At 38.2% G+C, this 122,729-nt stretch overlaps 2 protein-coding genes across 5 annotated transcripts; one reads left to right on the top strand and one right to left on the bottom strand.

The window, feature by feature from the left end:
* Positions 1-2,153: 2,153 nt before the first annotated feature.
* On the bottom strand, positions 2,154-38,167 carry SPATA7 (spermatogenesis associated 7). 4 transcript variants are annotated; one of them, XM_058829156.1, is made up of 12 exons: positions 37,944-38,167; positions 27,595-27,675; positions 26,830-26,922; positions 25,915-25,959; positions 17,114-17,247; positions 10,417-10,889; positions 9,336-9,402; positions 8,823-8,893; positions 7,947-8,000; positions 6,586-6,663; positions 5,149-5,206; positions 2,154-4,803 (listed from the first exon to the last, which is right to left on the bottom strand). In XM_058829156.1, exons 1-12 carry the CDS (start codon positions 37,981-37,983, stop codon positions 4,309-4,311), a joined length of 1,689 nt encoding a protein of 562 aa, XP_058685139.1. In that variant the 5' UTR covers positions 37,984-38,167; the 3' UTR covers positions 2,154-4,308. The 4 variants fall into 4 exon arrangements, with proteins under 4 accessions (XP_058685139.1, XP_058685138.1, XP_058685141.1 ...); XM_058829155.1 differs by having other exon boundaries at positions 25,915-25,962; positions 37,944-38,166; XM_058829158.1 differs by lacking the exon at positions 26,830-26,922 and having other exon boundaries at positions 25,915-25,962; positions 37,944-38,166.
* An 18,287-nt stretch (positions 38,168-56,454) lies between these two features.
* KCNK10 (potassium two pore domain channel subfamily K member 10) lies at positions 56,455-109,783 on the top strand. Its single transcript, XM_058852389.1, is given in 7 exon segments — positions 56,455-56,506; positions 79,837-80,165; positions 89,133-89,250; positions 91,916-92,076; positions 103,884-104,070; positions 107,172-107,314; positions 109,160-109,783. Coding segments are annotated over 7 exon segments (1,614 nt in total).
* The last annotated feature ends 12,946 nt before the right edge of the window (positions 109,784-122,729 follow it).

The following is a 122,729-nucleotide window of genomic DNA, read 5'->3' as shown; positions in this document are numbered from 1 at the left end:
AACTGCCTGACACCCTGGAGTCCTCCTAGGCTTTCTTTGAGGTGGCTGAAATGGAGATGAGCTATGGGTGCTCTACAGTTCAGTTGATTGGTCACTGCCAATGGTAACTGCTGATTCTTCTTTTCCTTTCCCAGTGATGCTTTATCCCCATGCCATGCTCAACTTCTGCTGGCCCACAACCTGCTACAGGTTTTAAAACTGGATCCCTTGACTGGCTGTGACCTGGGCTGGGGCAATGGCTGGGGCACACTAATCTACTGCTCACCTGTTTGCGTATCACTTGCTTTACTACTGGAATACAAACTAAAGGTGGTTGTTTCTGGATGAAGCAGATTCACTAAAGGAAGCAGGACTGCTTGTATTTGAAGAGTGAGAAATGATTTTTGTTAAAATCACTGGTTGCTCTTCTGTTCCTTGTAATCTGTGTATACACCAGGTGTCAGTTTTGAGAACAGCAGGTGAAGTGCCAGAGAAAAAAGGTTGATGGTTTTGGAGACATCACACAGCTGCAGTGCTCTGCACTTGTATATCTTGGGTCCTGGGTGGTCAAAAGTTGAAGTGAGATATTGGGCTTTCCCATGGCTTTCTGAAGTAGACTTGAGTTCAAATTTTGTGGTTTTTTCCCCTTTGCATAAATGTTTAGGTCTCGAATACAAGTGCTGTGATACAAAGGTGGAAAAATTGAGGGAGCTCTAAAATACATTTGAAGGCCAATGTTAACAAGTGGCACCTAAATCTCTACTCTGCACCTGTGCTCTACACAATAATAGGTCTCACCATTTTAAAAAATATGGAATCAGTAACAGTTTCCCTTTTGCCAGTCCTTTCTTACTGTATTCACTTTAACATTCCTTTTGCATTGCTATTTGTACTTATCCTACTCTGTGGCCTGGGGCTGCTGCCTCTCCCAGGTACTCAGACACAGGAACAGCAGTCACACACCAAAGGGTGTTACTGGAATGTCTCACTGGTTAAAAACTGTGCTGTCACCACAATGGAACTGCCTGCCTTAGGGGCTACAAATGAAACTCCAGGGCTTAATTTTTATTTATGCTGATGTTAGTTCTCTTACTCATAAATGTTGCACAAAACATTGCTGAGGAAAAAAGTAGTCCGTTTTTCCCCCACTGTCTGATGGAGCCATTTGTAGTTGAATCATGAAATCTGTCAGCTGGGCTGCATCATTATTACAACCACCCTTTCACAGCTATAAATGAAGTGTACAGAAATGAAGAGAAATAAGATTGTGAAGTCATTCTGCAGCTACGCCTAAGTGAAAACTCTGTAGGAGCTTTAGACACTGGGTGGATCAAGCATAAAAGGATGGCTTGAAGGTTGTTGTCTTCTGGTCAGCACTAAGCAAAGCCCCACTTCACTTTTTTATAAATAAACAGAATCCTACCTTTGAAAAAAAGTGCAGTAATGACAAAACTGTAGCTTTAAATGTAAGAGGCTGTTTTTTTAAGAGCTAAGTAACACTAGCAGCCTTTTGTCCATTTGAAAAAACCATTGATGTTATGATGTATATTGCCCACATGAATCTGGGCAGAAGAAAGTCTTTTCATTGCAGACCCCCACTGCCAAGCACCCCTAAGTTTGTTACACCTGAAGGACTTGGATTTGTAATGGTGTGTGACTGCCTTATTCCGCTACTGCTTGTGCCAAAACTCGAGTATAACACAAAGTAAAATGTGATGAGAGAAAAATAATTCAAACCCAACCAACCAAAACCCTCAGAAAAAATCCCTAAACTCCAGTGTTGATTAATGTTACCAGTGATGTGGGTCGGGCTTGCATATTAAGGTCTTTAAACAACTTAGGTTTTAAACACCACCTTAAAGTAAATGTGAATAAAAGAGTGAAAGTCTTAATTCCAAGGTAGCCAAATTTGCTCTTGGATCCGCAGATAAACTGATTTTATGTAAGTAACGTTTATCTAGAATGTTTTTTTCCCCACAATCTGACAGGGAGTGCCTGTACAATGAGAGAAAACAGTTCAGGACTGGACTGACAACTCCAGTTGCTGGATACTGGGGTGTGTGATTCTCTGGTTCTTTACCAGACATTTCACTGTGCATCCAATAAATGTTCACACTTACGGTTTAGGCAGACCGGTGCTTTCTTTGTCTGTTTTAATCAATTTATTTCCTCTTTTAAGTTGTATCTACCCAGAAAAAAATGCCATTGATGTTGAGACAGTTTATCAACAAGAAAATATGGTCAAGGAACTGTTTTTATTTATTTTTGTGTTGCATTACAGGAAATGGGTATGTCATTACTCGTGCCTTTCTGTGAGGTTCACTGCTGTGGTGTTTTCTTACAATATTTTTTCATTTACAGAACATGAGGGTGAAATTCTTATTCATCTTTAATCAGACTCATGTTGACAAGAAGCCAAAGTTTCCTGAATGACATCTTTTACGATGTACAAGTCACAAGTGTGGAGACATGTAGGGAAGAAGAACCAACTAAATTCCCATTATTGACCAAGAATGGAGAACTTGGAATGGAGGGCCCCAAGAGTGGGTGAAGTTCTGTCAGAGGAGCAAAGAAGCTTTATACCTGGATACATCTAACCACACTTTAGTTTTTGAACCAGTCCCTGTGTATCAGAATTCTTCGTAAAGTAGAAACAACAGTTTCCTAGGGCATCCCTTCTGTTCAGCTCTCTGGGGCAAGGAATAGAGAGGGAGTTTCCTTCAAGTTGGGAGAAGGTCTCTGACCACTTGGGATTGAGAACAAACCCTCCCTGCACTGTACTGACAGCCCAGTGGCCACTGCTTTTCAACAAGACAGGCTCTGATGGGAATGAAGAAGTCCTCACATTATCTCACATGCTTTCCAGTGAGGCAGAGCACTCATGCTGCAGGCCAGATTTACAAGGCAGCCCAGCTGAGTGTGGCAGATGAAAGGCTGGTGCCCATCTGCTCAGCCACACGTACATGGCCGAAAGACTCTGGTCTCCTGGCATTGTCAACAAGAGCAATTTATTATTGTGGACAAGGCACCCAGGAAAGCACCTTGTTGCTTTCTTTGGGAATCATGTTCTGCACTGCAATGCTGTGATTGTGCCACACATGTTTTTCTCTGACTGGCCTCCTCTAGCTGTTTTTTGACATTTCTTTTTTGTCTGAAAGTTCAGTGAAGCAGAGGTCTGTCTACAGGAGCTACTCAAAGCTGCAATGTGTCCTCTGGCTGACGAAGTCACAGACTTGGGTCGATGCTCACGAGGCACAGGGGAGGCAGGTGCTGGCAGTTATGTAAGAACCAGTACAACTTGGGCTTCTTGGAGGAGGAAGGTTAAAACTGATCCTAGGAGAGTTTAGAGGACAAGCTCTATCCAGGTTCCTAAGACTTCTCCTAGTTCCTCACCTACACAAGACAATGTAACTTGCCAGCATTTCCTCAGAACCTGTTAAGCTCAGCAATGGGAATGTCAGGCAATAGCTGTATATTCTGATTAAACAGTGACATTTGGGTTGATTTCGTGCAATGTATATGCTAACTTCAATTTAAACTTTAACCAGAAAATACAGCACCTCTTTTTCATTTGCTGTACAAGGTACCTGACGCGTCTTCTAGATAGTCCTAGTCATCATAACAGTAAGCAATTCAGTCCTTTTCCAAAACTAAAGCTTGATGCAGAATGGTATGCCATGGCTGTCATTCATACAAGAAATTGAACTTAGCAGTCTCATTTAGTTAAGAACTGTAAATAAAAAACTACAGTCATTAATCTACACAGATATGTTAAAAGTTGGATTTTCTTGTGAAATAATTTGATTTTTCATTTGTGGGCTTCTGTGAGTGGTAACATAGTACACTACATGGTGGAACTGTTTGTCCATTCCGGAAGAGGACATTTTTTGATATTAAATTTATGTTAAATTTATGTTAAATTATGTTAAATTGTTGAATTCTTGTAAACTACAAAATCTCAGATCTTTATAGCAGGACCATATCAATCACACTACACTATCAATTAATTTATTTAAAATAAGAAATATTTCATAACTTATTGTTACAGCTCTAAAAATATAAATCTAACTTTAATATTCTCAAGTTTGTTTTGAGTAATACAATTATAGCCAAATATACAAAATTCTACTGATAAGCAACCCTTTATCCTTTAAGGTCTAATTTACACAGAGATTAATGCCCAATTAATAGTATCCTGCTAGAGAGATCTTAGTAGTATTTAAACAGAAATAACTGAAAGTAAGCCGAACAATTTACTCCTGGTTGACAAATGTCAATTCACCACAGAAGGAGCTCAACCCCTGTTCAACAGGTATGTTTTGGTTACTGTTATGAATACTTATGTGAAATGTGAAGGGTCCCTGCAAAATTTTCCTTAAGTTCATCAATTTCCTTATTGACTTCTGAATCACTGTCACAAGCCATCAAGTTTAAAGCTCCCTTACAGGTGTGTGAAGTGCCTGGGTGTTCTTCAAATTCCACACCACAGGAATCAGACTCTGTCCCAGCATCCATAGTTTCTGTGGTATCTTGTGAAAACTCCTCCCTGATCTGTGTCTCCCTTGACCTTTCGCTCCATGACATTGATTCACATTTGTTTGGTTCCTTTAACGACATCTCCGTGGTCTCACTGAATTCTTCACTTTTTGTAGCTTTCCTCACCCTGTGACCTTTACTGGTAAACTCAAGCTGTTCTTGCACATCAAACTCCTGCACATGCAGGGGGTCCAAGGCTTCCTGGCCTGCATGCATCAACTCTGTCTCGCTGTCCTGGCCGCAGCCGAGGTCTGATTTCAGCACTTCCAACATCTGGCGCATTTTGTCCTAAGGGGTGAAGGGAGAAAAGGGTGACACATTTCTCCAGCCCAGGGCACCTGAGCACTGCTCAGACTCAGGGCTTAACTCTGACAGAAGGAAAGGAAGGCTGCTTGTAATCAAGTGACTAAATTAAACAGTCACCAAACTGAATTGACTGTTGTCCATTTTTTGTCACTGCACCTGTGACTCCTGATCTGCTATGATCCATGAGTGAGCAAATCTCATCTATGGAGAGAGAGAGGCTCCCCACTGAGCATTCTGGTTACCCTCAAACACACCAGTGCATTTGCCATGCTCTTTGGAAATGTCACCTAAATAATATGCAGAGACTATTATAAGGGCAGCACATACCTCATTGAGGCGGTTCTTATTTGCTTCTATATAGCACTCAAACAGTTCATCCAGGACCCTAGAAATAAAAAATCAAATTACTTCACAGGAGGAAAAATAACTTTTACCAGATGTACATAACCTAATGACTATAGGTTTTTATTTTTCTTTCTTAGCTGAATGGAACCTCTAAGACTGTTTTAATTCCACTCTCACGAACAGGGCTACCTGTAGTCAGCAACCCCCTGGACACACGCTCAGCAGGCAGACCTGGTTCTGGGCAGCACATGACAATCGTGGGGGTGACTTGTAGCACAACTATGTGTGTGTTTGATTTGTTGGGCCTATGTGCTGGGGGGAATCAACAATGCAGTGGTGATTCTACTGGCATGCTGAAGTATCCAAAATCTCTTGAATGCACCATAGTGGCTGCTGTATACAAGAATAAATAAAGAGAAGGAATAAAATCCAGCCTCAGTAAAAAAATCCAGAGAAAAGTCCTCAGTCCTGAGAGCTCTCTTCCATTTCTTAGGCCAAATGAGAAAAAAAATTCTGTTAAGAAAGTGTTCTCTGACAACTTAAGTAAAGAGTCACTGGAACATAATTACAGAACATCAAGTGAATTTAACCTACCTTACATGAGAAATTATTTAAAAAAAAAAGTGCAAGAAGAGTTCGAATGAAAGAAAACTACTGTAAAAGAGCCAGAGGGAGACTGCTGTCAAAATTTCTTGAACATTGATTTCTTTACTTGGTGTATTTAGTATTCTCATTGACAGTCTTGACATTAGAAGAAAAAAAGTAAGAATGCACAGAATAGGAAAAAACAGCTGGGAACATTATCAGTCCAGAGCAAGATTGGAATACTATGAAATTAGACTGCCTTGAATGCAGAATTTCAAAAATAGGTTAAGATTTTGTATATATATTCTGTATATGTATAGAAATACTGCAATTTTTATTGCATAAATTGAGAGTTCTTTATTAGAAAGAACCAATACATATTGAAAAAAAAAATCTGATTTAGCAGCTGGTGAACTTTTATCTGAAAGAGAGTGTAACCCTTACAACTCATGCTGAAGACTGAATTCATACTGGAACAGGAAGAAGGACAGAAGGGGGATAAAGGACCTGTTGTGTAAAAGATTAGTAACTCAATCTATTTAGAAAAACAGATGTTGCACACTAAAATGAGTTCTTAATATTATTCCACCTAGGGTTCCAGGTCAGTTTTTAACAGAAGCTTTTATCTCATGGTACCTAGCAGCAGATCAAAGTCAATGACCTACGGGTATTTCCTAGCTCCCCTTTCTTACATAACGCAAAAAAATATAGGAAACAAAACAAAAGCAAGGCTAACTGTGTTTGTGCATATAAAGAAATTATTACTAATCACTACTTCCCTTACTTATGGCTTTCTGATATAGTATTATAAAATTGAAAACAACTGTAACCTACCTGTTAGAAAATACGCCAAGTCTAAGAATTTCATTTGTTACATCTTCAATGAAAGTTAAATATAAAAGCTCCTCTTCTCTGCAGGGAGAATAGAAACCCCAATGTTAAATGCTTTATCACAGAAACATGTATGACATATTTTAGTCAGTTTAATCACCTTCACAGGAAAGGCCATTAAGATTTCATAGTTCTTGTATCAGCAGGTTTTTTTAATAAAAGGTAGGGCTATCACGACAAACTAAGCCTTTTGTTCAATCTGGATAATAATAAAAAAACTGCAAAATCTGAGACTGTTAGAAAGACAGTCATGGTGCTTTGTCTTTATGCTAACTTTCTGCTGTGGTATAAATTAGCACAGAGATCCCAAGTGAGGGAATCAGTGAATCCTGGCAAGTGTTCAAAACCCAAGAAAGGGGAGCTAATTGGGAAGAAAGTGTACAATTGCAGTTTGATGCTCTGGGTAAAAGCTTCCAAAGGAGCTTCTAGAGAATATGACTGCAGCTGAAAATTGCTGGTCCTAAATGGAAGCTGAGAATGATTAAACTGCTTATTTGTCAGAATCCACTCATTTTAACATATCTCCTTGATATACAAAATCTTGTTAGTGTGAGAGGTGACTTTCACCTCTTATCTCTATTTTAATTCCTCTAAAAGAGCTGTTGATGCCAATTATCTTAAATCAGACACTCCAAAAATCTGGAGTTCTGCTTTAAAGACAACAGGAAAGAAAACCCCCAAAAGAAAATATTTCAGAGCTGTTTCTTTTTCATATCATCTTTCTAAGTCTCCCAAAGCATCCAATCAAACTCTGTTGAGTCATTCTTCAGTATTAATAAACAGAAAATAAAAAATGGAATATATCTTGCATGATTTTAATTACATAAAATTTGTTATCATGCCTAAATATTCTAATTTTGGTTCCCTCTATAGTCAAGAAAGTTACCTAGAGCTGGTATTTGAGACCTCTATTATAAGCCTAAAGTTAGGCAAACACAAGCCTGTCCTGAAGCACAAAGAATTAAATGACTTTTACAAGGCCACTTGGTGAAGCATTAGTAGTGTTTCTGAATATAAGTCAAAACTCTTCTAATTTTCGTCTAATTTCGGTGCAGAAATGTGGTAAGACTGCCTTTCAATTTGGTGTTTCATTTGCCAATATTTGCTTCAAAAATTACAGACCTAAAAACAAATGGAAACAAACTATAGGCACTATACAATCTTCTGAAGTTATAATGAATTTTCTTTGTTTTTAGATTCACTTAAATTTTTTTAAGTATTGTATGTTTCAAGTTCATCAGTTTTGAGGAAAGCTTTCTAGTTTGATGTTATAATGAGCAGAAAAATGGTTTAAGCATACTTACTCAGTATCAACAATCCTCTTTGGTGAAGACTTATGAGGACAGCATCCTGTCTCCCTAATCAGAAAATCAGAGGTCAAGAAAAAGAACAACATTCTAACTACCTTGCATACCACATTTCTTCTGGAGTCATGGAGTGCCATTATACGATTTCCTTTTGCATAAACACCCACCATAACACCCCTAAACTCTGCTCCAGTAGCAAAATCCCCTGCTGGCACTGAAACTAAAAGACTGTGGTTCAAGAGTATTTCACCACCTCACGTGATTCAGTGCTCAGAAGACCTCAGTACTCCTTCAGATGCTGTTCAATTTCAGTTATCCATAAGCATGCTTTTTGAACTCACAGTACTTTTTTTTTCCCTCAGACAAAAATGCCGTTATATGAAAAGGCCAGAGAGCAAATCAGCGAGTCATACATGACACTTAGGTCAGCAATCAGGAGAATCAGCTTGGAGCCCTTGGGTTCTGGCCTGATTTCCAACACTGCTCTTATGTTGTAGCAATCCCAGTATTAAGTGTCCAGCAAAAGATGTGGGAAATGCTCTGCAATGCAGTGCTTAGTCATAGTACTGTATAGTCTGTGAGCTCAGATGTACAGAACTAACACTTGTATTAATGTGTCTCAATTCTGACTCAATTCTTATGAAAATACTCATATATTTCAGAGCTTTCTTCCTTAACTGGCTTCCCAGTGGAACTTATCACAAGAAAATAATGAATTTTGAAGTTGAGAAAGGCCATTGATATTAAAAACCCAACAAAAGTCCTGTGAGAAGAAGACTTATAAAGAGAAATGCCAGTGAAGACTTATGGCCTAAGGACCAGCTGTAGAGAAAGGAACATTTCAAATATTCTCTCCTTCTGTAAATCAGGCACCTTAGGATGGAGGCTTGACAACAACCTATTCCTCTCCCATGCTCATCCAAAGTATGTCTTTTATCTTCAGCCTACAACACAGAAATAAAAATCTTTATTTAATCAGTGCAAATACACAGTCAATTTTACCATTAAAATGAATCTAATAACTCTCTGTGATTAAGCAGGCCTAGAAATTCCATGTCTTTTCTGAGAAACTCTGAGTAAACAGACAAAATGGATACCTCCTTCTGCAGGAAAGTCAATTATCTGTGATCTTAGCAGACATCTTATATTGCACTTATAGAAACAATTAAAAAAAATAAAAAATTTGAGATCTCTTCATGTGCCTCAGTGTTTTTTCTTATAGTTTATACTCAATGTTTTGAAATTCTCTTTCCTCTGTGGAACTAATTCATATCATGGCAATGGAGAGAAGAACACCTGGATCAGCTGTTCACTGCTGTGGCAGTGATGAAGTGAATTACCCCACACTGGTGGTGGCAGATGACTGATAGATAGATGCATTATTACCTTTGATGTGATCTTCCGCTGTTTACTCGTAACTTTTCTCACACACGTTTTATCTGCAGCTGGAAAGCTACAAAATTTAGAGAGGTATTAGATTCCCAAGTAGACTGCTTTCAAAATATGCAGAATGAGAATCCCCGTGCCACTGTGGAAATGTCTCATCAGCCTGAACAGAATGTAGTACTGAACAGTTCAGAAAATTTCTGTCAGATACACAGGTGATTTGAATTAATTATTTAGCTGCATATTAGTAGGGGATAATAAAATATTCAACATGATTGTTCAGACTTAAGAATGGAGATTATCCTAAAATTAAAAGTACATCAGGAAAATAGATGACCCAGAGCCAGAAAATCAACAGTTGCAGTACAGAGCCAAAGCTATCCTAACTCCAGCCTCAGGAAATCCCCAATTTATTCTATGACAAAACTGGAGTTGGACAGGCATGGAGGACACAAAAGGGAAAATATTTCTCTTTACAAGGCAGTATCAGTAGAAACAAAACTAAATCAGAACTGTTCAATTTGCTAAGAAGTTCAATGCAAGAGAAGGACATTAATTTTGTTCAAAATATTTTATATGAGGTATATCTGAAGATATTTAAATTCAAGTGATAAAAAAACAATGAAGAATTGCATTCAAGAGTTAAAAAAGGATATTTGCATGATGTATTAATTAACAGACTGGAAAGTATGAGACTACAGGAGCAATAGTGTGGAACTACTTGCATGCTTATATTGGTTAATTCTTCACAAGGCAGAACATATATAGCAGAGAGTATAGGGAGAGAGAGGGAATGATTATCACCAGCACATGTGATATTCTACTTTGAATTTAGTGGCACTTCATATCCACTTTGTATAGATTAAATCAGTTGTTCCACAAAGAAGACAGCAAAATGCACCAGTGAAAAAAGTAAAATCACATTCTGTTCTAGCTTTTGCTAAGGCAGATCTAGAATAACATCAGAATAATTATTCTGGTTTTATACAAATGTAGTGAGAGCAAAACATCTTGTTTTTATGAAGACATTATGACAACATCTAAATTCCAGAGTTTCAAAATAAAGTTTCAATCTCTGTACCTGATCATATCAGTCTGTGTTTGAGCTTCCACACACAGCTTGTGGTGATTTTTCTTCTTCCTTTGAGCAGGAGTGTAAAACCTGTACTCTGACAGGAAAGGTTTAGCATCTGATATTAAGGTGCGTGGAGTAAAAGGTTTTCGGCTCCTAGTAAAGTATTCAGAGTGTGTCTCTAGGATATCCCCGCTCCTCGCTCTGTGGTGGTGTCCTCGACACTTGTGGGAACAGCCGATGTTCACAAAACTCTCTGTGGAGCGACTGCGTGACAGCACAGTGTGTTTAACTGGCGGCCTTGACACACAGATACTTGAGTTTGAGTAAGGTGCCCTGGTTGTATTCCGACAACATTTCCTGGTGATTTTCATGGGACTGCAGTGAACCAAGCAGTGCTCGGCACAAGGAGATGTTGCTTTTGATAGGCACTGTGCCTGCCCAGAACAGGGGAAGAGATTGTCTTCCACTTCCAAGAAAGTCTAGAAAAAAATAAAACAACAGCATTCCAAGTTACCTGCTTTGCTTATGATGGTACTCCCAGCTACTACTGTTACCAACTTGGAGGTATTTTCTATGTAAAAACTTTCTATTTTTGTAAAATCAAACTGGTTTCACACCAGTCTCAGTGCTAAGAGATTTTAAAACCTAACCACTGGAAATAAGAGAGTAATAAGCAAACAGTTTGCTTCAGTAACAAAACACTGGTGCTGTTACAGAATATTGATGCTACATCAAACCAAGAGTTTAATCAATAAATTTTTAGAAGTCAAACTAAGGTAGACATTATCCATTATTATCCCACACTTAAAAATTCAAGATTACTCCTGAATTGTATTATGACACTGTGGCAAAGACAAGTAAGACAGAAACACAAATAAATTTAAGTGACATTTTAATGTGGAGTTTTTGGTTCTCTTGGTTGTTTGTTTGTTTTGTTAAATTAGAAAGAACAATTGAGTAAAAATTTTATTTCAGTCATAGAGAGAGTTTTGAAAAATTTGCAGTATCAAAGTATAAATACCTGGACAGGGTATGCATACTTGTAAATTTGCTTTATGATGCATCTGAAACACCTTACAAAAACAGCTGTTGAATGTTATTTTCCTACCTAGGATGTAGCCACCCACTGAATATTCTGTCAATTAGTGAAATTATGTATGATATTTTACAATCTCCATGGGCAGGCATACTGCAGAACTGGAAGATTAAACCGGAAGCCTATCAGCAAACAAAATTTTGTATAAACCAATTTATTGCATCCATGCATGTAACTATTTATGAAATTCAAGTTCTGTTACACACAACTGTATAATGCAGAAGAGATGACTTCCACTGTGTGTACTCAAACTATCTAGCACCACAGCTCCCACAGACAGTGCTTACAGTGCAACAGTGAGGGAGACAAGCTGAGGATAGTGTTATTCTGGAAAATCTCACTGCTGTACCATGCAATCAGCAGGGCAAAATAACAGCTGAATTATAACAACTGAGAAAACCTTATCCAAAACCAACAGCTAACTTTCTAAAATTACTATCATACTTTCCTAACACTAGAGCACTTCATATAGGTCCACATCATCAGTAACAAAGTGCTGCAAGATTTTAAGAGAATGTATACAAGTAGAGGTGTTTCCAAAGAAGCAAATTCAGTTTCTTAGGCCATTTGAGGTTTTTAACAAACTTAAAATTTAGTTCAGATAGGCTAACACAGAAATTAACTTGTCCATATACCTCCACCACCTGAACAAAGAATAGGAAGATAAGGAGACACCAGTACAAAGGAAGAAAAGGAAGATGATTTCTGTATGTGTTTTATTCACCTCTATTATACTTCTATCAAACAAGTAGAAACTATTAAGCAGAAGCATTACATTAACTGAAGTTACATGTGCCCTAAGAGAAGCCTGAGAAAGAGTGGATGCAGTATGCTATGACTTACACATATGCTGTGACCTGCATTTATTTATGACATACAACCATAATGGCAGTTGAGAAGATTCACAGATTCACCAAGCAGCCTATCCTGAGCTCACAATTAAGCTATCTGGAAACTACTTTGAAAGAGTAACACTGAAACACAGATCCAGCGTATTTCCAATGGGGCTTCATTGCCTGAGCACAAATATAAACCTTGAGAAAATCCTCAAGAACACGTTTTGAAAAGAATCAGCTGATTATTAATCAAGATGTGAATTGAAGGCTGGATGTGTGATTTTCCTCACCAGGCAGTGACAACAGACTGAATGCCAACAAAAGTCACAAAAACATCTCTAAAAGGAACTACCTGTCGGGATTCTGTAAGATAATCAATATTTGTCCTGAGACTTCTGAAGTCTTCTACTGGGTGGGCATAGAGACAAAAAAACCCCAATGACCAAAACTGGAAATCTTTATACATTTATTGAAAATTCATTACATTCTAACCTACAAGTATATAGTACACGATAGTAATATATTACTAGTAAACCAGTAAGATACAGTGTAGTATATTAACCTATATAATTGGTAGTATGGCTTGTAAAACACACAGATTTTCTATTCTACCATTCAACCCTAAAAAAAGTGTTCTTAAAAATTCTAAGCAATAGACTCTTACTGTACAAATTCTCCATTTTCTCATAACACTGCTACTGTTATTGGTTAGTATCTACACTATTTTATTCTTTTTCCTTTCAAAAAATACTTTAAAGTTCAATTATGATGAATATACATTTTGTAGCATGCAGTAAATGCTATTTAGAGGAATATAAAAAATGCAGGTATTTTTTCATGAGAATCAAGTCACAGATCACACTGCTGTCATACCATATATTTCCTTCACAACAATTTTCTCTCGCATCAGTAAGACCTATCTAAACTATTCCAGTACCCCAAAATATCCAGTGTTGTTGGTGCCTAATGCAAAGAGGTGGTTTTTTTTCAGTTAGCTGAGGCAAAATAAGCTCTTCTTGATGGTGTCTCATGTGAGTCAATTGTATTTTACTACTACAGCATAATTAAATGCTGAACTGATAACATGCCGTTAAAATGCCAAACAAATGCCTGTGTTAGCAAGCAGAATAATGAGGCTTACCACTGTGATTGTTTGCATATAAAGTAGCTGTAGTGGTAGCTCAGCACTATCGAAAACAGATAAGACTGGAAAGTTTCAGCATCCACCTATATAGATAAAAGCTAATTCCACATCCTTCAGTGTATATTATAAACAGCTTAATTCTTATAAATGCTTTACTCTCAGTGACTAAATCAGTTCATTGAGCTGCAATATAAATTGGATCGTAGAAGTGTTTGTGAGCATATGAGGACTGGTTCCCTGCATAATGCAAAATAATTATTAAGAAAAGATATGAAGTTATATTAACCAATTTATCTATACCTCATGAAAATGACATGTTCTGTTCCTCAGAAGCAGTTGAGGAAAACAAGACAAAGGCACAAGGTTGACATGGCAATATCCTAAATTTAAGCAGTCCTTATATATAGGGCAGTTATCTTCTCCTTCTCAAATATTTCCTCCGTGGAACAGACCAAGTAGCTCGCTAGTGACTAGGGAGAATTGCAACCCAAAGCTGCATCCGTGTCAGCTGTGAGATGTACTCATTCAAATGCTGAGAAAAGAATGTCTTTCAAAGCCCTTATCCTGAGGCAAAACTTTACTACTCAAACAGGGAGATGTGCACTCCAAGTAGACAAAGAAATAATATCATGAACAAGGAACTATGTCACTTTAAAGGATTCTAAGGAGTGTCAGAGAATGCTGTTTGTCTGCAGTTTGTCTCTTGAACTTTCAGAAAATTATCCTGTGTTGCAAGTAAACTGTAAGCAAGTATGCTCACTTTCTGTTTTAATGTGTTGTCTATAAAAACATCAGATGTTTAAGTAGGAAACAAACAAACAAAAAACGATGAAAACATGCCTACAAATAGCATACTTACTGAAATATATTTAGTTCTATTCTTCAAATAAAATTAAAAAAAATTCCATTATAGTATCTGAGCTTCAGCTATTAGAACTATCAAGAACTATAACTAATGTAATTTGGAGTAAAACAATCTTGACTTACATCTTGCTTATATCTATTCTGTTGATTCAACCAAGTATAATCTGTTTTGAAAGATATAAATCTACTTGATACATTTCAGCAACTCCTTTAAGAAGTTTCATAAAGTATGCTCTTATGCTTCAATTTTTTTGGTCACAAATTGGGGTAATCTGAACAGTACTTTGCAGCAAGCATGTAGAGAGATGACCTCTGAATTGAATTGAAATGAATTTCCATGGACTCTGTGGAAGACAAAATTCAGTAAAAAGAGATCAAAGCATACTGCTGTCATCTGATGGGCAAAATTAGCAACACAGAGAAAGAATCCAGACTTCTCTATAAGTTACCTTCTCTTTCTACAAGTTTAGTTTCCCAGCTCAAAAGCCACTAAAGTATCAGCTGCCTCATAAAAAACAAACTTTGAAAAGAAAGGTTGCTAAATACTTCTTCACATAAAAGGTCCAAGGCAGCTCTCACTGGGGTTGCTGAAACTACAGTAAGATTAATTTAATCTCAAAATTAACTTGTTCTGGTATGAAAAGGTCTTCCAATAAAATAGTTCATCTACCACCATAAAATGAGATCAAAAAGATGCTTTATGAACTGCACTGTCAAGATACAGAAGCTGCAAATTTGCAATAAATGAGTGTATGATTCTTTTAACTTGAGAAAGCCATTTAAATATTGCTCTAAGTCAGCTGAGCACCTGCTCTCTGCTGTCTGGACAGAGCAAAGGTCTCCTATAAGAAGTGACAATATGCCTTTAGAGAAAATTCATACAAATATATGAACAAATTGGACCTTTTATGAATATATTCAGTTTCTAGCCTGGTATCACTATTTTTCAAAACTATGTTCCTGGTACACTCTTCCATTTTGTCTGTGTGTGTGTGGGTATCAATTCTATAATGTGGTAGGTTCCTCCTTCTATCTGTGATGTTATTAATAAGGGTTATTACTGAGTGTGCATTAATTCAAACAACCAGCACAAGAGGTGATTGGCACTATGAAGCCCGAAAGGAAACCTGAACATTCCTAATGAAAACAGCTTTCTTTGATGCTCAGAAGGTTCTTCTGCCTTGTTTAGTCACTGACATCTCCCATTATGACAGAACTAATTTAAGCACAATACATGTTCAGACTTCTGGTATCATAAGAGCATAATAAATATTTAAATATAAAGCATTTGAGTAGGCATTTCACACAGCCACACGTGTGTTGCACTCAAAATTAACAAGAGAGTAGAAGCAGTTAATGGTGTTTCCCAATCTGTATTTCATATGCACAAGCAGATGGCCACAACTTTCATTCTTCAGAAAAAAGAAATCTCAAAAAACAGGCTGAAAGGGATCTTGAAATGTCAGGCAATAGCATACATCAAACCATTAAAAGAGAAAATTTAACCTCCTATGAAGCAGCCCTCCTTCAACTGACTTTTGGCATGGATTAATTAGTTTTAAAAAATTCATTAGCAGACAGAACTGCTTAACAGGATTACTTGAACATAAGATATGAAATACCAAGTGCTGTTCAAATCAGAAACCTTACTTATGGCCAGCTCAATTCAGGTGGAATTTTAGAAAATCTTATTTTGAAAAGCAAAGGAAAAAAGCCACACTTTGTTACAGTGCATCCTTTTATTTTAAAGCTGGGAGTTCATGCAGTGATTAAAGACTCATGTTACTTGGTTTTGCAATGAAACAATTTAAACAACTTTGCCTGCCCCAAATTTGCAAAAAAATAACATGGAAGGACAAAAATGGTAGTAGTCAGAAATAAAATTTAGATTTTAAATATCACATTTCCTCCCTTTTCTTCTTCATGCCTGTGCTTCCAACCATAACTGAGAGCCATGTATTGAATTTCAAAGCACTATTTCTCTACACTGCAATAAGGTCACTCAGGCTGCCTGCTACAAAAATCAGTCACACAGAAACTGACGGTGTTTGCTGTACTACTTGGAAATGTCCTCTAGCTTTACAGATATTTAAACAATGTATGAAGCTTATGCTGTTAGAATCACAGAGTTAAATCATTATTCTGTTTTAAGCTGCAATTGCTCATTTACAGCGATGAACAAGAATGTAATTTATTGGACTATTTACGCATTTATTAGTTAGAAATACACACCACATATCTTGATGAAATGCTAGCCAAACTAAGTGAACCTATGCATATAAGCAGAATATATACATACAGAACGGTGTGTTTTGGTCTAAGCACTACTTCTGCTTTCAAGAAATGCAACTGAATGATTCAGTATACTGGTAGATAAAAAATGTATTACGAACTAGGACTTTTCATTAAGAAAAAAAATGTGAGATTCCTGATTCTTCTGCTTAGATGGGTAGAGGTAACAGAGTTCTACTTTAGGAAATGGTACAAAGCTCTGGAGTGACAGAGGACTGGAATTTCAGCTGAGGTGAAAGCAAGAGAATTTAAGGGTAATTAGAGCTTGTATTTGCAAGCACTCCTCATTCAAATACCTAATATCTCTGTCAGAAGATCAAGACATGCATTCAGTGCTGGGCACAGGCCAGGAAGACCCCTATCTACTTTCTGCTACTTCAAAGATGCCCTCACTGCTGCACAGCAGTGATCAGCTGTTACTTTGGGGTCCAGTATATGATAGTATCTACTAAACAGAATTAAAATACATACCTTTTTAAAAGAGGATGGCAGTGGCCTTCCATTGTCTTTTGAACAGGATTGAGAGGCAGCTTCACACATACACACTTTCTGTTCACACTTGCCCATCCTCTTTCTCAGTTTCTCTCTTCTTTGTTGGTCAGCAACTTAGGGAAGAGACAAAGTTGGTCAGATCCAAACTGAAATATACTTTGCTTCCCAAAGTGATTTGCAAACATTATAGTAGTTTCCAACTGCTCAGCAAAATCAGATTATTGAGATAAATTTCACTACCAACACACAGCAGTTATAAAATTTGTGTCTATTCTTGGAAGAAAAATTATTAATAGAATACGCTGGTAGCGGAAGTTATGTCTTAACTTTCCTGAAATTTTCTTACCTCACAACAAACACCAGCATACAGGACTTCCAAGATCAGTATTGCTAACAGAGCATTTTGCTCAAAAAGTTACAAACTCTCTATCAGTTTTTTTACAGCTAGAACTCCTTTGACTGTACTTTCATCCAGTATTTCAGAATAAACCCTGTGTTTATTGTTAGAAAATCTGACATGTAAAAAAATCCTTTCCTACAATATGGAGTTTCCTAAATAGAGAAATCCAGGGCAGAACAATCAAGTTTTTGTCAAGAACACAAAAAGAGGGCTACTTTCAGATCAGGAGTGGAGGATTTTTATCAGTTTACACTGGTCTGCAGTCCAAGACTTCATCTGCAGTGTGAGAAGTTGAGTAAGATATCTATGTCTTCAGATAAAGAAGCCCAAAAGATGGGTAAATTTTCTGTGTATGAGTTTGCCATCATTCACCCAAATCTTACATAAAACAGACCAAAGTTGCTGCATATTGTGAGCAGCCATGTTTCACAGATGAAACACAAAATCATTTAGGTTGGAAAAAACCTCCAAGAGCAAGTCCAACTTTGATCAATCACCACCTCACCAACTAAATCACAGCATGAAGTGCCATATTGAGTTGTTTCTTAAACACTTCCAGAGGTGGTGACTCCACCACCTTTCTGGCCAGGCCTTTCCTATGCTTGATAACCTTTTCCATGAAGAAATTCTTTGTGATGTCCAACCTAAATCTCCCCTGGCACAGCTTAAGAGACTTTGTCCTCTTGTCCTGTCGCTGGTGGCCTGTAAAAGAGGATGACCATCACCTGGCTACACCCTCCTTTCAGGCAGTTGTAGAGAGTGATAAAGTTTCCCCTGAGCCTCCTTTTATCCAGGCTAAACAACCCCAGCTCCCCCAGACACTCCTCAGAGAACTTGAGCTCCAGACCCCTCACCAGCCTTGTTGCCCTTGTCTGGATACACTCCAGCACCTCGATATCTTCCTTGAAGTGAGGGCCCAGACAGAACAGGACACAATACTCAAAGTTCACAAAGTTGAAAAATCCAAATGAGGCTGATGAAATAGTTAGTAATTTCATTTCCAAATAGCGAAAAAATAAGCAAACACACTTTTGAAGTCTGTATACCAAATGAAAATATTCTCATTCACTTAAAACATATCCAAGTGTATGAATCATTTATTTGATAGAGATACACAAAGGCCTTTGAGAATTTCTTCTCTGGTTTCATAATATATTTATATCATACTCTGGGAGACCCCAATCAGCACATGCATTACTATATTTAATGCATGGAAATGTAAAAAACTTCAGGGATTGCTGTGGTACATTCTTCTAGCCAGCTGAGACCTATAGCAACCTGAGGACATTTAATCAACCTTTAAAATGCATTCATCTGTGTACATGTACCCTACATACAAGTTAATCTCCAGGAAATACTTAAGTAAGTGTATTCATTGCATTAAACATTTTAGTCCCCTTTTAAGATAGAATTTAATCTTTCAGATGTGAAATCTTTGCTCTCATTGCTGAGGAAAATACCTCTTTATCTTTTAATTCTTACAATTTTTATGTAAAATACAGAGTCATTTCTTTTATGGCTGCTGATTTATCCATCATATGCTATTAGAGCACTTCCAATATGGGACTGCTTAAATTACTGAAAAAATATTAGCTGAAGTTAACAAATGCTACATTATACAACTCTGAATTAAAAATATACATTGTAACACAATGATAAAATATACTGTACCATTAAATAATTAAAACTGAATGTTTTTCTTTCTATACTGAGTTATTGCATCTGTTCTAAATTACTGTTATTTCTAATTGTGTTTGTTACAGAGAGTTACTGAGAAGTACTCAAAAATGAGCTACAGGTTAGACATTTTTTATGTTTGAGACAAATAATTACTTATTCTGGGCCAATACAGCATGTCTGTGTGTGCACATGCATGGAAGCTATAAAAACACACATCTTGCCTACTACTCAGGTAAAATGGTGACGGCTGATTGAACAAATATGTAGAGAAACAATGTGTGAATGACAGCCCTACAGAGCAAAAATGCAAATCATACAGAAAATGGGTAAGGGTGAGTAGGTGTCTAAAACAGCAAATTCCTCATACTCAGGTGCTTAGGTGAAAAGTGGGTTTGTCTAAGACAACACAAGCTTTAACACCTGACTGCATGTTCTACCCGTGCACCATGGCTTAACTGGAGTGTTGGGGCAAAGCGCAAAGCAGTGTGAATATCACTGCAAAACAGAATTCCCATGTTGCCCTTATTCTGCTCTTTATAGGAGAAACTCTGAAATTTGACATACATGAATGCCTTTACTACTGGCATTCAAAGCTGTTAAAAAAACCTCCTCCAGGACTTTGTGCTATGACTTTTCACCCAAAGCATGGCTCATGCCCAAGAATAAAGAACAAAAGAACAGTAAGTATTCTAGCTAAGGCTATCTTGAGATATCAGAGCAACCCACTGGGACTACGATCACCTGCATGGGAAATGTGGAGTCTTTGCCTCACACCTATCATAGAGTGAGCTTAGCTCAGCTAATCCATTAAGTGTGCTCCAAAAGCCATAGTCACTCATGTACTGAAAGACAGCACAGAAATGCAGAACAGAATGTCAAACTCCAGAAATATACACATCTTATTGCCAAATTAGGAATTTTCAGGCTAGATCTGTGGAAGAAGCTAGGAATTTTGAAACCAGCAAAGTAAAAGATAGAGAAATCCTTCTTAAAAAGAGTTAATGTAAATGTAAACAGCTGGAGGTAAGTTAGGATAACTCTAGGCAGTCAGCAAGTAACACAGACAAATGTGGAAACAGGCATGTTGCCCAACCTCTCCTTAGTTCACATGTCTTTTACCCATGCAAGGAATGGAGAATCCAGTTTTATGCTTTGACTTCAGCCAGATAGAAAACTTGCCTGCAACTTTGGGGCACTAATTACAATATTACAACTGAGAGGAGCTGAAGATACTTCAGGCTGTCATACATAACCACTTGTGTTGCCGTGTAAATGTATTAAACACAGAAAGAAAGAGACCAGCATTCAAGAGACATTCAATTTCAGAAGGGAGACTTAGCTTTTAATTGAATACATTGTTCACTCTTCTGCTTCAAATCCATTACAGATACAAAGCTTCTTTAGCTTTCAGTGAGGTTCATAAACTAAATTTTGAAGAAGTGCCCTTGGCAAACTGCCATAGACTAGTGAGAAGTAAACATAAACTTCATTTGTTAACAGATACTTGAAACAGTTTCACTGCAAGTAGCTTTTATTTGAACATTGGCTCCAGGAATACATCACATATGTAGAGTTGAATATGGGGAAAGTCCATAATAGTAAGTATCTTGTGACAAATAAATTAAAAAAAAAAAAAAATAAAAAAAATAAAACCACTGGATTACTTTTCATCTTTTAAAAAGGGGAAAACAAAATGTTTAGGAATAAAATAATAGTCTGGAGATCCAAATAATGAGTCCCTTTAAAATTTTTATTATACCTTTAGAGATTAACTGTATCTCATTAACTACTATGCTCAAAACCCCACAGATTCATAGTACAGAAAATGTACTAGAATATAAACAATTTAGTGATTCTGTAGATCAGATAAATTCAGCCTGTGAACCTCGATTCCATAACTTATTGAATCAACTCCATGAATCCATCTCCTTAATTTTGTTGTCAGTGAAAGGAAGCACAATGTCGTTTTAATTGGGAACGGCAGGAAGAACGACACGGACTCTCAAGGGAGTCAGAACAGGAGAGAATCTCTAGTTTATTGTTTCAGTCATGTTATATAGACTAGTTCGTCGAAAGTACAGAAAGGAAACTCTTATTGGTTAGTAAAGTACTACATTACCATCATTGGTCAGTGGGGTTCACCACCCCCTGACTTTCTCCTGCAAGGAAAACACGGGAACAGACAAACAGCACCTGCAGGCTGTTTTGTGTCTTTGAGGATTGTTTTGAATCCTCCCATGAATTTCCCAGGCTAGCTTCTCAGGCAGGGCTGGCAGGCCATGGGGCCTGCAGCTTGCTCTAAAGCTAGCCTCCACAGCACAAGACTATGACTTTCAGATGTTAAACTGTAGCACTCCTCATAAAGAGAAACCTATAAAACACTGATCAATCTGTCACTTTTGCCTAGGCAAATACTCTTTGCGGAGTACGCCACACTTCAAAGCAGTGATCACATCACCTTATTTCCCTTCTAGAATACTCCCTCTATAGGCTTACTTATTTTTTCTGTAAGTCTAGACTGCAGCAGCATTTCAGGACAGAGTTATAAAACAGATGTCATAAATCTGGAAGAAACAAACTAATCATATATATCACAGTCCTGGTCAGCTCTGCACTTAGGACAGTATGATCTGGAATGCCAGTGCCAATTCCAATTGCTAAATTTATCATGTCACATCACAAAACAGTCAGCAGTCAAACTTCAAGTTATTTCATTTTTGATGTAAATAATCAATGGCAGACAATAAAATATAAAGTTAGATTTAAATTTAGTTCAGCTTGCAGAACAATGTATCTTAAAGGAATTATCCAACACTCAGTTTCTCTACTGTGTTTTTATATAAGCTATTTTTGCAATAACATGGTTTGAGTTACTATTTCCCTTTCAAATTTTTAAGATAAATCATAAAAAACATCATCTTGGCTGAGCTTGAAATGCCTAGTGGCCATAACTAAACTGTCCAGCATATCAGTCGGCGGTATTACTTCTGTAAGTACGCTCTTCCTTCTCAAAGAATTTTTACTATCGATTTCCTACCTCTACATGAATTTCCAGTACACCATGATTTAAGCACCTGGGTGAGACCTCATCAAATGCAAACTGAATTTTGCCATTAGCCATGAAGTTCAGGTTTCTTACAAGTCTAAATCTAAACTCTTTAACACTAGAAATTTTAATTTTCATAACTCTAAGAGATGATTTTTCAACCTGTCTTCACATCCGGTATCAGTGGCACTGTTTCATCAAATAAGGGAGGAATCACCATAAAAAAGGGTGACAAAGTATTTACTAAGGGCTAGATAGTAAAGCCTTGCTTGTATCAAAGTAACGACTATATGAGGGCATGTACCTCAGAAATCTGATACTACTTTGCAGAGCTACTAATGGCAAATTTGGTCATTGCTAAAATGCCTAACAGTGAGGTATGAATCCTTCAAAGGCATTTCAGAAGAGGCTAGAAGCAGTGGGTTATCCCAAATCCATCCAGCCCTGATGCTCCTATGGGGTCCTCATCCAGCAGACGTCTCTTATATACTTCAGTCAGCCATATGAAGAATACAGCAGCCTGCCAGCAGTGACTGCACAGAACCTGTGGAATGCTGCACTAGCCCTGAAGGAAACATCTAAGCCTGCCCAGGTAAAACCCCATTTGTGCACCCTAGAGAGATGACCATTGGGCTCCTAGGCGGCCTTTGACTGTGATTTTTTTTTTTTAAGGTACCACTGGGGCAGCCCTCAGGGACAATTTAGACACACTGTACTGAGATAATGCTGAAAATAAGTGGAATTCATAATTTTATTCTTGTTCTCTGGTATGCTATTGCTAGTTTGTAATCCTGAGTAATGGTGGACAATTGTACAAAAACAAGTAGACAGATGGTAAAGCTGGGTAAATTAGATTAAAAATAAGAGACACATTTTCAGTAATAATGATGAATAACTACTGAAACATCCACAAAAGGAAACAATGTTTTCTCTATTTCTTGACCTTTACAAGTCAAGACTACAGGCTTTTCTTGTGTTTTATTTAACACATCCAATATGGCTGTTAAGTTCCACATTAGCACAACTGGATTGAACTTTTGGTCTGCTTAACTCATGATGTCAGACTAGATGATTTAAAGTCTTTTCAAACTACAAGTTGTGAAAAATGTATTTTTGATGTGGATATCTAAAATTAATTATCTCTCATAAAAAAACCCAAGACTTTTAATTATAGAAGAAACTTCACAGTAAATCACTTCTGAGAAAAAAGAAGTAAAACCATCACATTTAAAAGTAAAGATTCATGAAGATTTTTTTACCTATAAGTTTTCCTGCTCACCAAATTTCGGACTTGATAAATATATTAGAACACCTTTCCAAAGACATAACACAGGCATAAGAATTACCTGAGTGTCTGAATTTAAAGAGCTTATATTAGTTGCTTATAACTTTAATTTTCAGAAATGCATACTTAAGGACAAGATTTAACAGAAAAAAAAGGCTAGGATGATTCTGAGAAATCTTCCTTTAAAATGGCAGCAACAACAAAACATGTAAGACAGTTTTTCATAGATCTCTGCTTTTTCATTATGTAAAGTGCAGACCAATATATGTTCACAGGAAAAATTAAGATTTTAAAAAAGAATTATGTAACAATATGTAGTTCTTGATATTTTTGCTTGAACTTAACCCATTTAAAGGGTAGAAAACCAACATTACTATCAGTCTGAATTGCTGCCTCTCCCCATCTCTTACGGCCCTCCAAGAATTCAAGTTCCACCAGCCTAAAATAGATCTATGGTGGGTAACTTCTCAGAATATTTGTTTTCCTTCTTCTCTCCCTGCCCCAGTATCAAAGAGACCTAAATTCCTGAGCACACTAATCACTGGGTTCAAGCTGTACTATCAATATGCCTTGTGGAAAAACCTCTAAACATATGGGTTGAAAAGTTAGTACTGTTAGAAATCAGGCATGTGTAGCAGCAGCTGTCTTACTTGGCATAGCCTTTGTCAAGTTTTCTGGCACAAGTTTCACAACCACAGACTTCTAATGGCCAGTGGTATCAATCAACATGCTTGGACTAATTCTGAACATAGAAGTTTCACATTTCAAGAAGTTTCACATTTTAACAACTATTTTAAGTCAGTAAGCCTGATCTAATACACAGGAACATGCTCACTGTTAGCCCAGGGGCATGGCACCTTGCCTGCTTTGCTGCCAGCTAAGATACCAGGAAAGAACAGTGGAAACTAAATCCACTTTAAGGACAGAACACATTCAGTTGGCCAGAGAGAAAGCCAACTACAGTATCATGTTTAATTCTTAAACACTAATGACTGATTCATGGCAACAACCCCAAAGGGAAATACTCACCTGCTATTCTAGCAGTACAGGAAGCACATTTTCAGGAGACTTTTTTAACACTATCTGCAGGAATTCTGTTTTGTAACTCTATGCTATTAATAAATCTTATAATTTAAAACTCAATTTACCCCCCTGCCCAAATCTCAAAATAAGAGGGGAAACAGAAACTTTATTTGGAAAGCAACAACTAGTAAGACAAAGAACACGAAGAGAAAAAAGTAATAATATGCTTCAGGTGAAGCAATGACAGGCAGAGAAATACTGTGAGAATAAAGGTTCAAACCCCTCATCTTCAGTGACACTATAAAGATACTCTGATATTCAATTACACTGAAGTTAAAATTGCGCCTGGGTAAGTCATGTGTCTCATCTTGAGCAAGAAAGAAGAAATTGTTTTGAAAGTATTCTAAAACCCCTTTTCCATTACTTTTCTTCCTCAGCACATTTTCAACATTATTAATGTCTGAGCTATTGGCTGTCATCTCCACATAATCTGTTTCACAAAACAAGAGAGAAAGAAAAATGATTCTCCAGTGGTTTACCACAGACTCTACAAACAGTACCTTGCACTGAGCTTAACACCTGAACGTGTCACACTTGGTTGCATGGTTATCACAGTACAGAAATCTGTACTTCTCGATGAACAATGCATAGAACTGCAGGAAAAAACTGCAACCACTCTAATTTTAGGTACAAAATGAAATTGAAATAATTTTTAAATTTCATTCTAAAAAACTAGAATTTATAAGGATAGTGCAGAAACTGAACAAGATATGCCTGGGTAATCTTAACTTTAAATACCTTGAAGTCAGTGAGACAAATAATGATGAATTTGAAAGCAGGTGTTTCTCATGAAATTACCTCTACGATAACTGCAAAACTTTCAGCCTAAACAACAGTTTCTCATCTGTTTGTAAAGGAACCTCAGTCAGATAAAACAACATATAAAGGAAAGAGGGTTAGGAAAAAAAATATCAGTTACATGTACACATTGAGCAGTGAGAGAAATCCTCAAAGGCTTTTTTTATTAAGAAAGGTCCAGGATTTTTGTACCAGATACTTAAGATTATCGTATCACTTGCAGTTGAGACCCTTTTGCCATTGACGAGTGAATTGTCATGCTAAGCACAACTAATCACCAACAGCCCAGATCAATCTATCCAACATTCCACTCAATGCAGACTGAATGCATCTACTCCTAGCTGAAGAAGGATGTGAAAGCTGAATAAACAAGCAGACTCATGAACACTCAATTAAGGGTTATATGCTATTGTTACTCTTGTGCTGGCACTTTTGCTGAGTTAGTTTTACAGAACCATTTTCAGAATCAACATATAACAAATACTTACGTTTGATGCTGGTTGACCTACTTTTGGGTGCTGAAGTGTCTACAGCTGCTGAAAATAAGAAAAATACCAAATGTGAGTGATTCAGTATTTACTTAGTATATGTGAAAGCTAGAAAAATGTAGTAATAAACCAACACAGAACGAAGACTAATTTAATTATTGTCTATTTTAAAACATGCTAGTTACTATGTACTTAAAGTATTAGGTTGATACTATTGTGGTCACAGGATTTGAGAGATAAAGCTGTCTGGGTAAAACACATATTTAATGGAAGAACCATCACTTAAATGATGACATTTTCCTCTGATGGCATTTACCTGAATACCTGAGGATACTGAGTGTTACATGAGAGATAACATTGTGAGTACTGTGAGTATGGACTCTGTTAGTAACATGATTTTCTCATTTGCAAACACACAGGGCAATTTTCGCAGTCCTTAGAACCTGCTATTATTATTCATTGCAAGATGAAAAAAAGATTATGAAGTTTTTGAATTAAAAAAAAATAGAAACATAGTGATCTGAGTTTATCTAGAAATGTTCTGCCTTCATTCCTAAAATAATTTCTGTATATTTGCTGTTATGCCTATCACTATGACTTTCTCTTCAGCATATTATTTCATAATTCATTATTTCATCAAAAGCAGAAAGAAGCCAACACAGCACAAAGTGTTCTAAAATTAAGACAGGATCTTTGGTAACACTTAAAGAAAATGTTTTCATACAAAATTTCCCATCTCAATAATACAAAAGTATTACTAAGTAGCAGCCACATCTCTTTGCTGACAGGTGTAAGAAACAGGAAGAATAGTAAACTTCCTACAATCCAGTTCATTTCTTCTTGGTACGAGCCTATTCTGAGAGACTGAGCTAAATATAGGGGGGAGACAGTTCATTCATACATGCACATTTTTACCTTTGGCTGAAAGAATTCTGTTATAATGAAACACCATGTGATCTCTGATCAGATATTGACTACCTAGATTTCGAGAGGAGTCAACGCACAAAGCTGTAAGATTAAAATACATTTGAACATTAGAAAGGCAATCAAAAAATACTGAAATTTTAAACAGTTATTCACTGCAATTCAAAGTCACAAACTTCAAAACACTGTTTAACTTCTTTGCTCAAAGGCAGTATTTTTTATTACCAGTTACTATCACATGAAATCATCCTGTCTCCTTTTTCTTTCCCCAATGAGCCATTAATTCAATAAATAGCTGCAAAAGTGGCTGAAACTGTACTATGAAAATGTTAACATGGAAACTTCCTGTTTCTTTACTCTGTTCTTTTGGAAAAAAAAAAAGCATTTGAGGTGTCAGTACAGCACAGAAACATATACTAGCCATGTAAAATACTGACTCTAAAGGAACATGTTTAACCTCAGGGTTTTTTTGATACAGTAGACAAATAGATGTATGTATGTATATCACAGCTAATAAAGATGGGACATCTTTATATATCTGTTCATCTTGCTACCAATTTGTAGCCAGCAGTACAGTCAAGGCAAAACTTACTCCTTGAAAGTATTTTCAGTAATGCATACTAAATGTAAGTACAATTAAACTTCTCCAAATAAGCTCAATGCAAAAGTTTTAATAAAAACATTTTAAGCTTAAAATCAATGAATTCACATAAAAGGAACCAGGTCGACCTTCTGATGAAAGTACATGTCACTTACCATTACTCTTAGTACTTAGGTGTCCTTTACATGGACTTGCTGGACCACACCTGGGCATGCCAATGCCTGAGTTTACAATCGCTTTAACAAAACATCAAACAAAAACCAAAAGTTAGAGAAAAATCCCCACACATATTTTCACAGACAAGATAAAGTCTTCCTCCAAAGTATGCACATATAGTTCTAATGGATCTTTTCCAAAATCTCATTCAATCATTTTATAATCACTGAACTAGAAATTCAGTAGTAGTTTAACTAAATCTAAATGCCAAGATACAATGATAGTGCTCTCAGTGGTTCAAGGTGCTAAGCAGCAGAACAGACCATCAGAACACTTCAGTCTGAACTTTACACTGATCATTAAACTGTACAGATATATGGCCACGATTATGTTTCTATGCTAACCTCCAATTTGTTTCAAAGTCCCGTTCATGGCACTTCGATAGACTGGGAACTCTATAGTCAAGTGGAGATGCCAACAAAACTTAAACAACCAGTTGTTCTGAAGAATGAAAAATATGTAGACTAAAAGATCTGCATCTCCTCGTTGAAAACCACTAGCTGTCATGCAACCTAAGATTTAAAAATTGGCACAGGAACTAATTAAGAATCCACAGCACCTTTAGAACAAATCTGAACTGGAGATATGCTAGGACTACAAATACTAGTGTATACAGAGCACTGCTTTAGGTCATCCATGGTATATAAAATGTAAACCAAAACAAACAAGATTTTTTTAAACAGGGTAAATATACCAACCACACTTACTTAACATTAATTCTGAAACTGTACAGACGAGTTCTACAGATTTATTACTATTAACTATCAAGGTCCACATGGTCTTCCCATTCCCATCATACTTCTCAGCTGTCAGTTCAAGAGTCTGCAACCACCATGCAGGTGAAGTGGGTAACTCCACTGCTCTACTGCTCCTGTTGACCTCTGGCTTTCCCCCCCTTTCATCACATGAAGTAGCACACTGGACCAATCCAGTATGAGTGAGAATCTCTTCCCAGTGACCTTAGCTGGGGTGATAAAGGCTGACACCACTACAAACTGATCGGGGGATGCAGGAAGCCCTGATGACAGCCATGCCATACATGGTAAAAGCTCTTAATCCTGCCTCTCATAGCTTACCTCCTGCATGCCCAGCACCTGGCTGTCTGGGGCTTCTTTGTCAGTTCCCACTGTTATATAATGACTGTTAAAGTATTATTGCAATTACATATATAACTACTGTAGTATACGGCTGTTTTTAAGTCCAACAGTGCGGAGGAAGTCCAGGAGGTCGGACAGACCCCCAGACCCAGCCACAACCCAATAGCATGTTGTGCAAGATGGTTAATATGATGTCTTAAATATTAATTAGTAGAGATTGCAGCAAAAAAAAATCACTCATTTAACAATGTTTTAGCATTATTTCTCTACAGGCCTTATAAAAAAGCCATACTGTACTTAATTTTGAATGACTAGGACTAGTATAGTAGTATCTTATGAAAAAAAAAAGAAAATGAAAATAATTTTACCCTGTTGTGAAATGACACTAAATCTGGATCAATAGATTCAAACGCCTTTCTTACAAAGCATAAAAATACCAGGGCAATCTTGAATTATTTTCATACTATGAAAAGCCAGCCTTTATGCTGTACAGGCTTCTGTGGATTTACATGACAGTATTAGCTGTGGTGTTTGCAATAATTGTGCTTCCACTCCTTTTGCTGCAAATTGCCAGACCAACAGTTGAAAAGGGATGAAGAAAAAAAAGAGAAAATGCTACTGCAGATTTTTTCAACACTATCCTGTAATTATTTTAACTTTATACTGTTATTTTCAAAGCCAAAGGACAACATTCCTGCTCATCTGTATCAATTTCAAATTGCTCATTCGCTCGTGGTACAATTCTTCCTTATCTCTGTGATTTAAACACACATTGGGACAAATGAGAAATTATTTTTCAAATATTAAAATTCCAAAGATACAGCAAGAATTTGTTAGATTCAGAATGTTTCTACAATGACTGCAAACCTTTGCCAATAAAGCCTTTCTTTCCTGCTAAAATATTGTATTTCTCTACCTTACACTACTACAAGTGGTATTCACAGTCTAGCTGGATCCACCCTGAAACCCATGACTTAGAGCATTTGCAATATGCAGGTGTTGGAAGAATGCAAGTCTTTGGGAGAATGTTAGATTATAAATTTCATTTGATAGAATCTTCTCTAATGATAAAAACCTGCATGTATATATATAAGAAATCTGGATTACAGCAGACAACTGAGAATCAGAAATGTTTCATTCACAATTGTTCAAATAACCTAAATATTATTCCACTGTTTTCTGTGCTTCAGAGCTAGGCTATAATTCCAGAGGGAAGCACATGTGGTATTGTTAGGTAAATGCTTACAATACCTCCTCTAACTCAGCCTTAAGTGACAGAATCCCAGAAGGGCAAGTATAATCACTTAAAAAAAAAAAAGACATTGTTCTCTTCAAGTTAGCTAAACGACTTTGTCCTGTGTTAAACACCATCAGTGACCCTCAGAAACCTGTTGCCTTTACTGTCTTCAGCTGGAGACACGACTATTCAGCACTGCAGGAAGACTAGACTTTACAATGTTCACTTGCTTTGCATCACCACAAGATGGCACAGTGGAAATTCTACTGGAAAAATTACCATCAGCTGTTTTTGCCCTTTACAATGAATTTGTATCCAGCTTGCAGGAAAGGAGAAGGGAGGGAGAAGTAAGTCGGCATCAGTATTTCATTGGCAAGAAAAGCTGCCAAAAAGCATCAGTTGAGAGAAATAAAAAATATTCCTGTGCCCTCTGTTTTGACTATGGACATATATAGACAGCACAGAAATTACTTATAATGAAGAAGCAGGTTGCTAATGTCAGAGAAGAAACTGGAGAATTTGATATGTGCAGGCTACTTCTACCTTACTGAAGGTAGGAAGTGCTAATGGCCAAAAGTTTCACAACTATAATTTCAGGTTGTCTTTTGACTTGAATGGGTATTTATAGGATTCAGGCTATGTTTTCACAGTTATTTGCACAACAGCAGAAACAAACTGAAGGCTTAGATATGTGAAGAGAATTTTTAAGGAGAAGGTGGGATTTTCAGTAATTTACAGTTAATCAAATATAAACCAAACAATGGGAGGATGACTACAAAAATATCTTTGAAATATGACACATGTAACTATCTGATCTAAATGTAAATTTCCTTATAGATCTAAGTGGACTGTCCATACTGAATATAAAATCAGGATTTTCACACCGAGTGGTCTCCTAAAGTACAGAGAGCAAGCAAATTAAATACATCTAAAAATTTATTTGATCTTTTGATTCCTCCTATGATACTAAGCAACAATGAAGAAAAAAACCCAACTTTCTCTAAATTTTTTTCCAGCTGCTATTGAATGTAAGTAATAACTACATTATTCCAAAGAGAATTGAAAGATATTTTGTTTAAACTGTATTTTTATTTTTATTTCTTTATTATCTTAATTTCTGCTTTTACAGTATTAAAAATTGTAGTTTATTTTTAATTATTATTTTTTTTTTAATTGTAGTAAAAATTGGTGGTTTATTTTGTTTCCTGGTTGTTAGTGGATATGCAGAATTTATGGAAATGATTTTTCCACAAAGCCATTCCAGATTTGGAACGTGAATATGTACTGGAAAGAAGCCCAGTCTTTCATTACCACAGTCTCCCAGAAAAGATTTTAAACACAAGTATTAGACTTACTATTTTTACAACAAGCATGTTACTTCAGTCATAGCAAATAAAAATTAAATAAATAAATCAATCTATCATGCTACCCTTACCCATCAAGACTTGCTACTAAAAAGATAATCCATAAAAATACAGGTGGGATATTGGATGTAGGCATCTAAATCTAGTACTACAAGACATGAAACCTTATCTGTATAGAGACCTGCGAACACCGTAATTTCCAAAGGGCAGCTCCCACACCTTAGCCTGGGTTCAAACAACCCTCAGCCCCAGGTGCATTTAGACCTCAGGTCCCCACAACTGTTCCAGAAGAATATACTTATCACCGTCAATATTCACCCTTCTGTGCAGCGGTTTGGCTTCTTGGTGGCTCCAGGACTCTCATACTCCTAACTCTCTAGTGGCCTCCTCGCAGCTGGCAATGCAGAAAGCACCTCTAACAGACTAGAATTGCATCATTTGCATGAGATTTGGGCATTTTAATCCCTCTGAGCCTGATAAGGACCCAAGCTGACAAATGCTTTGCAAACACTCTAGCCACTACAGTGATTTTTAAAGGTTTGGTATTGCTTCTTTCGCTGCCAATTCTTTTTCTTGCTTTTTTTCTTTCCTAATATCTCAGTGCTCTAAACGAGAAATGGTTAGAGATGCCTTTGTACAACTGGATAATTCAGGCAACAACGTGCAGAAGACTTGTGCTGTGAATTTCATACAAGTCCATGATGTCTATCACTACCACCCTTATTCTACGAACCAGTTTTATCATCTTTTCAGTGGGCTTCCTGCTATGAATTAACTCTTCAAACTCTATACAAGTAACAGTACAGCACTAATGCTGTACACATGCTGAGGAAAGCATAAAACTGGTTTAAACAATCTCTCTGAAATCCCAAGTGAGTTTGAGCAATGATGCTCCTTTAAGCATCTTATCTAATATGTCTGACAAGGTCATACTTAAAGGAATTAATTAAGACCTGAAATACACGCTCCTCCCCTTTTGGTACTAGGAGAATTTTCAAACCAGAGTATCCATTAATTTTATGCTACAAAAATTGTTGTATACATGAATACAGCACAGAAATACACAGAGCAAAGACTGACAGCTCAGAGTACATTAAAAGATTAACCTAGTTACAAAAATCCACTTTGGATTTAAACTTTATGTAAATAAGAAACTAATTTTTTCTATTTTTAACTTTTCCCTTCACATTAGCATGATATACTTAAAAAACCCATATTCTATTAGTAGTACAACTAATGAGGCCAGCTCTCCTACTCATGCAACTCACATCCTTGTTCCATCTCCCCTAAACTCCTCACAATGTCCCAAATTTGCTGCCTGTTCCTTACCTGTGGTCATTCCTCCCCTCAAACATCCCCTACTTGCTCAGCTGTGGCTGACGAGGTGCTATAGGAACTCATCTAGTTTAAGCTTCTCTGGTTGCTTATCCTTGGCTGCCTAGTTCTTACCCTCTACTTATGTATCTGGGAATGAACACAGAACAGAATGAGTTTCTCTAAAAAATGAGTATTTATTTGTTGGGTCTTCTGCTACCCAGCCACTGGGTAATATTAATTCTCCTAGCTCCTCCTCACAGATGGGTGAAGTTGGCAAATAGATGTAGAACTGGATACATGAAAAGGTCAGCAGAGAGCTGACCCACCCACACACTCCTTCTTTAGGCAAAGAACGCAGCTGTAAACATGGAAAGACCCCACTACTTTTCTGCAGCATCTATGCAATCATGAGAGACCTTCAATCAGGGCTTTAGATTTAGCCACTTACTGAATGCAGATAGTACTCCATTTTATCTGAAAGTTACAGTGAGGCAAAACCAGCACATCATTATCATGCCTGTATTTTCTTTCCTGTTCATGCATGTGAAATAGAAGCCTCTTGGACCCCCTTTCTGGCTTCACTGATAACAAAACTCTTATCAATCCTGGGAGTATACAGTTTCACATGTGAAGCCATGTTTAAATGAATCGCATTTAAGATTTGTTAATAAATAGCAGAATTCAGCAGAAGAAAGAATAGTCATTATTTATCTAAATTCCCTGAAATATCTAAATTTCCTGAAGAAAAACTCTATGAATAGAGACCCAGGAAATCACACCACTCTAATTCTGAAATGAAGTCACAAATGTTCCATCTGAATTTTGCAAGGGATCACTTGTGTCAGAAGCAAAATATGGTGAAAACGATACACCCCCTACCAAACTCTATACACAACCTCCTAAGCCATTAATTAGATGGGTGCTATTTATACACTTACTATGCTGGATTACACAAAAGCTCTTCTTTACACATACTCTCAATGCCTAAGCATTAGGTCTCTCAGACCTTTAGAATTAATAATCTTACAGTATTCTGTAGAAATGAAAACACTGCAACCAAAATGAAAAAAAAAATAGTTTCACAAGTCAAACCCTCCTCTGAAAAAATTAAGGAATCTAATGAAATAGTACAGTAGCCTTGAGTCACATCTGATTAAATAACTCTTGAAAAATATTTGTTAAAATTTTTCTAGCTACAGGCTTCAGCAAGGGAAGTTTTGGGTGCAAGCTATTGCTCTATTCACACTCCAAAAGCAGAAACAAACAGCTAGCTGTGTGTGTCAGCAGCACATTTTGTGATATGAACTGCAGGCAAAAGCAAATTAATTTATGTCAGTTTGCTGCAACTACCTGAAAGAAGGCTGTGATGAGGTGGGTATCAGACTCTTCTCCCAGGTAACAAGTGACAGGATGAGAGGAAATAGCTTCAAGTTTTGCCAGGGGAAGTTTAGACTACATATTTAGAATTTTTTTTTTCACAGAAAGAGGTGCAAAACACTGAAACTGACTGCCTGAGGAAGTTGTAGAGTCACCACTGCTGAAGGTTTCAAAAAATGTGTGGGTATGGCTCTGGAGGGCATGCTTTAATGGTGAACATGGTGATGCTAGGTTGATGGATGGACTTGGTGAACTTGTAGGTGTTTTCCAACCTTAACAATTCTGTGATCACTGGCTTGGGCAGCACCTCTAGAATCAGCAGTGGCACCAGCAGCTTTTGATTTTCTAGGAGGGTGTGTGAGGGGTGGTATTCCAGAAGAGACTGTATGCTGCTACTCAGTGATATGTGAACAAGAGTCAATATTCATATCACAGTTTAGAAACTTCTGTCTTAAAAGGCTACTAATCTGAGTTCCCTGGATAGCTGTGCCAGCACAAGACAATCATGGTAATCCAGGAGCAGCCAGGGGCTGTAACAACTCCCCAGTGGGAATGGTGCTGTTAATCAAGGGTGGTAGAACACTGGCTCATGAGCACACCCTACACAACCAATGTGTGTGCTGGCTTCTACTGCTACATGAAACTCTACATTATGTCATCCCATGAAGTTTGAAGTTGTTTCAATATCTACTGTCAAAGAGGCCAATAGAGAAAACATATATTTAATACCTAAATGTATAGACACAGCATATACAGATTCTTCTACATATGAGGAAAATAATATATTTTGCTAGTATAATCTGCACATACAAGGATGCTCCTTCCCTCATCCACAAGCGCCTATTTCTACCTGAAAATACATTACCAAAACTCTAATGCACAGCCAGCCTCACCCAGAATGGAGAGCAGAGAAACCCTGACCCACTGTGCTTCAGAGAAAGCTGCAGGATATCATCAGGAGCAAAGAATCTACTAGTGCTAATGGTTTGAACACTGTTCACTTTAACAGGTATTTCACCTGAAGTATGAAAGAAATCCTCAATAAAATGGGGCCAATTAGGCATTCAAGTAATTATAAAAATTTAAGTAATTTGCTGAATGAAGTAAGGATTTTAAGCAGATTAAATGCCTAAACTCACTTAATAGATTATTTGACTAATGGTTAAAGTAAATATAGATTTTAAGAAATTTACTGAGTAATGATTTTAATTTGGTAAAAAGTTAAGAACAGTGATTAACATTTCTCAATTTTAGTTAAAATTATTATGACTCAAATAAAACTTCTAAATGTCCTTCCTTCTTTGAAGACATAACTATATTATTTTTGATCTTTCTTGTTGGTCAAAGAAAACTCCAGCTTCTAAAAACTGGTGCTACCAAACGAATAATTTACTAAGTTTAATAAGCTGTTTGTTCAAGTGTCAAATGAAGGAATAATAAAAAGAAAAAAGTTCACAAGTCTCTGTGTTAACACCCTTTCTGGTCTAGTAAGATTAATGCAAGGACTTCTTCCTACAGTACAGGAAAAATCTAATAAGATGGTGTTGTCTATAAACATGTGAAGCATTTAAATTCTGTCTTAAAATCCTGGAAGCCTGCGCAAATTGCCTTAACTGAACAGCAGCCTCCATGCAGCAGTGAGTTCCACACTACTATAAGACAGAAGTGGCACAAATGTGTGTCATTGATTAACAGTAAGTGCACGATGCTGTTAGGTATTGCTCTTCAGGTATGTGCTCCCACTGGCAGTGCAGAAGACTGGACTTAAACAACAAAGCTGGTTTAAAAGTACAGTATTCAGATTATTTGAGGTCATACTATAAATCTGTGAGTATATTAACTGACTGCTGAAATTACTACAGCAAATGACTTCAAGATTTATTCTGGAATTAGGGAAAAACATAGAGGATTAATTTTTTTACATTTATAGGAGGTTAAAAAAATCTCAACCTTATTTGAACTTTGACAAGACCTACATACAAATCCTATATACTCCCATATATTAAAAAAATAAAATTTTTTTTCAGTATTCTCACTAGACAAAACAAGGCCTTATAGTGTAAAAGTGTAAAATTTTGGTTCTTTCTTTAAAGTGATGAGGTTAAGTCTGAACAAGAGACTTTGCATGGCATACAACCAGGACATGGAACAGTGTATCCCACCTTTTCTGTATTAATGTTTCAGATACAACTCTTTTGAGAAACCATAAATATGATGTGTTCTCCCCCCTTCATGAACTGCAAGCAACCCAGTGGCTGTTCTGCCAAGTTTGCTCAGGCACACAGATTTCCAGCTCAGCTCAGTGCATTAGTCTCTCTGCCGGTGCTAATCCTTGCTCTCTGTAAGGATCCTTCCTGTGTGCCTGAGAACCCTCACACTGGACTGTTCAGTCACACATTTCTGCCTCCATTGTAACCTCCTATGCAGACAAGCAATGGCTTCCCAATTTAACAGACACACAGTAATTCTTCCCTACTTTTGAACTTTGTTAAACAGAAGTCATTCAAGCAAAGCTTGTTGCAACCTGAATGAAATTTAGATCCTGTATCTTATTTATTCCCTTTTTATGGTCAACAGACAATCAGCAAGTTTTCTAACTGTCTATAAAAGTATTATGACAAACTTAAGCATAGTCAGAAAAAGGATGTATTTGTCTTAGAACTGCCTTCACACTACATAAGAGAGCATAAAAATCAGGTGCACAAGATACTAGTTTTTGCTGTGAATTTCATATTCCCATATAGTATTAGAATTTATGTTCAAACTATACTTTGATATCAGACATCTTCTGAAGTGGCATCTGTCACTGTCTCCAAAGATTGGAACTGACACTGAGTTGCAACACAACAGCCTAACATTATCTCAAATGGCTCTGATTTTATGCAGTGATGCATGATCTTGACATTACAGTGCAGCACTGAATAATTTCTACCATTGTTTTACATTATGCATGTAATCCAGTTCTTATCTAAAAATATTTTAGGTAGTTTCCAAGAGCCAGAGCTGGCTCACTCAAGCATTTTTGCATGTTTGTGCCTTTTTTTATCATGATGGCATGGATGACAAGGGCCCCTAGGATTATTCATAGGAACAGGGCACCAGAGCACCCACGGATGGTTAAATGCGGGTAAGGAATTACTTTATAAGACCTTTAAGACTTTTGAGTCCTTTATTTTTCAACTACACTTGCATCAGAGTCCCGCCAAACCAAAACACTGGGATCTACAGCCAAACGCCGTGGGACGTTATACACACAGGGCACAATATATTATAACAACCCATAAATAACAACTTTGGAGAAGACGAAAGTTGACTAAGAAAAGAAGTGGGCACAGAAATCGGGCCTCGCAAACGCGGCCGATGCCGGCAGCCTGAAGCGCAGCCCACAGCAGCACTCGCTGCCGGTACTAAGGAGGAGCCGTGCGATGACGGCTGTAGGGCCCACAATTCCAGGCTCCGACTCTCGGAGGATTACAGCCCGTCACGGGCTGTACGTGTCCCCCCTTCCAGAGCCGCGGCATTCGGCTTTTTTCCCCCGCCGTGCTACCGCCCCAGCCGCTCCTCACGCGGGACGGACGGGCCGGCCCAGCTCGGGGCGGGCTCGTGGACAGGAGCGAGGCGCGACCCCGAGCCCCGCTGCAGGAGCCACGGCGGCTCGGGTGGCCCCCCCGCCCCGCGGGCTCCGTGCGGGCTCCGTGCCCGCCCGCACACGCCAGCGGGGAAGGCGGAGGCGCCGCCTGCTCCCAGCCCCAGGCGAGACGGGCCGCGCCCCGCACCCCCACGGCCTGCAGGGACGGGGGAGGCCTGAAGGCAACGCGTCCCCCGGGCTGCAGCCCCCGCCCTGCCGCGGCCCGCGCTCCCCGCTCCTCCCGCAGCCGCCACCGAGCCCCCCGCACCTTGGCACCGCCTGCAGCCGCCCTCCTTCCTCAGTCCCATGCTCCCGGCGGGGCGCGAAGGGGCGGCGCTGACCGGGGCTGGGCTCGGCGGCTGCGGCGGTTCGTCCCGCGCCCGCCGGGCCCCGCCTCGGCGTTGCCATGGCGGCGGGAGCGCGACGGGAGCGCGGGGCCCTCACCGGCCCTGCCTCGCCCGGCGGAGGGGAGGGGCCGCCGGGCCTCGGGCCCCAAACCCCCTGCAGCGGGGCGGTGCAGCCCAGGGAACGCTTTGTCGCCGTCGGTGAACGGGCCCTCATTACCTAGGCCTTTTTCTTGTGACCTGACAGGAAGTTGAAGAATAATGAATGGCCGGGAGAAATTTTGCGGCAAATTCCTGATATTTCAGGGAACGAGTGGAAAAAAGAAAGCCTAGAGAGTTCCCATTACGCTGAATAAATTAATTTCAATGCCTTTGTAAACGAACAGCACCTTAAAAATGAACCACAAAATAACCTTTGGGAAAGGAGCCTTTAATCCCATCACTGATTAATGGGTGCATGCCGATGTGCTGGATTTGAACTTTCTGAAGAAGTAACAGGGTGGTATTTACAGTTTGTTTGACAGGTTGCTGTTTTACCTAATGTGAAGTCTCTGAGGGCTTTTATACTTTTTGTGTACAGATTTTTCACACTGACCGGCCGGGGGTACTGCAATCCCCTCCACAGCCAGGGACATGTCCCAGATGGAGGGACATTCCCCTTCACTATCTAGAAATTAGTATTAATTACAGGCTAAATACAGTGTTTTGTGTGATTTGCTACACTTCCTTACATACTAGAAAAATGAATTTGAATGTAGTTCAAAATCAAAGCAAAATTAAGGGGAAGTTACTTGAAAACATCTTTTCTTCCTTATTTCTGCCTCAATCAATGCTCCCACTTGGTCACACAAATATACATGCTGGATTAAACCACTAGTTTATCTACCCCTGTACTTTATGTAGACTCTACCAAATACTTCAAATGCTTTTCAGTCGTAATCTGAATGTATGTGTGACATCCCTTTTAAATTTAGACATACCAATTAACTGTATGAAGTACTCCTTCCATGTGGCCTCAATTTCTGTGCTTCATGTTGTAGTGATCATTTTAGCAGTCTCTTTCCTGTAAAATCATCCTTAAATGTACTTGGTGTCAAATTTGTCTGGGAGAGGTCATGGGAGGAAATATATGCCTTGGAAACTCATCAGTCCTCCATCTTCTAGTGGTCCTCTGTCATTCTGACTGCTTTTTATATAAAACCATCAGTTGTCGTGGCATTTCAGCTTCTGTCAACCATAAGGTCACAAATACCTTCTTGTCAAATCAAAATAATTTGATAGCATTTTGTCATTTTCCTTTATTTCTCTTAGATTTGAGGTCAATGAATGTCTTAGAAAATATCTGCCAGGAAAAATCTACAAAACTGAAAAAACACAATCCATGAGTTTGTGTGTGGGTTTTGTTTGTTTGTTTTTGTTTGGTTTTTTTAATGTTTTTGTTTTATTTTATTTGTTTTTGTTGTATTTTTCTCTGAAGCAGATTGAGGGTGAAATTAGAGATTTGTGGGAAGGGCTTCAGGAAATTAGTTACCATTGTTCTTGTGTTTCAGGGTCTCTGGTTTATACTTTGATACAGTTCAGATCATTAAATCTGTGGATTTTAAAGGTAGAGATAGTCTTTGAACAGTTTTCATTTCAGATACCTGAAGATACTGGAGAGAATGAAAATAAGAATACAGGATTCTATACAGTTGGCTATAATACTCTCTACTACAGAGATCATGTCACAGAAAACACTTGTCTCCGTTTGCTTTCTTTTTTAAAAAAATGCTGCTCTTAGTTACTTTTCTATATTTTTAAAAGACTTTTTTTCTGTTTGTCTCTTTTTCTGAATTCTGAATATCAGGTTCCCAAAAACTCAGTTTGTAGTACTCAACATATGGTGTTAGGCTGTTCTGTACAAACCCATATGATGGATTTCTCACAGTCTCTTCCTTATTGTCCCTATGTTTTTTTCCATCATGTTGATAATTAAAACCACATAAATGTAAGTAAGCATTTTTAGAAATATTCCCCCGGTTTCTAGGCAACGCTGAGGGAATGTAGTGATTTCCATTTGTTCCCTCTCAGTCAGCAGTCATAGCATCATAGAGATGTCCTGTGTCTGAAATTTTGGCAACACAGACCAAAGCTTTATATATTTCTAGTTCTATTTCATTTATGGGCCTTAGGCCTTTGGTAGCTTTTGGCCCCCTTTGGTCTGTGACAGAATATATATTTTGAGTGTAATTAGAAAGTAATGCAGTTTCATAATGGTGTGCACATTAAGTCCTATAACATGCATAAAAAAAAAAAAAGAAAAAAAAAAGAGCCTTAACAAAAATTGAATCAGTTCTGGATTTTGATCCACTCAAAGAAGTACAGAAATAAGTTCCACAGATCACTGCAGGGATCTTACCATTGCAGAAGCAAAAACATGTCAAAACCTGTAAGATAGGTCCTTTCCCAATCTGAAAAGAAGAAACAGCAATCACTGTTGCTGTCTGTCCATTTCAGCAGGCATTTTCCCCTTAGAATGCATTACAGTAGAACATGGTTTCAAAATGTGCTTTCACTGGGAGGGAAGGAAAGCAGCAGGAATATGAGAGTCACATTTGCAAGTGTAGGTGGGCATCTGTCCCCACCCTGGCATGGACTTAGGGAACAATTGAGTTCTTGTCTATTACCTCTGCCCTCTGTATCATCCAATGTAGACACCTAACTGTTGTGAAAATATACAGTTCATAGTATTCAGTAACAAACCAACACAGAGAGAAATATGCCCAAAAGTCCCAAAATACCCCATAAGATGTCAGCTTTCTTTTGCGTGCTTAGCCCAGACAAGTTTCAAATCCTCTGAAAAAGATAGTATGTCTTGCAGGACCTCGGTTACCTGCTCACTTGGGACAGAGATCTGTTCATAACGTCAGAAATTTGCTTTTGTAGATTTGGCTTTCTTGGAGAAATAGTTTGTGTGTACCCTGGAAAATTAAAATCTGCAGTTCTTTGGAGAGTCTTCTCTTTTAAGCCACCCATTTTCATTCATGCTTGCTTTTCCTTACAGCAGTCAAGTGAGTATACAGATGCAGGGAGGAGATAGCCCAACAACCAGATCTGCACACTATTCACAGAGTATTGTAGAAAAGTCTTAAATTCATCACAATAGTTACTTGATCATGGAAATAAATCTCATGAGTTTTCTTGAGTATTTATTTGGCATAAGTGCCCTATCTCAGTGCAGATTGCCGCCTGCCTGTGGTCTGTGTGTCAGTGTTCCAAATCCCTCGTTGCAGCTCTCAGAGGGCTTTCATTGAGTTGCAGCAATTCCCACCTGGCACGTTCAGACCATCAACCTTGCAGTCTGTTCCCCTACAACTGTGTGGAACTAAAAACATTTACCTGAAAGGTCTGAGGACATAGTACCTTCTAAATGCATTTAAAGACTGGCCAAGAAGTTTTCTTTTGCTACCTAGTTAGGAAATTCTTATGTTGAAACAACTGAAATGGGTTTCAGATAGTGGGTGTGAGGGGAAAAAAAAAAGCTTTAATAGCTACTGAAATACAGTGTTTGCTTGTTTTGGTTAATTTTGGATTTTTTTAAAGGATTACTTTTCCAGGAGGGATGGTAGGGTTTTTTTCTGCCTTGTGTTTGCTGCATGTTCTTTGGTCATATGGTTCTTCAAGTTATTTAAAATCATGTGCAGTCTTCAAATATCATTGCAGCTTTCTAAATGATGGAGAGTTATGTGTTTTGGCAGGGCTGCAGACTCCTTTGCTTTCTTCATGGCAATGCATTTAGTCGTTCTGTTATTGTCTGTGTGGCAGCAGTAGTCACAGATTGTTGTAAAGCTAGGGCTCCAGTGGGAAAGATGATACAAAAAAACTCCAGAGGAGGTGATTCATATCTTAAAAACTGTGGTTTTTAATACCTTGTAATTTAGAATGCAATAAGGGAGCTAACCTAAAAGGGGGAATATGAACAGGAAGATGAGGGCAACTATAGGAATATATAATGATATAAAGTTTATATATATTTAGTATTAAAATTCCATAAAATTTATCACCTTAGAATAAAAAGTTTCCCCTGCAGCATATGTAGAATAACTGCTACAAAAACCGCTTCAGGAAGCTGCTGTGCAGATGCGCACTGTTGCGGCTTACTCTATACAACTATTTTTTCTCTTTAGATCTATAAAGAGTTTTATAATGCATCTATACTGTGATAAAAGACTATTTTTATGTGTGTCAAGGAAGAAAGCTGTATAAATTGTATGAGATGTTATTCTCAGACTTAATGTAATACTTCGTAGCTGGATTGACTCAAGATCTGCTTATATTTCTCCTTATGTCATTTTCTGTTAATGTACTGTTCCCATGCAAGTTTGCAGGCAGAAGGCTTGTAGGTGAAAAGCTATCCTTTAGTAGGGCTGACTGCTGAGGGCTGTTCTTTTCTCATTACTTTAGTTGAGCTATTAGGTATTAAAGAATGTAGACTGGAATAACTAATGAAATATATTGGAATTTTAAAGGGAAAAAAGCCCATGTAAATGTCATAACTTAGTTGTCTAGACATAAGAAATTCTTCATTTTCTAACTGATTTACCTACTGTGAAACATAGAAATGCTTACTCATACTGATTAATGAGAAACAGATGAAAATCAAAAGGATAATTTTTTTTTTAATATTTCAATGAAGATCAGAAACTTATGACACAGATGAGACATATATAAATGATACAACTCCAGTAAATTCAGTGAAGCTATTCCTGCTTAGGCTGGATGGATCATCTATGTCTACCTAGCCCATGTCAGGCAGACAGAAGAATGTCACTGAGGCATTTTGTGTGGCCCATCCACTTCCTATGCAGCTACTCATGCTCAGCTACTAAGCATGCTCAGCCTTACCTGACAATGAATTAATCCATACACATGCTTGAATAAATGCTAAAGAGAGTTATTCCAGCTTTGTCAAGGTCAAGAAGAGAAATTCTCAAGGGTGTCTTTAGAATTGCCTACAAAAGGAGACACAGATATACTATGATTTTCCAAACCAGTTTGTTATATTTTCAATATCTGCATGAATGTGAAAAATGGTTTTACTAGAAACGGGCTTAAATTCCCACTTAGGAGAGTGTGGGGGTATTATTTATCCTTAAAAATGTACTGTAATATTTATACATTAACTTCATAAAAGCCTGTGTGTTTATACAAACTGGAAGATGAAGGAAACAGACAGAGACAATAGCTGGCATGCAAAATTTCATAAGTAATAGCAATTTTAGTCACATTAACCACTTTTAAGTATGTGTGAAAGAAAGCAATAGCCAAGAAAATGGCCAGAATCAAAATGGAGTTCCAAGGAAAACATCTACTACACACTAAACTTCCATGTTTTTACTGACATCATAAAATTTCAGGAATATCCAATGTTCTGATTTAGACAGAACTTGAAATTTACTGGTTTAAAATATGACATACAGCCTTTTCCCCCCTCTGTCCATTACATTTAAATGTATCAGAAAAGAAAGGAGCTTCAGTTTGATGGATGTTTCACAGGCTCAAGGGCCAGGATGCTCAGCTTCTATTTATAGCTTTGTCAGTGACACGTGTGATCTTGTGTACAGCAATTGGGGTGTCTCAGTAGGCTGCAGTCTGAATCACCTTAATTCATAGTTGGTAGTAAAAATGGAGGCATTTAGAGTTAGTGCATTCTTCTGCATTTTTGAGACAAGTGTTTTTACACTGTGCTTATGATGAATAGGAACAGAAATTACATCTATCCTTTGAATAATAAATATCAGAACTGCAGATTACATTATATGGATGAGACCTAAATGTAGAATAATATTTATCCCTAAGATAATGTCACAGAAGCCAGTAGGGCCTGTGAATTTTAATATTAAACATGAATATCTGTAATGGAATCTAGCAATTCCACACAAGGCTAGAAGCTGAATTTGCTCTGAGTAAGCAAATCAGTTATACAATGTAGAAAGAAAGAAAAATATGATTAGGATGAAAAGTCTTATGTGTTATAGTGGTTTATTTAATAAAAGACAGTATCATCATATAAATCTCTTTCATAAGCTGTTTAATCTCTGTCATAAAAGTTGCATGTATTTCTTCTTGCAGTCCTCTTTAAAAGTTTGCTCAAAAAATCAGTTCCATAGAGGAATACAAAGCCTTTACATTCATGATCAGTTTACATGCAATTAATGTTGTATATTAGTCTCAGGTGGAATTAGTCTCATGCTCTTCTGTTCACTTTTTGGAAGTTAGCATTCCCATTCCCCCTAGTTGATATTTGCCTTCATATGTTCTAGTAAGATCTGTGCTAGAAAATTCAGCATGGTTGATATGAATTTTATTTTCTAAGAATTTCCATGCTCATTCAATATTCCTATGTCTCATTCTTCCTATGTCATTTGCTTTTCATAGGGACAATTCTTATTTCTTTTCCAAGGCATGCCTCTGCAGTTGGTGCTGCTAATACCAATTGTTTTCTAATCTGTACCACACAAACCTGCAGTATTAGCAAATACTCTTCAAATTATAATATATACTGGCAATACCTTTCAGTTTCTGTCATTCTCACATTCCATACATTTGCACAACTAGCTGTTTTACAGAAAGTACTATGATGGTATCAAAAGTTTTCAATATTGGTTTTCCAGGATCGTCACTAATAGCTTCAATCCTTGTAGTTTACCTATCTAGAAAAGATATTTCGTCTCCCTTTTAGCTAAGTGCATCTAAAACCCCCTCAGGTTCTATTTGATTAATAAACCTATTGGATTTTATTGCATTTACTGATTACTTCTGCAAGTCCTTTGTTTTTGATTTCTTTAGAATATATCCTTGAAGAGTGCTGAGGTCAAACCAACAGGCCTCTCCCTACCTGGGTAAGTTTTCTCCTTTCTAAACTATACTGTGTTCAGTTTCCCAGCTATTTAGTGTCCCCTTGAACTTGGTTGCTTCATTTGGGCGAGCCATGTTTCTCTCCCATCTTTTCTTTTATCAGTTTGCTCAGAACTAAGGAAGGATTTCTGGAGAATCTTCAATGTGTTATGAAACTTCATAAATTTGCTATGCCTGATAGATAAGGACCTTCATCTGTATAACTTTTCTTTAAAAAATTCTTTTTCTCTTTCTCTGATTCTGCTGCACTTCTTCTGTAATTTTCTTTCTCTTCCTGGATTTCTCAGTCTCCTTTGGGCTGAATTCTTTTGGTATCTTCCCTCGTGGGGAGCCCTCCTTATCTCAGTTCTTTAGGTTTGAAGAAAACTCCTGAGCTCATTAGAATCTTGTTTCTTGTGTTTATTAGAAGAATAATTCTGCACAAGCTTAATTCTTTGCATTCTGGTACATTTCTTTCTTCTGATGGTACAACAAGGCCTTGTGGCTCACTTTGTGTTTGAAAGTACAAAATGGGCCCGAACTACTTCGTTCTTTTATCTTTATACTTATTCATACCCAATTAACAATAGACACGTATATTATTTTTCTTAATGACCCAATGACCCATGACCTGTGTGCTGCACTGCAGCATTTTCTAACCAATCACTTACTATTACCCAAAAACATCTAGAAGAAGAACATGAAGAAGACAGAAGGACAAGAGACAACACCCTAAATCCTCCATCTTGTCTCCTGTTCTCTGAACTAACTTTTTCACCCAGTGACTTAAGAAAACTCTCTAATCTACACACTTACACTTTTAGCTTTTTCTATCTAACTTTAACAGTTGTTTTCATGTATCACTATGAAAACATGCTCATGAATTTCATATTATATGAAATTCAGTGTTTTTCTGGATCTTAGAACTAAATATCAGAAACAAGGGCACACACTCTATATCTCAGACTCCAACAATCTGTGAAGGCCTAAAACACCTGACAACCATAAGGCAACACACTCTTCAGTATGTACCCGATGAATTATACACCAATACCATGGATTAGAAAATATTAGGAAGTTCTTTCCACCTCAGTAAAAGTTATGGGGAAAGAATCTCTGTTCACTTTACTGGAGGTGTAGTAATTTCATTCTTTACAATGTGTCCTAATCACATCTCATATGTAAAGGGGTTTAAGAGATAGCAATTTAAGACAAAAGTTGCTTGAGGGATTAAAACTTAATGCAAGTTTTAAGTAGCCCTAGTTGTTCATGGTCTTAGTGAAACTGGCAATTTTTGGAGGTGGAATAAAGTGTCTGAGAAGGAAGAAAACATATAAAACAAAGCACTCATGATCAAAATAAAATGGAAGTGGATGCAAGACTCCCTGTAAGACTTTAGAGCCTATAAAAAGATTTAATTTACAATTAAACTAAAGCTAAAATAAAGTAAGATTGCTTTTTTTTGGGGAGGGGTCGGGAGTGGGCAGTACTGGTAATTTTCATTGGAAGATTTCACTGGCCATTTCTGTTGAATTCCAGAAGATTTTGAGGAATACATTACTGGTAACTAACTCACATTTGCTGTGTTATGATGGCTGCAGTGTTACTGATTTGAAAACTCATTTGTCATATAATAAAATGTATAGCTATATTGGTTTACAGTTCCCATGGCAGCCTCTCCAGCTCTAAAGATGGTATCAGCTGGCAGACTGTTATGTATCCAATGGTTGCAAAAGCTGGATTCCCTCCTACCACTATGTGTTTGTTTTAATGACATCATCCTTAAAACCAAAACTGAAATATTACTCATTTTGGAAAAATTCATGAGAAAGAGCAACAATCTTAGAGAATATTCATGCACAAAGTCCTAGTCCCCGTACCTCAGAATCTGTTGGTTTGTGTTCATTGCATAAACAATTGCATAAATTGCACTTGTTTAAGTATCCATCCCAAGTCAGTGAAGCAAAATGAGGTTCCATGTGCCATGAATATGCTACAACTCTGAAGAAGAAAATAATATGTTTAAAAGATAAATACTAAATATCACCTCATTTGTTTTAGAGCTTGTCACAACTTAAGTGATTACTGTTTTCAGTGTTTCCGAAAAATTTCTACAAGAAATGGGCAAACAATAGGTTCCCATCATTCTGTAGTTTACCTTGAGTGAATGCCTTTACCCAGTTATGAGGGAAGCAAAGAGCATTATGATATTTAAATCACTGAGAATAATGCAAAAAAAGTTTGCAGATAAAGTTGAAATAGGTCTTTAATGAACACACCTGTGTTTAATTCAGTTTTGACCACTGCTTCTCAAGACAGTGGGATGAAGATCAAAAAGACAAAGACCATTATGAGAGTCAGAAAAAGGATGTTGAGGCATGAGGTTAAATTGATAGGTATACATTTCTGTTCTTACATAAACTGAAAAATTAAAGACCCTTTGTGATTTATTCTTTTTAGACTGTTAAAAATTAAGAATGAGATATTTATTATAATTAAAAGTTGATGCTATACTGCCAGAAAGTGATATGTAATTGCCAGCATGTATAATTTATAGAGGTTTGTGGTAATTGAGTGAGAGGGTGGTTTTATACAAAGATTTAGTATTGAATTAAATGCTGGAATAATAGGTATAACATTATCAAGCAAAATAGTAGTTACAAATATGTGTCTGTCTTGATTCTTATACAATTTCTTTAGCAACAGTGATTTTTCAGCATACCAGTCTAGGTCCTTAGGTCATAAAATTACCCTTTTTTTCTTCTGATTAAGTGGTTGGGTTTTGTAAAAACAAATTTTCACTTTTCACTGTATTGAGAATTCTCATGAAATTAGATGAGGTGCTAGACCATTCCATATAGTAATTAAATAATCTTTTGATGGCTATAATAATATTTATTCTAAAGGGTTTTCATGATTCACTTTAACTAATGGACTGTTTTCAGATACTGAGCTGGATGATGCTAAAGAAAATAAAATTAGTTGTATTATTTTTCTCCTTGAAATATCATGTACAGGCACTGGCAATGGCAAATTATTGATCTATCTAGCAAGAACCTGTAATAGCAAACTTCCATGGCTCTTTATGTATTTAGCAGCATCTAATATTAGTTGAGTCCAATTTATACAAACAGTTTTATAACCACAGCTGCTATGAGTTCCAACTCAGCATTAAAAAAATCTTGTGCCATAAGTGTACACCTGTGCACTACTTCTGAACTCCTTGGCGGAGGAGTCCACCATTACAACTTTGTGCAGATAGAGAATCATGATGGTGGCAAAGCCTTCATGCTATCACCTTTCTTTACTCAAAATGCTGGCCAATAGAGATGTGCTAAATTTTTTCCTTCTTTACTTCCATTAGCATGGTTACAGTACAGATACATTAGGTGATAAGTGCTTAAGAGATCTGCATGATATTTAGATGCCTACCTGTCATTGACTCAGAGCTGCTTGCCTAAATACCTTTGGGAACTTGTGAATTTTTTTATTTGAGATAACGCTAAAAGAAGGAAAAAGAAAATATCCAGAGTGCTTTCAGACTGCTTATCTGAGTTGTACATGCCTTTTGTAAGACAAGCAATTTTGATCCAACTGTTCAATAACGTTAAGTCTCTAGGATCTAGATATGGCCTACATCACATTATTTTATATAGTGAAAAGGAAGATTAGAATTACTAAATGGGATCTATATAGACAAATACAATGTAAAGATGTCAAAATACATAGTGGTTTATATTGGTCCTTTTAAACAGATCTCAAGGCTTTTCTATGCATTACGTACCAAAGTAACTGCAGCTGGTTTAGAACTGTAGGGGTGCATTCCTGAATTACTCCATAATGGGCTTAAAGGAAATGTTAATTCCAAACGTAAACGCATAAAGGAGGCTACCTGAAGACAACCTGCAAATGTTAGCTTAGGAAATTAATATACATTACATTTTTCCATTCTTCAGCATGAAAATATGTTATCTTCAAAGACATATTATAGTTCCCAAATCACATAAACTCTTTTTTGCCTTTATATTACCAGAATTCAAATGGTCCAGAACCTTATTATAATTACATACTGTGACATATTTCTTTTGATAGGTAGCTGAATGAAATGCATGTCACCTCTTGGTCTGTAGGCTGTAGAAGATCTGCTAACTGGGAGAAGTCACTGCCAATGGGTTGATTCACAGTGAGGTTCTCACTTTGCTGAGAATATGCCATGTGTGAATAACACTGCATTCTCTTGCCATGTTGCATCTAAACTGTTGCAATTCCACTACATCTCCCACAAAATACTATGAAGCAGTTAATGAAGTGGAGAATGGTAATTGTTCTATAAGGTGATATTATGCATTATCTAATGAATCTAATCTTTTAAGTGTTCTCTTTTTGCCAAATCCACTAGATTCCCCTCATGGGTTTATATTGGTGGGTTTTTGTTTTGGTGGTTTTGGGGCCTTTTTGTGACTCTAGATGCATATGCATGCACAATTTGTGTAGAAACTCAAATTGGGATGCACCTACTGTTAGGCTACACATCTTCGGAATTGCAGAAATAGCTTTTTCCTTGTGAGTATATTAAGACAGTCATGAGCTGTTTTCATGATTGTTATACTGCCTGACACACTGTTCCTACTATTAATATTGATGATTTTTAACTTACACTCAGAACACAGCCCTCATTCTTCCTACAATGGAATAATAATTTATTGATTTGATTTTGCTTGAAATATCATCCTGTTTCAAAGGAATTTCCCCCTGAGAGCTCCTGCACTGAAGGTGGCAATGGTGTGCAGATAAAGGGACACAGGCAATTCCCAGTGTTAACCTTCCAAATAATGGCTAAACTAGTGATTGCAGAAATTCTACGTTTGGCTGAAAAAAATGCATGTCCTGGACTACAAGGTTCAGGAAAAATGTGGGACAGTGCTGGGAGTGAAACTCAATAGAAAGCTTTATTTCATTCCTTATTCCACAGCTCCAACCTCAATTCCATTGCTTTCACATTTTGGGAACTGCTTCTTACTACTGAAGCCGTGTGAGAAATACGTTACTGAATTTAGAAAGTAGTAAAGCTCTTCTGAGTACTGTAAAAGTGATGATGATTAATGCAAGAGTTGTAGTCAGCCCTTCAAATGCTCAGTATAGCTTCTTTCTTCCTTTGCTGTTCAGAGTAGAAAAGAAATAGGGACGACTGAAAGCGCTAGGAGAACTGGTCACAGTGAATGGTTGTGCAGACTGTTCCTCCCTACTTTAACTGTTCTATAGCTGCATTAATCCCCACATTTAATAGGCTGCTGATACTATATTCTGCATTGCAAAACGCTGAAATGAACAGCTGCTGTTAGTAGAATAATTGATTCTAAGAAATGTGGAAGTTTTCAGTCAAAATGGGTGGTAAGACAATGCTTCTGACACCAGCATTAATATCTTTGGTGTGTATGGCCCCTGATCCTGCCCCACTGGCTGATGAGGCCGCTGTCATGTCTGTGGGAGGTAAGGTCAGAGTGCAGGATAAGCATTCTTCCATGTAGCTGCATTAGTTCTACTGGTCCTGCAGAGTAACAAGGAAATATGCAGGCTAGGCAGCAACACAGAAAATAATCTGAACTCTTGCCTGAGATCTCTATGTCTTCTAAGTGCAAAGCTTTGTAGGTTAATTTTTTATATCTGGAGGCTTTAAACAAGGGAGCATTAGTGCAACAAGCATATACATAAAACTGTAGGGAGTTTGGCCCTATTTTCCTTTCCTTTCTACTCAAGCAGTGCAATTTTGTACCTTGCATGTGTGGTTCAATAGATTTCTTCCACTCATTTATCCCTTCCACTCATTTATCCCTCATCCTGTATTCAAACTAGGGAGTCTGTTTCACCTATTTATCCTTACCCTTCTCATGTCAAAGCTGCCTATTCTTCAATCTTTTGTTTATATTTCAAGTGTTGGGGTTTTCCTGTTCCCTTCTGACCTCATCACTGACATCGTTGTCCTATGCTCCTGATACTGATAGCCCTTCATCTGCTGCCTCTCATATTCCCTTTCTGGATATTTTGTGTGCTACTCTTCTTCCGTGCCTGCTGCTGCGTTCTTTCACAAAGTGAAAGAGCCGCTGCACTGGCACCGCATTGCCTTGGCGGGCGGCACTGTCACACGGGGCATGGACGCTCGTGCCCGGCGGGGCTCGCAGCCCTCTCCCCTCCCCAGGCAGCCCCGAGCTGTCGCAGCCCCGCTGCCGCGGGACCCGCGGGACAGACGGCCGGGGTGACAGAGGGTGTCCCTGTCCAGGGTCCTGAAAGCTGGCTGGGCTGGCAGCTGCCGCCGCCCTTCCTTTCCTGGCTCTGCTGCTGGTGGTAATGGCAAAGAAACGGAGGTATCTTCGAAAGCTGACTTCCAAATTTCCTGTTTAATATGGAATAAAGTTATCAACTGGCTAAGATAGAGTTTCATGTATCTATCAAGTAAGAAATCTTAGAAAAATGACATGAGGGAAGAGAATAGTACTGCTTAAAATGAACTTGGTGTCTTGTTTTTATTAATCAAGCTTGCTGTTTTTGTCAGATATCAGCCTTTGATCTTATGAGCATTCTTCAGGGACATCATGGAAAAACTGAGAGCCAGATTGTAATTCTCTCATGAGTATGATGCAGGAGTAATTGAACTGAAGTCAAATTAAACTAATGTGAAACAGATGTAAGTGGGTTCAGACAGGCTCAGCATTCTGCAGCTTTAGTTAATATTTTCTTACATGACAAAAAAAAAATACAATCTACTAATACACTAATAATGTGCATGTGCTTTTGCTAATAGAACAAAAAAAAGTGAGGGAACTACACTATAGTCCCTGCTGGCCATACAAAGGGACTCATATAAAAGGTATCTGAAAGCTGGAGTCTGGCTAATGAGGAATGGATACCGGAGAAGAGCCAAGAATGGTGAAGATGATTACAGATTGTGAGCCAGGTACCCCCTTTCCTCTTTTGGCACTTAGATGACTGATGTGTTAGGATGTGAGAGGCAGGATCAGAGTGTATCCTGTTTAGTGTCACTGGCCGAAGGAACTGCAGATAGGCTGTGGTTCATCCCAGCATAGTTTTCTGCTGATGTGTACTTGCCTCAGGCAGATTCACTGTTTTCACCGAAACAATTTCTGCCAATCAGTAAATTTTCTGTTCGATGGATTAATCCATGAAATAAGGAAAACATGGCACCACAGGCTATAACTTAAAAAAGTGATAAGAAACTCCACACAATAGAAGACAACAAAAATAACAGGTTGTCTTTCCTTGTGCAGTCCTGATTCTTAGTTAACTCTCTGATTCTTAATGACACTAAGACTTCTGAAAACTATTTGAACAAGAAGTTTTCAGGTTATCCTAAAGAGAAGGCTTTAAATGTTCTCCTTAACAGAAAGCTTCCTGGAGAATAAAGAAGTTATAAAAGAATTCTGCACTGGATCATGTCCAAATTAATACTACTGCAGAATGAATCAATAGAATATAAAGAACAGGATGCAATTCACTTGAGTTGCTGTCTTGATCTCAGAGTAAATAACAACACTCGTGTGGCAATAAACTGACTGAAGAATAATCTTCACAATTAGAAATACCAGATTTCAAACAACTACATAGTTAACCATAAACTGAATTGTTATATACACAAATGAGTACATTGTTAAATGATGACACAAAGACTGTCTAGACTTCCACCTAGCACTGTCTCATTTCTTCAGAGCATCTAAGAAAGGGAACATACAAGTTACAGATGATATCTACTATCTGCTATCAAGGATGAAATAATTTTTCCATTCCTGCTCACTAGAGGTAAGTAGGCATTTATGAACCTTTTTTTCTATGGCTTTCTTTGAATTACATCAAATTCACTTCTAAATCACTCATGCTATATTATTAATGAATAGTAAAAGGACACTTAGCATTTTATTCTTTTTTTCAATGAAATGACTTGCAATAGAAAGCTTTTTTTCTGTTGCATTGTGATTGTCACAGGCCCTGTCCTGTAAGGCACCGATTTTTCAGCTCTGAGGACATTAAGTCTGAACAATATACCCTGAATGAGAAGTAAGAATTTAGGAAGACCAGTCAAATACTGAAAATTCTTATTCTTGGTGATCTTTCATTTAAACTTTAAACATTACTGAATCCACTTAGCTTATGAAATTTGACAGAGTAACAGCTTGAAACACTATAGCTTCAAGGCACCAGTTCTCCCTGTCATAAGAATATGACATCACTGAGGGGTGAAAGGCCTTTTATTTGCATAAGATAATAGTTACGTTTCTATGCAGCAGCTGTGCTGTCAGTGAAAGATGCCAAATCTATCTCTGGAGTAACCTCATTGATTTTAAATGAGTTACTTTGGGAATAAATTGGCCCACTCAATAAAATTGCAGATTTGAGACATTGAAATAATTAAGCAAGTTTTTCATGATCATTACATGGTTAAAAAAAATTGCAAAACAATTACATGATGTCATGTATTTATTTACCTGATAGACCACAACTGATTTGCCACAAGGTTTTTCAGTCATATAGGTAGAGCAAGTATCTAGAGATTACAGACATTTCTTGGGAATATGGGAACATTAAAGGGATACAAGAAACATGAATATGGTATTGTGTCATTATTATCTATTTAGTGTTGCAGTAAGTCAAACAAATATGAGATGTCTCCATCATGCCATTTTCATGACAATTCCTCTTCTTTAGACAGTATCAACCAGGATGTATTTCTGGAAATTAACCTACAGAATTCACCTCCAGACTATAGACTTCTTGCATGTCTTAGCAGGAATTTAATGCATCAGTGGACTGTTTCAGTTTTATTATCTTAGGTGAGTTCTCAGTGGACAGGTGTCTGTGGCAGAATACACTATCAGTTAACTGCTGATAGTTTTGGCAGAGGGACAGGGTAGTGCTTGGGTTAGGGTGACACAATTGAGTAATATTTGTATGTTAGGTTTTCCCTGGTAATGTAGAAGGAAGATGCCAGTAAGCTGGAAACTTTTGCATGCTAAGGGAAAGTTATTTACATACATATATATATTATGCATGTGTGTATATAAATGCATGAATTGTTTTTTATTGATGCATATTTGATAAATGATCTTGTTAAGGGTTCAGAACACATCTGAAGCCTTTCAGGTTACTGTAACCATAATTCAAGTGATTACACCACACAGTTAGCAAAGGCTACCCTCACTTTTGTTCCCACTCAGTTTGCAGAAGTAATGTCAACAGAAATCCCGAAACGTGTTCAGAATGTATCATGGTTTGCTTGCAAAGGAAATACCTTGTGCTCTTGATGTCATCACTGCAATCATCTCAAATTGAAGTCTGACTGAGCAGGCTCATTATCATTCTCACCATGTCCTCCCTTAGAGCAGCCTCTCCCTCCTCCTCCTGTACAGCACAAAACAAGAGCCACAGGGGTGCTCAGATTAGGGGAAGGAGAGACTCCTAGCACCTCCCCTGAGAAAACTTGCTGCATTGCTTCCATCCAGTTTCTTCAAACTGCATGCTGCTTTACAGGACCTTGCACGCCACTAAATGAAAGTGTGGATTCCCCAGTACTGATTTCCTCTTCCTGTTTAGGGCTGAACAAAGACTGGGAAAAAGGACAGATTTAGTTTCACAATGTGGATGTGAAAAGAGTGTGCCAACCTTTACAGTAAGAGTTTCCAGAGGAGAGTCACATATTTTGGGCTGCTTTGGGTTTAGTTTTTTGTTGTTTTTTTTCTTCACAAGGGTAGATGTCTCTTGTTTGTTCTTAGGAGGTTAACTAACATTTGAGCAATAGATAGAAAAGAAAAACAGAAAAAGGGCAGTTGAGAAAAAAAGTACAGGGGAAAACACAAGGCACAAATTATTATAGGCACCAGGTTTAGATCCCAACCACATTTCCTGAAAATTCAGAAGTCTATGGACCTCTGGATTGATTCTGATATGGATATCTGACCATGACATATGAGAATTTGTGGATATCTCCACTAAACCATCCCCTGTGGATGATCCCCTTCACACAAAGAGTTGATTTCCACTGTGGAAGAGAATAGGCAGGACAGGGTTAATCTCACACAGTTTTCCTTCAGGCCCCCAGAGGGGCTGGGGTTTTGTTTTCCTGGCTAAGGGAGGGGAGCTGGGGCATGTATTGTAACTGGAACTGGAGACCGTTCTGGTGTTACTAGCCTGTTTTGGGTTTGAGGGAAAGCCTGGAGAACGAGGAAGAGAAGGGAGAATGCAGATCTGGAAAGAAGCAAGTGCCTGCCAATTGCACAAGTGTCCTCCCTTTCCCCGAAGGCCCCTGACAGCTTAAGGGAGCTCTGAGGTGCCTCCAGTCTCCTGCCCCCTCCCTGCAGCTTGGCCACATCTTACAGCCCCGCGGTGCCAGGCATTGCCTTGACGCGAAGTGTTTGTCCCTGCCCAGGGTGCGGATCGGGGACAGAAGGGGGAGCAGGGGTCCCCTGGCTTTGGGGATACCCGGTCCTGCTCCCCAGAGCCTGCGGGGGCTCGGACGATCCCCTGCCCTTCCCCTCCCCCTGCGCTGCAGAGCCTCTGGATGCTGCCGTACTCCTGCCATGTGCTGCCGCCGCCGCTACTGCTGCTCGTAGCTTAGTCGAGCGTGTCTCCGGCTGCAAACTCCGCCAAACAAGCCTGCATTCCCCTCCCGGGAAGGATACCTCGTGAGTACCAGCCGGAGCCTGTCCCCTCCCTAGGCACCCCGCCACTGCCTCTTACAAAGGGACTCGCAGGCTCTCCCCACCCCCTTTTTATGCCAGTGCAGAGAGGGGCTCCGTGAATTCCCTCCAAAGCTATAGGGTGGCTCCCTCCTCCTCCTTCTCTTCTTCCTGCTCCGGCTCTCCTGGGCGAGCCAGGCTGCTGCTGCATTGAGCCGGGGTGGTCCCCAGCCTCGCCCCTGCCGCGCCCCAGCCATGCTGCTGCGGCTCACGCCCCACGGCTGACTTTTGCTACCCCTCTAGTGCCCGGGGCTGAACTGAGGTGCGCTCATTTTTGGGGGATGGCTTAGGCTAGGGAGCTTATGCACGTGTGGGAGGTGTCTCTGGGGGTGTGGGGGGCTGGACGACTCCCCGATCCTTTCAAGCCTGCGTTCTCTCCAGCCCGGGTTCCCCTCGGGTGGGCGCAGCAGAGGGTCCGCGCTGCAGCGGGGACCCGCCACCCTGACATCTGCAGGTGGACGGGGCGAAACAGCTGCGGGAGCCTCCCCAGGAGCCAGCAGCACCCTGGACCCGCTGCCTACCTCAGTCTGCTCCGTTCCTGCTCCTCCAGATTCTCTCCGGTCCTCGGTCCATCCCTTATACCCCTCTCTGTGCTGGGGTGCCTGCAAACCCCTCCACTCCACTCCACTCCCCTGCCCGCCCTTCCCCACCTTCTTCGATTTATTTGTGTATTTCTTTCCTTGGCAACCACCAGTTTCCCTCTGTCAAACAGCGCAGGCTCCCTATAATTTGAAATTAATTTGTTTGACTGCAGCATCGAGACAGGAAGGTTGGGAATTTATTTAATTCTTTTTACTCCCTTTGCAAAAAGGAAGCAATGAAATTTCCAATTGAGACTCCAAGAAAACAGGTGAACTGGGATCCTCAAGGTTGGTGATTCTCTATTACTATCATTACTACCATAATAACAATATTATTATTCCTTGTGTCTATTGACTCGTGGGAGACTCTGTGACTCCAGATGGGAGGAGGCGTTGGAGGTTTGCTTCCCATGGCATATAGCTCAGTCTTTCTTGCTCAATCCTATAGCAGTGCATTAGAAAACGCTACTCAGAGATGGGGTTGGGTGGCTGCATGGCTAAAGCCTCTTCTAGGTGTAAGTTTTTCAGTTTTATATTTGATATCTCTCTTGCCTCCCCCTCTCCCTTTTTCTTGAGTATTTTCAAGGCAAACTTGGCTGGCATGGCAGTGATCTCTGGCTCACAGCATTGTTTGTTTTAGCAGTGGCTCCTTTGTTGTTTCTAGTGATCATTGTCTCTGCTAAATGGGTGGTACAGGAGTGGACACAGATGCAAGTGCTTGTTCAGGGCTCCTCGATGGCACATGTTTGTTGGCAGGAGTAGAATGCTGCAACAATACAGCCTTTAGTGTGGACAGACCTTTAGTTTGGATGGTATAAAATGACACGTTAAATAAGGCAGCCCAAAGGGACCTTTACACTCTTTACTGTGTCCTATTAACAACTAATCAGCCCAAGTGGATAGTTTGATTAACTACATAGGTATATTTGGACTCAATCTTAGGGAATGTGCTTGTGTGATGGTGGAATGAGAAGATACACACCAGTGCAGTGGTTTTCAATAAGATGATCCAAATAGTATTTAAAAATAAAACATAGTAAAATACTCTCCTTGCCTGACATAGGGAGGAGATTCATCTGCATCCTACAGAAGTGACTGAAAAACCTCTATTGGTAATTTGTACACTGGTGTGTCATATTTCTGTGCATTGGTACAGGGGAAGAACAACTTGAAGCCATTTCTCAGGTTTGCAGCAGAATTGCTGGCAGCCAGTAGCTGTACAGCAGTGCTTGCAAGAGTTATGAAGAGATAACATGGGCTTTGATTATTCCTCTTAATTTGGATTGGTTTTAGTGGTCAATTTGTCTGTCATCCTCCATGTCTTCACATTTACAAAATGAAACTTTGGAAACAGTTTCTCATGTTATAGAAAGAATACAGTAGAACTGCTGTACACACAATTCAGGTTTAGTTTAAGCCTTAGTACGTCTTTAATTAGGTGAAGGCAGAAATCAACACATCAACCTCCTCTGCCCTCATCTTCCTAATGAACACATGGATAGTAGTGCTAACAGAGATATGATTATTTAAATAACAGTATATTCCTTATCCTAGGGTCTAAATTCTTTGTGGTGAAAACTTGCTCTATCCAAGTGCTTTTCTAAATGTGTGTTTGCTGTAGCTTACTTTAAATCCATTTCATGAATTGCAAAATGTATTTTAATGCAAAATATCTCTTTCCTTCTTTCCTCTGACAAGGCACACGGGAGGATGTATGGATGTCATTCTGTGTGCAGCTCCTTTGCTTAGCAATCATCTTTAAAGCATATGGATTCAACAGGTGGTTGGCCACAATTTACTGATATAACAAAACCACAGAGTACTCTAGCAGTTAAAAGATCCCAAGCCCAGCAGGTTTCCTCTCTATCAAACTGAATGCCTGCTAAAAGCTTCAGAATCCTACCAGTAATTTCCCCTCAGTGTATTGACTTTGTTAGGCAGACAGAAAGGATACTGATGTATTGCCAAGGAGGAAGCAAAAAAGAGTTATTTTCTAATTCTCCAAGAGACTCAGAAAACAGATAAAATTTGGTGGAATGGAAAAAAGGCAATTTGGCAAGGAAAAGCTGTCTAAGTCCCAATCCTTTTATCAAGAGAGGAACAGTGCAGTGACACTGTACTCACATAGTCCCACTGAAGAATTATGAGTGTAGAAGACAAGGTAGATCAGAGTTGTATTTTTTTGAAACAAAAATATATTTAAGTATATATAAATGTTATCAATTATCTACATGAAATAACTAAAGGTCTAAAATGAATTTTACAATCACATATGTGGTCTGTTCTCTGTACATACAAGAATGAGGTCATGTTTTGCATGCTATGTGGTATCTCTGGAGTTAAGCATTGAAGTAGCTTTTCTCAGATGCAAAGATCAACATGTAGAAAGTTGAAGGGAAGGGATGCAGACTCCTAAGTATTAGAGCACACAGCTCATGTCCAGTTAGTATTCACACTCTAGTACCAGACTCATTTCAGAGTGTATTTTATGATTATGCACTACTCTGGTTGTCAGCCAGAGAACATGAAGTTTCCATAGCTTTGTCTAGTAGGAATTGTGATAACTTGTGCTAACAGTACTTGGAATAGATCAACTGATGCTCCTGGCAAGCAAGCTAGCAGCCCAAGGACATAAGTGAGAGCTATGGCATCTCAAAGACTGTTTAGACCTGATTATTCCAGACAATATTTTCTAGAAATTATACACATTTCTAAAGGCTGGGAACCTTTTTGTGTAGATATGGCTGGCTTGGTATTGATGATATTGCTGGTTTGAACCCAGGTCAAAATGATAGCCATTGAAGTGAATTAATGCTCAACTCCGTAATGCTAACTAAACTCTAAATATTTACGTAGGCAGATAGATTAGGGGATGCTGGTAACTTTCATCTGGCATAGAACTGGAATTCTCAGTTAGCATCAGCAAAGATCAATATAGAAAGACTTTGTGGAGAGAAGATGTTTAAAATAATAGAATTGACATGAAGAATGGTCTGTCAAGTAATGGGAGACTGGTTTCTTAGCCATTAAACTGGTACAATCAGGGCTTGGAGATGAAACTGTGATATTATCATGTATTATCTTCATGTGTCTTGGGCATAAAGTATATCTCTGTGTTACATGTAAATGCTGAGTGTCTTCAAATATTTAATGAATCTGGAAGTGTATAGGGTACAGATTTCTATGGTGAAGTCCTCATACTACATCAGGCAGTCAAACTATGTGAACTCCTCAACAAACAGATCAAACTCAATCACAAAAGTCATTGGGACTTGGCCTTAACAATCCAATGTGAAATATGCCCTAGCATTTGATATATATTAATTAAAACCCCTGCAATTTATATTCAATGAATGAATAGGGTAAGAAATTACTAAAAAAACCCCAAGCAGGTACTTCAAGAATGTTTTTAGGGAGTACTGTACATGTTGAGTAGTAGTAAAGGCTATCACAATACTTGGCCTTACATTTTATTAAAACAAGCTTGCTATTTTGTGTTACTGGTGAAATCAGTATGTATGTACTCAATCAGAAAACATTTGATCTGCCAATCTCTTATTGTCACTTCTCACATTTGGTGCAATTTAAGTAAAGCAGTAAAAACTGAAATTAGTGAAAGACCAGATTTTCAGTTTCATACTTCTTACAACCTCTCATCTATACTTTCCAGAATATAAGATTGTATTTTTAGCAGCATATGAAGACTTTAATTCTCATAATTGTTCATATCTCTCCCTCCTTGCAGTCCTCCTGCTGTTTGTTATACCCACCTGTTTTCTGTGCTTGAATTGGCTCATAATGTCTTTGCACATATATTTTTATATAGTACCTAAAACAGAGTTTTAGGTTCTGGATGTTACAGCAATATCAATTTTTTCCTAAAAATTATCTGCTTAAAATAGATTTATTTTTTTTGTAGGAAAAAATAAGAAAGATAGATGAGACAATTTCACATATACTTAGAAATTATCCCCAAGTGTGACTGTCTTTTATAGTGAGGGTGAGATGCCTTTTTCAAGGGAAGGATGTCTTTGTGATGCTCTTAGCAGGGAGTAAATGGAATTCAGTCTTGTTTGTACCTGTGTGCCTGCAGTTTCTGCTGTTACTGCAGTGATATGGATTGTCAGAGTCTTTCAGATATCCAGCTCAATGTTTACGTCAACACTAAAGTTTTGGAACTCTGAAGTTTTCATTCAAGTTCCTGCATTCTTTCACAAATGCACTGTTTGCAGTTTGGAACTCTAAAATCACGTATTTATTGCCATCTTTACAATTAGCATGGGAGTTAATGGTCTATGGGAAATTCAATCTGTGGTTGAAAGTCTGGAGTTTCCCTTCACATGTTGCTACTGACTTACTGTTTAACCTTCGGGAAGCCACTTACCCTGTCATGTCTTCCCTTTTTCTAGACTGGAAAACAGGAATATTAATACTTCCCTAATGCACAAGGGTGTTGTGAAATATAATTAACTTGTTTAGAGCAATCTAAAATCTGCTATTGAAAGAAGAGCTTATGCATTGCAATTAAATGCTAAAACAATTAGGAGGGAGCAAAACAGCCTGTCATCATTCACAGATCACATCAATTAAGAAACAAGGTTGTCTCTGCACTTTACAACTAGAGGAAACTAGTATCACTTAAGCTTCTTTACAGACAATTGAGTTTCCCATTAGAAGTATCTAAACACCTTAGATATTGCCCAACTGCTTCAGAGAGGCTCAAATATTCCATCGAGCCTTTGTCACCAGCCTTGGGATTTCTCACTTCACCTGAGACACCTCAAGCAGCACTGGATACCATGTGTGTGGGACAATGAACTGAGTCTCAAATGCCTTCATGCAAATATCAGGACTGGACCATCCCTTGATGACTGTTTGAAAAATCTTCAACATCAGTTCTCAGTACAAATTAAATTGACACTGTCGGTGAAGTGTTACTAACTGCTGCAGTACCTGCTTTTTCTATTCTTTTGTTTGAAGAGACCAATGCAGAAGGTAAACTTGATTAGAAAGGCATAGATGAGTAGAATAAAGGTGTTCATTTCTGTCCTCTGTTTTCAAGAAGATATGTAAAAAGGAGTAGAATGCAGCTGTGAGTTAGACAATATCTTTCTGCACTGTCAAGTTCGTTGTTACTAGCTCAGTAGATGAAGACTGTTCTGGGAAGCTGTAATGTGTGAAAAAGCAGGCCTGATCCCTGCCAATGGTCCATGGTCAGAGGCTACTGACCCTGTGCTAATTCTGTCAAAAAGTCATATTGGCTACTTACACACCCATCTGATAGACTGGGACTCTGCTGTGCCTGGTAAGTATGGATTGTAGAACACTGCAGGGAGTTTAAATGACATATCTGAAGGAGGATATAAATTGGAAAAACAAGAGGACACTTCTGGAAGTGCATGGTGTAGGCACAATAGTGCCAAATACAGTAAGGTGTAAAATTTGAAGAGTTTGTAAAACAAATAGAAGAGAATGAAAAAATCAGAACTTTACTAAAGGTGATGTGGAGCCTGCAGAGAAGACAGATGAGTACTGTGGATGCCAGTGTGGTAAGAGATAGATACAATTGATTTAGGAGAGAAAGAAAGACTGCAGATGGCTATTAGTTTTGTTATTGTTGTCTTTAAGATGCCCTGGTAATGGTAAAATGAAGGATTCAGAAAAGTAGTAGAATTAGTAGTAGGAAAGTGGCAGAGCAAAAGACCTGACAGTGGCTTTCTTAGACTAGTGAAGGAAGACTGCACTCTAGTCAAGGTAAGAAATATGGAAGGTGGACTATCATTAAGATGTCATCTGTAGTGCGAGGAAAAGGGAATGAAAAAAATCAAAGGCAATAGGAAGCTGTAATTCTAAGATAGGAAGAGCAATAGAATTGTCATCAGTGTGAGAGGTTAGGACAGGATTATGATTTCAGTGAATAATACCAATGCTCTTTTTTTGTCGTGTGTGTACAAGAGTAATCTGTTAATGGCTTTTGGACAGAAAAGTCCCTTGGGAAACTCTTGAGAAAACTGATGCTACCTGAAATGATGGAGTTTGCTCTTGGGATGAAGATATATGATACCAGTTGTAATTGGGAAGGTTTTGGTTCAGCTTTTGGCATTTATGTGGATTTATGTAGCTAGTGTGTGGACTATATCAGCTTCAGACAGAAGAGTGCATATAGATGGCGATACAGGTTAATTCTTACCCCCTTTATTTAATCCAGAGCTAGGACTCACTTCAGTGTGAGCAAAATTAAATTCTTCATTTTAAAAGAACTGTGCTGTTGCCTCAGGCTTTACTGACCTAAGAGTAAGGGAGTGCCTGGAATTACTGGCAAAACAGAGGCCTTAGATTTTGTGCTCTAAATAAGGTGAACACCTGGAATGAAATGGGAAGGAGAAAATGAGGAGGTTGGTATAAGAAAGGGATAAGCAACACACTAGTATTCAAGGTAGGGTATTAAAAAGCTCAGTGTGATGCAAGCGCCCAACCTTTTTTTTATAATAACCTCAGTGTAATAACAAAGGCTGAAGCAGACAATATGAATGCTGAACAGTTGTCTGTTTTTATATAGAAGTTTTATGTGACATTTAGCAAAAGGCTAAAGAATACCTTTTAAAGTACCTTTTTCATAGGAATATATCTGGTCTTTGTTTTCTGTAGGAGTTAGAAACATCCTGGGATCTGGCCTTTGTCAAACAGAGCTTCTTATATCTCAGTTCCTGAGACATTGGTTATACTGATACACAGACAAAAACCCCTCTAACTACTTAGAGAGAGTATGTTTATTACAACACCGGGCACACCAAGGAGGAATCTCCCACAGGCATGTGCAAAATCCACGGGACTCTTGTCCTCTTTTATCTAAAAAACTTAGATATTCATATAATTATTCATTGCATCTATACATATGCATTACCTAACCCCACCTATCCCTGCTTATTAAAATGAGTTTAAAGTCCTTTCACGTCTGTGCAGTTTCTTTCTCCAAATAAGTCGGTGAGTTTTGAAATGGGTCAGTGGTCTCCTAAGATGAAGTCAGTCTTCCTCATGGCAAGCTTTTCACCTTTGTCTTATTGGAAGGCTTTCTTGTCCCTTGGCCACAACTCAAACTCTCCAACCTAGTTCTGGCTGGTTTTGGGGCTCAGGTGTAGTTATGGTTTCTTCATCTTTACAGTACCTTATCCTCCCCATCCTGACACAACAAAGCAAAGCAAAAGATACATAGTCTTAGCTCCAACTAGTTCTATCTGCTAATAATTAACTCTTCTACATTGCTTCTATAGTCCTTGCTAAATTCTAGCAGTTCCATCCCCTAGCTAAGGCCATAACTCCTTGATACTTTTAGACCCTTGATTCAATACTTCTGTTATTTGTCTATAATGTAATGGGAAACATGCTCTAAGATGAACCTGCTGACTTTCATAAATGATGTGCCATGCAATTCTTATTGCTTACCTGAATAAGATAAAACAACAAGTGAGAACAGCATATATCCTATACCCTTGTACTTCAGGGTGGTAGTACCAATCCTTTTTAGTCCATAGACCACTCTTATTCTCAAAACATACTTTCTGGGCTGCTTTTCTCACACTCAAATATCAATGCAGAATATTTAAACAAAAATATACATTTGTTTACTTTTGTTATTTCAAAATTGAACTATGAATCTCTTATCACATCACAGAATTTAGGGACTGTTTTCCTGGTTTGGGAATACTGAAACCAAGAATTCAGATTTCATCTTTTTCTTTAATTGCTAACATAATCCTTATGCTATTACAAATCTTACTGTTGGCAAAATGTCTCAAGTACATGTGTTACTATGTATTATCCAGTTGTCCTAAAATATGAGCATAGGAGAACATTGGTGCAATTTTGAGGTTAGGGTAGAAATTTCAATGTGAGTATATCATGGCGTTGGAAGTTGAAATAAAAGCTAGTAGGGTGATAGAATCTGTTATCAAAACCTGTATGAGGGAATAAAAAGGTGGAAAAGAATGCACAAGCCTGGCTTAATTTTATTTTTCTGCTTTTAAAATGGAAAGGGAACATCCTGCTGGAAGCTGGAATTGTGACAAGAGGTGTGAGATACCATATATGAAAGGACTCGAAACATGTTGCACTTAGGATCTGGAGTCCTGAATAGGAGTAGTAATCAGTTGCAAAATCTGGATGTGGTTCAATTCTTTTTTGAAATCCAGACATACTTAGGTTTTGCATTTTGTGAGAGTTTGCTATTTGAAATTTTAGAAGCCTTTCGAAAAGAAATAAAAACCTAACAAAGAGAGACATAATAAATTGCTTCAGGAAACATGGATTATGAAAGAGTAGATCCAAAGTGTGACTGGGTAAGATCTACTGACAGAAGTGCAAAAAATGCAGAATGAACAGAGTGTACCTGTGATAAGGCTGAAAATGCTGTGAAAAGAAAATAAAGAGACATAATGAAAAAGGACATAAAGATGAGTTTGGCTGCCTTTAACTAGAATTCACTGTTATCAAGCACATTATGTTATTTCTGACTTTTAGAAGTAAGCATGTATTATAGTTCATATTTTAAAAATCCCTGAAATATCTTTCTATTCTCTATTGGTGCCTCAGGCATGTATCAAGGTCTTCCTCTGTGAATAAAACTAAATCACATTATAAATAATCTCATGGACATATTACAAAATATTTTTATCTCATGAATTAAGTATCTGTCATAGATGATGATCTGTTTATTTGACTAGTCGTTCATTGGAGAAACACACTTAATGTTTCTTCCATTTGTTCCTCTATTTTTTCCCCCAAATGGATGCATTTAACAGATCTTTAAATTGCTTTAGTTCTTTTTCTGGTAGTCTGTGTATTATGCATGACTGTGATATTTTTTCACTGAAGATAATAGACTGTTTTATTAGAAATGGATGACAAAAAACAACACCCTAAAAAATCTTAGAAAGCAGTACAAATTATTATGGTATCACTGTCCTACAGGATCATCACAGCTCTTTAAGCACCAGGCTTTGATTACCTAGGTTTATTAGAGCCGTATGTTCATATCTCAGCAGGACTGACTCATCTTCTCTAGGAAGAAAAAACCAACATGCCACTGACTTTACTGGATGCAGATTTTGGATTTTGGCACCTTAAACTTGTGCCACTGAGTTTTTGAGGATTCAGTGATATGTTTTTGAAGGGTGTTTGGATTATTTCTTACTTGATACTGTAATATAATAATATTAGCATGATTTGAAAACAGAAAATACATACTGACAGCTTGTCCAGGGCTTTTAACCTCTCAAATTTCAGCTTTTCATCTTAGAGAAACAAAAGTCAGTCACCAGCTACTGTGTGTAAAATGACATCATTGATGAAAGAGTTATGAAAGAAATGGTACTGCAGAAGCTCCCAGCTGAAATGCAGGAAGCAACAGGAACGTCTCAAAGATGTTATTCTAGGTTAACCCGGGTCTATCACTGATTACTTAAATGTTAACATTGCTAAGTTTGGATTGCACAATAAAGCATTGGGCAGAGAGTAGCAGTAATTGTGAGAACTACAGAAACAACCCCATTCACCTCTTCATGGTCCTACAGCCTAATTTGTCTTCATAGGAAATAGAGTTTTTTTATAGGGTTACAATGATATACTGACATGTGACTTTGTGACCTGAATTTCTCATTGCTACCAGACATTTTTTGTTGATTCAGTTTTCTAAAAATAGGCATCTGCTGACATTTAAGGGGATTTAAGATAGCTGAGATAATTGTATAGGCTCAGTATATGTGATAATAGACCTAAGGGAGACTTCTGCCCTTCTGAGGCACAGCTTAAGGCCAGTTGGGTTATCCCATAACCTCTCACTTAGTAGTAGGATGTGCAACTGAATTACACCATTTGAGTGTGACTTAATTGGAAAATAAAACAGCCAAATATAAGTAGGTAGCTGAAATTCTAAGTTTCTAAGGACCTGCTATGGTTAAGGGAGCTATAGTCAAATATGGTTATTTGAGCCAGGAGAATTTTCAGCAAACGTCTGGTTTAGGGTCAGCATAATCTCTCTAGGCTTCACTGATTGGTTTGACCGCATCAGTATTGACAGATTAATGGGATGTATTCCAAGTTACAGCCAAGCAGAGAAATGAGACACGGGTGTTTCTGCTGACTTACACACTGGAAGTGTAAAAAAAAAATATGTATATTATAAATTTAGAATAAGAGAATATAAAAATGCCTATGTTAAATAAATGCATTTCAAACAACAACTTTTTCTTACTAGTGAAAAACCTTTCCTGCACATATTAACTTTGTCCTACCTTTCTTATATGTATTCTTCATCCTGTTCCAGAATAGGTTTTTAAAATACTGGGAAACTTTCATTCACTTTAACTAAGGGTATTAATGTGTATAAGAACTCAAGACAACCATATAGACTGGATCCTCAGGTTATGCAAATAGTATAGCTTCAGTGAACTAAAAAACAGCCCAAGCAATATACTTCTTATAAGATTTCTGACCATTACCACATGGAAAAATCCACTTTTATTGCTGTTGCACAGAAAATTTGAGAAAGTATCACTTAATTGAAATGTTAAATAACTAATGAGATTTGCTTGAAGTATTTTCTATAGACCCTAATCAGTACCTAATCAGTAGTCAGATAGAGGGAGACACCACTGGCCTGATGTCCAGCCAGCGGTGCTGCTAAAGTCCCCTTCTCATGACTGAAATGATCAAAAAATTCCTTCACTCCACCGTAAGGCTGTACCTCTGGCAGACAGCCATCATCAATCATATTTCAAATGTAGACTAGATAGCTTCCTTCTAGGAAGGCCAGCATGCATCTTTGCTTTGTTATCTCTTCCACTTGATTGTTTTGCCACTAGATTTCTTTAAATAAGGATTCTTCTTCCCCTTGTACACAGGCCTTCTTATGCTAAATTCCAAGACTTAGGTTTCCTTGACTATCTGATCTGGCCATGAGACCATTGGCTGAATTTCTTTTCTGAATCTGTGAGATAGGGTATTTGGAAGATCCCAGCATAAAGCCTGACTCTACATCATCCTGTGAGTGCTTTGAAGGGGAGCACACTGAAAACCTGTGGTGGGAGATTCAGACTCTTCCTAAATGTTGGTGGAATCCTGGGACACTTCCTATTGAGGAAAACTAAACAACTTGTTTCATACAAAGCACATAATGATGTAATGAGTATTTTTGGTTTAGTCTGTAAAAAGAAGATTATAGCTAAATAGCAGCATCACTGTTCAACCTGTCTGTTGTTCACTGAAGGGTGAAATCTGCAGAGAACCAGAGAGCAGGTGTTTATTCCTTGGTGCTTGTATCATACTGACAAAAAATCAGTTTTTCTATGTGTTACCTAACGAGGAAATACAATGGTATGGTCAGTTCTTCTGGCAGGAACTCTTTTCCATCTCTACACCTCAAGATCTTGAGCCAAAAGCATTTGCTTCTGATTTGGCGGAGCAGAGACCTGCATGAACTCTCAATTTTAGCAGGAGCAAGAATTACCAATCTATTGCTAGGGAAACAGGTTTTAGCATGATTTATTGGTTTTAGTCTTATTTCAGGAAGAGAAAGGTGAGAATTTTTCATGGGTTTCTCTGTATTCAGTTTCTCTATAAATAGCCTCATAAAGCTGATGATAGCTCTGCTGCCAATGAGTGTGTTGGAACAAACACAGTCACCAATCTTGAAGCAGGAGGATTCCATATTTGGGACTCACCCCTGTCAATCACTTTTAATCTCCCCTCAGTTCTTCCTGCTCCTCACTGTAGTGCTCTTCTGCTCAATTTTCCATTCTCCTGAAGTTCATTGATGAGCCCTGTCACGCATAAACATGGGCTCAGGTATCGGGGTCTCTGGGAAGGATAGTGCTGAGAAAAAGAACTGAACAGGGAGTTAGGGGTGTGCTACCTCTCATGCTGCCAGCATGGTTGGAAAGAAGTGAGGGACAAGAGCAGATGGATGGATTTGGAGGAGGGCAGGGAGAGAGAGAAGGCAAAGCAAGGGAAACAAAATCCAAACTGCCCTCCAGCAGTGAGTGTACAATCTCACTCCAGCAGAAGACAAACCTCTATCAAGTATTCGTCTGGACTTGGCAGCTCTGTAAGTAGTGCTACAAATGGTGTCAGCAGCAGTGCATCTTCATGCAAATGCCAGTGTTAGCTAGGACCCTCCCTGAGGACTGCTGTCCTGAAGCCAAACTAGAAAAAAACCCTGATGCTTTCAGCTATTCCTGGAGTTCATGTCCTGCCTTAGCACATCCATTCTTTTGACCAGTGAGCTGTCACGTATGCATTAGAATAGTGCAGTGCCTGGGAGAGGGAGGAGGGAGGGGAAAGTATGCCAGCATCCCATGACCATGACTTTTGAAGAGATTTTTTTAATGTCAGTGGATAAGTCCTGGCAGATACCTGCTCAAGCCAGCCTTGGGCTTCCTGTTGTTTCCCTGACATTTGCATGGCCTCGGTAGCAGGAGCTCTAAGGCTGTGTTTGCAAGAGAATAACTCTTGGACAGTCCATTTTAAGTTCATAAGTACGCTCAGACTGCAGTTCTGACAGAGGAGAGGCTGGCCCAGAATCTGCAAGTTCTTGTAAATAAACATCTAGAGTGGCTTATACGTGGTTATCATATTTTTTTCTTTATAACCAACAAAAGAAAGGAATCTGATTTATGGATGTCTATTAATTTTTTAACAGATAGAATGACATTCTGTAATACATAGTGGAAAAGAGCAAAAGAAGCTGAAAATTTGCTAATACATTGATGAAAAATTGTACTTCCTTGATGCACATGACAAAAACTTTGTTTAATCAACTTTTGAAATTACTCTTGAATTAAATTAATTTGCTAAGTTCTCTATGGCAGTGTTTACATGAGACAAAGTATGAACACATACAGTGTTGTTTCTTTTCAGTGTCACAGGGGTTTATCTATTATTTGTGAATGCTATGAGATTTGGCACAACTGATAGAAAAGAAATGTTGAAGTGTGATTGACTATCTTACGTTGAAGGGGAGGAAAAGGATTTCAAGAGCATTTTCCTGCTAGGAGTTGAGACTAGATTGTCAGGATGAATGATTTTTAGATTTTTTTTTAATATACCTTTAACATTTCATAAGTTCCTATTTTACAGATTCTGGATGTTGAATACAACATTAGGCTTTTTTTTCTGCTACCTTTCATTGGTAGCTTTTCTTCATGGATTCACAGGGATATGCAGGACATGGATAACTTTGACAATTTCTGGCAGGTGATTTTATGCTCTGTTCTTAGATACTTCCAATAAATGACATTTCAATATATTGAAGGCTGTTCCCATGCTTAGCTCTCCTTGTAGATAGACTTTTTCCTAATATATATTCCCCTACTTCTTGGTACAGATTAATCAGTTATTTTCTGTGCTATTCTTAAGAGATCTAGGAAAGAATTCATCACTCTTTTTAGTTACTCAGTGTCTTATTTTCACATGTGAGATTACACTTAACATTTTACATATAATCTAAACAGCGTTTTCATTTATATTAAGCAAATACTTTGGAAGCTGCAATTGAAATTGATGTGGGATGTTGAAAAGATGACTGGGTTGACTATTAATAAGGACACAAACAAAAACTAATTTAGGAACAAACTTATTGGCATAGTGAGATTTTCTGGGGTGTATGTGGTTAAAGGCACTTAGATTTTAGCCCTTCAGACTTCTTATTTCCTAGGCCACCATTGTGAGTTTTCCCTTTCCCTGCTTTGAAAGCTCCTGTGAGATGCTTGAACTGCCATTCTTCTGTGCTTTAAAACATTCACAATTAGAAATGGAACTGTCTTTCAGAAATAGAATAGGCATGAAAATGGTATTCAGACCCTCCTCTCTCACTATGCTTTCTTGACTAAAATTAAATTTGCTGATACATACATTATTCTATCTCTGTAGAGACAGTAGGTTCAGAATTGCTAAATTATAGAATAGCAGAGAGTTTTACAACAGCCTCACAATGCAGAGGGACATGGCATAGCTCAGGGGAATGATAATTACATAGACTTTTTAATCTTTTGCATACTCGTTAAATTGATTACACCTAGATTAATAAGTAATCCAACCTGTCAAGCTTACCCAGCACCCAATTTCAAGCCATGTAGCATCTAAAAGAACATTGAGGCTTTCTTATACTATTTTAGAATTGTCAGGGACATCATGTTGTATTGATACTTCATTGGTTACGTATGCATGCACTTCCTGCCAGCATGAAATATTTAATCAATTTGGCATTTAGCTTTATGTTAAAATGTATCCTGCTGGCATCCATTTCTCTTAAATGTGTGTAGAAAGTGAGTGAAATAAAATACTTATGTTTGAGAAGGGAAAATTAGAATGAAAGGTGATAAAAAGTGAAAAAAATCAAATCCACACAACAAGACAAATGTTTTTGTTCCAAATTGACCCAGCTCAAGTAGAGAGTAACAAAAATGCGTTATTGTTGGAAGGATGTTTGCTGCTTCTGTAGCTAACTGCTGTTGGTCATTGTAGTTTAAATCCTGATCTATACATTGATATTAGCTCTCGGGCTGATGACTTTTTCACCAAGTCAATATGCAAGTAACTGGTGAGTTTCAGAGGAAAAGTGTTGCTGAACAATGCAGTCTGAATTGTGTCCTCATCTTTATTGCACCTGTGCAAACTCTCTGTGGTGGGTTGACCTTGGCTGGCTACCAAATTCCCACCCAGCCACATTCACTCCTCCTCCTCAACAGGAGAGGGGGAGAAAATAAGACTGGAAAAATCTGTGGGTTGAGATAAAGCCAGGGGGACCAGTTAGAGATTGCCATCACAGGCAAATGAGACTTGACTTGGGGAAAATTTATTTGGTTTATAGCTAATTAAAATAGATTTGGGTAGTAAGAAATAAAGATGAAGGTTAAAATACCTTCCCATCCTTTACTTTTTCCTAGAAATTTTATTGCTTCATTCCTGACTCTTCTTTCTCCCCACCTCACATGGTGCAGGGGGGATAGGGAGTGGGGATTTTTGGTGGGTCTAGCTCCTCTAGACGGCACCTTTCTCCTTAAATCATTTCCTTGCTCCTGCATGAGTCCATACCATGGGCTGCCATCCTTCAGGATAAACCAGCAGCATGGTCTCTCCACAGGTAGCAGCACTTCAGGAAATATCAACCTGCCCTGGATTGGGATCCTCCACAGTGTGAATATCTGCTCTGGAGTGATACTCTCCATGAGCTCCAGTGAAATACTAAATCCATCATGATCTCTTCCAAAACTCACAGGCTGCAGGGGACTATCTCCTACAGCTCCTGGAGTGCTTCTTTCTCCTTCACTGACCTTGGTGTTTTTAGGATTCTTTCTCACACTTTTTTTCCTCATTCTTCAAAGTCTGCACAATATTTTCCTTTTCTAAAGTATGCTTTCACAGAAGTGCTACCAACTTCCCTGGTGGGCTTAGCTCCAGTGGAAGGTAAAATTCATTGTAATTACTGCCTAACCAAGTTCTTGTCTGACACTAAAGAAGCTCTTTGGGAAGAGACAAGAGGCTTAGCTTCTCCTTAGTGCTGATGATTTCTACCACTATGTGAAGACTCTCATCTTTGGAAAGCCCTTTCTAAAGAGACACCTTAACTCAAACCACACTCATTTCTTTATTTCTACCATGTTCCAATTTAGGCTGTTTAAGATTTTTTATTTTTGCCTAAACTATAGTTTTCTAATGAAAAAGAATGAAAAACATTACAAAACAGTGCCTTTTTGTTTTCTCATAACAACTGTGTTCCAGATTAATAAAATAGCTGGGGTGTTCCAAGAGCTATTAATTACTGTTTCAATTATAACTGATGCAGCAGAATTATGTAGATTTTTTTGGAAGCTTACTGAGAATCATTATTTTGAGCACTAGATGGGAATATATGACAAATGGTGCAGAAATTGCAAAACCCTTTTGGTATGACATACTTTCCAAAACTGCTGCCAGGGATGGCAAAACAGTGGTCAGATATAATTCCCTCTGATACATATTGCTGGCATTTCTCTCCCCACTAACAGAGACAACTCAGTATTATCAACTTTTACTCTATTTCACTAACATTACCCTGTAATAGGAAGCAAACAGTGCCTTTATTCCTTATGCAGATTTTTAACCTAACATACTGCTCCATTCTCACCACTCAGAGAAAAGGGAAGTTGGGAGGGCTTTTCTTCTAACAGCACATCCAATCTATTTTGTTTAATGTGTATTGCCCTTTCTGCCTTTACCTGTCTCTCATACTCCATGGAATGCCTTGCTGCTGATGACTACATTTGCAGTGGACAGCTGAGATGTTGCTGAAGTCAGCAGCACTAATGCTGCATTAGAGAATCCTCTTCAGGGAAAACAGTGTTAGATTTAACCCAGGGGGTGCTGCTGCAGTGAAAAGCTCTATGCTCAGAGGCACTCTGTTTTCCTAACAAACAGTATGTCAAGCTTTGCTTTCAGGAATAGTAAATGCAATAGTAATGCTTCTCACTTCAGTGGCAGTTCTCAGCAAAATGCTGTAGAAGCAGTAGGGTGAAATTCCCCTCGTGTGGCAAGCTTGAGATGACTTTCACTGCTCAATTTCTGTGCCTTGGGGATAGGCAGAAGGACCAGGGCCAAACTGGTGGAAAACATGTCAGCACTGATAACAGCTTTCTTGATCTATGACTGTATGAATCCTGTGGTCCCCAGACAGCAATTCTTATTATTCTTATTCTTCAATCCAGAACAACTGCCACAGGGATGCTAGTGTTCTGCCCCATATGTAATCATAACCTGCAGGCAGGATTTTTCTCCCATTTCTTGATCACAGCTGTATTGTCACCTGTTAATTAGCCCACATCATGCAAAGATGCTGCACATACACAAAGGCAAACATGGCCATTGTCTACTGGGATTTTTGTTCTAAAAGCCAGACTTTCTAAACCGGTGTCAGATGTTTTGAATGCCCAGTTATAAAAATTCAACATTGCTTGTGCTGGTTAAATGGATGCTCTCTACAAAACCTGATAAAAACCACAACAGAAAGAGATGAATGGGGGGTGAGGGGGAGTAGAACAACAAATGAATCAGGTAGTGGAAATTATTTGCTATATCTTCAAAACACAAAATTTTGATGGTGTAATGATTTTTGGTAACACATGGACAGAAACATCAGTGTTTCACTACTTTAACCTGCTTCCTGTGAGACCATGCATTTTTTGTTAGGCACACATTTTCTGTTTGTGACATGTTCTTGAGACGTTCATATAGGTGACAGCTTAATACACTGATTGTCTCCACTATTTCTCTAATATACCTCATACTTGCTCTGACTTCCCGGCACAGCCCTGCTAGCCTAACTCCAACAGCCCTTATCTGAAAGAACCTGCAAAGTCTGTGGGAAAGATTTGAGACTGGAAGCAAATGCTAGATGCCCATATCCCCCAGGAACTTCTGTTTGGAGATGAGCAAGAGCCTTGGAATGAAAGATTAATATTTTATCTACTGGTGGGCTGCTCATTTCCCTGCCTTTCTACATTGTTCAGTCAGGAAACCTTTTAATGTTAAATTCAGTATGTGGCTATTTCAAAGAAGGACTGGGGGAGGAAAAAACCTGTCCAGTTAAATAGAAATAAATGACTTTAAAACAATTATGGCCAGTGATGTCTCTTCATCCCCCAGTCCTTTATGATCCATTCTAAAGAAGGTGAATCCACCTACTCTTAGTGGTCAGTTCAGGGAAGCTGTAGTGGACTTTGTTAACACCTCACAGATATTTCTGAGCTTTGGTGCATGAGAGCTCTGTCCTGCAACTTCATACACTTGACAAAAAAATTGTATTTCTATATTAGTTCATGAAGGAATGCTGGCTTATTAAATAGTGCTACAGGAAGGATGTAGAAATGCCAATAACCCAATGTAGGATCCGGTAAAAGCTGTAGGGAAGACTATTTGCTCATGAATTTTCTCAGTGAAACTGGACTACATGATGAGATTACTTTATAGTTCTTACTAAATTTCTAGATTATTGTAAACATAAAAAAGGTTTCATGGGACAATTCAGATGGTTGATTATGAACATGTCTGAAGAATGCATAAATTCCTTACTTTAAAGAAACCTCCTCTTGTATCCTCCTGTATGAGGATTTTGGGAAAAAAATATTGGTATGTACCTTTAGACAAGCATCAACAAACCTTTTTACTTGAGCTGAAAGTATTTTGTTTCCTTCTTTCAATGACATCACTAAAATGACAGATTAAATGTCCAGTTTCATTTTTGATCAACTCATGTTTCAAATTTAAAGCCTGTTGCTGAGTTTGTGAATGCATAAGTGCATATGGCCTCTATGTAATTCTGTGTTGAATCCTGTGAATGCAGTATTTTTATTAGATGTGTCTATTATTCTCTCATTAAAATGTACATACATTACTGTGTACCTGTGTAACGCAGGAATGTGGAAGAAAATAAAGTACTAAATAAGATGCTATTAAATCTTACATTTTTTCACAATTGAAATTGTGACAGCAGTAACATAGAGAGGGCATGTTTATTTAAAAAAAATAAATTATTTGGTTTAAACCATTTAAAAATTCTCCTCCAAAACTAGGTTTCTTTGTATCTCATATGTTCTTAGCATACTGAGTAAGATAGTTGCCAGGATACAGGTCACTGTAGCAAAGCCACATTTTGATATTTTCATAGCCGAAAGTCAGTTGAACACAGGCTGTCACTGAAGACTGAGTACAATAAAGCTGTTGAGCACCCCAACCTTCTCCTCATCTGTTGATACCAGTTCACCAGTGTTTATCAGTGGGCTACTGTTGTTTATCAGGGGGCTTGTTTAACTTTCCTTTTCTGGTTAACATGCCAATAGAAGCACTTCTTATTATTGGTGTCCCTTGTGAGATTCAGTTTCAGCTCTGCCTTAGCCTTCCTTATCCCAGCCCTTAATCTCAATACTCTTCCCAGGTTACATGCCCTTGTCTTTACCGTCTGTGCATTTGTCTCTTCAGCTCGACCAGCAGTTCCCTACTCAGCCTCAGCTATACCAGTCTCTTGCCTTCCTTGTCCAATTTCTTGCCCCTTGGGATTGCCAAGCTGTCTTCCTAGAGGAACACCCCACTATTTTTTTCAGATATTTCCCTGGTGTTTTCCTGTGGTTTCTGTTAGGACTCCCTGGCTCATCTCCCTAAGACTGCAGCTATGCTCCAGGGTGGCTAGCACAGTTCAGAGTCACTGCAGAGCCCTTGTCAGCACTCTTGTCCCTCTATTTTCATATCTTCTCACATCTGCCAGGGACAAGCCTCATATTGCCCCTCACATCCCCTCATATTGCTCCTCTACCCCCTCACATCTAGTTCAAAGTCCTGCCAGGGAGTCTCACTAATTCCTGAGCAAAGGCTTTCTTCCACCACTGAGAAAGACAAATCCCATCTGATGCCAGCATGCCTGGGGCTGTGTAGAACCATTTCATTGTCAAAACCCCCAAAATTTTGATGATGACACCAGCCATGGAGACATAGATTCAGTGTGTCCATTTATTCCCATGTTGCTGCCTTCAGCTGTAACTGGAGAGGAGAATATAACCCACACCTCAGATTCCTTTCCCAAACATCTGAGGGCCCAGAAGTTTTTGATTGCCCTTGGACTATGTGCTGCCCTTCCCTTGGCCCCTTATGTGGCGCATCAGGAGCGGGCAGCAGTCTGAGGGCCATGCCAGGCTGGGAGGTGTCCTGGTGATGCCCGTGACCCAGGCCCCAGGAGGCAGCACACCCTGCTATGGGCTAGGCCTGGTCAGCATGTTGGGCCTGCTGCTCACCATGGGAGGGAATTGTCTACAGCTTTAACCAGTTAAACTTTACCCCATCATCTTGATGACGAGTGAATGTTTTGCTTTTTAATTCTCATCAATATTAGCAGAAATCTGAGGTACTTTATCTCATCACGGGAAACGTGGCAGCAATGTTCACCAGTACAAGCCCAGGTAATGCAGTGATCTCAGATGTGAATAAATGTACAGATCCTAAGATTGCAATTTCATTTGTAGCATTAATATCTTCAGTTGCTTCACTTTGAAGGTTATAAAAAAAATCAGGAGTTTACCTTTCTTTGCTCTCTGGCATCCTTTTACTGGTTTAAGGCCTGTGTTGAAACACAGGAGTGCCCCTTTGAAGGTTCTTGTACCCATAAGGTTAGCTGTCAGCTAACATTGTGCGTGCATGTGAATGGATATCTACCATTGCTTTCACTGAGACTGATTAAATCTTCTTTGACATGATTTAAGAAAAATATGGATTAGGCTCTGTTTGGGGAAAAGCCTGATAAAAGTTCTGATAGCAGCTTGTTTTGAAAAAACATGAACAAATGAAGTAGGGATTGTTCTGCATTTATTGTAAACATGTCCTCTTCTCTTTTGCTTTATGTTTGTCCTAAATTATGGTCTAAACCATCTCTAAAAATGCAACAATTTATGTAGTTCTTTATTTTTGTAAGCTGTATACCTTTGCACTTTGTCGAAGTGCCAATGTAGTTCATCCTTTGATTTTAGTAAAACTACTTGTTGAACTTCTGGAATTTTATGTAACTCTTATTTTCAGAAATGGACTTTCCCAGGGCACTTGTAGAAAAAGTAAGCACTATTTTCTCTTTCTGCATATTGATGAAACCATGGTTTAAAGGCAAATGGCAGCACTTTTGTGAGAGTACAGTTTCACAGAGACAGTGTTTCAATTAGAAATAAGGATTTCTGACTTGCCACGTGCTTAAGTCACTAACCCCACTGTCTTGTAAAGAGTTGGATAGCTCCTAGATGGAGTATCTACACTGTTCTTCCATCACCTAACTCCTCCTTAAAATCTCTGCAGTGTTGACTGCAGTTGTGCCTTGTTCATCGGCTTTGTAAGAAGACCATTTCTGTTACACATCAGTTGCTTAACTAGCTGCTTTAGTACATTCTTCCTGTGAATTTATTTATATAATATAAAATACTTTAGGATCAATCAACAACAAGGTCTACATTCACTTAGGATAGCCATTAGTTATAGGAGAAAATGAAAAACTAAGACAATTCTTCTTTTAAGAGATAAGCAAGCTGAGCACAAAAATCCACTAAGATGTTTAAGTGACAAAATATTTATAAGAATGTTTTATGTTCTCTACTGTGAACTTCCCATCTTCTTAAATCAGCACAACACATTTTCCTTAGAAGACAGAATCAAACAGGCCATGATTTTACTGTAAGGCTGTTACTAACACTTTGCCAGAAACACTATTTGAATAAGAAAAAACATTTATATTAGTAGACAGGAAAAGAAAACTCACAAACACTGTTTTAATGATACCAGCTCTTGACTTCCAGCTTCTTGACTAATTTCTGCCATATCAAAGGCAGGCACTGCTTTCCACTGAGAAGCTTACCCAGTCTACACTGGACTGTATCAGTTTTGGTAAGGTAGATATACCTGTTTCAAAAAACTGTAGCATTCTGTCTCATGAATTCTGCTCTCTTCTAACCATGTGAGCCTTGGATCCTGATGCTGAGTAATCTGCAGCATGAAAAATCAGCCCTCAGGCTCACAGGCTTTATGTTGGTTTACAAAATAAACAGTAGTTATGGGCTCTAACTAATTCAAATTGTATGATTCCTATAGAATCTATGGAAGCTAAACACTGAGATATGTCAGCTGAGCCACTTCTGTGAGTACTCACATTTCATTCAGTAAGGAGATGTTGTGACTCAGGTTTAAGATACTTGCCTTTAGAGAAAGGGAAATTTTAACTGCTTCATACAACCTCAATGTTTTATGTTTCTTCTTCATACTCCTCTGGTGTTTTCTGCTGAAATTCACTGTATTACAATAATACTTTCGGGAGACAGAGAATAAATGTACTGATATCTTACAAGAAGTATGACTTCTTTCTAATACTGTCACTCTTCCTATTGTCACAATAATGTTCTTAATTTAATTCACATTAAAGTTCTCAATAGTCACGTGAAATATATCTGGAGGTAAGAAAAAATATCCATTTAAGTTTGATGTCATACTGTCCTGGTTAAAAAGTGTTGGGAACTATAAAGATCCTTTGATGGTCAAACTGAACAGCTATGTCACAGGGTGTTGTAAAACAAACAAAAAAGGAATCAACCATAACAGCTTTTGCTTTGATCCAGGATCCTTTCTAAACTATTTGGTATCTGGAACCTCTAAATCATATATGAAATGAAATATTACCTGTAAGTGTAAAGCAACTATAGATTTCTGTAGTTTATTGATTATCAAATAAGCTGGAAGCTCTATCCTCCATGCAATTCTTCAGTTGTATTTCTCGTAGGAAAATATGACTGTACTAAACACCTCAGTTCTGACATTATTCAGTATCATAAAATGTTTTCTTTTGGGAAAGAGTTGTGGCCCTCTTCAGACTCAAGGTATAATCACGTTGTATGTTTAAATTTTAGAGAATGGGGTTGCCATGCCACTCTGATGGGATGCTGTAAATCTTTCTGCTTTGATTTCTGAGACAGCAAATACACACTGTGAATATGTTCAGAGGATGCACCTAAAGTAGCTGTATTTTAACTGTAATCTGATTTAGGTCTTATATGCAAAAAATTAATTTGGTTTCAAAGAAATTGCAGGCCAGTGGTAGCTGCACCATGGTAAGATTACACAGGAATTTTGTTTAAAAGGAATCCAGCATCATCAAATTCTACATGTGGTACCATTATATCAGTGAATGCTGAGGAACCCAGCCTCATCTTGCCATTGGTAACACTAGCAACAGGGAGTGGGGAAGTGTGATGAGACACCTGAATTATTTGGAGGTGACCCAGCTTTGATTTACATACATTGTTAGCTTGACATGGAAGTCAGGCTATTTAGTCCAACTGGAGGTCAGGGCTTGTTAACTCTGATGTATTGTAAAGGTCATCTGGGCTATGCAGTGTCTCAGTCCCAAGGTGAGAGATCCACAGTTGCACTTGGCTTGTAACTTTGACCTCAGACATCTTGTATACTCTGGCTGACACATAATTTATTTTAAACTTTGTGAAGCTTCCAGGGCTTAAGGATGTTTTCATGAGTGATTGTTTTGTGAATCCAGGTAAATAGTATGGGACAGTTTATGTTAGTGAGCCAAATAGCACTGTGGTTTGCAAAGCATTTTTGTTTCTGTCAATACCAGGTCAGGTAGTGATCAGTGTTCATTAACAGTTAATTTCTTAGCACTATTAATACTATTAAAATTATGATTTAAGGACGCAAATTGCTCCCAGGGTCCTTCACCAAACACCACCATGTGTAATTTATGTCCCAGCTGGTCAGAATTTTCACATAATTTTGATTAAGTGATTTTCTGTATATTTCTGAACTTTTTGCAAATGTAACTGGCCTGTCCAGTTCTAGAGGTAATGGGTGAAGTTATAGAGGTAATGGGCAAAGCAAACTCTTGTGTATGGGTGGACAAAGCAGACATGGAACCTTCTAGATGAAAAGAACCGTATCTAAGTGAAGAACAAGATTTATGTAAAAGTCTTGAAAATGTTATTTAGGAAAGCTTTTATGAAAATCGAGGTCATACCCTAAGAGATTTGAGTTTGAATAAGGTTTTTTGCTTTGTGTTTCAGTGGCTGTTCCCTCAGCAGTTCCAGCTTGTGAGCCTGAGCCCAAAAGTATCAGGCATTACCCATCTCCACAATTCTCCATTTCCTCCCGATCCACTGTTGTTGCTGCCATGGAAGCCCCTTCTCAAGGCCGGCAGAAAGTCATGGATTGGAGAGCAGTGGTGGCCATCTTTGTCGTGGTGGTAGTTTACCTAGTGGCGGGAGGACTTGTCTTCCGTGCTCTGGAGCAGCCCTTCGAAAGCAAGCAGAAGAACACAATCGCGTCAGAGAAGGCTGACTTTCTTCGGGAGCATGTTTGTGTAACTGAGCTAGAGCTGGAGACACTGATTCAGGTAGGCCATGTAAAGAAGTTGGTACTTCTTGGAGGTTAAGAAGAACAGCTCAGTGGTTTATTGACCAGCTGAGTTGGTGAGGGACAAAATTGTTCACAAAGGCCTTGGAATAGGCAGCATGAAGAGCAAGCTCTTTCCTAGTCTTTTTAAGGTCTGAGAAGCAGAAACTATGTCTCCAAAATATTGTAAATATGGAACCATAGAATCATAGAATAAGCTTGAGTTGGAAGGGACCCATCAGGATCATTGAGTCCAACTCCTGACCCTATGCAAGACACCCTAAGAGTCACACCATGTGCCTGTGAGCATTATCCAAATGCTTCTTGGGCACTATCAGTCTTGGAGCTGTAACCACTGCCCTGGGGATCCTGTTCCAGTGCCCAACCACCCTCTGGGTGAAAAGCTTTCTCCTCATATGCAACCTAGATCTCTCCTGACTCAGATTCAGGCCATTTCCTTGTGTCCTGTCACTGGTCATGAGAAGTACTTGAATAATGACAGATGTATGCAAAGAAAAGCAGAATGTAATATCTGGAAAAAATTTTTGAGTGAGGTGATAGATTTGCAAGACATAGGCCCTCATCTCTACAAATTTTCAAGTGGTCTTAAATTCTTGATTCTTTCTTCAAAATTTAACACAGCAACTGGGAGAGCACATAGAACATGATAGGTGGGATTTTTGAAATAAATATTCAGCCAAGAATTCTGAACTTACAGGTTTACTGTTGTAATTTTTAAATAAATGAAGGAGGATGAAATATACAAATCAAAATAGAAAGTAATTGTCATTTAAAAGCTTTGGGACTTTTAGTCTGATGTAGTATGAAAAGTTTTAGAATCAGTTTTGAAGGAAATTACCAAGTTTGCAAGGATAAGTGGAAAATGTAATAACAGGCAAGAAAGATGTATGTCTCATTGATTAGAACTCTAGACAAGGGAAGTATTATGGATCTTACAAGACTTTAGTAGAGTATCTTCTGGGATTCCATGCAGAAGCCTATCAGTTAGCCCAGAGAAAACAAAGATTAGATAAAAAATGTAACATACCTAAGGAATATATTCAAACTTCAGCCTCATATTTCAGATCTGAATTTATGTCAGCCTTCCAAGAGCAATGTGTTTCCCTCTGGGGTGTTGGACCAGAGATCTGTTGTTGATTTCAGGCTGTTTGAAAGAACACGGATCTATCCCCTGAATTCTTGTGTCCGTCCAGTCAGCTGTATTAAAAAACCCTTTCTGTAGGTGAATCAAATTTATAAACTTATTTCTTTTAATAAGATGTTCCAATATCTCACTGATGTGATAGAAAAGGCCTTCTACTTTTCAGCCTAAACTTCTTTGCAAATAGATGTGGTCTCTCCCTCTTGTGTTCTGTGTTCACAGAAGACAGTCAGTTCTGAGTCAAAAACTGTGTCGCTGAGCCTGTACCTTTGGGCAGCCTGGTGCTACAACTAACAAGACAAATCTGCTTTTGCAGGAAGTAGTATTGCTTGGATCAGGGATGGCTTGGTTCATATCCTTGATCTGTCTGCAAAAGACAGGTGAACATGTTAGGTTGGCAGGATCCAGGGATATTGGTTCAGATATGTTTTTCTTGGCAGCATTGCAAAGATCTGTATTTCCCGGTACTCCTTGGAAATGATTAAAGGATGTTCTGAAAACACTAAATGCAAGAAGCTTTTATTCCCTTGGTGGGATTGTCACCGGTAAAAGATATGTAAAATACATTAATTACAGCCAGAAAGCAGAACTCATATATGGTACAACCAGCAAAGCACTTCAGAAGATTGTGGAGTTCTGCATACCAACTGCAGTAGAAACAGCCCTTATTCTCTACCCTAAGTTATGTACGAACACCAGTTCTTTATTTTACACAGTATTTTTCTCTTCCACCTCAAAAGTGGTGATAAAGAACCAACATACTCTGTTATTAGAAGACACTTCTGTTATTAGAAGACAGATATTCTGGACAAATCTTCTTATCTTCTGAGATTTCAGTATGTCCTCAGGCATTACAATGGGTAGTTGGAAGTCATAGTGCAAAAATACATTAAAATGGGTTTAGCAGCTTAGGATGTGAATGTCTTAAAGCCAAATGATATGAAATATTGAAATAGATTTGTCAATAAAGAACAAGTTTCTTTGGATTCTTCTGTACGTCTGGGGGTGAAACCAGCTTCAAGAATGTAGTTGGGTATGTTTATACAGAACTGATTGTAACTGACTTGCACATAATAGCAGTGAATGAACTTGCTTGAAGATAATGTCAGGGAGTTAACGCTGGGCTTCCACAGCTTCATGTTGATGATCTCAGAAGTGACATCCCCCTGGCTGGCCCAACACAGTTCTGCATTGCACCAAATGCTCCAACTGCCTTTACAACTGTGAGTTCAGACTGATGTGGCAACTTCCATGGGTCCTAGCTGCTGTGCTGTGTGCAGTCTACTGCGAAGGGAACTATTCATAATTAATGTTATATGAATACCTGAAAGCTCTTAGTTGAACACAGATCATACTCTGCAGAATGACTGTGTTGATTTGCCTCTGTGCTTTGGAGAGTATGGAACAATACAAAAAGGGAAACCTAACTTGTATTATTTTATTGTGGGGATAGCTCTGGAGCAATCTTTTAAGAAGACCAATGGAGTATCATCATCCTTATGAGACTAATGATGGAGAAATGTATACCTTTTCCTAAATCTCAATCTTTCAAAGGATTCTGCTTTGGAAAACCTGTAAGGAAGATGTACAGCACTGTATGAGGATGCTGTTAAAATTTAGTGGGGATGAGACATCCTTTTTACCTTTATCTCCAAAAACCCATTGCAAATATTAGCACTGGTAGCACAATTATAAATTGCTGAGTCCAGACTTGGAAGTTCATTCACAGACTTCAGAAGAAATACAGTGATGAAAAGAGTGCAAATTCTTAGGAAGATTCAAAGTATTTTAAATTTGTATTTGACTGTTGGATTTTGGTTCAGGTCTATCTAATACTACCACAATGACAGGTAATTTTTTCATAACAATGTCCAGTGTTTCACAGTGCAGTCCAAATTTTCTAAAGCCACTTCAAGTGGAAGTTCTTAACCGTGAATTTTTAAAGCCCATTTCTGTTCCTGAAAATATTTGTTGCAGTGAATCCAGTACACTGTTTAAGGTTGTAGGTGATCTATAACTTGGCAAAATAGTGAATATGAGGTTAAGAAAATGAGAACACTGTGTGTTCTATCTCACCGCTTTTGAGTTTTCAGAGTTAGAGAAAATGAAACCTAGAACATGCTAAAAGACAATGAAACTTCAGGTTCTTTAAGTACATTTAGCTGCATTGTATTTATTAGATCAAATAGCAGAAGATAGCAGGACTTAGGTGACTGGACATAGAGTTGAAAAGAAAAGTAACATTGCTAACATACCACAAACCTTTTCTTTTTGTTTTTATGTATTATAAAATAATCTTATTAATAGCCGTGTTCAGAATCAAGTCATAGTGCCTTTGTAATAACGCACAGAGTGTATAATGGGGAGGTTATGCTTCTCAGAAAGTTCAGATTTCATCTATCATTAGGAGAGATAGGAAGACCATCTTTGTGTTTTGGCAGAGTAATTCCTATGGACCTGATAAGGGCACTCATACTGTTTCTATATATCCTGTGTACTGTATATGGGTAAAAACTTCCATAATGCACCTTGTTTTCCTAATGAACCCTGCAAAATTATGCAGAATAGAGAGGCTTGGCTTGCTACTTAAGAACTTACTTATGTTATTGTCAGGCTGCTTTCTTCTGCCTTGTCCAACAGGGTTTAATTTAGGAGTGTGAGTGATTACAGTATATATGTATATTAAAAAAATCACCCACCTGGTAACTAAGACATATTATTACTGTCCACTGATGACTACAGCAACCCATTAGAGCTAGAGTGCAAGCTGGAAAAGAAGCAGAGCTGGGAATAAGCTAATCAGGCTTTACTGCCTAATTATGTTAGTAAGAATTCATATCTTGGGTAGGCACTGTGGATTAGTGTTATGAACCAGTTTTGCCCTGAAGGTAAGTAAGAAAAGGCACATCCTGCAGAGATGCTTAATTTTGCTGCTGCTTGGTTCATTAGTGCCATAAGCCAGCTTTTTTTCCAGGCTGTTTCCATGTCAAAGGGAAAGAATTTTCATGTGCTAGAAGAAAACTCTAGATAGTCAGGCAAAAAATAGTACTTTGAATTAACTATGGAGAAGACTTGCATGTTTCTGAAGACAAGAAAAGACTGTTTGTACTGTGAAGAAAAACAGAGGTAAGTATCTGATTGTTGAACCTTCTACCTGTGCCTCTGGTGGTTAACTTGTCCCAACTTCCCTTCTGCCCCGATTTTTATTTTACCCTATTCCTCCTAAAAGGAAAGGATTCAGATATCTTGGGTCCTGTACTAGTTGGTGCAGGCACACTGGTTTGTAACATCAATCCAGAGCTGTTCCAGCTGTGTAGGAGACAGACTGAGCCTAAGATGCTTCACAAGTCTGCAACTTTCCTGTAGCTGTGCTGCTTCCAGAACTTAGCTGATGCCTTTGCAGAGAGCTAAACCTTTATGACTTAGTTCTCTGTGCATATCCCTCATTGAACGCTGTAGGTCTACCCTCAGACACAGTGCATGCGTGACTATCAAATCACTAAGTGAAGGTAGATCACTTTCTGGATGATTAGTTCCTAAAGCCCTTTGTGGGATAGGCAGAAATATTTAAGGGATGGGCTTTGAAAGCTTATTACTTTTGATTAAATCTGAAAAAAAATGTTGTCCTTGGTCCTTAGAAAATGCTGTTGTGGAAAAGTGAATAAATGTGAATTTATAATGAGGGTCCCTATACACCATATAAGGGGTGGTGAGAATAAGTAGAGAGTTAGGGAGTATAGAAAAAAAGTTATTAAAGAATTAGTTTTTAAAAGCTTCTTGCTAATGAGAAGCCTCCTAATAATCCTAATAGAGAAATATCAGAGCATGAAAGGCAATTGAAACAACTTTTTGTATGCTTGATAGGAATCTGCTCGGAAAAAGAATTGTAGAGGGAGATAATAATTATTGGATTAGAATGATCTGTGGAAAGGAATTAATGGAGATAGGCAAAAAAAGGACAAGAATTTTCTTTTCCTATCAAATTCCTATCCTTGATATCACATAGGGTAGGTACCTTTTTGACTGTCTCATCACTTGAGAGGGATATTACACTTGCCCTTGAAAAAGATTTGTCTTCTTCAAACTTGGGATCTAACTGGAGAAATTACAGAAACATGAACAAATGAACCAGATAAAACCCTTTCTTCATGGAGAAACCAGGAACAGTCTATTTTGCTTCTCTCTCCTAATCAGCTGCACTGGCTTCCAGCTATCTTGATGCTTATGCAAGTGGAATTGATGAAATAAGTGTACTTCAGACTGAGATGTGGTTTGGTTCCTGTATTGGGAATACAGGATTCAATTGTCCCAGTATCACTACAAATTCTGGGCTTCTGCTCTGATGTTTGCCTTTGGTCCCATGCAGACCATGTCACCAGGCCACGTCTCTTTTGTTACAGAAGGACTGTACTGATACCAAAGGGGTCGAGAGTAAAGTGCACATCTATGCAATGATAGGGAGCAAACCAGAAAGTTGTGATCAGAAATACATGTTTTAAAAAACAAATAATAATATCACGTAATTTTATTAATTTCAGTAGTTTTGTCTGTTGGCTTGAACATACATCCATTACTTGCACATCCAGAAAGACAATTTCAGCCATTTGAGGTATTTCAAATTATTGCCTTCCCCGAAATGGGTGGCATTTCAAAAGACAAAAATTACCATAAGTTGGTAGTTATTCAGTAAAGAATAACTTCCAGTTAATAAGCACTTTCAATTAATAAGCTATTCTGAAAAAATACTGTTTACTTGTATACTGTGCTTGTAGCTCCTCTGGAGAAGGAAAAAGGGATCAGGAAAGGAGCAAGTGTGAAACAGCTTTGGGTACTTTCATGACCTGTTACTTTCAACAATACTTCAACTATAAAAGTAGCTGAAACTACCAGTTTAAAATATCTTAAATATGTGGGGCTTGTTAACATAGTGCTTAGCACATTGGAAATTATCTTTTTTTCCTACTCTGAGATAACCTGAGGATGCGGCTCTTCAGGTCATTGCTGCAAAGCCTATCTGAAGCTTCGATGAGAAACTTGTAAAATTTTGTGGTCTATGTGAACTGGGAGAGTCTTGCCAGTAATAGTATAATTGTTTGAATTTTGTGTCAGTTTTCATCTAGCAGGATAGTTCTGTGTAGGTGGACTTGTGGTGGTAGTAGTAAGGCATCCTTTTCTCATGCATGAGCTGAAATTGGTTGTTTGACTGCTGTTAGCTGCAGGCTGCTAGCTGCTTTTGTTTTGTTGCTCTCTTTTTGTCCTCCATCGCTGTATGCAAAATACTATGTATTAAAAGACAGCATTGGAATAGTTGGTTATTTATAAATGAATGATGTCAGTGAAGCTTTAAAGAAAAATTAATTTGTTTGGGATGATAAGGGAGTCTGAGAATCTCAAAGCTATCTGAGGCAACAGGATACACCTTCACTTCAGGGGTTAGTGCTTGGCCCTGAAAGACTTGTTAAACTGTGTAAACTCAAGTGTGATTTAAGTGTAATTAGCTTGCTGACATTCACACACTCAAAGGGGAGGGCAGACAGCATTCCTTGGCAGAAGTAACCAGGGTAGCTGACAGTGTGTCATGGCCTATTTAAATGGGCAACCTGTCTGTTATGCTGATTTATGCTGTTCTGCAGAAACCAGCAAATGATCTCTTTCACACCACCTGCAATATGCCAGCAACTGGTACATTTGCTGTAAAACCCAATGGGTTTGGTCCAAAACACATCTGTCCTCTATATCCTTATTTCTTGAGGTATGGACATGTGCTGAGGAGCCCTGGCTTTCTGCCCACATGAGGTGAAACCAGTCCAGCCTGGAGCTTGCTCATGCTATAGTTTCACAATCAGCTTAGCCTGGCATGTAGTAGATGTACTTTTAAAAAAGGCTGTCCCTTACTGATCTCTTCTGATGTAGCTGTCTCTGTTCTTGCCCATACGCCTCTCCTCCCACTCCTTTCCCTTTTTGTGAGGTAATGATGAATAACTAAAAGCTGGGAAGCAGATTAGCTGAAACTTGCCCAGGCTAAAAAAGCAGTAGAGGAACTTTTATGACTGTGAAGTCACTTGGAAATATAGGCAAAAAATCAGTGAGAAAAATGGAAGTGGAAGAAAAGAAAAGATGTGGTGAATAAGGCATTGGTGGAAACATTAATGATGAAAAAAGTGTATCATGAAGGCTAGGGGGAGAAGTGATGTTAAATGGATGAGTTTAGAAGTCAGTGCTAAACCCACAAGAGAATGTGAAGTTATGGAGAAGATCAAGAGAGACCTCACAGACATGATCAGGTAAGAAGTGGGGCAATGGTAAAATATAATGGCTAACCTTGCTTTGCACATGGACTGTATAGGAAAAGGTGAAATAGAAAACCACCATGACAATTCATAGATCATAAATCAGAGAGAAAAGAGAACTAGTTAAAGAAATGGAATAATAAAAGTCAAACCTATGTTGATAGGTGGGAATTCCATGTTGAACAAAGCCAAAGAAAAAGAGGATGCAAGAGGTAGCACTTTGATTCACTTGTTGAGCCCAGCAATAAGTTCACTGAAACTACCAAGGCTAAAGATTGGTGTCACTATTTAGGAGGAGGAACAAATAACAGGAGAAGGAGACGGTCTGGCAGTAGTGTCAGCAGCTGATAACAGCAACATGAAGTGAGGTTGGAGCAGAATGGGAGAAAAGCAAAAAGCTGGAAATTAGGAGGCAGAAAAGGAGAAGCTTGGTTCCTCTGCAGTGGTTTTATGGAAATTAGACTCAAGAGCATTAGGAAGGGAGAAAGGCAGTCATTTCAGCTGCTGTTCTAGAGTGAGATCTGAATTTCTCTATGATGAGGAATAGCTTGCATCTAAAACCAACTGCAAAATACATTCTTTAGGACATCTCAAAAATCAGTTTAGAGTAATTCAGGTGATTATACCAGATGCTGATGAGAGGTTTATTTCTGTGCTTTGTAAGCTGATGTATTCAGCTCTGTCTTCCGTTGGACTGTGAGGCTGCAATGAAAAGTGAATGTGTGTGTCCCATGACACGATATGGTGCAGTTTTAGAAATTCCCAACAAACATTCAGGAGGCTGATATATCTGCGTGATTTGATTCAGTACTAAGTGGGACACAGGATAGTGACCAGGAAGTATAGCTATCTCAGCTTCTATCCAGAATATACTTCATTCAAACAGTGTCTGGGAGTCTCTGTATCATGCTGTATTTGTGTATATGAGATCATGTGTAGTGTGGCAACTGGGAAGTCTGAGCTGATCACAAAGTTTTTTTATGATGCTTCCATAGGTATCTTATTTGTTCATTTCAAACAGGGTATATCTATATATCCTATATTTTTTTCTTTAGTTATCATAAAATATAAATTACTTAATCAATTACTGATTGTCTGGGAATTTAAACCCTTGGCTGACTAGCTTCTGTTGATTTCACAAACATTATTTGTATTTACCACCTTTCTAGCTGCTTCTAACATGAGCTGTTCAATTGAGGAAATTTTCCTTTGGCAGTAGTTGCTACAAGAATGATATTTATGGACGAATTTGTGGTGTTGGTCCTCCACTTCTCAATTGCTTTCTCTCTTTTATCATTTGTTTATGCATTGTATCTTTCTTCTACATGAATGGATATTCAATTCAGTCGTATATTCGACTTACATGTACAGAAGAGGCTACTGTACTTTGAGCACATATTAAAAACAAATTGAAGCTGTTTCCATGGTCCTATAAATTTCCCTTTGGACCCTATACCAGCTTGCATAGGATACAGTAAGGCATGCATAATGCTGATTCTTTGTATTTTCTTTGCAGCATGCTGTTGATGCTGATAATGCAGGAGTCAGTCCCGTCGGAAATTCTTCTAACAACAGCAGTCATTGGGACCTTGGAGGTGCCTTTTTCTTTGCTGGAACAGTCATCACAACTATAGGTATATTTAATGTTTGTTTTTTAAAATACATAGTCACACTGAGACATGGATAATGAAATCTATTTGAGGAAGGTAGACAACAAAGAAGTAAAGTAGCTGGAGTATATTTCTCTGTTAGCAGGAGACATGACTCCAGCATGTGGCAAGGGCACTGAGTCTTTGGGTAGGTGTCAGAGGCTGTTTACATTATTAAGGTAGAATAGCAATGCTGAGCTGAAAACAGGCAACATTTATGCCGGCTTTATGACCCTATTCTTGATGTAGATGTAGATGGTCTCAATTTTCACTAAAAAGATCATGAAGCTGTACCAAATGAAATATTTTATGAATGTTGGGAATTTAAATTGGATTTTAAGATTATAGATGAATTTGCTCAGAAGTGTAACTTTCTTCCTAAGTACATTAATTAATTTTGGCTTACGCTCTGAAGTTTGATAGAAGCAATTCTTCTCATTTAACTGGAAATATAGTCTCATAATTATTATATCCTTTTAAAAATTCTTACTTGCTTTCATTAGCAATTGGAAGGAATTCCACAAATAACACATTGTGTAAAAAATCCCACTTTTTTTACTTTCTGGAATTCATGGCCTTAATTATTGACACATTTCTCTGTGTTAAATGAAGAGTATACTGAACTACTCCATTCACTTTTTTTAAACCACTAATTTTAATAAGATCATTATTCAGGCGCTTATAATCTCTCTCCCCATGTATTGCGTCTGATGTATTTAGAATTTGATCTCTGAATGTTTGCCTCAGATATGCTAAGGTTTTTAATCTCTCCTCTCTGAGCCAGTTCCTTTCTTGAAGAATGCTCAGCATACTTGGATTTCAGAAGACAGTCTGAAGGAAAAAGAAAATAATCCAATAACATTGTCGATAAAGTTAATCTGCTGACAATTATACAGTAGTTTTATAATTTTAAGCTTGATTTCAGTACTGTCATAAAAATCAGATCAAGAGATCTAATTATTTGGAAGTCACTGGTAAATTGTTGATTTTTATTTGTGTTTTCTATGAGTATTATTCTGATTTAAATATTGTATAAAGTGCTTCTCCACATTACAGCTGTGATGCACACACTGGTGACAGTACAGACAAATAACTTGATAATCACAAAGCCCTTCAATAAAGTGTGAGAATCTGACTAAATTCTGTAGGTTTTTAATGCAAGTAATACAATAACAACTACAATAAAAAATCCTGTGGCAGTTAAAAGACTTGCTGTGGTGATCATCTCTAACAGTAGAGTCTGTGTCTTTGGCTCTGCCTTTTCTTTGCTGTCAGAGTGAGGGGGAAACAGGGATTGTATAGAATGCACAATCTGTGTTCCTCTATATTAAGCTACCTTACCCTGTATTTTTGATGGTAGCATAAAACCAGCGGGTGGCAAGAAAGAAAACATTTCTGATTCATATGCAAGAAAACCCTCCCTTAATATTTGTTTACTCAACAGACCCCAGTGACAAGATTTTAAATTACTCATTAAATAAATGCCGCTTTGTAGGCATAGTTTATGCAGGCATATTCATTGATATCTGCTATTTAAATAACTTATTGAAAATACCTTGTATTTTTGCCCATTTGCCTATTTTGCCTATTTGTTTTAAATTCTCCATGAATGAGATTTTTATATGCTGCACAAAGTCTGTGTATTGTGTCAGGGCATGAAAATGGTTTTAATTTATCCACCAGAGGCTTGTTAGGGCTCCTTTTAGGCAGAAACACAGCAGGCTACCTGGTCAAACTCAGTCCAGGGACCCATGGAACCTGAAATTTCTTGGAATTTTAGAAGAAATCTGGGATGATGGGTCCAGCTGTGAAAAGGACAGTAGGTTATGAGACATGCATTATTGTGTGTCAGCATAATTCTTGCAGCATGCCATGACAGAGAGATATATCCTGTGCCAGTGTTGTGAACCCAACAGGAATAGGACCTGACACTTTCATAGATTTCCTCCTCTCTGGATGCTTTATTGCATCAGTGATTTGTGATTATGTAATGACTTTTAATATTTAAGTAATTATGTATAGTTAAAATAAAAATGTCTATGACATTTCAATTAAAATACCTGATCTTAAATAAAAAGGTGCAAATATTACTGTCACAATTGTTTTTTCTTCTCTTTAACATTTTAGCAGAAATACCGTGTCTCCTGGAGTAATAATGCTTACTGAAACAAGAGTTCACAGGCAGATTTGCATAGTGTGGGTACAGTTTGGAGGCTGCAGTATAACTAGTCAGTGTGATGAGGGGTTGAGGAAAGATTGAGCTAACCACTGAAAATGAACCTTGTCAGGTGAATCACACTCCTGTCAGGAAACCATTGTCACAGACCAAGAGGAGCAAGAGCATGCAGGCACCAGGCCAGCGTGGAGGGATTTTTATGCCGTGACATCAGCTAGATCAATTAGGCAAACAGCAATTTTAGATAGACTGAATCTAGAGAAAATATGGGTAACTGAGGCTTCAAGAAAAAAAGAATAAACAAAGGGTGACTTGCCCTGGAAATTACATCATGCCATTGAAAGTCTATAAATTGGAATTATAGGTGGAACAGAGGTATGCCTGGAGGAAGAGCAGTTTTTTAAAACCTATTAGTTTGTTTTCTGAAAAGCCGTGTATAGATTCTGAGAGTCTGACAATTGTTTTTGTCCTCAGGATATGGCAAGATGGCCCCAAGCACTGTTGGCGGCAAGGTTTTCTGCATCTTGTATGCCCTATTTGGGATTCCACTCTTTGGCTTCTTGCTGGCTGGGATTGGAGACCAACTTGGAACCATCTTTGGGAAGGGTATTGCAAGGGTGGAAAAGGTTTTCAGAGTAAGTTCACTGATATTTCTTTCTTGTTTTATAGCCTGCTTTTAATTTTGTTGCTATTGCTTGCCGCATTTTTTACATGTTGGACACCGAGAAACATTTACATGTTTAGCTGAGATAATAGTTAATGTCTTTAAGGATCTCTGTAGTCAATGAAGAGAAACATTGACTTCTCTAGATGATGATGCAGGGCTTATAGATCCAACTCTGAATTTCCTTACTGAGGGTATTGCTGGGAAATATATCTCCTAAGTTAGTTTCCTTACAAGGAATTGTTGTAAAACAGTCTTCAAAACACCACAAGTTACTTTCGATATGTACATCTCTTCACTGAAAACAGAGAGAAGGTAATGGTTCCCTGAAGAAACAGAGATGTAAAGCAGGTCATGACTGTGTTACTGGTACAGCCTAAAAGACTTGGAAAGCGGGGTAGCTGTTGTGAGTGTGAACTGGAAGAGAGACAGCTGAGTGATATGCCTGCACTGCAGGGTGATAGATGTGTTGGAGCAGATCTGCAACTCTACTACAAAAACTGCTGTAGTGCCACTGGCTGAAATCATGATCATTCTCTGCCCTGCCTTCCATGAAGATATCCTACCCTGAATTTTTGTGTAGACTTCCTCATATGTAATTTCCCTTTTTGTTGCCAGTACCCTCTGTTTTTGGGTCTGAATTGCTGTAGCAGTTCTTTCACAAGCAGTGCCACAGACCTTGCTAATGGTTCACTTCAGGGATTCTCTCTTTGAGGCAGAACTTCTAGAGGTGACCTGTGTGATACTTCCCTTGGAAGTGGCATAACCGAAGGTAAGTCTTTGCAGGGATGGAGTGGATGAGAAGCTGCCCAAGCTGGTTAGTTTAACAGACATCTATTCCTAAAATATTCCCACAGGTGAAAGCAAATTAGTTGTAACTTTTTTTTGGAAGGAAGTAATTACATATTAGACTGAAGAATGAGGACTTTCTGTTTTGATTAAATGGCTTTTAGGTGTCCCAGACCAGGCATAAAGAGTATATCAGAATAAATGTAGAAAAAGATGACAAGTGATTATGGGTGAGTAAGCATGTACATGCCTGTCTGGAGAGCACTTCAAGGGTTATATTTTCATTTAATGAATATAATGTTATTAAAAAGTGTCTCAGTTCAATTTGGCAAAAACACAGCTAAGATCCCTAGTTTATTTTTTGTCTACCTTTTTATTACACCTGCTTCACTTCAGTGGAATCTCTGAACATTCCAGCCCACTTCTGCTCAAGAAAAATTACAATCTTGAAGTCACAATATGGATTGAGAGTCAGAAAATCTTTGATTAATTGTCAGCTGAGTATTGTATTTCTGAGTGACATGGACAAGGCCATTAAACTGTTGCTGTGATAGTTTATGATTAAAATAATGAGAGAATCACAGAATAACTGGGGCTGGAAGGGACGTCTTGACATCATCTAGTCCAGCCTCTGTGCTAAAGCATAGTATATATACACTACTTGAAGTACTTTAAGATTCACAGATGAATGTTGATACTAATGTTTCATACAAAATATAGCCCTTCTGCACATAATGTGAGTTATTTTGGTATTCAAAGTATTCCTGCATTTTCTTGAGTTAATGCAGTTGCTTTTTGCTTATAGCCATTCAAAGTATTTGTTTTCCTTCTTGGTATTTTGTCAGCTTCCAAAGGAATTTAGAGATTGTGGTCCTGTTTAGGCAAGATGTGTTTATTCCCTTTATTTTGATTGTCGTAAATCCATTACATTCCATTACATCTATTATTCTGTGATTTGGTTAACAGGGTTATACATAATTTCTTTTGTTGCTCTTAGTAACAATGAGTTAATAAGTTTTGGCAATTTGAAATATTTCTGATAGAGTTTAGAATTTACATGCATCTTAGGAACTAGTAATCATACCAGTGGTTTCACTTTAAGTGATTATTTACATATCATTTGGCATATGTAGAATATAATAATCATTATAATTTTAATAACTTTGTAATTTATTATCACATTGTATTTACACTGTTAGGCTTCATAAATGTTTGGACCTAATCAGAGGAAGCCTCAAGTAGAGTAACAGTTCTTGATTTAATACTGAGCACAGAGAAAATTTTAATTCAATGTGCAACTCTTTTCTCTTATTTTGTAACCGTCTCCTAAATGAACTGAAATTCAGCATGTTTGTGGGTGTAAAACAGCCTGTTACCACCTTTAAAGGGAGGACATAAAAATTAGGAGTGTAGCTACCAAGAAACTAAAAGGAACAAACTTAGGCTAAAAAGACACTGAAAAACTTAATAAAATGTTGGGTGGTGTGTCTGACAAATCTTCCAGAGTTAGCTGAGAAGCCATGGAGTGCATCAATGTTCTAGAGAGAGTACAAATTAGCTACCTGTATTATTTGTTCTCACAGACAATTTGGGACAGTTTCTTTTGGAAAGAATGGGAAGAAACTTAGCATGTGTGTAATGCATCAAATTTCCATGTTGATATGTCTCAGCACTCTGCTTCTGTATGTATCCAGTGCATCGTGGTTAGGATCATTTTTGAAGCTAGGTAAGGTGTGGTATGCACACATCGGTAGGTGGCAAGGAGAGAATTTTCTGTTGTCACTGGCATCCTTTCACCCAAAGCAGTTCCCTAACAGGAACTCCTCTTGCTCCATCCAACAGTGTATCTGTGAGAAGGGAGCTCGTGCCACACTAGGGACAGCCTGCCTTTGTCACTCCTTGGCATAGCTGGAAAGATGGAAGGAGGATTCCTCCCAGAGGACTTGAGCTAGTGCATTTCTGTTGCCTCTGACATGACCTGTGCAGAGCCCTACTAAACCTACCTTAATTAACACCACAAATTAGAGCATAGGAATTTCAAATGTAGCTACTGCAGTAATCAGCCCACGCATTCTGTGGGATTTTTAAGAAAAATTTGAACTACATAAAGTGAGAAAAAAATCTGCTCTTATCAAGTACACACTAACCCAACAGTACTGACAGAATATTTCAGCAGAAGAGCTGGGCACATGCCACCACTCATCTTCTAATCCAAAATGTTACCATTATATCAGTGTGTAACTAGCCAGGAAAACATCTACTCATTTATGAGTAGGTAGGGCTGGAGGTATTTCATTGCAAAATAATGCTTTGTAAAAAATAGAACTTTTCACGTACCATTTTAGGAAACAGAGGCATTGGCAGGATGATGCTATCCCAAATAAATCCAATAGTTTATACCATCTGTCCTACTGGGATGATTATATTTGGTACAAGTAAATAAGCATCAACCAGGTCAGAGATGTAAACCAAAGCTTCCCCCACAAAAGCTCTGTCTTCTCAGCTCCTGGTTATTCCTGTATGTTCCATCTTCAATAATCTAGGGCAGAGCCTGTCTCCCAGTCTGTTTTTACATGCATGCAAGTGTGATTCCCCAGAAAATGAGTATGTACAAGGCCACCAGGTTAATTATATACACTGGTAACAAGCATCCAATTTCTAGGTCCAGTGATGTATCAGCCCTCCCAGACCACCTCAGAAAAGCACATATACACTCAAAATTTAATTTAAAAGTTGATAATTCTTATAAATAGATTGTCATCCAGTAAACTTTCCAGACACAACAGAAATGAAATATGCATTTCAAGGTGACATAATGCCATAAAAGTAGTATTTTTATCTTACATACATGAGGGATCTTATGAACAACCTGTGAATGTTTCCATAATAAACAGTAGAACAAAGCTCCATTCTTTTGGCTTGCTCTGTACACACAGCGTCTGCAAGCATCTAAAGATAGAAAGCACTCCATAGGCAGAGTACACTGTTACAGAGCACAGCAGCTGCCATTATCATGAGTTAAATATAGGCTAATTTGGGTAGTTTTTTTTCAAACCTTGAACGAGTGTTTGGATTCTCACCAGAAGTAGATGGATAACGTGAGTGATCTTCCCCTATCTTACAGTTTATTACAGATGCAGGAATTCAGCCTGGGAACAATATGTTTCTGAGAGCACTCCAGGATTTTCTGGCTTCTGAGGTGGAGCCACTGTGAGCAGTTCCTGAGCTCGGTTGCTGCTTTCACTGCTCTGGTTTCCAGCAGGACACAGAGGACAGGTCTGGCAACACAGCTGGTGGACTGTGAATTGCAATACAGGGTGTGAGCAAGCAGCCAGAGACATGAGTGGTGGCAAAATCTGCACCACTGAAAATACACTGCTTTGTGCCTCTGTAAGCAACTTGTGCTTCACTGAGCCAGGGACTTATCAGAACAGACACATCTGTTACTTCTCTTTCAGGTTTTCAGCTTAGAGAACATGTTTTGCTCCAGTTTTCAGAGACATGCTGTGAAAGTGGCCTACACTTAATATTTTTCTGAAAGACAGCAGTACACATCACCTAACCTTGGAATTGTCCTAGGAAAAGTAATTCTTAGTTGACAGATGTGTAATGGAGCCCCATTAGCAGTAAGGCATAGCAGTAAGGGTAGTCCCATTGAGCTGGTGGAAAGCTTTCTTTTAGCGCCTGTCAAATCTCTACCATTCCTAAACTTTATTGTTTGTCTTTCCGAATACACCTGATCAACTCTAGCTACTCTTTCACTTGGCTTCTCTGATCTCTTACTGCAGAAGTGACAGGAATTGTTTGTACAAGTTCCTTCCCTGAAAATGAATGAAAAACAGAATTTGGGAAAACAACTCAGTATTAAGACAGTAACTGTGTAGAGGAGGAGCACTTAAAAATACAGTCTTTTTTTATAGTCTCCCCTCTGTTCATGGATTTGCTCTGTTCAAGACAATCTCTTTTATTTTGTTTAATTACATTGCATTATTAACCATATCAGTGTGTTATTACATCAGCTGCTAAAAACCCACTGAGGATATGAATACTTTATCTTTTCTTTTTTTAATCTAGTGTTATTCACTGTGATTTTCTGTAAGGAAAAAGGTAAAATTAAAAAAAAAATTATATTCACTTAACAACTTCCAAAGAGTAACTGTCTGATGCAGTGATCCATCTGCCATCTGCTGGCATCCTGTCTCTGGACAGAGCTGTCAGGACAGGGTGTGAAATTCAACCTACTGTTGCATGTTCACAGTATTATTCCAAAATTATACAAGGTTTATGAGCTGAAAGTTCAGGGTTCAGACCTCAGCTTAACAATTTGCTGAGTCCTTTCCACCAAAAAAGAATGATAAAGAAATATAAAAAATCAATGATCAGGAGGGTGATTTACAAACCCAGAACAAATCCTTGTGAACAATCTCAGCTCATCTTCTGTTCTTTTGCCTGTCACACCTTAAAGGTGCTTTTGAGTCATATTTTCCTGAGCGGGGTTTAAACAGGGGTTCTTGTAGGCTTGGTGGTGAGGGTTGTGACTTCATTACAAGTGGTCCTCATCAAGCAGAGCCAAATTTGTCTCTGAATTTAGTTTAAACCACTGTCTTGAATATGTTTGGTTTATTCTTTGGATCACACATCCCTTCCATTATATTTGAGCTGCAGAAAAGTATCTTTTTCTTCACAGACCTAAGATAGTAAGCTAGTACTAAAAATTAATTAGAACATCTATGGATCCCAGATTTTGACATTTTAGGCCCTCTAACTGGGTATTTAATTTAGTTAGTTAGTTAGTTAGCTAATTAATTAGTTTTTAGTTAGTTTTTAGTTAGTGGTGCTTACAGCTGTTCCACTTCAAGGAAAGCAATTTAAGTGTAACAGACATTTTGCTAATTTTGTTCTTATCCTCTGGTCATTGATGGTGAGTATGTTGTACCAGGAATGACAAGATCAAATCCATTCAAGTACAGGGAAGCTATGTGGAACAATTGTTATTAACCCATTCTTGCGCTCTCTGGGTGGGGGAATATAGGTGTAACTCAGATGGGACTTGAAGGAGGGAAGGGAGGAGGAACACACTACAAATTCAGCCTCTGTGAAATTGCTTAAGTCTATGCCATCAACCTCTGTTGTCCTTTGTCTGCTCCAGTGTTTGCGAAAAGCGTATGTATGGGTTGATTCCTCTTATTCAATTTGGTTTTTTGCTTATTTTTTTTTCCCTTGGGTTGAATACAGCTCAGCCATTTTTATTTTTGTAATAAGAAACATGCAGAAATTAGTGGGTCCATATCAGAAAGCCCTGTGTGTGCTTTCTAGTGAGAGGAAGAAGATGGAAAGGGGTATATCAAGCCTAAAAAATGTCTGAGCCAGTGTTTCTGTATTTTCATGACACAGTACTCATGTTATGACTGCAGCAAGATCCATGCACAGAGATTTACAAAAATGACATTAGAGAAAGCTGCTGCTCTGTGAGAAGCTTGTTGCATATTCCTTCTGGGTCTAGAGAAAAACCCCACAGAAACGTAGTTTTATGGGGAAAAATGATGTTAAAAAAAAAAAAAAAAAAAAGAAGAAATCCTTCTTTACTCTGACGTGTGTCTTGTATGAGTTCAGTATTGTCCCTTCCAAGCTTAGTAATAAATGTGACTGTTTACAGCTTTTAATATCTCTGGTACTGACTACAGTTAAAAAGCAGAGGATGGACTCTCCACCTTCTTATAGCAGCATTCTTTATAAAACATAAGAACTAAAATAATACTGAGGCATCAAGAGGTTAGAGTGTGGGGGAAGCCCATAACTAGTAGAATGGTTCAACCCCCTTTTCATAAATCATGGGGGTGTCTGAAATGTCATCTATCTTTTAATACATATTATAACTCTGCTGCTTGTTTTCAAGGAGTGTTGTCTTCTTCACTGATGTGGTGAGTAGGTCCTGGCTGGCAGCAAGCATGGCTGTTTGCTCACTTGCCTACAATGATGGAGAGAACATGGAAAGAACAATAGAGTGTTCTCTGAGAAACCTTGTGGGTCAACATAAAGACAGCAAAGTCACTTACCATCTACTCTCACAGGCAAAAAAACTTGTGTAATTTAAATGAATTTATTGACAATTAGCATAAAAACTTTATTACTGAGTTGAATGTTTGGAAACAAAATCCTCACAAACGTACAAAATGCCTTTCTTCCCCATTTTGAAAGCTCTGCTTCACTCCTAGGCTCACTTCACTGCAGAAACCTCTCCTCCACCCACGTTACTGTGGGTCACGTTCAGTCCCGCTGGTGCAGCAGCAAACGACACAAGGGTTGGGTCAGAACACAGTGGTTTCTCTGCTGTTCTTAACTCTTCTCCTCTGTTCCTCTGCTGGTCCTCCATGGGCTGCAGACCCTGTAGTACCTGCGTTGCCATGGAGAAGCTACCACTCACCTGACCTTGTTATTCCTTTGTTCTCTGTGTTTCATTGTCTTCTGCCTGTCCAGCATTCCTGCCCTTTCTTGAATATGCTTTCCCAGAGGTGCCACCATGTCATTTCAGAAGTTCAGCAGTGCCTTGAGGTGGGTCTGTTGGAGTTGACAGGAGCCAGCGGTGTCAGAGAACAAAGAGCAAAGCATTGTTATATTGTTCTTAGGTGTTATGTCCAAGTCACTGATATTTAAAATACATTTAGTTTCTGTCTCATTTTGGACACGAAGGAGCTAGGACAAGTTAAGATGAAATCCACAGTGACAGTTACAGGCAGCAAAGAGGTTGATGTGACCAAATCACTGATGACCAAGGAGCTCTGTGAGCCAGTGCTGTGTCAGTCTTTCCATAAAGACTGTTGAGAAGGGCCAGGCCACCTGTTGAGGTGTGTGCCAGGCTCTGGACCAGGACTGGCTTGCATTTGGCTAAGCTGAAAGACAAGCATCATGAACCTATGACTGCCTGCTCCATCTACACCAGCTTTGCAAACGTATTTTGACTAAGGACATATCAAATGTTTGTCAGATGATATATGTGATATTCTGGTTTATGGCTTTAGTACAAAGACTGTCACTCCTAGTGTTAAAATATTTTGGTCGGGAGAAAGTGATTTAGAAGACAAGCTGTTTAATTAGTGCATGGGCAGAGACAATCTGTTCTGAGAATAGCTGGCAGCATGGGGAAGGACACAAAGTTAAGTGTAAGTGAAGGGAACAAAAGAAATATTAAAGAAATGTGTTTTGTTTGAAATGTGTTTTCTCTGCTCCAAAATACAGAGCCTTTTGGAGAGGTGAGGACAGCATTTTCCATGCAGGTATATTACATTATCCCTAAAAAATTGCCATTGGTCATCTAGCCAAAAAGGTAGCCAGCTTGCCCAGAGCCTTGGGGAGATTTGTCAGGAATTCAGAGAAGGAAGAGTTTGGAAGATGGAAAAACCATCTGAACTCACTGTGAAGCAGCAAGTGTTCCAGTGCTATTTTTGGTTTACTAGTACTGTATACTGGGGAAGCTTTCTATGAAATGCAAGGTGACACTACAGAATCTTGGAATAAGCTTATATGAAATATGCTGTTCATGGAAATATATATGTTCTACATATTTAGCATTTGCTCTAGTCTGATAAATGACTGTAGCTTCTTTTGATTTCCTCCTTAATGCCTCATGCTCCTTTTTCATAGGCATATATATCGACCCTGTGGTCTCAGTTTGCAAACTTAAAAGCACTGTTTGGTGTTTTTATTGTCAGCCATCAGGTCAGAAAAATTGTACCTCAGTTAAATCACCTGAGGAAAGCAGGAGACGTAAAATAATCCATGACACTGGCTTTGATCTATTGGGCCAGCGAGAGGAAAAAAGTAAAAAAACTCAAGGTTTCTTTTAAGTCCTGAAATTATTAGGTAATACCAAAATTACTAAAACCCCTGAATATATAATAGGAAATGAGGAAAAACAAAGTTGCAGTAATTGATGGAAAAGATGGATAAGAACTAAATTCCACTGATAAGGGTGTTCTCATTACTGTCTGTCTTTACCCCTCTTGGCACTACAGAACATTGACTGTAGGCTGTTTGAATTCATGTAAGCAAAATGCCATCAGTAATGTTGCCAGTTTAGCACTTAGCCACCTTAAGAGTCAAATCAGCCCTGTCATTGGAAAATGGAAATGACCTCGATGGGTTCACAGAAAACTCTCAGTTCTTAGATTCTTAGATTGCTTCTTTGATGTTTTACAGATTAGTTCTAGGTGGAATTAAACTGATCTCATTAGCAGGCACTAATTTATTTATATTTGAAGAATGTTTTACAAATTATCTGCTTCATCACTGTGGAAAGAACTTGTGGGTAAACAAACTTAAAAAGAAAAAGAGTGGAAAACATCTCTTTTGAAGGTGTTCTAATTTTACTTGAATAGCTATAAGATTAGCTACCTTTCCTGGAGGAAGGGTTTTCTTATTATTTCTTTTTGATACTTACAGAAAATTCTGTGTTCATGCCACAAAATGGGTTCAGATGATTTCTTAGCTTGGCAGAACATGCTCAGCAATTTGATAATGTTTGGCTCCAAGCTGAAAATACCGTTTAAAAGAGAAATTTGTTTAAACTTATTCAGACTTCTCAACCTTTAGTGTTATATAGAGTGATTATTTTATTTATTAATTTATTTATTTATTTAATGGCTTGGTGTACCACTGCAGTCGATTACATTTTTGTAGTATGTCATTATTACAATGTACATATTCCATTAGTAAGTACAATTATGCCTTAGCATTTTTTTCATCTTTAGCAGTTAGACTGTACTGTGAATTTCCTCTGAATGCATGCCTAACTGTAAAAAGACCCCCCTTTTCACGTCTATCCTGCATTTCATGTGTTATTGTTCATTAAGTAATTATTTTTCTGAGTCCTGCTTTTGTGCTCTTTTCAGCAGCTCTAAAAATGCTGTTCCTGATTCACCATTGCTTTCTGCCTTCATTTGTATCCTCAGCTGCTCTGCTTTTGTGTGAGTGACAAAGGTGCACAATAACCATGAGTCGGCCCTTTTATAGATCCTTTCATGAACACTGTTACCATTTTTATTTAAAAAAACCAACAACCTTTGGCTGAGTTTATTACTCATGGACAAGGGGATGTTCTGAACATTTTTTACTGATTTTAAGGCAATTATTTTTGTTCCTGTCTCTCTCATGAGACAATTCTGACTCATTGAAATGCATTTTAATTTTTGTTATGTGGGGACTGGAGAGACAATTACTATGCATAACTTCAGGAAACTGAAGCATTTAGTAGAAGTAAACAAGTTGCCTTGGTCAAACTAGAAAATAAATGTCAATTTGATTAAATCCTCATTCTCAACGACAAAAAGCAAGGGTGACAATGTAGGATATGTAACATCCATGTGATCTGTTCTTTTCCTTTCACTTTCCTTTCAATAAGTCTGAAGTTCTGCCATTGTGAATGTGTGTTCATACTTCTTAAAGAAGATAGATTGTCCTTTGGTGTTCTAGCAAAATACTCAAAATGGCTCTTTGGAAAAAGAGGCAATAAGGAATTAATTCCGATTTTATATTTTTGGTTTGCTTTTCCTCTTGCTACTTGGCAGTTTCTTCCATGTCTTATATTTGGCATTATATTACTAATCTTATGGAATGATTTCTATTCATCCAGACACAGAAAATACTGCATGCACACACAAATAAAATATTAAGTGTAGGGATCATCTTAAACAGTTTTAGAACTAAAAGTATCTATGCAACATGGTATTTTATGTTACCTGCTTCTGTATGCATCCCTGATCAGCAGAGTACTTAACGAGGGTCTGACACTGCACCTCTAAAGGAAATGCTCCCATTTTAGGGGAAGCACAGTATTGCTCCCAAGCTGGTTAGATATTAACCAGTTCAGGCAATATCCCTTCTGTATATTACAAAGATAACTTCTGAGATCTTATTTCCTGTCTAGGAAATGCCTTAATCTGAAATGAGATCTCATTTTTGGGTTAAGGGAGATGCTTGATTTGGAAAACTAATTTGGAAATATGCCTTACAGTGACCTCCACATTGCTTTTCCAGGGTAAATACAGAATTTACACTGGTACTGAAATTAATCCACAGTAAGGTTTCTAGTAATTTACAGGTTTCTCATGAAACTTTATTGGATGTTGAGTTTATTCACAGCAGAGAAAATCTGAAATAAATCTGCCAGAGTAAATTGTGTTAATCCAGTCTTGCATCAATATTAATAGAAGCAAAATCTAAGTATATATTAAATGTATTGAGAGTTTATATGATTTAGTAGTGTAAAATATTACAATTACACTGACTAGATTTGAATTCAGTTTATAGAAGCCAGTAAGATATACTCTTTGTTCAAGAGCTTTCCAATGTGGATTTACATAGATAATTTTATTTCGGGCTCTTTGGTATTTGACATAAATCCTTTTTTTTATTTTCTGGAGTAAACCAATAATACAGCTATTTTTAAAAAGGAGATTTAACCTTTATATTTGTGAATGAAAGCTGGAAATCCTGGGTCTAGAAAATCCAAAACATTAATTATTTCTACATAAAATTGCAACTTTTCAGTGGGGGAAAAGGGGTTTATTTTCATTTTAATCTTGGTCCTCTTTGTTGAACGCTTGTTGCTGGTGAGGCAATGTGGGTGTACACATACTTGCATGGATGTGTGAATGTGCACTTTTTCTTAAGCATTGAACCTGATATGGAGCATATTGATACCTTTCTGAAGCTCAGGAATGTTTTTCCAGGTGGTGTTTGTGGTAGATTAGTCACTTCCTAGTGCACGGAAAATGGGAACCATGATAAACTGGGGCCACACATGGAGGTGTACTGTTACCTGGGCAGGACTCTCATTAACAGGGAGAGAGGGTTGTATTTCACCCAACCAGCTCAAAAAAGGCAGAAAAGGACATGCCAGGTGAAATCAGCATAATCAGTGTGTCATTCACAAAGAATACAGTTCCAGAAATCTGCTCAAACATTTTTCTTCCTGTTATTTTCTTTTTCTAGAATAAACAAGTGAGTCAAACAAAGATCCGGGTGATCTCCACCATCGCCTTCATCCTAGCAGGCTGCATTGTCTTTGTGACCATTCCTGCCTTTATCTTCAAATACATCGAGGGATGGACAGCCTTGGAGTCCATTTACTTTGTAGTTGTTACCCTGACCACTGTTGGCTTCGGTGACTTTGTAGCAGGTGAGCAGCTTTGAGCCAAGGTTCTCAAGGTGCACAAGGACCTTGGCTCTCAGAATTTGTTTTCTGGTATAGAGAGGAGGCTCTGCACAGTGTGTTATATTCCAGTGAAACGATGCCAGGTGTTTCTGTTGGGATTACTGTGCAGTACAACATCAGGCTGATTTAAGGTCTAGGTGCCTTGCCATCTGTAGATTGTGTGCCTTCAGCAGTGTAGATAACGGGAGCCTGGAAAGTCCTGATTATCCTTTATCATTCAATGAATTATGTAACAATAAAATTACTTTCCCATTGAATTAAAGGTATGTATTATTACTGCTCAGTCTGAGGATGACTGCAGGGGCAAGTCAAATGATGAATGGAGGAAGGTCTTAAAAGGGACGACTGAGCCATAGGTCTGTAGAAGTCCCTGGTCAGATGCAGTAGTGAGCTGCTGCTACAGGAGATGCAGCATTTCAAAACCTGCATTCTGTTTCCTAACCTTGGCAGAAATTTTGACATTGCAGTTGCCCTGTTAAGAAAAACTCTTGTAGGAGAGAAGGATTAATGGGGTATGTATCTCAGTGCTTGGAGGAGATTAATACAGTACGAGCTGGAACTATAAATATCTATTCATATACGATTTCCAAAGAGAGAATTGAGATAGTTGGCTGGGGAGGTGAGAGGTATATTTTTTTTTCCACACAACTGCTTTGCTAACAAAAAAGGTGGTTAAAATAAGTGGATTTTATCCCATCAGTGCCTGACCTCTAGTTCTCATTCATGTTAGTGGTCCTAATTAAAGGTATTAAGTTGCCTGTGTTAAAAACAGTCATATTGTTCTTCTTCATACCTATGAACAGAATGAGTTAAAAACATCAAATAAAGCTACAAAACTTTCTTTGTTGAAGAACAGTAGACAAGTCTCTTTTGTAAAGAAGATTTGTCCTCCTTTTTTATGACATACTGGCATAGAAGACATGAATTATTGAGGAAAAAAAGTCATCGAACAAAGAAATACCCAGATATAAAAAAGAAAGTTTTATGAGCATTTAGCTACAGAAGCCATTGTGTGAGCTTGCTCCATTTTAACCACTTAGTGTAAAGGGATTCACTGATATTCTTTGAGGTATCACAGTGGGAAATAAAAAATAATTTACAATGTTTTTCTTAATAATAGCACATTTCAGTATTGTTTAATAATGTGATTGTAAAAAAGCTCTGAATATTAAATTGTTGTATATTCACATGATTAGGAGAATATAATCCACAGCTGGGTGGCTACTAACAAGCAGGATTTCTCAAAAATCATGTGGAAGATCCTGAATAAGGCAACTTCAGAGGCATTTTCATGATAAGAGTTTAAGGCAGGTGATCACCAGGAGATCTGGGGTTTATTGCTGGTTTTGAGAGAGATTTTCTGCCCCTTTTATTTTCTGCTACTTTAATCTCTCAGTATCTCTGTTCCTTCAACAGCAAATCAAAAATACTATATCTTAATGGTTGAAACAGCGTCAGCGGAGCTATGCTGGCTTATTCTACCTAAAACAAATCCCAGCTCTTGGGAAACTGGAAGGTTTTTGTACTACAGTTGGAAATAAAATCGTGCATGGAGCCAGAAAAAACAGAGTATCTGATAGGCTGAAAAAAGTGGTCTCATGCTTTCTCAGTCACCTGATTACTCTGCAAGATAGATGTAGACAATCTGTTTCCTAGTGAGCTTCCTCAGGGACATGTATGATCAGAAGAGACTTCTTCTACCATAGCAACAGCAGTCCCTACCTCCCATTGTTTCAGACTCTTAAAGACTGGAAAAAAAGAGTGTGATTCATGCAGTCTATGGGGAGAGATTAACATCAAAACCTATATTTGGGTTCCTGCCAATTCTCAAATGTCTGACCTTCCACGGGGGTGTTCAAAGGCTGTAGCTACACTCATATTGAATCTTGATAAAATTAAAGAGTCATAGAGGTGTCTCAGATTGCGAGAAGCAAAAGGGAAAATGCTGAACTGTGTTGTCTGGTGATTTTAATAGGGAAAAACCCTAAAATCTCTCTGCAGTCATACAGAGGGATAGGTGTCTAGCTCTTTCTAAGCAAGGCTGGAGTCCAGGAAATATGCAGACCTCTGCCTCAGTCTCCTAGTAGGCTTGCTTTTCGGGCAGGGGTTTACACAGCTACCACCAAGGTAATGTTCACTTGCATTGAGGGATATAGCAGTGCCCATGGGACTCTTCAGACTCTTTGCTGCTCATTCTCTTCCACTCAGGGCTGTCCCTGCCTCTTACTGGCTCTCCTTCTTGCAGTGCACATAACACCGTGATGTGACTGAGAGTCTAAAAAGTGAGGTTGTCTTTGCTTTCTCTTTTAAAAATTTCTTTATTTTACTCTGTAGTAACCAGCAATCTGGCTGCTACTTACTTTGTAGTCCATAAGTTTGCCAAATGGCTCACTTCTTGTTTTGCCAGCTCATCCAAATGCTTGCATAAAGAACAATATAGTATATTTGTTGCTTGGTTTGATCCACATCTCTTATGAAGTCAGGCCAGAGTGACTTCCCTGAATGATACCCAATCAGACTGCATAGCCTTATTTTCAGGACTAATGCATGGCTTCCTGTCAGATATCCTGATTTAGAAGACAAAGCTACATTTCTTTTTTCTGCACACAGGTCTCTCAGTCCTGCAGCTAAACCCAAAAAAGTCTGGAAACTCTACAACACAAGCGGCTTGATCAGTAAATTTTCTCGACTGTGAGGTTGCAGGCAGTTCAGAATAAGGAAGACTAGCTGTATGAAACCTTTTTCTTGGACATGTATTTGTGCTGTTGCAAGTAGTATTAAAGTAGAATTTCAGAGCTGCTTCAGCATATGAGCAATACAAAGGAAAGTGTTTACTGGATGTTCTGGCAGGTCAGATAGCAGCAGAACAATAGGTAGTTTTGAAGACTTTTAAATTAAAACAGACTGGGTTCCTCTCATCTGACCAGCTTCTTGTCTCATTATCAGAACTGCAGTGCTGTTGACAAGAGTTAAGAAATACTTCAAGGCATTTTTCAGAATTGCAGATATTTTGTAGTAATTTTGGAACCTCATGATTTGTAAGCATAAATATATGGTTATTTCAGGAGGAAATGCTGACATCAAATACAAGGAGTGGTATAAGCCCTTAGTGTGGTTCTGGATCCTTGTCGGCCTTGCCTACTTTGCTGCTGTCCTGAGTATGATTGGAGACTGGTTAAGAGTCCTGTCCAAGAAGACACAAGAAGAGGTATGATCAGTAATTTCTCAGTGGTTTGTCATTTTACAAGAGGGATTTAAGTGCCTGAATCCTGCTTATCTAACTAAGAATGCTGCCCTGCATGAATATTGTTCAATATGCCCTGTTGTTTACTTCACTGACTGCCTTTGGTGTACAGTTAGCTCTGACCTTTAGCTCCTTCACAAAGGAAGATAAAAGTAAGAGAAAAAGCAACAGAAGCAACCAAGGTTGTTACACCTCTATCAGTACTCAAAAATACACAGAACACATCAGCAGCATTGCAATTATGGAATGAGATGCCAGCCTTTACTCTGAAGCTAGCTATGAAATTGTACTAAAAAATTCCTCAAAAATTAGGAGATTCCCCTGTCTTTTTCTACTGCAGAAAATATGGTTCTGAATAGATGTTTAAATTCAGGCCCCTTACTGTGTACTCTGTTTTTAAAAATTGAAGAAACTGAGTAGTCAGCACCAAGGAGAGCATGACTAAATTCACTCAGAACATGCCCTCCATGATTCAAAGAGGATACTGCTAATGCTTCACCCAAAAAAGTGTGGAAAATAGAAAGGCAATTGCCATGATTCTAGAGCTGAAGCCTGTGGTGGAGGATGTTAGTTATATATATATATTTCCAATTTTAAGGCAATCTCCTGTTTTATGAGCAAAGCTTACCTGGCAGGGTTAACAAAATAGCAGGCAAAATTTGGCAGGTGTGTAGTGCTGTTTCTAATTTTTGAAGGCATCTGTACCACCCAAGGCCTGGTGCATCCCCCATGCATCTCCATTAATAAAGGTGACTGCAGAGATTGTGGCTGTTCCATTGATCATCAGGCACCTACAGCAGGGAATCTGGTCTCCCACATGGATGCAAGATGCCTTCTGCCACAGTGCTAAATGGACACCTGTGCATCTGGCCTGCAGAAAAAAAGATGACTCCTTGTGGGTTATTGGATGCAAAAATTTGAGTTCAGGCTGCAGCAGCACAAGCAAACCATTGACCATGGCTTTCTTGCAGCTTTCTCAAAGCTGAACTTTGAGCACACAGATCAAACAAACCTTGAGAAAGAACTGTTTTAACTGAAATATTGCTTGGTCATTTATCATGAATTTCTCATTTTATGAGAAAGTTTATAGGCATGTTTATTGAATACAGCCATCATTTGGTGATTTATTCTTAGCCATTATTCCAGCCTGCAGTGCAAAGGAGTAAAACAGAGAAAGACAGTAGGACATTCAAGTATATGCTCATACAGAATGTGTGTTCAAAACTCCTCCAGACGGCTTGACAGTGTGGCATTTGGACAGCTGTGCAATGGAAACCTCCATTAAAGACAGCTACATTTGTCCCGCATAATGAACCCCATTCTGGAGGAGTTAGAAGACCACCTGAAATTACCTAATGAGTATTTAACATTATCTATTCTGTGACTCTGTACATTCCTGTACTGCTGCACTGTTTGTTGTGCTGTTCTGAAGTGTATTGCTTTAACTGTAAGTGATTAACTTTGCCCACTCTTGACCATCTACTGCTGACATTATGAGTCAGGAATTTTGTTCTTAATCAAGGATGGATTAGCATGAACATGTCCCATCATGTAACACAGCTATGAAATGTGTGGAGTGTCAAAGTGACACAGACAGATGAGTTCTATGCCACAAAAGCCATCAGTTGGTGTGTTCAGAGTTTGCCCAGTGTCAGCGCTTTGCTACTGAAGTTTGGGTCCAGATGGATGCAGTGGAGATGGGACAACTCCCCAGTTTCATGCCAGAGAAGAAAGCACTTGTGCTGTGTTCTACAGGAAAGATTTTCCTTTTTCTTAAAAAGTTAATTTCTCTTTCTTAATGTTTTAAAGGTTGGAGAAATAAAAGCCCATGCAGCAGAGTGGAAAGCAAACGTGACAGCTGAGTTCAGAGAGACACGGAGGCGGCTCAGCGTGGAGATCCATGACAAACTTCAAAGGGCAGCCACCATCCGGAGCATGGAGCGCAGGCGCCTGGGCCTGGACCAGAGAGCCCACTCCTTAGACATGCTCTCTCCAGAGAAGCGCTCTGTCTTTGCTACCTTGGAAACAGGACGCTTCAAGGCCTCCTCTCAGGAAAGCATCAACAACAGGCCTAACAACCTGCGCCTTAAAGGGTCAGATAAGCTCAACAAGCACGGGCAGGGGGCATCTGAGGACAATATCATTAACAAATTTGGATCGTCTGCTAAGATGACCAAACGGAAAAACAAAGATTTCAAAAAGACCATGCCTGAGGATATGCATAAAATTTATGAGACCTTCAGAAACTATTCCTTGGATGAAGAAAAAAAGGAGGAGGGGACAGAGAAGATGCATAATTCCAAGAACACTTCTAGCACTGCAGTTCTGACCAAGTGCATCCAGCAGCACTCAGACATGGAAAATGGAGTGATTCCCAGTGAAGCCAAAGAAAGGGAGAATAAAAACAAAGTGTTACTTTAAGACAGAAGATAAATGTAAAAGATGCTTGACTTGAATTAACAATGTTGGTGTTTTTATATACATATATATTGAGACACGTGCCTTATACAGACTCCTTATTCAGTCTGAATTATATAGCATCGAAGAATATTTCACTGTGCCATAAAGACTCAAGCTTGCTCTGCCAAAACAAATCAGGAACACAGCACTGGAGAATGGCAACAGAAAGCTACGCACATGGAAATTTCAGCCTGTATAAGATTACCAGGGCAAGACACAAAGGAAGGGATTGAACCATGGCAGTATCACCAGAGGGCTCCTACCATGGTGTGATATTAGACAAAGGGCAGCTATGCAAGAAGAGCCTACAAAAGGAATGAAAAACAATGTATCTTTATAAAGGAGTGTGCATCCATAAAGCCTTCCCCTGGTGATTAAAAAGAGGAGAAATGATTGGAGTGAACTAGAAACTTTCAGTAAGGCTTAGTTTACGTTTTGGCACGTGATCCAAGCTAGATTTTTTTCCCCCCTATATTTGAGTCAGATGCATTACCTTTCTAAATGCCAAAAGAATGTCCATGGACACAGCCAGCAGCTGGGTGCTGGTTGGAAAATCAACACAGACATAAGTAAGGGTACGATTGCGCTTTTCATTAAAAAAAAAGAAAAAAAAAAGTAAAAAGCAAAGCAAAACAAAAAACTCTTTGGGTATTTATCTTAAGCAATGAAAAAAAACAAAAAAAAAGAAAAGAAACATGGATTTTTTTCTCATGTAGGAAAATTAAATGTAAAGTCACATCAAGAAAGTGCATATGAAGAAAATACAACATCTCATGCCATGTTGTTTGAAAGAAGAGAAACATCAATTTAATGATATTTGGCTAAAAGTATAAAACAGTGGGCCAACATTTTAAATTTTTTTTAAAAGAATTTCTCATTCACATTTTCTACCACTGAAAAAAACCCCTTCTATTTTAATGCTGTAAGACTACAAGGACAGAAGGGAAGCTATAGCTTTTGCATGTCAGCAAACTGCTGTTCTCTAGCTGAATCTGAATTTTTAAAAATAGACATAAGAGCATATACGTGATTCAAATGAGGGCCAGGGCTACCATAGAATCTCAGGGCTCTGTGCTCCCATTTGGGTTTGATTTAGACATAAGCTGCTGTCATAATCTCAGAAAAAGAAAAAAAAAAAGAAAGAAAAAAGAAATTTCGGAAAAAAATATTGTGGTAATTTTTTAAGTGCTTATAGCTTTAAGTGCCATTAATGCTGTCATATTTTGTAACTTTTTAAACAAGTATTTTGAATTATTTGGTTTATTTCTTTTCAAGTACTCTGTTGGAAATTTGCTATCCCTTTTATTGATGAAAACTAAACATGGGCTCTCTGCATTTCTAGACTAAAGTGAAATGTAACTAAACTATGGGCATTTAAAAAAAGATCCTTTGTGCTGTCTGGGCATATAGATATGAAAAATAAAATTGTGTCTAGGCTTCACAGTAAATTTTCAAAGAAAACGCTGCAAAATAATTAATGGGAATTGCAAAACATACTAAACTTTTTAGTGTCAGCCTGTGGGCTACTGGGTGGGCCATTGCAGATAGAAGATTTTGCATGCTGGGAATGAGATACACATGATTGTACCAGCAATGCTTTCCCTGAGCTTTCACAAAATCCTAAATATTTTTGCAATTCAAACTATAGGCTTGTAGGTAAGGTAAGCATGGATATTGATTGCAGAGACTCTTGAAAGCTAGTCAATCATGCAGACATCCACAGGTCATGCAGACACAGGTTTTTGGAATTGCATGCCGATGTCTACATACACAAAAATGCATGTATCATTCCCTGATACTTTCTGAGATTTCATGCACAGTAAGACAACTCAAAATCAATCTGGACACCAGAATACAAGATTGCCATGGCTATGAATGGAAGCATGGCAGTGTGAATGCAAATTTTGAGTATACATATTTGCATATCTAATGACTCTGCTGGATTTGCAGGAATGAGCCAAATTCCACTAACGCAGAGGAGGAAAGAAGTTTTTAGTTTGTTCTGTCTGCTGGTTCACTTCTCTTGAAATGACTCTTACCATCTTTCTAATTTCATTATCTGTCTGAAAATCAAAGATGAAAAAGCAATGTTTGAAAAATTTCAGGTCATTTGGGATTGCTCTAACTCAGTAAGATCCAAGACAAATTGAATTCTATTTACTTCACCAATGAATCTCCTAAGGTGCAGGGCTGCACTCTGGCTTCACCTTACCAGAGGCAGGGCAGTAAGCCCAGTCCTGGGGGAAGGTTCCACTTAACTCAAGGACTCTCATGGCGTCTGGAGACTTTTGTGCCAGGCAGCCCTGTGCGTGGCTTCACAAACATGCAGATGGTGGCTTGTGACCATCCCCAGGTCCTATCCTCCTGAAGCCCCAGGCAGACACCAGAAAGGTGCAGGTCTCCTCAAGAGTTGGAGCTCTTTAGCCTGCCTGTTACTGCTGGTTTTGGGCAGGCCTTGAGTGCCACATATGAGCAAATGTTCTGAAGTCTTATCCAGGAGCATCATTAATTCTATAATGCCAGGATGGATGAAGCGTATCTGGATGTACCAGCTGTTCAGATCTGGTGTTTTATTGGTAGGAGGTTAGGAGTGAAAGTTACAATTTAGATTTGTGTTTGAATTCCAGAAAAGGTTCAGAAGTGCTGAGATGTACAATTTAGGTCTGAGAATTGAAGTAATTCCTTGTTACATCATCCTGTGCTTTGCATCTATGAAGGATCTGACACCCAAAAGCATCTCAACTGTCTCTGAAAGCATGCAATACAATCAGTTTTGCAAATTATTTGGTTTGCAAAAATTTGGTTACCAAATGCCAAGGTCAACATCATGCATGCAGTGTTATCTCCAGATGAGTTCTTCTCACAAGTTATGCTTGCCTGCAATAGAAAATTTCTGCATAGTCACACAAACATCTGTAAGAATATGGAAGATGCATTTTCTGTATGTGAAATATAAAGTTTAGCCGTAGCCAGGGCATTTCTTCTGATTAGGGTCAGGGAAAGTAAAGTCTGTCTAGTAGGAATTGTTCATGTGAGCAGGGAGTTGGACAACAGGCAATAACAGAACATTAGTCAATATGGAGAAGTGAAGAGGCAAAATCTTTTGGGCAAATTCAGAACTGTTTGCTCTTATGCAAGAGAAGGACACTGGCATAGTTTTTATCTTAGCTTTCTGAGTTCTCAGGCTGTCCCCTGAACAGATTCTAGGTGATGGTGTATGTGTCATTCTAGTTTCTGTGTGGCCATGCCATGCTGGAGCCCCTGGATGACATTTTGTCAGCTGTTTCTTCAGCATCCCCTGGTGTGGGATATAATAGTTCAGGGACAAAAGGTGATGCTCTATAAACTCTCAGTGAGATACTGAGCAGAGAATTTGATGACTTTTTATATGAAAGCAAAATTCTCTCTTTCAATCCTCTCCATTTCTGTGCCTATGAAACATGCTGAGAAAGTTGCCAGGCTATGACTGACAGGAGTAAATATTTTCTGCTAGATGATTCCCTATTAAATACCTCAATATACATAATTTTTATTATAATATGGGAAGTGGAAATGGTGTATTTCATAGTGAACCACACAGAAACATCTTGACACCTAAAATGACATTTTAATGAGCTAAATTGCTTTTCCCCTTTTAAAGGGCACCCCTTGGTTTTAATTGTCTGCAACAGCTTAAGAGAGAATCTCAGCTCAAACATCAAGTGTTTTTATGGCTAAAATTCTCATCCTCTGGCATTTAGTAGCACCTATAAAAAACTTGTCATGTTATTTCTAGTGAGGCTGTTTCACCATTATAGAAAAGTTTTAGAAAAAGTAGTCTGAATCATATCCAAAACTTCTTTTTCTAAATTAGGCCCTTTCCCATCAGCCAGAAAATAAGAAGTCAGACAAAAGGGTGAGTTACTGGCTCTAACTCTCCGATCTTGCCCTGAGCATAACATGACTTGACATGGGAATTGGGACCTGAAAGAACAAAGCAACATGGATTTTCTGTAGCTGCAGCCCTCACACGTTGAGGATGACTCAGCTGCTGTATCCCTGCAGCTTTCAGCTCTGCAGTCCCACTTGCCACTGCCTTGTGCAGGACAATTCTGCTATGCCACTTTGGGAATCCTTCTGAACCATTAATCATCATAAGCATCGCTGAACTTGTGCAGATACTGGTTTTCAAAAGATTTTTAATTTCATTACCACTTAATAGGGAACATTATTTCTAATAAATCCTAGAAATAATATTAAATAAAATACAATAATCCCCCCCCAGTTATTTATATTCATGGAATCTGATTTGGATTGTGGCCATGAAATTATAAATCACCCGAACTTCTGCTGCCTGGCTTTAAGATGTCTCTAGTACCAGTCTGCTTCCTCCAAAGCCATTAATGGACTACGCCAGAGACTTTCTGCAAAAATCTCTAACCCATAATAAATAAAATTATGTCTGAGTTCAGGTTATTGAAACCTTGTCCTTAAAAGCCCTTCATTTTTCTGAAGTATTTGTATTTATGCTGTACATGGGCTGTTTGTTTTCCAGCTTTGGTTTTCTCAGGGGTTTATTTGTGTTGTCAGGTTGCATAATGTCTGCTACTCTTACTTTTCTCATCATCCACTAGAAATAAATTACAGGTAAAGACCAAGCATCATGTTATGTACGTTGTGTACTAACCTAGAGCAGGAAGTGTCCTACTAAACAGATATGAATTTGAGAGATGACTGGGGATTGTTTCAGTCCTCCCTGTACATTTATTTGTTCTGAGCTATGTTTTGTCTAATCTAGGCCAAAATCTGCCCCTGTAAGTCTATGCAGTAAAGTGAAACTTGCTTGTTATTTTTAAGCTTTTTATTGCAAAGACCTGCTGTTATAACTCATCTCTACTGTGCAATTTATACTTACTGGAACGGCATTATATCAATACTAAACACAAATAAGCTCAGCTTCAGAAACAGTTCCCTGGGCATTTAAATATCAATGAAAACACAAGGCAAATCAACACAACTCTGTGGAACACAAATAAAGGCTTGTAGATTAATGTATGAAACTGGTTGGCTGAAATGAATCACCAAAAAAAATGTAGATCTGAAAATTCCTTTGAGTTACTGAAATTTTCCCAAGGTCCCCATGTCCTCTACTATCAATAACAGTTACCCTCCTTAATTCCATTGCTAAACTCAACCGTATTTTTTCTTCCTGCCACTGCAACTGCAGTTCATAACATTGTTAGTCTCTTCTGTTGACTTGTGCTGCTGAAATCACTGAGGAAGCAGTGGCAGAAGCTAATTTGCAGTTGTCCTGATGTAGCCAGTGCATAGTCTGTGAGCTGGATCATGCTGGAATGGGAAGGTTACTCTAAAGGCAAGCCTCATGTACCACACTGGTGAGTTCTCAGGAACCAGATGAAGAATGGCCCCATGCTAACACCCTTCACATGCCACACAAAACTGGTTCTTGCACACAGATTTACTGGTGATGCCTCCTCACTCCATGCAGGTAGATGCAAACTTCTTGTGCTCCCTCCTCTCTGGTTACAGGTCATATCTGAGCTAAGTCTCATCACCAGGAAATAGCAGGGTTGCTGCTTTTTATGGTAACTTTAATTAGAAAAAAGCAGAGTTTGTGTCTAGATCATATCTTCCCAACAATTTAAATTTATTCAGGGCAATTTATCAATGTACTTTTAAAGTAATTTTTTTTTCAAGTTCTAATAGAACTTGATCTGGACCTTGGACAGTACTGAGAAACTAATATTAGTAATTTTCAGCTTTGTGTTTGAAAAAGAAGTTTCTTAAAATTTATGAAAACATTTTTGGGATGCTGTTCTACTATATTTTCCTGATCAACTTCAAATTATACTATAAATAATCAGTAAAACCACTTACAAGGACAGTCTATCTACTTTCTTGTCTCTGTCCCTCTTTCACTCTTTATGTAAGATTCAATGGTGCTTTAGAAAGGCATTCTCAGAAAAATTAAAATTTCAGAAATGTCATTACCGGGGTGCAGAGCAGAATGTGCTTGTACCAACGTGATAAGTTTTGCTGCTATTGTCTTTATTTTATGATGTAATGTTTTAAAAGATTAAAAAAGATTGCAACAAAGACCATCCAGATGAAAACACTTTTCCTGTTTTTTTTTCTTTTTCTCTTTCTGTTGTCTTATCATCCACCAAGGGGAGAAGAACTGTAATTAACCTCTTGTGTATCTCTAGAAAACCGTGCATTGCTGGTAATATCACTTTTGCTGGACCTTTGAGCTTGTTTTTCCCCCTTCTACCTTTTCTCCCTGGTTGATGATCCAGATTCCCATATTTCCTGGTGTCTAATTTGGGAAGCCATGGTGCTGGGCTGGTTTCAAAAGAGAGATGCAAATTTCCAGCCATACTTCTACTCATACTTAGCCATTTCTGCATTTAATGACCAGCCAACAAGGAAGAAAGAATCAGAGCTTTGAGGAGGCTCTGTCTCATTTCTAATTTTTTTTACATAGAAATTGTTTGCCAGGATGACTGGAAGAAGTTATAGATGGAGAGATGAGGTGAAGTTTTTGACCTTGGGAAGCACAGACAAGGTTGAGGTTGTCTTTTACTTGTGAATTCTTTTGACTTTTTGCAACTTTTTTGATATTTCTGTCTTGACAACTTTCTATGCTGGGCCTCAGATTCCCTCACTGTCTTGTTTTTCCTTTAGCTTGGGAAATTGCAACATGGTCCAGTCCACTTTCAGAGGGTGCAAATTCTTGAACTATTGTTCCTTTTGTCAGCAAATCGGGGTAATAAAAACCGCAGGAATCCTGGTTCAAAATTCTGCATAGTGCATATAGATACCCCTCATGGCTGAACCTTTGCTTGACTTTGAGAAAAAAAAAGAAAAAACCTTCTCTGGACTAAGCAGAACAATCTCTCTCTTATTCATGCTACTTTTTATATGCTGTTTGTGCTATTCAGTCCATACTGATTCTTGCTACTTGTGTACTAACTGTGTGAGTCAATATGCACTTCTCCAAAGCCCATCTCCATCTCCAAAATTATCTCTCTTCCCTTGTAAGCATGGGTCTCTTATTTGGACCTACTTTAGCTACTCTGTATCGCTCTTATTTTTCATGCAAAAAATGGTCATTTGCATTTTCTAGTTTATGCACATTGTTCTTGTTTACTTGATTTCCAGGTCCAGACTTTATCAAGCTACAGCTGTTTTCTCTGATTTTGTGACCTCTTCCCTGGGATATAGAGGTGGTACTTAAGTTTCTGGAGTCCTCCAGCAAATTGACCTATTTAGCAAACAGACCCAAGTCACTGTTCTGAGAGGTGATTGAGAAAGACAAAGAAAAGAAGAAGAAAACCCAACAAATCAGCAAAAAACAAAGGGTGGATGTGTGACAGATTGTAAAATACATTTTTTTCCCCTCCAAAATCTGTATGCAGGATGCTGGGGGTTGCACTAAGATTCTTGTTGAAAAATTATTTTCTCAGTACAGTCTGCTGTTTTGCATAATACCAACTATTTTTGAAACAAATTGTTACATGGTAGAAAATTTAAATTTACTTTAAAAACAATAAATAAGTGCAATTGTTTAAAAACAATAAATAATAAATAAATACGATAATAAAGTAACAGACTCAAAGTGAATAGTTCAGGAAGGAGTACCCCACAGAGATTCCACAGGACATTTTTTGTCTTGGGAGTTGTCACTGCTTTCTAGCAAAGCTTTAGATCATTTCCACGGGGCACCCAGGAGACTTTCCCCACTATAGGAGACTGCCTCTGGGCCATCCCTTCCCTTCATTCTGGCACAAGGTGCTGATGTTTTTCTTTTGACAGCACCATTTCTGAAGCAGAGCAATGTAAATGTCACTACTGAACCCAATTTAAACAGGATGGATGGACACCATAGGTTTGACTTGAAGCAATTAGCTAAATGGACCTGTGCCACTATATCCTTCTAAGTACAATTATATGACTTGGAAGAATAAAGCAGTAAATTAAGTTTGTATTACATTCCAAGGTATATGATGACTGTTGGTTGTTCATATGAAGAACTTGCTTTCCCCTTGCATAAATACCTGGTTAGAAAAAGAGACACAAAAAATTCCACAAAGAACAGAGTTTGGGCCTGCACATCTCTTCTTCCTACAAGGGTTTGTGGAAAAGAGATGCCCAGTACATTCCAGGGCACAAGCTGGGAACACTATGATTGGAAAATAAACAAAACAACACATAAACTGATGCTGTTGTGCAAAGAGACATTAAATACAGATAGGAACCTCATGAGATCATGTTTGTGGTTTCAAATTATGGACCTGGGAGTGACTTTTAAGATGTCACAGCAGGAAAAACAAGAGCCCTGACAATCATTGTCACATCTGTTGAAGTGTGGAGAGGCTGGAGCAGGGCTAATCGATAACTCCTCCACAATGAATAGAGCAGCAGGCATCTAAGGGATTAAGCACAAACAAATGATGACTGTGTGTTTTGTAACAAGGGAAATCATAGGCACTATTTGAGTAACAAGTAGATTTCAGCTGCGCCTTAGGTGCTGAAAGATATAAGTTGTGCTGTCAGGTTTACACCAAAGTGTTTAATCCTCAAAACATGGATGTCTGTAAGACAATAGCCTACTCAAGTGTTGAGCAGGTCCATCTTGTGGGGAATTCATGCTGTGCCGTGAAGCCATTTATATTCTCTCATTTCCATTTCTCAATCTGATGTAGCTCAATTTGACAAACTAAACATATTTTGTCAAAATAAGAAAAAAACCCAACTAAATACAAAATAACAACAAATATCCCCTTAAAGGTTGCAATTGTTGCTTTTTTCCCCCTTGGAATCCTTCAGCACAGCTGCCTGCTGAGAATGATTTATAACAGCATTTATAATGTTTAGAAACAGCAAGTCTTGCTGTTTGAAGTAAGGTGCGTGACTGCATTTCTCATGAGAAGCAAAAGAGGAGGAATCTCTCTGAAATCTGGGCTTGTGTTAAACTGGAAAATAAAATTTTTACTATCTCATCCTGAAACTATGATTTTCTTTTTAGCAGGAAGTTATTTTATATTTCACAGCTTAACAAGAGCTTTAAATGGATCATTTCATTCCTGCTTTTGATTGCTTAAGTTTCCTGCCTTGCTAAGCCTTCACTAATCTATGAAAACAGGTGTCTTCCTCTCTGTAGAATGGACCTCCCTCCCTCAGGCTGAGTACTAATAAATTAGCCCTGCCCATTTGCAATCCTCTATGAAGCAATCCAAGCTCGTTAGCTCGTATTTGGCAGTTCTCAAATAAGGCATTTTAATGCAACAGCAAAAGAAATTTAGGCTGTGCTTGGCAATTTCTCTTGCCCATCATTAGTCACACATCCTCCCCTGGGTTTCAGATTCCTGCACTGATACCCATGGCAAGAGGCTTGCCTACAGTAAGTTTAACCTGAGTTCTCTGTAAGGGGGTTGGTGATGTATGTTTTTTTCATGTGTAAGGTCAAGCTGTGAAGGCCAAGAAAGTGGAGGTACTTTCTATATGATAGTCACCATTATATTTGTGGTCTTCAGGCTCTTTGTCTTAAGCAATCCCCATCTCTGGTATGCGGATCTCTGTATATTGGTCTAGGCACTTATCTGCTATTAAGGTGTACAGTACACTTTCATGAAGCATCCTGATGATGGGGAAATGACTACACTGGGGATGCTCTCAGGTGCTGAAAGACATTCAAAAGAAATAAGGTGTTATATGGCAAACCTTGTAGCTTAATAAGAGGAAATGGTTAAGTCTTTATCTCTCTGTGTCTGATGGTATTGCTTAGTTATTCCATCAGTTTGTTGGTCAGTCTGTACAAAGAATTAAAAGAAGACCTACAGTGCTTATGGGACCCGGAAAAGGGATTTTGTTTTACAGTGCTGTGTGGTTTGGAAAGGAAACCTCTCTTATAGGGAGAAAGTGAAGACTCTTTGGAGGAGGTTTTAATGTCCATTAATGTAATCATCAATAACTTGCACCACAATCAATGTGTATTTGGAGTGCTGAAAACATTAGTTGAACTGTCAGCCTGTCAAGCCACAAATTCGGATATGTCGGGGTCCCTCAGCCAGGCGAAGATGTGAACGTGTGACCGGCTGTGACTCGGACGGGTGTGGGGACACTTTAAATGCTTTAAATGAGGAGTACTGCAGAGTAGGCAGAACAGGGATTTCTTCTACTGAGATCAGGGCCCTTCTTTGGCATCTCTGGTCCACTCAGAGACAGAAATATTCACTTTATTTCTTAGTATTGTAACAACCATAACAATGAAAGTCTGTTTTCTTTTCATTGCAACAAAATTTCTGTTGTATCTTGATGGGTAGTAGGAGTAGTTTTCCAGAGAAGCAAAATCTGCTAAATAATAAGATTTGTTTTAAAAAACTTATTTTAGAAAAGTAAAATCAGAGTGGATTGGATTAAGTGATGCTGTGTTTGGATCAGACTTGACATAGGGATTTGATCAAACATTAGGTGCAAAATTGCACAAGGCTAGCAAAATGCTATGACAAACTTGGGCTAAAGACTGACTGAAAAAGAGATGTAATCTTGGTAAAACTGGATCTCAGAATTCCTGATCTTTCAGCTCAAAGATAACCTCTGGAAGACAAGAAAAGAAACATCATTTGTGAGTCAATCCAAATTGAAATAATATCTTCTCAGTGAAATACAAAATCAGTAAAAAAACTCTTGCCAAATTCTATTGGAATTAATTATCTTTTCAATATGAAAGCAAATGTCACATTTTCCATTTAAAATGAACTTTCCCCTGAAAGTTAGAGGAGCCAGCTATTAATTGAAATGAAAAAACAAAAGCTTATAAATGAAAAAAAATCCTTGTCTTTTTTTTTTTTTTTATCCTTTTTTTTTTATTTTTCTTTCAGATGAATGAACATATAATTCAACTGAATTTGGTTTGTCAACCCAAATGAGAAGTCAGATGGTTTAACCAGCAGGAGGCATATATGGCTCAAGTAGGAGCAGGCTGGTTCTTTCCTGTTATACACTAAATCTCTGAGCAGCTCTGAAGCCTGCTCTCACCAGTGTGCATTGAACACAATCACTGAATCACTAGAAAAAACAAGCTCAAGTTTTGGAAACGTAGACTTTTCCCATTAGGAGCTTAATGTAAGGAACCAATTTACAATTGTGCAGCCAATGCTAAGTTTAGGACATGTATGAACTCTTAATAATTTTAATTATTTTGGTAGCATAGTAAGTGCTACCTGTGTATTAATTTAAATACTAGACAGAGGATGTTTTTTTGCCTTGAGGCTCTTGTTTCAGCTTCATATTTTATGTACTGTTTTGTATTTATAAAAACACATTTACATGAAGCACTAGGAAGATAGGAGAATGTGAAGTACAGAAAAAAATTTAGTGTTGTTAGTGATGTGATGATTAATATTTACTTACTATTTTTTCCCCCAGTGGAATACTTCCTTGCCAGATCTCATGTGCTAGGAAATAAAAATTAATTATAGTCAACATGGTTAGGAAATATCCTTATTCCTAATTTATAGCATAGGAAATGAATTAGATAATTCAGGTTACACAGAAACCTGTGTCCAAGCAAGGGTTTTAACTAACTTGTTACTATGTGCCCTAGTAGCTGACTAGCTATGCTTTCTTGACTATACCATGGCTCAGGTACAGCTTTTCCTATAAATAAACTGTGAAGGTTTGGGAGTATTCCATGTACTTTTTTTTTTTTTTTTTATTTTTTCTTTTTTTTTAATTAATTGCTAAATTGTAGTCAGGCTTTCACAAAACTGGTAGATGCCAGAATTGGGATTGTCTATGCACCTTAATTCCTCTTATGTCTGCTTTATGGGACAATCTTTGATTAACATCACTTTATACTTGTCATAGGGTTTCTGTCTCATGGCATGTGTTCTGGTCAGTTATTGAGTACTTTATCTGTTCCTTCATGTTCACCACATAAACCCTGGCCTTATTTACTGAAATCTCTTCCACCCACTCTCTGTAGATCGATATTTTCTCATGTGCTTTTCAGTAGCGTTAATCATGAGTGCATCAGGAATGATTCACAAGCACTGACTACCCTTCAGGGCTGCTGCAGGGAGGTAAGGCAGCGCTCTTCCTCCACTCAGAGGGCAGAACGAAGGACAACAAGTGTCTTTGCATTAATGCCATGGGTTCAGTGCGAGGAGTTTGGAACCTGAGATTTTACTGTAGCACTAGGTAGCCCCTTGGGATATAACAGCTCACTGGGTAAATGTCCAGAAAATGAGGATGAAACAGATTCTGATCACCTCAGAAAATCTTGGTTATATGGCTTGTTCACCATTTCCAAGGAGAGGTAGGAAAAAGAATGTAGTTTTCTATTGTGGCATTTAATTTCCTAAACCAAGAACCTCTTCTAGTTTCTTTATCAGAGTTTTTGAAGACATATCACATCCTGGAAGGATACAAGTGTTTTCATTAAAGTCTAAGCAAAATGCTTGAGGAATGATACTTGAGACTTACTCTTTCCTTCATTCAACACAGAAGTTAGTATTAGGTAAGGCATCAAGAAGTTTGCTGTTACAGCAACAACCTTTCAGATACCTAAGAGGTTACTGGATTTGTCCTGAAGTTCTTCCCAAGTTCTGAAAAGATCATCAGATAAAAAGCCTTGCATAACTTATCCCATGTTGGAGCAATGGCAAAAGAGGAATATCAGTGCATGAAGATACTAATCCATCTGTAAAAAGGAAATATAGCATGGGCAGTTAAAGAAAAACAGTAGCATATTTCCCTGGTAAGAGAGTGAACTTTTGGTGATGTATTATGAATTGTCAGCCTTTCTGTGCCCTGGATGTATTGCATACTGCTTCTTTGTTTTCAAGCTGCAGAGAAAAGTGAAGGGTACGTAGATAAGACACAGATGTTTCCAAAAATATTTCATGTGTGGAAT

The sequence above is a fragment of the Poecile atricapillus genome, chromosome 1, assembly GCF_030490865.1.
Source record: "Poecile atricapillus isolate bPoeAtr1 chromosome 1, bPoeAtr1.hap1, whole genome shotgun sequence".
NCBI lineage: Eukaryota > Metazoa > Chordata > Aves > Passeriformes > Paridae > Poecile > Poecile atricapillus.
This window is presented reverse-complemented; position numbering and strand designations above follow the sequence as displayed.

Excerpts from the sequence above, each read along its gene's own strand:
- SPATA7 (XM_058829155.1), bottom strand. The coding sequence starts at position 37,983 with ATGGGACTGAGGAAGGAGGGCGGCTGCAGGCGGTGCCAAG. Across the intron at positions 17,248-25,914 it reads TAGGTCAACCAGCATCAAAC|TTGCTGACCAACAAAGAAGA; the intron begins GTAAGTATTTGT and ends CTCTTCCCTAAG. Across the intron at positions 4,804-5,148 it reads ATAAGAACCGCCTCAATGAG|GACAAAATGCGCCAGATGTT; the intron begins GTATGTGCTGCC and ends TTCACCCCTTAG.